The sequence below is a fragment of the Archocentrus centrarchus genome, chromosome 1 (genome assembly GCF_007364275.1).
Source record: "Archocentrus centrarchus isolate MPI-CPG fArcCen1 chromosome 1, fArcCen1, whole genome shotgun sequence".
Classification (NCBI taxonomy): domain Eukaryota; kingdom Metazoa; phylum Chordata; class Actinopteri; order Cichliformes; family Cichlidae; genus Archocentrus; species Archocentrus centrarchus.
Window position 1 is genome coordinate 4,703,217 of NC_044346.1, and position 143,410 is coordinate 4,846,626.

Below are 143,410 nucleotides of genomic sequence, written 5' to 3' on the forward strand. Positions count from 1 at the left end.
CAAGTTCATGAAAAGTAAAGGAAAAGTTTCAGCATGAAAAGTGGCTGTGTGAGTGGGCTTTTCTCTGCCACGTAATGGAGCATCTAAAAAAAAAGAAATAAAATCAGAGCAGGTCTTCACCGCTGCGTTTCCAGCTGCGCTTTTTGCTGATAAACTGGACACACTGCGCAGTTTACGCAGCGTTTTTCTAACTGTGAAGCGAAGAAATTCAGTTTTACCTGAAAAATTAGCAAATTGTCATCAGCTTGAAAGATATTCATTTTTCCTGATGTTAATTTTGAATAAAAATATCATTTGACATTTTATTTAATGTGTTGAGGAAAGTCAACTGTGTTAATTGTGCAAACTTAAACGTAAAATAATGTGTTGAGGAAAAAGCTGCTGCATTCTGGCTATTCAAATTCATATTGCTGATTAAAATTATTATTTTTAATCCTGTTCAGCCCGTGACTCAGACTGTGTCTTCAATTTTGGTCCGTCCTGTGATTGAGTTTGACACCCCTGCTGTAAATCATAAACACAACCTGCAAAAGAGATCAAAGCTCTGGAAGACTGCATGAAAAGGAAACCAAAAATTAACAGAGAATATTTACTAATAAAAAGAACTCTTAAGCTCCAAATTAAAAAAGGACTGTCAATAAAAAAGCCTTTGAGAGCCTTTGTCCTTTTTCTTATCCTGCCCTCCGAGCGCAGGGTGCCAGAGGAGAGGCTGTGGAGACAAAGGGCTGACCTGATTACTGGGTGGTGCCAGTCAGGGTTTCATCAATTACTTCCGTCTCTCATACTTTCCTCTGCCTTTCCTGGATGTTTTGTTAGTTATTACTGTGGTGTTCCAGACAGAAGCATTGAACCCATAGAGTAAAGAGGGTTTTGAGTTAATGTTGTAGTGACGGTGCTCCTGTGTGGTGGAGGTTGGTTGTATTGTTAAGTTGTAGTTGGAAGAAAATAACGAGTCGCCACGGGAGGGCGCTTTTGGGTAGAGAACCGCCTGTGTGAAGAAAACAATAAATGTGTTGCTGTGTGAAACTTCCAGTTGTCTGCTTGAAAAGTGTTTATGGGATCCAATATCATACACAACAGACTTTTGGCGACGAGGATGGGATTTTCAAGTTGGAAGACACAGAGTCCGCGGACGGAGCGACTCCATCGAGGCAACCCAGGACTGTAAAACGAAAAGCCGAGCTTTGGTGAGTGAAAGGACCGCCGAACCGGAGCTAAGAAAATGGCGTTTGGAAAGCCAGAAGACTTTCACTTCGAGGAAAGTGAGGAAAGTTTTGACAACTACCGTGCACGTCTCGAGCAGTATTTTGCAGCAAACGGCTTGGACACTAAAGAGGTGAAAACTAAGTCGGTGTTTCTCACAGTGGTAGGGAAACGAGCACATAGCTTGTTGATGGATTTATGTGCACCAAATAAACCGTCGGAAAAAACCTACGAGGAGTTGGTGAATTTGCTTCAGCGGCACTACGTACCGAAGACCAATTTCATTGCAGAAAGGTGCAAGTTTCACGGGAGAAACCAAAAAGACAACGAGACGATCAGTGAGTATGTGGCCAGCTTAAGAAAGTTAGCGGCTACATGTAAGTTTGGGACCTTCTTAGATGAAGCACTGCGTGATAGATTTGTCTGTGGGGTCAAGAGCAGTGAGCTGAGAGATCGGCTGCTCAGCACCGCGCACACCAAAGACTTGACACTCCCGCTTGCTGTAGAAATGGCGCTCTCTTTTGAGGTAACCAAGGACAGTGCACAGCAATTTGCACAGAAAGCTTTCAAGGCTCACATAGTGGACAAGAAAGCTAAGGCAAGGTACCGTGAAGCTACGGAGAAATGTGCAGCTGTCGGGAAGCCCTGTTATCGTTGCGGTGGAAAGAGTCACAGCCCGAACGACTGCAGGTTTAAGGCAAGCGAGTGTCATGAGTGTAAAAAGAAAGGACACATAGCCAAAGCCTGTCGCTCACGCAAGGAAGGAGGCTATTCCACGACGACCAAGGGAGCCATGCATCTGGATATGGAGAAAAGGCGTCCCAGCGTTTTCACGCACCAGTCCTGCCTTGGTGTCAGTGATCTTAAGCCGCCCCAGAGTGCAGATCGAGGCAGCGCTCACAAGTTTCAGGGAGATCGAGATGGCATGCAACTCCTGTCACACCACAACAGAGAAGACAGAGTGGCCAGCGATGTTTTGGTGCAGGATAAAATGGAGGCTGCACCGAACTCTGACAATGATCCAGTTGTGACATTAGACAGTCCCGATTTTGGTCTGTTTGAAATTAACACAGGTAATGGTGATGTTGTAAAACCTTATTACGTGTATGTCAGTATAAATGGTTCAAGAGTGAAAATGGAACTAGACACTGGTGCAGCAGTGTCGGTGATATCCGAAAAGCTGTACAAGCGCAGATTTAAGTCAGTTAAACTTAGTGCAGCAAATTGTGTACTTAAAACGTACAGCCAAGAATCATTGCAACTGATGGGTAAATTTATGGCAAAAGTAAAATGTCAAGAGACCACTAAAAAACTAGAGCTGCTAGTTGTAAAAGGAAGCGGCCCCACTTTGATGGGTAGAGACTGGATTAGCCAGTTGCAGCTGGACTGGTCACAAGTGAATAGAGTGGCTCCAGAAACAGTGGAAGACGTATGCACCAAGTATGCATCAGTGTTCAAACCTGAGCTTGGCAAGTTGAATGGTATTAAAGCCAAGTTGTATGTAGCACCCGAAGCAGTACCAAAGTTCCACAAGCCCAGAAATGTGCCTTATGCACTGAGAGAAGCTGTGGAAAGGGAACTGACTAAATTGGAGGCGGAAGGGGTTATTTCACCTACTAATTACAGTGAGTGGGCCGCTCCAATAGTGTGTATACCTAAAAAGGATGACAGTGCAAGATTATGTGGAGACTACAAGGTCACCATAAATCCCTGGTTAAAAGTGGATCAGTATCCACTCCCAAGAACTCAAGATCTGTTTGCAAAATTAGCAGGAGGTCAGAAATTCACCAAACTAGACTTATCCCAGGCCTACCAGCAAGTCGAGTTGGAGGAAAGCTCTAGGCATTACCTGACAATAAACACTCACAAGGGGTTGTATCGATACAACAGGTTGCCCTATGGTGTTGCAAGTGCCCCTGCAATTTTCCAGAAAATAATGGATCAGGTGCTTCAGGGCATGGATGGAGTTATCTGCTATCTTGATGATATTTTGATAACTGGTAAAGATGCAGAAAGCCACCTGGCTAACTTAAAGGAAGTTCTTAAGAGGCTAGAAGGCTACAATCTCAGAGTAAAGCAAGAAAAATGTGAGTTCATGCAAGACAGTGTATCCTACTTAGGACATGTCATTGATGCCACAGGTATTCATCCTATGAAGGAAAAGACAACTGCCATTCAGAAGGCCCCAGTCCCAAGAAATGTAACTGAACTTAGGTCGTTCTTGGCTCTGTTAAACTATTATGGGAAGTTTATTCCAAACTTATCCACCCTGATCCAGCCGATGTCAGCATTGCTGCACAAAGATGCAGACTGGATTTGGTCAGAAAACTGTCAAGATGCATTTGAGAATGCAAAGAAGGCACTGCAATCTGACAAAGTTTTGGTGCATTTTGACTCAGAGTTGCCAATTATCTTAGCATGTGATGCATCTCCTTATGGAGTTGGTGCTGTAATCAGTCACCAAATGAAAGATGGAAGTGAAAGACCGATTGCATTTGCATCAAGAATGTTAACCAAGACTGAACAGAACTACTCTCAGATTGAAAAAGAAGCACTTGGGTTGGTGTTTGGTGTTATGAAGTTCCATGACTACCTTTTTGGAAGGAAATTCACTTTGGTGACAGACCACAAACCATTACTGAAAATTTTAGGACCAAAAACAGGTGTACCTACACTAGCTGCTGCTAGGTTGCAAAGGTGGGCTCTAATCCTGGCTGCATACAAGTACGAGATTCAGTACAAGAGATCTGAACAGCATAGTAATGCAGATGCCTTATCAAGGCTACCAATGAAACTGAATGTAGATGTGGTGTCAAACCCCATTTACAAAGTATCTTACCTTGAAGAGTTACCTCTCACTGAAAGGGAGATAGCGAAAGAAACAGACAGAGATTCTGTATTGAAAGTGGTGAAACAGTTGGTGTTGACTGGCTGGCCTAAACATGTACAGGATGATTTGCTGAAGCCTTATTTTCAGAGAAGATTTGAGCTTACAGTTGAGGATGATTGTCTGCTGTGGGGGCTACGTGTCGTAGTTCCTGAAAGATTCAGAAACCAGTTGCTCGCTGAACTGCATGAACACCACTGGGGAATAGTTAAGATGAAATCCCTTGCCAGAAGTTTGTTTTGGTGGCCAGCAGTAGATGAGTGCATTGAAAGGGAAGTCAGTGAGTGTGCCATTTGCCAAAAGCAACGTAGTGTGCCTTGTACTGCACCAGTACATTCATGGAAATGGGCTTCCAGTCCGTGGGAAAGGATACATCTTGATTTTGCAGAGGACCGCAAGCAGATGTTCCTGGTACTGATAGATGCCTATGCTAGATGGCCAGAGGTTATTCCTATGCATACTACTACATCTGCTAAAACCATTGAAACATTGAGAACGTTGTTTGCAGCTTACGGGTTACCAAAAGAAGTTGTAACAGATAACGGGCCTCAGTTTGTGTCGCAAGAGTTTGAGTCATTTCTAAAAAAAAATGGAGTGCAGCACATTAAATCGCCTGCATACCACCCTGCCAGTAATGGATTAGCTGAGCGATTAGTCCAAAATCTTAAGAAGTCACTGGCAAAGAATCGAGCTGTTGGTGGCATGACACTGGAGCACTGTGTTGCAAATTTTCTCTTAGGGTACAGAAACATGCCCCACACAACAACAGGAAAAACTCCAGCGGAGTTGTTTCTGAAAAGACAAGTTCGAACGCGACTGTCACTAATAAGACCTCAGTTTTCCCAGAGAATGCAAAACAAAACAGACCCACTTTTGCCCCGTGTCAGGGTCTTCGCTGTAGGTCAACCTGTCTTGGTAAAGAATTACAGGGGAGGGGAGAAGTGGTTGAATGGAGTTGTACAAGAAATTCTGGGTCCTGTAACTTACAGTGTTGAACTGAATGGGAAATGTGTAAAAAAGCATGTAAATCAGATGTTGGGGGTAAATGGAAACGCAGCTCAGCTGACCACAACAGACTCTTGTGGTGGAACTTTTTGGGATTGTGATGATCTCGATACAAACAAAGATGTGGATCAACAAAGGGAAGAAAGCACTGTGGGAACACAGCCAACTGAGTTGCCATCACCTACAGTCGAAGGGAACACTCGCCCAGTGAGAAACCGGCGGCCTCCTGAAAGACTGAACTTGGAATTGAGATTGTAAATGTGAGAAAAGAAAGGAAGAGTAAAAATAAGTTTTTTTTTCCTGTTTGTGTTAAAAAAAAAACAAAAGAAAAGACAAAAAAAAAAAAAATCAATAACTAAAATGTTCAATGGATGGAGAAGTATTGATTTTACAGGGGAAGAGCTGTGGTGTTCCAGACAGAAGCATTGAACCCATAGAGTAAAGAGGGTTTTGAGTTAATGTTGTAGTGACGGTGCTCCTGTGTGGTGGAGGTTGGTTGTATTGTTAAGTTGTAGTTGGAAGAAAATAACGAGTCGCCACGGGAGGGCGCTTTTGGGTAGAGAACCGCCTGTGTGAAGAAAACAATAAATGTGTTGCTGTGTGAAACTTCCAGTTGTCTGCTTGAAAAGTGTTTATGGGATCCAATATCATACACAACAATTACTCTCTATATTGTGCTTGTACAGAACGGACTCGGACAGCTCTGTTAAACGTGACGACCTCTCTTTATTTAACATTTTAACAACTTCCCTATAGTCCACAAGAGGGTGCTACATCCAATCGGTACTGACCCCGTCACTACCATAACATCCCCCCTTTTGAGACCATTAATAATAATAACAACAATAGAATGGTTAGAATGGTACTTTCACTTATCAGTATGCACTCATTCCAGTGGAACCAAATGTTAAGTAATTTAGGGCGGTTATCTCACCATAAGCTCAGAACACCATTTCACTTATTTATTACTTTTTTTTTTTTTTATTGTGAACTTATCCAGACTATGAAGGTGGGTTAGACTCCCCGATCCTTCAACTGAGTGAGGGGATTATTCTGCCCCGGGCTGGTCACTCAATTCCTCGAGAGTACCTTCTACCTAAGTCAAAGTCCTTAAGGTACCTCAGAGGGTTTCGCTCTCTTGTTGGATATCTTCTGGCAGTAGGTTGGCTGCCTGGTGGTACAGCAGACTGCTGAGCCACGCCTGAAACAGGGTCAATATTCTCAGGCATGACAGGACCTTGTTGTTCTGCAGGTTCAGATTCAGTCCCTTTAAGTGGAACAAGATGGCACCTGTTTCGACGTAGGAGCCCCCTAGGGGTCTCAATGAGGTAAGACCGGGGTGTATCTGCTCTGCCAGATATAGTCCCATTGTCTTTCATGTCTTTGATCCAAACTTGATCTCCCTGGTGGAGTCCAGTGAGGTCACGTGCTCTGTGTCTTTTGTTGAACCATTTCCACTGTTTCTCTCTCTCTTTCTTTTCTCTCTCTCTCAGTGCGGTGATGTTTGTCCAGGCTGGGTTAAGGCTGGATGGGAGGACAGGTAGTGTAGTTCGAAGTTTCCTTCCCATCAGGAGCTCTGCAGGGCTATGTCCATTGGCAAGCGGTGTGGCGCGATATGCCATGAGAGCAAGATAGGGATCTACTTCTTTTTGTAGAAGGCTCTTTACTGTCCTCACGGCCCTTTCTGCCTCACCATTGCTCTGAGGAAACCTCGGGCTGGAGGTGGTGTGGAGAAAGCTCCACTCTGAAGCGAACCTCTGGAATTGCTTTGAGGAGAACTGAGGCCCATTGTCCGACCTAAGCTCTGCTGGAATGCCATGGCGTGCGAATATGGACTTTAGGTGTTCAATCACTGCTGCTGACGTGGTAGATGTCAACTTAGCAATTTCTATATACCTTGAAAAATAGTCCACTGCAACCAAATACTGGTTGCTATTCCAGTCGAAAAGATCTACGCCAACTAATTCCCATGGTCGTGCAGGAAACTCAGTTGGCATGAGTGTTTCTCTGTGTTGCTGTCTCAACTTTGCACATGACTCACACTCTGCTACTAGCTGTTGTAGTTGAGATAAGATAAGATAAGATAGTGTTTATTTGTCACATGCACAGTTATACACAGTACAATGCACAGTGAAATGTATTTTGTACCTGCAACCATATATACACACACATATAAATAAGAAGAATAAAAATAAAAAAAAGTAATTCACACTATACACTATACTCTATATACTATACCTATACACACTTTTATAAATTATAATATTTACATTGTGCAATAATGGTCCAGTTAGGGCTCAGAGTTGAGCAGACGGATGGCTTGTGGGTAAAAACTCTTCTTCAACCTTTCAGTCTTAGCCCTCAGGCAGCGGTAACGCCGGCCTGATGGGAGCAGGGAGAAGAGAGAGTGTCCGGGGTGGCTGGGCTGTTTTAGGATCTTCATGGCCCTCAGCCTGCACTGCTTGGTGTAAATGTCCTGCAGGTTGGGGAGGGTGGTTCTGATGGTCCGTTCAGCTGAACGAACCACCCTTTTTAGGGCCATGAAGTCCTGCTTGGTGCAGTTTCCCATCCAGGTGGTGATGCTCCCACGCATGATGCTCTCAATGGTGCAGGTGTAAAAGTTCCTGAGCACCTTGAGTGGGAGCTTGAAGTCTCTCAGCCGCCTGAGGAGGTAGAGACGCTGTCTGGCCTTCTTCACTGTGATGTTTATGTGATGAGTCCAGGACAGGTCCTGTGAGATGGTCACTCCCAGGTATTTGAAGGTGTCCACTCTTTCCACCTCAGCACCACTGATGACAAGTGGATGGTAGTCCCTCTGCTGCTTCCTGCTGAAGTCCACGATCAGTTCCTTCGTTTTGCTGACGTTGAGCAGGAGGTGGTTCTCCTGGCACCAGTTCTCCAGGCGGGAGACCTCTCTCCTGTAGGCTGTCTCCTCATTGTGAGAGATTAGTCCCACAACAGCAGTGTCGTCAGCAAACTTGATGATGACGTTGGACTCTGACGTGGCCTCGCAGTCATGGGTGTACAGTGAGTACAGCAGAGGGCTGAGCACACAGCCTTGGGGGGATCCAGTGTTGAGGGTGAGGGAGGATGAGGTGAGGTGACCCACTCGTACCACCTGTGGTCTGCTGGTCAGGAAGCTGTGAACCCACCTGCACAGGGATGGGCCCAGGCCCAGGTCCAGCAGCTTAGAGACCAGCCTGGAGGGAACTATGGTGTTGAATGCTGAGCTGTAATCTACAAACAGCACTCTCACATAGTTCCCCTTAACAGTGTCTATGTGTGAAAGGGTCTTGTGGAGGAGGAAGGATATGGCGTCATCTGTGGATCTGTCTGGCCGGTATGCAAACTGTAGTGGGTCGAGGGTGGTGGGCAGTGATGAGGTGATGAATGTCTTGATGAGTCTCTCAAAACACTTCATCACCACAGAGGTGAGCGCTATGGGCCTGAAGTCATTGGGGCTGCTGGGGTGTGGTTTCTTTGGGACAGGGACTATGATGGACTTTTTAAAGCAGGTGGGAATCACGCACAGTTTCAGTGAGAGGTTGAATATCACTGTAAACACAGGTGCCAGCTGGTCAGCGCAGGTCTTAAGGACACGTCCGCTAATACCGTCTGGTCCAGCCGCTTTCCTGGTGTTTACACGTCTAAACACCCTCCTCACGTCGCGCTCCGTCACAGTGAGTGTCTCCGCCCCTCCGGCCGGGAGCGCAGCGGGCTGTCGGCTTCCCGACTCAAAGCGCGCAAAGAAGATGTTGAGTTCATCAGCCAGAGAAGCGTCGGCACTCACCGGGTGTGTGTGTGGTGCTTTGTAGTCCGTGATGGTGCGTAGTCCCTGCCACAGTCCCCTGGGGTCAGACTGTTGTAGTTGCTGTTCCAGTCTGCGGCCGTAGCGATGTTTTGCCTCTTTCACCGCTCTGCGGACGTTGTATGATGCAACCTTGTAGTCCTCCATGTTCCCAGAGGCGAGGCCGGAGTTGTAGGCAACGGTGCGGGACCTCAGGGCGTCGCGGACAGATTTATCCACCCACGGCTTCTGGTTGGGAAAAGTCCTGATGGTCCTCCTAAGTGAAGTGTCTTCAACAACTTTCCCAATAAATCCCACAACAGTTTCCGTAAACTCCTCGATGTCTCCGCCCGCCCTGCTGCGAAACATGTCCCAGTCGGTTGAATCCAACGCACCCTGCAGAGCGGCCTCTGTTTGATCAGACCACCGTGTCACTTCTCTCACAGCAGGGGGTTCCTGCCTGAGCCGTTGTTTGTATTTCGGCATGAGAAGTACAGAGGTGTGGTCAGACTTCCCAAAAGGCGGAAGAGGCTTTGCTTTGTAGCCATCTTTGAATGGAGAATAGCAGTGGTCTAGGGTCCTCTCTCCTCTGGTGGGGCAGTCGATGTGTTGAATCAACTCCGGTATCAGCTTTTTCAAGTTTGCACTGTTAAAGTCCCCGGCTACGATGAGAGCCGCATCACGCTGGTTAGCCTGATAGGTGGAAATAGCCTCATGTAGCTCGGATAGTGCAGTGTTTGTGTCCGCCTGAGGTGGAATATAGACGGCGCTGAAGATGACCGACGTAAACTCGCGGGGCAGGTAGTGGGGACGGCATTTCAGGGTTAGGAGCTCCAGGTTAGGTGAACATGATTGTTTCAGAAGGACAACATTCCTACTGTCACACCAGTTGTTATTAATCATTAGGCACACACCTCCTCCTCTTGATTTTCCAGACTCACTCGTTCTGTCCGTGCGATGAACACTGAAGAACTCCGACGGCTGTACGGCGTGGTCCGGTATGAGGGGAGTCAGCCATGTCTCCGTGAGACAGATGATGTTGCAGTCCCTTATGTCCCTCTGAAACTGTATCCTGGCCCTGAGTTCGTCCAGCTTGTTATCCAGTGACTGGACATTAGCCAACAGGATGCTCGGCAGTGGCGTTTGGTGCGCTCTGCGCCTCAGCCTCTCTCTTACGCCGGCTCTTTTCCCTCGGGGCCTTGTCCGTGACCTGGTCCGTCCTTTGTTTGAGCTGGCCCACTGGAAACGCAGTATCTCCCGAGGCCAAGTCGGGTCGGGAGAAAAAGGTGTCAGAATACAGCCAGAGTGCTGTATTCTGATATTAAAAAGAGTCTGTCTGTCATACGTGATATGACACAGAGCAGGCGGAATTATAAAGTCAAAAATTAGAGCTAAACCTAATATATACAAACAAAGCGTAGGAGCAGGTACGACGGCTGCTGACCTCACCGGCGCCATCTTGAATGGGTGGCCAGGACTGAGAGCTCAGTCCTGGCCACCATACTGACTGCTTTGCTCGTTCCCTTGACTTTGCGATGCCCTGATGACCTGTATGCAGCCGTGTTAGGATCTCATTTTGTAATACCTTTGGAATTACAATGCGCATACCTTTTAGCAGAAGTCCATTTTCTTCTGTCAGGTCTCCTGAATGCTGATGATACGGGAAGCATGAACCCGGAATTTTTTGTTTTTCCGGCCAGCCCTGTTTACAGTAGTGCTTGACTTGTTTTAGCGTTTCATCTTTGTCTTGCTGCTCTCTTATCTGTTGCAGTCTCTCCTCTGTTGCCGGGAGACATGAGATCACCTGATGTGCATACAAGTCTATTTCATCAGTCATTTTCTTGTCACATTCAGTCCTTTCTGGTGTTCTGGACAGCACGTCTGCAGTTGCTATGTTTTTCCCGGGGACATGTGAGATGATGAAAGAGTATCTCATTAGTCTCATCCTCAGTCTCTGCACACGTGGTGGCAGTTCATCCAGGTTCTTTGAGCCCAAGAGTGGTACCAGTGGCTTGTGATCTGTCTCAACATGAAACTCAATACCAATAAGAAAATCAGAAAATCGTTCACATGCCCAGGTTATGGCTAATGCTTCCTTTTCAATCTGGGCATATCTTTGCTCTGTGGAGGTTAGTGCTCTTGAGGCAAATGCCACTGGCTTGGTTATGCCATCCTCCTGTTTCTGGAGCACCACTGCTCCCAATCCATACGAAGATGCATCAGCCGACACCGTCGTTTGAGCTTTAGGGTTGTAGAGTGCCAAACTTGGTGGTTTGCTCAGTTCTGATTTAATACCATCAAACGCTGTCTGTTGAGCCGCGCTCCAGCACCACATGTTTTTAGTGCTGAGCAGTTCCCTCAACGGCTGTGTTTTCTCTGCTAGGTGGGGAAGGTATTTTCCTAGGTGATTAACCATTCCCAAGAATCGCCTTACTCCACTCACATCGGTGGGTGCTTCCATCTTGTTGACAGCGGTTACTTTTTCTGGGTCTGCTCTGACGCCTGCACTGTCAATGATTTGTCCCAGGAATTTGATGGAGGACTTTGCGAATTCAAATTTTTCACTTTTTAATGTCACCCCTGCTTTTACAAGCTGTTCAAGGACTGCCACAAGTCGCTTGTCATGCTGGGTCTGTGTGTTGGCATACACCAAGATGTCATCCATTTGGCAGACAACTCCATCCAGTCCCTCCAGGAGCTGAGACATTCTTCTTTGAAAATGCTCTGGAGCTGAGGAGATGCCGAAGCAAAGTCTGTTGAAACAGTATCTTCCAAACGGTGTGATGAAGGTTGTCAGAAGAGCTGACTCCCTGGACAAAGGTATTTGCCAAAATCCTGAATTTGCATCAAGTTTTGAGAATATTTTTGCACCCTCTAGTTGTCCTAGGGTGTGCTCCACTGAAGGCAACATGTGTCGTTCTCTTTTAACAGATTTGTTCAGTTTGGTCAAATCCACACACACACGGACTTCTTCTCTGTTTGGTTTGGGTACTGGGACCATACCTGCACACCAATCAGTAGGCTGCTCCACTCTGGAGATTACTCCTAAATCTTCCATACGAGCTAGTTCCTTTTTTACTCTGGGTAACAGGGGAACCGGTACTCGTCTTGGAGTTGACAGGGCAAATGGTTTAGCATCTGCTTTGAGCTCAATTTTGTAGTCACCCTCCATCCTCCCTAAGCCACTGAATAGTTTGGGGAACTGCTGCTTCACTGCTTCCATTGATGTGAGTGACACTGCTTCTACTCTGGCCACCAACCCAAGAGCTACACTTGCTGTGCGGCTAAGTAGCCCTTGTATCAGATCCGCTACTACATACACGGGCTGTCTTGTAGTTTTGCTGGGAGTGCTCAGGTTAGCTGTGAACTTCCCTTTAACTTCTAGTGGGGACATACCTGCACCATACAATTTCAGGTTTGTGGGTTGCAGCTGCGGTCTTTGTGCTAGAGTGATGTATTCTTTTTCTGGCAGCACGGTTACGTCTGCTCCGGTGTCTATTTTGAGTAGACAGGCCTGATTGTTCACCTTTACTGTAGTAATCCAAGCATCATCTGGCGTGTCCGATGCCACCGAGCCCAGAAATGCCACTTCTTCACTGTCATCACGTGCTGCTTGTACTTCTCTCACTGCTCCCGATCTGCATACTCTTGCATAATGTCCTTTCTTTTTACACAGATTGCAGAGTACGCCCCTTGCTGGGCACTCATTTTTGCTGTGGGAGGGTGTCTTTCCACATCTGGTACACAGTCTTGTGCCCTGTTTCATCATTTTTCCCATGTTATCTGGCACAATTTTTGTTTTTTTGAACTGATTTGTTTTAGTGTTAACAATGTCCACATTGCATGGGTTTTCCTGCTTGAAATTGCTTTTAAGGAGATCCTGCTGTTTCTTAACAAGCTCGCTTTGTCGTATTCGAATCACTGCTTTTTCTAACGTGAGCTCGGCATCCATTTGCAGTTGCTCCGAGAGTCTCTTGTCTCTTATGCCCACAACGAGTCTGTCCCTTATCATTTCACTGTGCAGCGCCGCATAGCCACAATGTTCTGCCAAGGCATATAGGGATGTAATGAAACCATCCGCTGTCTCCCCCACTTCTTGTTGTCTTTGGTTAAACTTCGCACGTTCAAAGATAACATTTCTTCTAACAACAAAGTGTGCATCCAGTTTATGCTTGAGAGTGTGGTACTCACTCGCCTCCTCCTCGGTCAGGTTCAGTGAAGTTATCACGTCCTCTGCTTCGTCACCCATTGTGTATATCAGAGTGTTAACCTGGTTTTCTTCCGGCTGCAACTCGAGTCCCGACGCTATCCTGAATCGCTCAAAGCGTCTGATCCATTTCGGCCACTCTTCCGGCTTTGAGAAGTCAAACTTGGGCGGCGGTGATACTTGAAATGCTGCCGGTGCGGCTTCTATGTTGCTGATCGGGCTGCCAGCTAGCGCTTGCTGCTGTGTTAGCTTAGCTTCAAAAATTCCTTTCGGTCCCGGTATGCAGCGCGAGTTCTCTCTGGTGAGAAGGCCTCTTCTCTCCTGTGGCTCTCTTTCCCCTCAGAGAACTTCTGACACCATGTTTTGTTAGTTATTACTCTCTATATTGTGCTTGTACAGAACGGACTCGGACAGCTCTGTTAAACGTGACGACCTCTCTTTATTTAACATTTTAACAACTTCCCTCTAGTCCACAAGAGGGTGCTACATCCAATCGGTACTGACCCCGTCACTACCATAACACTGGAGTTTGTGTCTGTGTCGGTGGTGAGGTCCGCAGTAAGTTGAAGATATCTGATCAAAGTGATGTAACGCACGCTTAGCGCTGTCACTCTTTTCTCTCCCTGCTGCTCATCGTGTCTTCTTTGAACTCTTATTTGCAGTGTAGTAAACAGGGTGGGGACCCACTACGAGATGCAGGTTCACTTTCATTTCTGAGGTCTCTGCTGTCTCGCTGCTGCTGATATTACAGCCTGTGCTGCCCTTCGTGGACAGAGACACAAATGGCATAGACGAGTAAAGGCTGCCCGAGGGACGCATGCGTAGTTATGTGTCATGGTCCGGGGTCCGTTGGACCCTCTGTGTTTTTGATTTGGCTTTAATTTGTCTGTTCTGGGGTTTTTCTTTTGTTTTGAGGTTTGATTGTTTGATTTTCTAGTTCCTTGTGTTTCCTAGTGTTCAGTGTCAGGTCTGCGTCTCTGTTCCTATGTCACTTCCTGTTTTATTTTGACAGTCTCGCGTTCCCTGTGCTTTGTGTTTAGTTTTGCTTCCCCTTTGTCATTAGGTTCATTTGGTTCACCTGTCGTCCCCTGTTGTTTTCACTTGCCCTAATCCCCTCGTGTGTATTTAAGCCCTTAGTTTTCCTGTGTTCTTGGTTGCGTCGTCGTCATTGTTTCCCCCTGTGTATTCCAGTTTAGTGTTTTTGTTAGTGATGGGCAAAACGAGGCTTCGAAACAATCTGAAACCCATCTGCACAGTGACACCTGCTGGCCAATTTTGTTATCGCCACATCTTGATAAAGCTGTTCAATGAAACAATGACAGATGCGCCCTGCACAAGTCCAAACAAAGCTCCTGATTATACCTGACTGTCAATAATTATGATCAACACGTGGTCTAGAAGAACGAGGAGACTGTTAGAGACAGCAGCTGTGACTATTTTCACTCTGTTAACATCCGTGAGTCTGTTACAGTTTTTATTAATTCACTAACACACAAACCAATTTATAAAATAAAAAATACTGAGAAAAAAAATGATGTTTATTGTGATAAACAGCTGTCTTTGGGCTAGGTGGCTTCATTTTTTCCAGTCTTGGGGAAAAACAGAAAAGTTTTTATGTTTTGGTTGCTTTAAGCTTTCTGTGTCACCAGGTTTGTTCTACACACAGTAAAACAAAGCAAGAAGCTGGCGTGGCGTTAGGCTTTATGTTCTATTCATTCAAAAATAAATGTTTAGATTAAGAAAAAAAAACTAAAAATTTTCCTTTTGTAAAAAAAAAAAAGCTGACTTTTATTAAGTTTTAATGGGATAATTCACAACATTCATTTTCACATCTTCACACTGACCAGTACCTTGAATGTGAGGAAACACGCCGTCCTCCACTGAGAGACCTCTGAAACATGAAGAAACTTTCCTTATCTGCGACCTGTACTTGTGTGGACGTCGTATCTGTGGCATGACCGTGATGTTTGACTCTGTCTGAGGCTTTGAACCTGCAGCCTTTGTCCTGCTGTTTATGGGACATAGAAATCTCACTGGGAATAAAAAAGAAGAAAAAAAAAAAACCCTAATTTGTCATGAGAATTAAGAAACAGATCACCCAGACGTGGTTTTTCTTGATTAAAAAATATTTATTTTCAGTAGGAATCCTCCTGCTGTGCAGTTTGCGGGTCACAGGTTACAGCGTCAGCTGATGGACGGATTTCACCATTCAGGCCCGTCCAGTCAGTCACTGTGTCCCCTGAAGCCGAATCCTACTGATCCGCTTCAACTCTAAGTTACCCAAATTCATACAATTTGTTAATGAAAAACTTAAACAACCACGTCACCGGTAAATAATTGCAGTGCGAGCTCAGTTAAAATTTATCACTTCTACAGCGATGATGTTGACCAGCATGACCGAGGAGGGCACTGAGCGGAGGGTGGATGCAGGTCAGACTTTGGGAAGATCCCCTGATGTCTCTGAAAATAAATAGAGGTCATTTCAGCGCGTGCAGAAACAAATGGAGGATTGAAGGTTTCAGCCCCACAGTCAGCTGTCCCTGTGTGCTCATTGATTTGTTTGTACACAAAAATCTTGTTAATGGATCGCCTACTTCGTTCTTCACCGTCCACAGTATTACTGTTATTGTTAAACCATAATCACTTATACGTGCGTGTGTCCGCTTGTTATCTGAAACATTCATTCAGCAATTACAAGGCCCAGCCCAAAATGACAGCTTCATTAAAAAAACAAAAAAGAAGAAGAAAGAAAACAAATGAATCCTGGCGCCTCGGCCGCCTGGAAACAGCAGGAGTGAAACGCGCAAAAGCCTCTCTTAGCCACAGTCACGTGATGTAGGTGTTTTGAACCAGGTTTCGGAGCAGTGTTTCGAAACACCTGCGTTTCAGAAGCTCGAAACAGCGTCGAAACGTCTGTGTCGAGCTTCCCATCCCTAACTTTTGTGTTTTCTTTCTCCCAGGTTTCATGAGTGGTTTTTTTTTTTGCCTTGGTTGAGATTTTGTTGCATTTTAGAGTTTTGTTTAAGATTTCAGAGCCTTCAGCAATAAAGCTGTTTTTGAGTAAGCTCCAGTTCATGTGTCCTGCATTTGGGTCCACCCCTTCCCAGCACACAGCCCCCTCCGTGACACTTATGTGTTGTGTTGCGCATTTTTGAAGACACGCTGTCGACAAAAAGAAATCGTCAGACACGAGATGAGTTTAAAACATAAGAAAAGAATAAAAACAATGAATTACATGTTTATTAGAGAAAAGATATCTTTACAATGTGACAGGATTAAAAACTGTTTGTAGATGTGTGATAAAATTAAAAATATTTGTTTGTGGAAAAAGAACTTCAGGGGAATTTTAGATCGATTGTAGATGCACAGAGTGCTTAATACTCCAACAGAGTTAAAGATGACCAGTTTAAACAGACTTATAGCCAATTTAACAAGATTCTTCAGAAGGATTTGAATTTAATTAAAAAAAGAGAGATTAAGAGCTAAAAATTCCATCTTTGCGGAATTCTGAATCTTTTAGAACAACAATTTTCTGGAAGCAGTGATGTTTTGTACATTTTTCAGACTTTTTGTGGGAGGTTTCATGTTCTAAACATGAAATAATTTAATTTAAAGTCTATGATTAGCATCAAACAATCACCTTCGTGGTCTACTTGCAATAATAATAACTGCGTGTCATTGAAGCACAGTTACAACAAGGTTACACAGCCTCATGGTTAGCAGCAGTGCTACATTTGTCTCGTTTAAACACATAGACACAGCTTCCCTTCCACTCAGGGCTCTGTCTGCTGTCGTGATGCCGCTGGAAATGCGGCCTATGTCGGCCTTTTGGGGGCATATACACAACACAGAGTGGAAATTATCATTGTACTTGTTTGGAGTTGTCTAAGATGTGAATGTGGTGCGTGTCTGAAGGTGTGCTGTTCATTTCTCTTCCTCTCTCAGGTGGAGACTTAGACTGCCTTTGCTGTTACTCCACCTGCGGGCGGAGCCCTCCTTTTTCCGGGCTCCAGCCTGTTCTCACTAACCACAGTATTCAAGGAGCGGTTTGAGCTGTTCCTCTCCGGCAGATCATTGTGACGCTTGCGGTGGTAATCAGGCTTTTTCTTTGTATCTGTTGCTTTTCTAATCCTGTTCGGAATGACTTGTGTAAGAAACAGCAGTGATGGAAGTTTCATCAAGTGTTGAAGCGCTCCATCCAAACGGTGCTCTTATAGTACTTCATTTGTTCTACTGCGCCATCAAGTGGACAACAACTGTAAGGCAGGCAGTGGTTATAATGACACCACGGCTTTGGTGTGTGAAGCTTTGAATGGAATAAGTGAATTACTGATGTTTTTGATACCAGTGTATAAATTCTGAACTTATTAGTATGGCGTCTCTCTTTATGATAGGATGGCGGGGTCAAAAGGGAAAGCGGAAACAAATTGGGGAGAGAGTTATGACGTGAATGTGCTTCTTACTCATTATTAATTTGTTGTTATTTATGTATTACTTATCTTATTATGAGAATATGTAAAAAAAAAAAATCACTTTCCAGACGTCTTTCTAGCAGGTTCAACGCAAAAAAGAGGGGAAAAAAAGAAAAGAAAAGCTTAACTTTATAAAGTCTCAAGTCCATAAAATGTGTGTGTGTGTGTGTGTGTATGTGTGTGTTCGCTGTGTTTTGCTGCCCCTCATATTTATAACTGCACGCACTAACCCGCGATATCCTAAATCAGTCACATGGCACGGCCGGCTGCAAAGCTTAGCACTCCATAAAAATCTTCCTGGATTCACTGTTGCCAACTTTGTTAGATTTATCGACTTTAGCTTTAGCCCCTAGCGATACTTTTTCTTTCCAAAAAGGTATTTAGCCATTTCGGACACCGGAAGGGGGACTCAGGGATTTTGGGATTTTTCTCGACGTTTTAAGACAATCCCAGTGAACTCTGCGTTGGATTACTCGACACACGCTTCAAAGCCTCAACACAGAGACACATCACTAAGAAACAGCTGGATCTTGAAGGATTTGTGAGGAATTTAGAAGCATTTTAGATTTGTTGTGGCTGCACCTTAACCTAAGAGCCCACAGCCATTTCTCTTTGACAGAAAATTTATTCAGAATTTAAAATAAAAATCAAAACTTATCAAGAAATTTTCCAGAACATGTGAAACTGTCACAGTGGGTTCTTATGGGAAGTGATCATGTTCCAGGATTTGTAGGTTTATGTCAGGACATGACCCCTGGATGAATTTTTTTTATTAATAAAACTCTGCAGTTAATTCATCTGGGCCTGGGGATTTACTGAGCTTTAACATACTAGTAGATACTTCACTGTACAGTATAGTACTGTACAGGGAGTGGTGAGCTCAGAGCAGCAGCCGCTCAACTGCTGATGGTGTGGAAACCAGTTTAAATGTAAAGATTGGACATGTAAAGATTGGACATGTAGAAAGGCAGCAAACGGCAAACTGAAACTTATTTTATGAAGTGTGCTTTTGTGCCAAGGCTGATAAAGGCTTGTGTATTTTGAAGGCACCATCTACCCCAGAGTGAGGCCTGTGCTTGGCATCTATTTACTCTGCATTCACTGGTGCTGCGTATTCTGCAAAATGAAACTTCTAATAACCTTACTATGTCTTCTAATTGTGTGGGCCATGGGATCAAGCACTAGTTCCTGGGTGAGTACAACAAACACTGTGTTCAATCTGTGGGTCAATACTAGGGATGCGCCGATCCGATATTCAGTATCGGTATCGGTCCGATACTGGCCTAAATTACTGGATCAGATATCGGAAGGAAATAAAAAAATGTAATCCGATACATTAATAAATAACGTTTCACTCACATTAGTCGCATTACAGGGCTCAGTCGTCTTCTTCTTCTTGTGGGTTTGCGGTTGACCAAACCAGCTTAGAGCTGCATTACCGCCACCTACTGGAATGGAGTGGGGGATCAGGAGTTAGAAAACAACCCCCTCAGATCCTCCGGTCGCTGCGGATTCCCTTTGAGACTGAGCGATCATTGCTGACATGTTTTTCCGCCTCCACCGCTCTCTGCCTTGTTTGTGTGTTGTGCTCGCTGTGCTGAGAATCAGCTGTTATTTTTTTCTCTACTTCAGCTCCCAGACATACTGCTAGCGAGCGCAGCTATTAGCACTAGTGACCGTCCGGTACTGGAAGAACCCCTTCCCCGTCAAAATATTTTTGATACTTTAATCCCTGATTTGTGACTAAATATATACCTGCAGTAGAAACGTATTTAGGAGAATGCTTGTAAATATAAAGCATTACAAGTTTCCGCTCACACAGCCCCTAGTTTTTCACGTGAACACTGATGACGCAGCAGTCAGCTGATTTATGTGCAGTCTGTCTGCACAAGCGGAAAGAGGCGGAGCCGGCGCGCTCAGATGGAGCAGAAGGAAATGTTTTTCTAGTGTCCAAAAGAAGCCTTTTCGTCCCTGTAACCTCCATTAAACCTTTACTGGGAAACAGCTGGAGGTCCTTCATCAACCACCTGATCAGTAAGTGAAGAAATGAGAACTTTGTAGCTGCTCCATCCACCCTGTTTGTTTCACATAGGGAAAAACTGCAGTACAGAAGTTAAAATATGCAGATGAACTGTTAATATGAAAAAAGTATTTCTTATCCAGTTTCTTGGGTAATCAATATAAATAGAATACAGAATTGCTAAAATAATCGATAGTTGCAGCCCTAATGAAATTTGCAACATGCCATAAGCATCACCTTCTCACACAGAAGCAACAGGATTCAGGTGATAGTTATTGTTGTAAGTAAAGTTTATTTATATAGCGTTTTTCACAGACAGAAAAGCGCTGTACAATAATTAAAACACAATATCACCCCCCCCCCCACCCCCAGAAAACACTATGTTAAAAACATAATAACATTACCATTTTGAAAGAAAACGAATAAAAATAAAGTCAGAAACCAGAAAGCCTGGTTAAACAGAAAAGTTTTCAACTATTTTTTAAATGATGCCACAGAGTCAGCTAAATGGAGCTGGAGTGGTAAACAGTTCCAGAGCTTTGGTGCCACTGCCTGAAAAGCTCTGCCCACCCTGGTCCTTAGTCTTGTATGTGGGACAACTAAAAGACTTTGATTTTGTTGTTTGAGAGACTGTTGACTTCTTTTTTAAAAAAATTTTTTAAAATGTTTTTAAATGCCTGGATCAATTTTAAATATCGGATTTATATCGGTATCGGCCGATATCCAAATGTAAAATATCGATATCGGTATCGGACATAAAAAAGTGGTATCGTGCCATCCCTAGTCAATACCCAGGGCTGCACTAGTGCCAGGGCAGCTACACATTCTGAACAGTCCCCAATCCATCTGGCATAGGACATGAACTTATCACCGGCCTTGCCAAGAGATTTTTTTCAAATTCAAAGTCTATTTGCTCTGCACAGTTACCTCATACTCCATGAGCGATCTTGCTATCAATCGACTGACTCAATACACACTGCAACAAGACAGAAACTACTGATTGTTTTATTATTATTTTTATCTGGTAATGTGCATCCTAATCCAGGTCCTGAATTGGTATCTATCCCAACACCTTTTGATTTTAAATCATTGTCTGGTCTTAAACTTATTCACCTCAATGTGTGCAGCTTGTTTTCCAAGATGGACATGGTTAAGATTTGGGCTAAATCAACTGTTTCAGATATTGTTGTAATTTCTGAAACCTGGTTAACTAAATCCATTACTAATGATGATATTAACATATTTGGATACAATGTTTATCGCACCGACAGGCCTTCAAAAGGTGGTGGTGTTCCTATATACATTAAATCAAGATTTAACTCTTCAGTTGTTCTCTCTGAATCAATCTGCAAACAACTGGAATTTCTGGCAGTAAATGTGGAAATTGCCAAAGGTCTTTGTTTAACTGTTGTTGGATGCTATAGGCCTCCATCTGCTGCCAAGGAAGCTTTACAATCTTTAAAGAAACTTGTATTCAGGTTAAATTATGGTGAACTTGTTTTAATTGGAGACCTGAATTGGGATTGGTTTAAGACTGTATCAGAAGATTTGAAATCTTTTTGTGACTCTTTTAATCTTACTCAGTTGGCCAACTTACCCACACGGCCAAACCCTAAAAGCCCCAAGAGGTCCACCTTGATTGACCTGACCTTGACTAATGTTCCTCATAAATTCTCATCTTTGGGTGTCTTTTGCAATGACTTAAGTGATCACTGTGTTGTTGCTGTCACTAGAGATACCAGAATACCCAAAGTTAAACCTCCTGTGATGTATAAGAGGAGCTTGAAGCATTTTAATGAGCAAGCATATCATCATGATCTGTCTGCTGTTGATTGGATGAAAATATGTCTGATCCCTGAGGTAGAAACAGCTTGGACATTCTTTAGGGATTGTCTTATGGAAATTGTAAATAAGCATGCCCCTTTCAGAAGACTCAGGGTTAAGGGGCGAGAGAATCCCTGGTTTTCCCCGGGATTAGCAGACATTATTCGTGAGCGTAATCTGGCCTGGGCCAAGGCTAGAGAAACTGGCTCCTTCAGTGATTGGTCCGTTTTCAGACAACTAAGAAACAGATGCTCTTCTTTAATCAAGAGAGCCAAATCAGAATATTATTTGTCAGTCACCACTGAGAATTTAAATAATCCTCGGAAATTTTGGAAAGTCATAAATTCTCTTTCAGTCTGCAAGGAATCCCAGACTCTACGTTCCTACGTTCTAATGGATTCTGTTCCTGTCTATGGCAGGATGGAAATGCTGAATTGTTTCAACAAGCATTTTATTTCTTCTGGCTTCTTATTTGACTCGATTAGAGCTAACTCTGTGACCCCCTGTTCTTATTGCCCAGTTTACACTGGTGAGCAATTTAACCTGGCACCTTTTACTGTTAATGAAGTCCATAAGGCCCTTGTAGCTTTGGATCATAGAAGTCTAGTGGACCTGATTTGTTAGAACTGTTCTTTCTTAAGCTGGCAGCTGATTTTATAGCAGATCCTCTTACTATCCTTTTTAATCTAACAGTGAAAAAATCTTAAATTCCCTCAGTGTGGAAATCAGCCTTTGTTTTCCTTTATTAAAAGGTGGTGATTCAGTGGTGTTGACGAACTATCGGCCAATTTCCAAATTGTCAGTGCTGGCTAAAATTCTGGAAGCTTTAGTGATTAAAGGAATATTTACATCATAACAAAATATTATCAAATTACCAGTCAGGCTTCAGAAAAAAACACAGTACCATCACAGCTGCAATGAAGGTGGTTAATGATATTTCTGTGGCACTTGATAAGAAACAATATTGTGCATCACTCTTTATTGATTTATCAAAAGCTTTTGACACCGTGGATCACGATATACTAAAACTTAGACTGCTCCAGTCTGGTTTCTCAGAGAATGCAGTCGCCTGGTTTACAGATTATCTTAGTAATAGAACACAGTGCATCAAACATGATGACCTATGCTCTGATCTTGCTACTGTCCACAAGGGGGTGCCCCAGGGATCTATACTAGGTCCTTTTTTATTCATTATTTATGTCAATGACTTAGAGCTAAATGTGTCAGGTGCAAATTTGCATTTTTATTCTGACGACAGTTATTTATTGTTATGGTCCAACTCTTACTGAGACTCTTGAATCCCTGTAGCAAGCATTTGTTGCTGTCCAGCATTCATTATTTAACTTAAAACTTGTTCTAAATCCAGATAAGACTAAGTTAATGATATTTTCAAATTCCAGGAAGAAGCAAGAACAATATCCCTCAGTGCTCACTCTTAAGGGACACAAAATAGAGTTGGTGCATACTTATAAATACTTGGGTCTTCTACTTGATGATTCTCTTACTTTTAAACCACATGTAGAATACCTTGTAAAGAAGTTGAAGCTTAAGCTGGGTTTTTATTTTCGAAACAAGTTGTGTTTTCTTTTATTATATTCTGTTGCTGCCTATCTTGGCCAGGACTCCCTTGAAAAAGAGATTCTTAATCTCAACCGGACCTTCCTGGTTAAATAAAATTTAAATAAATTAAAAAAATAAAATAAAAATAAAGATGATTACTGGTGAGCTAAGCTGGTATCATCAGCAGAGGCAGTAGTTAGCTACACCCAGCACCTTTTTCTTACTCTTCCTGCTACCCAAATTAAACTAAAAGGTGTATCAAACCTATTCGTGGCCCAGTCATCATGAGGAGTGACCTTATTCATAAACTGGCCTGCAGTGCTAAAAGAAGAGTTTCTGAAAATGTTTTATATTCTTCTTAAATTGACCTCATCAGTTGCATAAAGACGGCTTTTTTCTCTTCAGTGATATTTTAAGAAGTTCAAGCTGCATGCAAAGCATTGTGTAAGAATCACTTCTTTGTTTCATTGTGGGGATTTACAGGCTTCATCTGGTCATGCATGTTAAGTATGCATAGAGGAAGGACAGACACATCTACACTAGATTTTCCAACCACAGAAGACGCTGCCTTCAAACATCTTCAACATCTGAAGAAAGTGTGACTTCCATACATTATGTTACATGTTATGTGATCTACGTGCTGATGAGGTTCAAGAGATGAGAGCAGCAATGAGTTCAACTGCAGCAGCGAGTGGAGTCGTTCTCTTCCTTCTCTCTCTACCAGGTATTGTTTGTGTCTAATTGTTGTTTTATATTTAAAGTTACAGCACTGAACACATTTATAGGAGTACTTTTAGTGAATAAATGCAGATGTACAGTGTGGTGTAAACCCTGCAGATCATCACTCATCATGACTGAGCTGTTTTTAAGTGGTTTTCACTCCTTCACCATCTGTAGGACGAAACTGAAATGAAAAGATGAAAGAAAAGTGGCTTCATTAACTCAGATTATTCACAGACATTAACTGGAGGATGATTTCTGGATGATAGATCACAAATGTAAAAAATCAACAGCTTAAACATTCACGGCCCATCATCCGCTCTTCACTAGACGATTTTGTATGAGCTGTTTTCTTGTTTCCAGCTCAGCATCGTCGTTTTGGTGCATTTTTCTAGTTTTTAAATGGTTAAATCAGAAACTCATTGCCAGTTTGATTTTATACTAATTTCCACCTGCAGCAGCACTCTTTGAGGGACATGGAAACAAAGTGTGAACACATCCTGCAGACTGATCACCTTCCAAGTTGAGAATTTTTTGCTGTACAATGTAGACAGACAATGTAGACAAATTTAAATTTAATTTTGCTTTAAATGTTTCATAGCAAATTCCTTTTTTTCCAAATAAAATATGTTATGCGTCACATGACAGTATAACAAAACACTGTGGGGAGGGGAGGAGCAAAGTGCTCTGTGCTGTGACAGGAGCGACACTTAGACAGTCAGCTCGCATCTTTGATGAAACCGCAGCACTGCATACAGGAGAGAAACTGAAGCCAAAGTATCGATCTCATTACACTGATATTGATCAATACCAATACCAACGTTGGCATCCACATTATTGATATTAGGATCGATCTGCCCACCACTAGCTCAATGTACTAATGGCGGAGAAACAACTTACTTACTTCTCTGCCATTACCATTGGTAACCATGGTACCTTCAGGGTTCTAGCAAGAAATATTTCTCACCCCAGCGCTAACGCTAATGCTAATTAGTAAGCTAATGCTAACCGCTAAATGCCACTCCCGCTTGTTAATTGAGTGATGGGGCCTAAGATGTAACTGGAAAGCAGTAATCAGTTTTTTTGGACGTGTAGTTACATTTCTCGAGGTGCATGTCAGGTTTGGTTCAGAGAGGATTTTCAGTTATGCATAAAGGATCCATGCAGAACTCTAAATCAGGCCTTATTAGATCGATAGAATGATAATTTTTGCATATAATCCAGAAAGTTACATTTATATATCAAGCATTTAATGTGTCCCAGAGTGCCGTTTCCTTCCACTAATGTGTTTGCAGAAATCACATAAAAAACATACACAACAAAAACATAATCCAGATTTTTTAACAATCAGCTGCTAAAAGCATTTCCTACATTTGAATATCAGCCACCACGTTGTGAGCATAAACTATCACATTTTTAATGCAACAACAGGAAGTGACATCATCTTGCTGGGAACTGTAGTTATTTTATTCTTGAAGGCCTCTCATAGCTCCACTGGTGCTGAAAACTAATGTTTGACTATGGCTTTCTGAATACAAGTAGGGCTGCAACTATCAATTATTTTAGTAATCAAGTATTTAATTGATTACTCTGTCAATTAATCAAGTAATTGGATAAGAAATAATTTTTCATTTTAACAATTCATCAGCATATTTTAACTTCCGTACTGCAGATGTTTCTCTGTGTGAAACAAACAGGGTGGATGGAGCAGCTACAAAGTCGTCTTTTCTTCATGTTGCTGATCAGGTGGTTGATGAAGGACCTCCAGCTGTTTCCCAGTAAAGGTTTTAAGGTGGTTACAGGAACAAGAGCTCCTTTCACTCCACCTGAGCTCACTGTCTCAGTAACGGCTCCGCCTCTTTGCGTTTGCTGCATGAAGACTGCACGTAAAACAGCTGTTGCTGTGTTTTTGTTGAAAAACTAGGGGCTGGATGAGCTTAATGCTGTAATGCTTTTTATTCACAAGCATCCTCCAAATTCCGTTTCTACTGCAGCTCTATTTTTAGTCACTAATCAGGGATTAAAGATAAAAAACATTTTGACGGATCCCCTCTGTACTGAAGGGGGGGGCTTCCAGCACCGAACGATTGCTAGTGCTAATGGCAGCCCCCCTTTCCCCAGTACACTGTGGTTATAGGTCTGTTCTGGTGGCTACAGCTGACGTAAAGAAAAAATAACAGCTGACATCCTCTGCACAACAGGCGTGCACATTCAAACACATGCAGGCACTCACAGCACAGAGAAGTGGGGGGAGTGGAAAACATCTCAGCGATCCACTTGTGTTGAAGGGGCGTCTTTTGTTTGTTTTTTTCCCAAATGACGGAAATCAGTTGCACCAATGGAGAACTAATGTGGAGGAAATGCTCCGCTTACACGGAGACACCTGAGCTGCAGAGTTGAAACGAAACATCAAAGCAACAAATTAGTGTCGGGGACCTTTAATAATCGAATTGAGTTACTCCAATAATTATTGCAGGCCTAAAATTTGCATTAAATTTGCAGTTTGTGTATCTAAATACATGAAGGTTGGTATTTACCTTTCATGCTGGGATTTTTTTGTTGAATAGGAAGCCTGAAATTTTCCGTTGATCTTCATTTTCCCTCTTACTTCTCGTGTTCATGCCGGTTGTTATTTCGATTTATGCAGCACACGCATGACCACAGTGAGATCAAACGTACACATTGTGAATGAAACTGTCTGTGCTCTGTGGTTGCACACTGCGGTGAAATGATACAGGCCTGAGCAGCAATAATAGCAGCGACCTAGCAGGGGCGGAGTCTGCGAGGTGCGCTCCTTTGAGAGGCAGAGGAGCGCAATCTTTGTTGGATTTGAATCAGTACGATTTGCATCCAATAAAAGCAAAGATGTTACCAAATAAACTGGACAATATTCTGGCAATTTAGTGATATTTCCAGAGCTGTGGTCTTAACTGGTCTTGAAATAAATTCCGTAGTCTGCAATGTCCGAGTCCGTGACAAGACCGAGACCATCAAAGAGCGGTCTTGAGACAGGACCGATCTCGAGTACTACAACACTATGTTCTGCACCCTTAAAATATATATTGTGTTTTTTAATCCTACTCAGTACAGCTACATCAGGGTGCAGAAGTCTGTTCATTCACACTGTACCTTCAGACCTTTTATGCTGTCTTGTCTCAGCACACAGAAATGCTAACTGCACTGACATGAATAACTGGGTATTGTAACTGTTTCTGTTCATTTTCTTAAGATGAACAATTCAAACATTAGACTGACATCAACAATGGAGGCAACAGTAGAAATGAACTGAATGGATAAACAGACCAGAAAATATACCCTGCTAAAATCCTTAAGACAGTATCCATGATGAGGAACGTCAGGAACAATAAATGTGTGCTGCATATTCTGAGGAAGGGTGCTTGGTGTAAATGAACTTATTCCTAAACAATACATTTTTTTAATATAATTAATCTGACTGGTTTCTGATGTGCTCTGTGTTACAGTGGTACAGGGTAGGAATGGTTGGTCAGTGGATTACACTTCTACTCAGATCTGTGCCATAAAAGGATCAACAGTGACCATAGGCTGCTCTTTCACATTCCCATACAGTAAAACTGGTCGTTATACAACTGTAAACAAAAAAGTGTGGTTCATTAAAGGGAATGATTATGACCCTGAAGATCTGAAAACAGACTCAGCGTACGGAGGTCGACTGATGTATGATTTTTATTGGAGGAGCTGCACTCTGACGATCAGAGAGCTGAGAGAGAGTGACTCAGCTGTGTACAAGTTCAGGTTTGAAACAAACCAAGAAGGTGGAAGTTATACTGGTTCACCTGGAGTCACTCTGACTGTCACAGGTAATACTTTTATTTGGACATCAGTCAAATGTTGTTATGAACATGGTTGTGTGTGTGTTTGCATGGATGTCTGAGTTTCTGCTGTGATTTTATTCTTTCTTCACATAATTAGCTCTTCAGGTACATGTGGGCACTTCATCATATTCTAACAGGGCAAAACTGACATGTCAAAGCAGCTGTCAGCTACCTAATCATCCCTCCTTCATCTGGTACAAAAATGGACAGAAAATTCCTGGCAAAACCAACATGTATTTATACCCAGAAATACCAAATCCTTCAGATAGCTTCTCCTGTGCTGCAAGTGGTCATGAAGCTCTCCGTCTCCTTCAGTGTGTGAGTTTATTTCAGTAACATAACACCATCTTTCTTCTGTGTTATTGTATGATCTTTACTTTACAATATAAAGTGCCTTGAAGTGACTGTTTGTTGTGATATATAAATAACACTGAATTTATTGATGGAGTCACTACAGACATTTGAATAAAAACAGTCAAACCTCACTGTGACTACTTTCTAAATCTGACTTAAAGATAATTTTATGTTTCAGGTGTCCGAGGTGATTCATGCAACAGAGTGAATTACAGTAACAGAAACATCTGTACTTTCAAAGGCTCATCAGTGGATATTCCTGTACTTACAACAGTTATTACCAACAAATACAATCAAAATCATGGTTCTGTTTTAAACGTGGTTATATGTGGGCTCCAAGGACCTGAGAGAAGTCTCCCAGTACGAAGGTCGTGTTGAGGTCACTGACACAGAGAGAGGACCGCTCCACTATGAGAATCAGAGACCTCAGAGAGAGCGATTCAGCCGAGTATCACTTCAAATTCCAAAACACGAAGCTTTGAATGGACGAGCAGTTTACTGGAACAACTCTGCACTGTCACAGGTACTGATGAACACACTGATTAATATTTACTCAACTTCATTATTCTATTTGTATGCTACACTCTACTTTTATTAGTTTTTTAAATGTATTTTCTTTTTTGAGTGATTTCATGTTTAGACATGGAGAGAATTATTATTTGTCACTAACTCGTCTTTTTACTTCTGAGAATGTATTTCCTCTTCTGTCTCCCTCACTGTGAGAGTCTGACTGACAGCTTATTTACTGCTTCTTGTCCCCTGATCAAGATGTTCAGGTCCAAGTCACTGGACGGCGTTTGGATTGTGTCACCAGGTGTAATCCTTACGTTTCATCCTATGTCTGGTACATAAATGGAGAACAAGTGGATGGAGCCAGCTCTGCTTCTTATGAAATATCAAACTCATATGACTATGAAAACAGCTACTCATGTGCTTTAAAAGGATTTGAGGATTTTCGCTCTCCATTAATTTTGTGAGTTTCACTTTAAATTTGAGATCTAAATAAAAACTTTATTTATGGATGATATTGTCATGTTCTTCCTGTCAATAAATCTGTTTTTTTTTTTTTTTTAGGTCACAATAATCAGTGGTGCTAAACAGAGTGAATACAGTAACAGAACATCTGTGCTTTCAACGGCTCATCAGTGGATATCTTCCTGTACTTACAACAGTTATTATCAACAAATACAATCAAAATCATGGTTCTATTCTGGTCGTGGATCTGAGGATCTTAGTAAAGTCTCCCAGTATGAAGGTCGGTGTTGAGGTCGCTGACACAGAGAGAGGACGCTCCACTCTGAGAATCAGAGACCTCAGACGAGAGCGATTCAGCCGAGTATCGCTCAAATTCAAACACAAAGCTTGAATGGACGAGCAGTTTTACCTGGAAAACTCTGACTGTCACAGGTACTGATGAACACACTGATTAATATTTAATCAACTTCATATTCTGTTTGTATGCTACACTCTACTTTATTAGTTTTTAAATGTATTTTCTTTTTTTGAATTGATTTCATGTTTAGACATGGAGAGAATTATTATTTTGTCACTAACTCGTCTTTTGACTTCTGAGAATTGTATTTCCTCTTCTGTCTCCCTCACTGTGAGAGTCTGACTGACAGCTTATTTACTGCTTCTTGTCCCCTGATCAAGATGTTCAGGTCCAAGTCACTGGACGGCGTTTGGATTGTGTCACCAGGTGTAATCCTTACGTTTCATCCTATGTCTGGTACATAAATGGAGAACAAGTGGATGGAGCCAGCTCTGCTTCTATGAAATATCAAATGAAGACTCATCTGTCTATGAAAACAGCTACTCATGTGCTTTAAAAGGATTTGAGGATTTTCACTCTCCATTAATTTGTGAGTTCACTCTGGGATTTTATCTAAATAAAAACTTTACTTATGTTAGTTTGTGTCTAACCAAACCAACCTAAACCAAAGCCAAATCATATCATCATCTATTATGACCATCGAGGTGGTAATTTTGAACCAGAGATAAGCAGCAGTGTTCTGAGTGCCTGTAGAGGTCTGGTTGCAGATGCAAGGCTGTCATGTGAAGAGGTAATTTATGCAGCAGGAGATGTTTTTATGATAAAATCTAAACTAATGTTAATTTTTTCTGTTCTAGATGCTCCAAAAGTTGTTTCAGCTGTGGCAAATTACTCTGCTGAGATAGTGGAGGGCAGCTCAGTGACTCTGACCTGTAGCAGTGATGCTAACCCAGCAGCTAATTACACCTGGTACAAAGAACAAACAGTGCTCAGCAGACAACAGCAGGTCTTCATCAGGTCCATGAACTCCTCTGACTCTGGAGAGTATCACTGTACAGCTGAGAATGAGCTGGGTAGGAGGACATCTGAATCCATCTCTGTGGATGTGAAATGTGAGTGAAGACAGTTATGTTGGCAGAACTAATAATTCTCTAATTTTGAGTCCTTAATCTGCTGGATGTATATGTAATAGCGAATCTAATTATTCACTGTAGTAACTCAGCTTTCAGTGTTATTTCCATGGCACACAATCCAAATCCAAGTTTTATTTATAAAGCACATTTAAGAATAACAGAGTTAACCAAAGTGCTGTACATAGGGAAAATAAAAATAAATACACCTGGAACATATAACACAATATAATCACATAACACAACAAAGCGAACATGTTATTGAGTTCAGTAGAATATTAGTTAAAAGCTCCTGTGGTCATAAAGGAATGTCCAACTATAGTTTTTACCATAATAATGCCAATCACAGACAGTGACAGTATTCTCAGTGGTTTATATTTATTATGATTTTAGCATTTCTTATTCCTGGTTCTTACTTGAATTGATGAGGTGAATAAAGTCACTGAGGCTCATATGAACCCCATTAAGATCTACTGAGACCTGTAATTATGAGTTCTTGAACTTGTTCTTCCAGAGAATTTGATTCTACTGTCAGGAGGCTGAGGGGCAGCCGCCAGTACTTTTATATTACTGCTTCACATTTATTAGGTTGAGCACCAAATTTGAATACACATTTGCTGCATTTTTTTAGTTATAATTGTTTCTACACCTCCTCCAGATGCTCCAAAGCTTCCCTCTGTGTCAGTGAGTCCCTCTGCTGAGATAGTGGAGGGCAGCTCAGTGACTCTGACCTGTAGCAGTGATGCTAACCCAGAAGCTAATTACACCTGGTACAAGGAGAACAAATCACTGTTTCATGGTTCAGTGGGAGAGCACAGTTTCTCCGTCCACTCTAAACACAGTGGGAACTACTTCTGCAAAGCTGAGAATCAACATGGACAGACAAACTCTTCATCTTTGTTCATAGATGTCCAGTGTAAGTAAACGAGTGCTAGTTGCTAATAATTGCTGTATTAGTTGCTGCTAATGTACTTTGTCCAAAGTGCATTACCAGCAACTTCAACTGTTCCTTGTGTCTATTGCAAATCTTTGCAGGCTAACTGTAGACAGTATAAAACATGGATGCAGCTTCTCTGTCTGAAAAGTGAAGGTGATGCAGATAAAAAAATATCCTGCATTCTGCCTGAAGGTTAAAAGTTGGTGAGGTTGCAAAAATACAAGTGGAGGATCATCTGTGGTTTTGGCACAGTATTTGTGATTGAGTCTTTGCCAGTGAGCAGATGGTTCTATAGTCAGACCCTCCTGTCAGGTCAAGTCCAGTTTTTCTAAACCAAGATGATGATCATGAAAATGTTCATCTCAAGGTTTCAAAATATGACTTTAGAGTAGCTATCTCCATCTTTTATACTATCTATGCTAACATACTAAACTATGATTATGAATGTGGTAAGATCCCAGGTTTGCATCTGCAGGTCAGCTGTGGTCTTTCTGTGTGGAGTTTACATGTTCTCACTGTGTGAGTTCAGGTACTCTCGCTTCTTCACAAGGCAATCAATCTTTGGATGATCAATAATTCGGAATTGGCAGTAGGTGTCAATATGAGTGTGGATGTTGTCTCCTGTGATAGACTGTTTTTGTTTTTTGACACTGAGTCACTAACAGACATTTTCTGTAAATGGATAACCTCAGTGAACAAGATTAATCAGATTAAGACTAACATTACATGCAACACAACAGCTGTGTTATGTAAACTGTATTTTCAATCTCTGTATTTTCTGGTTTCCAACACTTTTAGTATTTTACCTAGATAAAACAACTGCTTCAGATATTTAAGACTGATCTCCAATATGCTGCAGATGCTCCAAAGCTTCCCTCTGTGTCAGTGAGTGCCTCTGCTGAGATAGTGGAGGGCAGCTCAGTGACTCTGACCTGCAGCAGTGATGCTAACCCAGCAGCTAATTACACCTGGTACAAGGAGGATGAAGACTCTCCAAAAGCATCAGGACAGAACTTCACCATCACTGATGTCAGACATGAACACAGTGGGAGTTATTACTGTGAAGCCAAGAACAGAAGAGGACGTCATAACTCCACCTCATGCCAGATTAATATAGCAAGTAAGTCATTAAATTAAACATGTGCGCATTTTTCTGTGCATTATTTCATTAATGCAATAAGATAAGCTTTGCTGCACAGGCCTAGATCAGTTACAGATCAGTTCATTTAGTTTGTTTTAGCTAGTGTCTCAATTAGTTTAAAAAAAGTTCAGTTAATAAAACTTTATCAGCAGCTGCACCCCCAACTGAGGCTACATGTTACCATATTCTGTACCAGGATGTGAATGCTAGCATGGAAGAAACCGAGGCTACTGCTAAGCCAAAGTCTGCAAACTGCTACATGGCACAAAGCGCTGCAGGTTTAAAATGTGAAAAATAAGAAATGTGATTTCACAAGTGCTAAAATACACACATATCTGTTTAGCCAGTGTTTAACTATGTCTATTTAAAGTGTGCTCATTAATTAGACACAAAATCACTCTTCAGGAGTCGTACTGCAAACTAGAAGGTTTGGTCTGATATGTTTTATGTCCATTCCTAAATGGAGCCCAATTCTTGTAATCCAGTAACTAATTGTGAGCGTTTGGTCACTGTTTTGTAGGTTCAGTGAACTCAGCTGCAGTTGGATCAATCACTGTTCTCTTTTTGACTCTCCTAATCCTCTCTGCAATCATAGTCATTAGGTGAGCAGTTTGGTTTAACTGTTGTAATCAGTGATTAATATTAAATACAATCATTTCTTCAGTGATGTCGTCCAAAGATTCACTGAAATCTTCTTTCTTTGTTCCATGTAGAAAAAGAAGGTCCTTAACACAGTTTTTCTCCAGAGAGAGGCCAAACAGCAAAGTACAGGTAAGGATTAACAGGCCATTTTATAGCCTCAGTATACATTTATGAATTTGAGCAACAGAAAAACAAAACTATCATGAAAGAACTGTGGTTATATCTCTGGCTGTGGCTGCACACAGTCATACAAACTCATCCACTAGGACTGAACCAAAGGGAGATAAATAGCAGAGGAACAAAATCCAGGTGCTGTAGCCTAAGATTCAGTTGGTTTTATCATTGTACATCTTACAGGCAGCAAACTAGTAGGACTGTTAAAATGGTACAGTGTGTAGGTGACTTTAGTCTACATTCTTCATTCCCAGCTTTTCCTACTTTATTCACTCAAAGTAAACCTTGTTTTCTACTATGGCTTTCCTTCCCGTCCTCTTCTTGTGTATCCTTCAGTTATCCTTCAGGAGGTCATTCTCACTCACTTTAACACAGTTGTTAGATGATGCTGTCATTCCTTTGTTGGGTATTCTTACCTCTCCAAAGAGTGTGGGATGTCCAACCATTTATTGCTGTTGGATTAATTTGAGGTTAAATATTCTTATTGGTGAAATATTTTTCCCCAGCAAAGTGTGTGTCCTGAATATGAGGACCCTTCAGCTGCAGCACAGAGTGCAGCAGCAGAGCAGCAGGAGGACCTTTGCTATGCCAGTGTAAGTTTCTCAAAGAACCAAGACGATCCCGTCTACTCCAACATTAAGCCCACTAAACCCAGCAGGCAAAAAGAAGAGGACGAGGAAGAGGCCGAGTACACTCTTGTAAAGTTTAGCAATGGAGCCCAAGGGTGAGTCCCTTTTTAATTTGTCCATCCATCCATCCATCCATCCATCCATCCATCCATCCATCCATCCATCCATCCATCCATCCATCCATCCACCATTTTCTTCAGCTTATTCTTGTTTTTCTTAATTAATAGTCATACTATTGTGATACTGTTATTACAAGATCTTCATAATTCTGTGTTTTTATCCATCACAGATTAAGAGGTCAACAAGCTGTGGAAGATTCATGTGCACTGTACAGCACAGTCAACAAAATCTGCTGAGTACAAGCATGAACATGAATCTGTGGCCTTGCCCAGTGTACATGGTGGATGTATTCATAGAGTACAAAAAAATGCAGCTCAGAAAATATTGATGAATCACTGATTTGTAGGTGAAACATTTGTGCACTTGGTTTAAGCACAGATTTATTTTTCCTGCTCAGAGAACTCACTGACAGACTGCAGTACCATCACCAACCAGTGTCATTCACTTTACCTGTCAATGCTGTGGCTCATCAGTATATGCATATTGTCAGTCTTACTTCATTCATTTTCTAATTAGTTTATTCCAAAGCATTACAGCACCTTCAGCACTGATAACTTATTGTTCTGCTCATCTCACAACTCTCAGAGCTTTTGTTTGTCTTTTAAGACTGATTTGTTCACCAATGCTTTCACCCTCTGCCAGTAATCTGACTGGACTGTGAGAAATCTTGGAGTCATTTTTGATCAGGATATGTCCTGCAGTGCACATATTAAGCAAATATGAAGGAACGCACCTTTTGCATTTGTGCAATATTTCTAAAATTAGAAACATCCTTTCTCAGAGTGATGCTGAAAAGGTAATTCATGCATTTATTACTGCTAGGATGAACTAGTGTAATTCATTTTTATCAGGCTACCCTTAAAGCTGTGTCACATACATATTATATTATATGAGTGCAGAGCCAATAGTTTTCCATCATGCAAGCTCTGCGCCTACAACATCATAGTTAAACTCACGTATCAAGGGATATGTCATCTCATGTTTTGTCATGTTAGTGTTTAATGATGGCATCAATTCACACAGAACACTGTCTACAATCCCTGTGAAATCCCTGTGAACAGGCTGATGGACCACAAGAAGAGTCGGATGGCTAGATTGAAGCGATCCGTCCACAATCTTTTCATCACCTCATTGTTATGATCGCGGTAGAAATAATTAGGTGCATGACACAAACACCTGTGATAATCGAAGCCCGGTCGGGTGTCTTGACATCCGCAGCACCGTATCTCTTCATGGTAGCTATGCAGGCCCTTAGACAATAGGCGTAGTGTAGCGAGTTTAACAGCCGTCACACCACGCTCCGTCAGATCCTCGTCAGGTAATTGTTGAGATGCAGAAGGTAGTAAAGGAGGCGAGTTAGGAGGGGTATGTACATGTGGTATGAGATGTGGGTGTTCTGCCCCCACTGTGTTTCCAGGTAACAGTTGTGCAGATAGATAAACTCTCAGACGATTGACAGGCGTATGTCACTTTAATGGACGTTGCTTTCAATGCCAAAAGAGTGAAACTACAAATAAAGATGAAAAACATGATTTAGAATACAAATAGTAAGGGTACAAATACTTAATACTGTGTAAATAACATGTCACAATCAGCCTTACAAACATCAATCTTTTCCAACATAAATGCCCACAAATACAGCTCAATGTTGTCTCAGATGTAATAAAATAACACAAAAAACTTACAAGCAGTGCCTTCTCTGAACAACAAGACAGGATGAAGAAGGATTACATGAAGACTGATAAACTGCCTGTATCGGCCATTAAACGTGTTTCTGAACTCACTCTACTGTTCAATAACAACTTAACATGAAAACACCACCACCTGCTGGCTGGGAAGAATTACTGCCAGCACACTCCCCGCCTGACATCATGTCACTTTATGTCTAACTACTGTCCTTGCCGCAGGCGTTTTTCAGAAGGAGAACAACTCCAGTGACTGGCCTCAAGAAGGTCTTACAAGTATCTCCAGAACTGATTTTTATTTCAAGCTTCCTAACATGTCCATCTTGGCTAGGAAAGGTATTGACCACAATACCCATGGGCCACTGGTTCCTCTTGGCTTGACAGTCCTTTAAAAGCACAAGATCTCCAACTTGAAGATTAGGTTTCTCTGATTGCCACTTCCGTCGCGGTTGCAAGGTAGGCAAGTATTGACTCCTCCAACGATGCCAAAAAACATTCGAGAGATGTTGCACCTGCCTCCACTGCCGTCTGTAAAGACCTCCACTCTCATAGTCTCCAGGAGGTATAGAGGAATCCCCAGTCTTTTGGGTAAGGAGGGTAGCAGGTGTGAGAATAAAGGGACAATCAGGATCAGAAGAGACTGGAGTTAAAGGTCGAGAGTTCACAATGGCAGTTACCTCAGCTAGAAAGGTAACTAGCACTTCATGGGTGAGATGCTGAGTTGGAGTACTTGATAACATGGAATCTAATATGCGCTTTGTGATGCCAATCATGCGCTCCCAACTTCCTCCCATATGTGAGGCATGAGGTGGATTAAAAATCCATGTACACTCATTTTCATTTAAGAAATCCTGAATTTCTTGATTGTTGCAATGTGTTGGAGTTATGCCAAGTTCCTTGCATGCTCCTAGGAAGTTAGTTCCACAGTCGGATCTCAATTGCTTCACCGGTCCACGGATGGAAATGAATCTTCGAAAGGCATTGATGAAGCTTGAGGACTCCATGGATTCCATTACCTCGACATGAATGGCCCTAGTACTCAAACAACTGAAGATAACAGCCCAGCGTTTATTGTTTGCATAGCCTCCCCGTGTTCGCCGAGAAGTTACGATCCAAGGTCCAAAAACATCGACTCCGACATAAGTGAATGGAGGAGCAACTGCAGTACGATCCATTGGCAGGTCTGCCATCTTTTGTTCTCCCGTATTCCGCCTCAACTTACGGCAGATTACACAGTGGTAAATAACCGAGCTGATGCATCGTTTTCCACCAATGATCCAAAGGCCAGCTGACCTCACAGCACCTTCTGTAAAGAGACGTCCTTGATGCTGTACACGCTGATGATAGTGACGTACCAGAAGGGTGGTCAGATGATGATGACTAGGAATAATATATGGGTTTGCTTCATCGCTTTGGAGATTGGCTTGTGCAAGACGACCTCCTACTCTGAGGCAACCTGAGTCATCAATGTAGGGTGACAGTTTCCTGAGATGACTATGTTTAGGGATCTCCTTCCGATCTCTAATACATGTAAATAATTCAGGGTAGCTCTTGCGCTGAAGGCTGCTCAAAATGATACGCTTTGCTGTTAGAAAATCATCTGGGCTCAGGTCTTTGCACATATGCCAACCTTGACATTTGCTCGTTTGATTCTCCTTCTTGTACAGTCTGACTATGTGAACCAGTCTAGCTATGGCCCTCAACAGTGACTTCCACGATGAAAATGACTCGAAATGACTTGGGTCTAGGAAAGAGTCTGTTAGTACTGTTAGACAACAGGTTACTGTAGGACGAATCTCTGGGTCGGATTCAGGGTCGACTAGGTTGAAAGAGGTTTCGGTTTGTTCAGTGTGCCTGTTTTGCCTCAGTAGGAAATCTGGTCCTGTGATCCACTTGCTGTTCTCCAAGGCTTGAGCTGGGATGGATCTTGAAGCTATATCAGCTGGATTGAACTCTGTAGGAATGTAGTTCCATTGGTCTGGATTAGATGACTTCCTTATTCTTTGCACCCGGTTACAGACGTAAACGTAGAATCTCCTGGACTCATTCTGAATGTAGCCGAGAACTACCTTGCTGTCGGTAAAGAACTTTGTTGAGTGGAAGGGAACATCAATCTCCTCAGATATCATGTCAGCAATCTCAATGGCAAGGACAGCTGCACAAAGTTCTAACCTCGGGATGGTAACTTCTTTTTGTGGAGCAAGTTTTGCTTTGCCAAACATGAAACCAAGTTCACTTTTGCCTTCTGCATCTGAAATCTTGACGTAAGCCACGGCAGCAATTGCCTTAGTAGAGGCATCACAGAATATGCACAATTCTCTGTTTGTGGCATTATGAAAGGAAAGGGAGGTGTACTGTCTAGGGATCCTCACTTGCTCAAGATGTTTTAGAGAGTTCCTCCATGCACTCCATTCCTGTAGTTTCTTGTCTGGAAGTGGGTCATCCCAGTTGATGGTTTCAGTTGAAAGCTCCCTTAGAAGAACTCTACCTTGAATACTCACTGGGGCTGCGAATCCAAGCGGATCGTACAAACTGTTTACAGTTGACAGCACTCCTCTACGTGTGTAAGGTTTCTCTTCACTTGAGACTTGAAAGGTGAACTCGTCTGTGTTGATGTCCCAACTTATTCCGAGGCTGCTTTGCATTGGTGGAGGGTCTGCTCCAAGGTTGAGATCTTTAAGGCCCTTTGCCAGGTCCTCCTTGGGGAATGCTTTCATCACATTAATATCGTTAGATGCAATCTTGTGCAACTTTAAATTGGATGCAGCCAATGTTTGTTGAGCGTTCTTGACAACGGAGATTGCCTCATCACACGATGAAAAGGAGGCAAGGCCATCATCAACGTAGAAGTGGCGTTCTACAAGATGTCTTGTTGTGTTGTCCTGTTTCTCCTGGTCTTCTGATGCACAATGAAGCCCATAGGTTGCAACTGCAGGCGACGGACTGTTGCCAAAAACATGAACAGTCATGCGATACTCCACAATCGGTTGTTCCATGTCATTGTTTTTATGCCAAAGAAATCGTAAGAAGTTCCGATGGTCCTCTCTGACCACAAAGCAATGGAACATCTGCTTAATATCAGCGGTCACTGCCACTTGTTCTTCTCTGAGACGCATTAGAACACCTAAGAGACTGTTGTTAAGATTAGGGCCTGTAAGAAGAACGTCATTGAGTGACAATCCATCGTGACGTGCACTGGAGTCAAACACAATCCGAATCTGGTCTAACTTGCGAGGATGATAAACTCCAAAGAAAGGGAGATACCAGCACTCCTCCTGTTCTTTGAGAGGGGGAGCCAATTCTGCGTGGCCGTTATCAAGTATGGTTTGCATAAATTGTAGGAAGTGTTCTTTCATTTTAGGACGTTTATTCAGAATATGGCGAACAGAAGTAAGGCGCTGTATAGCTTGCTGCCTGTTGTTGGGAAGGCATGGCCTAGGGGAACGAAAGGGTAGTGGAGCGACCCAACTATTTGAACTATCTTGAAAGACTGCCTCGTTCATTATCTGAAGAAAGGCCCTTTCTTCTTGTGAGAAGCCAGGTCTCTCATCTGAGCTTGTTTGTTGAAAGATTGTTTCTCCAATGTCTGTGACGTCTGACCATTTTGTCTTTGCAGATGTGCGGAAACTGACCTTTTGAGGAACTGGGGAGTCAAAGCCTTCTGCCACCTGAATAGCATTCTTACACGGTAGAAAGTGACTGGGCCGACCATTATCCAGAAAATTGGTTTTGAAGACACTTGCATAGTCGGGTTTGTGTGCCCCGCCGAGGCAAACATCTCCAACTATGACCCATCCGAGAGCCAGCTTCTGAGCGAATGGGGCGTTTAGAGGTCCATTACGTTGGTCAATAACCTTATGTGCTTGGACAACATCTCTCCCTATGAGAAGCGAGATGTTAGCGTCTGGATCCAGCTTGGGAATTTCTGCAGCTATGTCCCGGAGGTGGGAGTGGTGTTGAGCAGCTTCAGGCGTTGGAATTTCATTCCGATTGTCTGGAAGCATATCACACTCGATGAGCGTCTCTAGCAACAGATGTGACTGGCAATCCACTGATTCCACAATGAAGCTGTGAGCTCTTCTCCCCATTACTTCTTCTGTTCCTGCACAAGTCTTCAGCATGTAAGGATAAGATCTCCTTGTAATACTGAAGGCATCGAAGACTGAAGATCTAGCAAGGGACCTGTTACTTTGGTCATCCAAGATTGCATATGTTTTCAGCTTCTTCTCAGGAGACCCCTTTGGATAGATGAAGACTGGACAGATTTTGGCACAAGAATGACTTTCGATTTCACTTCCACACACCTGGGTACAGGTAGAGGTAGCGGTAGGTGATGCTTGATCTTGCTCCCCGCCGTGAACGTCCACTGGCTGCCTTACAGCTGGTGATGTTGTTGTTGCCCAAACTGCTGGACCAGGATGAAGGGCTGAAACATGACTGTTGATGCCGCATTCTGCACAGCTTATCTCTGTACTACAATTCGTTGCCTGGTGATTGGTAGAGGCGCAACATCTGAAGCATATTGAGTTCCTTTTAAGGTAGATCTTTCGTTCCTCAAAGGGCATTTCTCTGAATGCTCTACATCTTTTCAGAGCATGGGGTTTTCTGTGGATGGGACATTCTTTATCCACATCCACAATCTTTGTCTCAGCTAAAGGTTTTAGTTGAGAGTTTACAACTTCTGTCCGACTTACTGAGATGGGTTCTTTCCTGCTGTGCCTTTCCTGATATTTAAACATCTTGACAGGTGCTGGTGGTTGCTCGACTGAATGTCTAAAACTGGGATCATTGCGCATTTTTGCTTCACTAGAAACAAAGTTGGCAAATACAGAAAATGGTGGAAATGACACAGAATGTTTTTCTTTGTATTTAGTCCCATGGTTCATCCACTTTTCTTGTATTCCAAAAGGCAACTTATCGACCACAGGGTGGATTCCCCTTGCTGTGTCGAGGTAGAGTAGACCTGGTATGTAACCTTCACTCTTTGCTGAGTCGATCTCCAGTAGAAGGTCTGCAAGTTCTCTCAGGAGATGTGGATCTTTGTTTGAGATCTTGGGGAATTGTAGCATCCGATCCAACAGTGCCCTTTCTAAGGCTTCAGGAGAACCATAACATTCTTGTAGTCTATCCCAAACTTTAAGCAACCCTTGTTCAGGATTATTGACATGCACTGCTCTTAGACGCTCTGCGTGCTTCACGGACTCTGGGCCTAGCCATTTGACCAATAAGTCCAGTTCTTCACTGGCAAACAAATGTAAGTTACGGATTGCATTCTCAAAGGAGGATTTCCAAGACCAGTAGTCTCCTGGTTTGTCACTAAACTTCCTTAGTCCTCCAGTGAGTAGCTCACTTCTAGCCAGGAACCTTGTTAGATCAGACATGTTAACTTGGTCCTTTGATTGGGCATCATGTTTGAAGCTTGGTGACGTTTTAAGTACAGGATTACGCTGGGATAGTTGAGGAACAGCTTCATGGTTGGTTGAAATGTTTGATGGAAGAACATAGTCTTTCAGAGTGTCTACGGAAAGGTCAGGTTCTTGTTTGGGTTGACAAAATGTCGTGGCTGCAGGTACTTCATTGTACTCTAGAATATCAAATGGAGTTAGACTACCTTTTAAGACAAGTTGTTCTTTGACGTAATTGCCAGTGCGTTCTAAAGAATCATCATTTTGCTGTTCTGGTCGAGACATATGTTCTTCTTCATTAGCAGCTGCCTCATAAACGTTTGCCTCAGCATGAGCTGCCTCTGCATCACACTGGTGTTGCAGAACCAGTAATGTGGCTTCCAGTTCTGCTTTCTTAACTTTCATTGTGATTTCCTTTTTAGCAAATTCAGCTCTAGTGCGAGCTGCTTCAGCTTTCGCCCTTGCATTTACAGCAGCCATGCTTGCAGACGACTTACTTGAATTTGACAGGTGTGTCTTGCTAGAGCGAGTTGACGGAGCCTTTCCAGCTTTTTGAGACATCTTTAGTTTATATAGTAGATCTTCGACGTAAACATTCACTGCTTGTTGTGTAGATCTGTGCTTTTTCACTGTTCTGCCCCCACTGTGTTTCCAGGTAACAGTTGTGCAGATAGATAAACTCTCAGACGATTGACAGGCGTATGTCACTTTAATGGACGTTGCTTTCAATGCCAAAAGAGTGAAACTACAAATAAAGATGAAAAACATGATTTAGAATACAAATAGTAAGGGTACAAATACTTAATACTGTGTAAATAACATGTCACAATCAGCCTTACAAACATCAATCTTTTCCAACATAAATGCCCACAAATACAGCTCAATGTTGTCTCAGATGTAATAAAATAACAAAAAAAACTTACAAGCAGTGCCTTCTCTGAACAACAAGACAGGATGAAGAAGGATTACATGAGGACTGATAAACTGCCTGTATCGGACATTAAACGTGTTTCTAAACTCACTCTACTGTTCAATAACAACTTAACATGAAAACACCACCACCTGCTGGCTGGGAAGAATTACTGCCAGCACAGTGGGGATAAGACACATGATGCCTCATTGCATGTAATGTCTGAAAAAAAAGAGGAATATTGGATTTAATATTATTTATTTATGTAACCAAAGATTTATTGTAATGCGCGCACACACACACACCATTTTTATTTTCTAGTAGTCTGACTGATGATTTTCGGGTTACACATGTGAGAAGGGCTAAGAGTCCTCCTAGCACGTGTAATATCATCAAAAACAAGGCGTTTTCTAACATACTCAAAAGCTGAGCTGTCCACTGAATAAAAGTTTAGCCTCTCAAATCTTTCCCTCCTCTTGCTAGAAATCACACACATATCACAACTTCCACATCGATAAGTTTAACTGGATACACCTATCCACTATGGGTTTTGTATTCTAATTTAAACTCAGTCTCTCAACATCTCTTATTATGTGCCAGTACATTGGGTTGCTCATCCGGTGACGTACCTATGAAATGGTTGGTATTTGCAAAAGGCTCACTGGGCTGTTGCTGTGGAAAGACCTCCATGGTTCAAAGGTCTGTGAGGATGCAGTGGTGATGGTGGCTGTAGAAATAAACATAGGCCATTTCCTTATATCCCATTGCACCCAGAAACACAGCCCACTAGGAGGAGACGTGAGCAATGGGCGCTTGTTAGATAGTGATACACATGTGCACGAGGACGCACGTGACTGCACTGACATAATGTAGTGATGGGAGTATGTTGTTGGTACTGATGTTGCAGCAGGTGGGACTCATCTGCTCTAAACAGTATCACAATACGTCACTATTTGCGGATTTTGGCGAATTAAATATATGCTATCTGTATGTGTTTTGTTCTAAACATCATAGATATGTTTGATGAAAAAAAGCCCATAGGATGAGACAGGGCCGTGCAAATGCAGCAGGTCAAGGAGAAATGCAGCAGGTGGGGGTAGTGGTGGGCTACTGTTGGTGTTGTTAGGGTTTGGGGGGCTGTTGTTGGTCTGGGTGGGTATGCGGGGGGTAGTCTTGGTCTGAGGGGTGTGGGCTGGGGGGGTAGATTATATGTGCATTATATCACTACTAATGTCACTAAGAAACAGCTGGATCTTGCATTTTTGAGGAATGTAGATTTTTTTAGATTTGTTGTGGCTGCACCTTAACCTAAGAGCCCACAGCCATTTGTCTTTGACAGAAAATTTATTCAGAATTTAAAATAAAAATTAAAAACTTATCAAGAAATTTTCCAGAACACGTGACACTGTGTCACAGTGGGTTCTTATGGGAAGTGATCATGTTCCAGAATTTGTAGGTTTATGTCAGGACATGACTCCTGCATGATTTATTTTTTATTAATTAAACTCTGCAGTTAATTCCTGCCTGGGGATTTATTGAGCTTTAACATACTAGTAGATACTTCAGTGTACAGTATAGTACTGTACAGTACAGTAATAGTACAGTGACCTGACAGAAACATAGTTCACTTCCTTTAATCTCTGCTTGAAGGAGAGCTGCTGTTCTGTGTTGCTCTACATGGTTTCACTTTGACTTTTTTGCATCAGTTTTAATTCTGCTGGACACTTGATGACTCATTTCTAGTGATTATTTTGTTTTGTTTCCTTTTTGCACGTGTTTATCTTTTATTTTCACTTTCACTAAGTGAGCTGCGCATTTGTGTCTCCAATAATGCTGTTTGTTTGTTTTCTGGGTTCATCTGGAAGATTTTGTCCCTGTTCTGCAATCTGCTGTATTTTTAGTTATTTATTGTTGTTGTTGTGTTCATTTGAAAATTCTGCTGAGTTGCATTCAGTGCCAAAGTTGAGCAGTGAGCATTAGGCCAAGATTCCATGATCTTAACCAGGATCCATCTCCTGTTTGCATTTTCACACCAGTTTTATTAATGTTTGTTTCTTTTTTGAAGGGTGGGAGTGGTGAGCTCAGAGCAGCAGCTGCTCAACTGGTGGTGGTGTCAAAATTCTGTACGTGTGTGTGTGTGTGTGTGTGTGTGTGTGTGTGTGTGTGCGCGCGCATGTGTGTGCGTGTGTGTTTGTGTGTTTGTGTTGACTACCACTCTACTGGTTCCTGTTATTTCTTCCCCTTTTCTCCACTCTCCTCTGCTCTGAGGCCTGTATGGTTAGTTGCTGTGGTGGTAACAAAACTGCCTGATTAATTTTACCCTGAACTCGTTGTTAAGACTACTCTAACCTGCTAAAACAATCTACTAATAAAAGTTATACAATTGCATCTGTTTAGTCATTTCAAACCTCTGTGTGTGTGTGTGTGTGTGTGTGTGTGTGACATTCAGAAATGTGGAAACCAGTTTAAATGTAAAGATTTGACATGTACAAAGGCAGCAAACAGCAAACTCAAACTTATTTTATGAAGTGTGCTTTTGTGCCAAGACTGATAAAGATGATTACTGGTGAGCTAAGCTGGTATCATCAGCAGAGGCAGTAGTTACTAGCTACACCCAGCACCTTTTTCTTACTCTAGTGTTTTCAACAAGGATGTTGGTGACACCGAGTTAAACCGTGAAATGAAGACCCTGGAGATTAGTTGCAGCTTGTTTAATTGTCTTCATAACATGTGTGGTGAAAACTGAAATGACAGAAAATAACCTTGGACTCAACAAGATTACACAAATAAAGTACATCAACTCACTAAATTAACATTTCGGCAAAATAAGCAGTAATATTCAAAGTCATCAGTATAAGCTGTCAAATAATTGCAACTTACGGCGTTCCTGCCTGATAATTCAGTGTGGTAAGCATCCGATCAGATTGCTTCAGGTATGTTCTCTTGTTTAACGGCAATAAAAAACGTAAAACCGTTAGTCCGCTGCCAGACCGGAAGTGCACGGCCGGAACCGGAAGTAGAATTTACCGACAACATTTCCTAACAAAAACTTACATAAAGCATGAACTGTTAATCTAAACACCTCGTAATCATTCTTAATAAAATAGAAATATTTTTAGAATTATTTATTTAACATATGAACTTATTTATTCAAAGAAATGCCTTAAGGGCAACACACTCCCCGCCTGGCCTCGTGAGGCCACTATACTAAACAATACAATAAACATTCAGTCCTTTGGCATAAGCAGAATAACTTCAGTAACTGGTCGCATAAATGTCTTTACAGAGCCTTGATCACATGCCTTTACCTCAATCTTTCTGACTCGATTGTCCTTGCTTGGGAATGTGGCAGTGATCCTTGCCATGGGCCAGCTGTTACGTCTGACCTGCTTGTCCTTGAGCAGAACTAGGTCACCAACTTGGAGATTTCTGCGTGATACAGTCCATTTCTGCCTTTGTTGTAATGTGGGCAAATACTCTCGCCTCCAGCGCATCCAGAACTGGTTGGAGAGAGCTTGGACTTGTCTCCATTGTTTGGTGTAAAGGTCTTTATTGAAGAACTCTCCAGATGGGGGGAGAAGGCAAGACCTTTGTGTAAGGAGCATTGAGGGGGATAGAATAAAGGGGTTCTCTGGATCGGAGGACACAGGAACAAGCGGCCTTGCATTTATGATGGCTGTAATTTCGGCCATGAGAGTGCAAAGCACTTCGTGAGTCAGTTGAACCTTGTTTTGCAATAGCATGGAATCCAGGATTCTGCGGGCGACTCCGATCATGCGCTCCCAAGAGCCTCCCATGTGGGAAGCATGTGGCGGATTGAATTCCCAGCTGCAACCTTGCTCTGTTAGGTACTTCTGCATTGATTTGTCCATTCCTAGTTCCTTTGAAGCTCCAACAAAATTGGTGCCACGATCAGATAACAACTGTTTGGCGGGTCCTCTTAGAGCAAAGAAGCGGCGGAGGGCGTTTATGCAGCTGGACGTATCTAGAGATTCGATTACCTCAATATGGACGGCTCTTGAACTCATGCAAGTAAACAAAATGGCCCACCGCTTACTTTCAGCTACTCCACCTCTGGTACGCCTGGTTGTTATATTCCAGGGCCCGAAGACGTCAAGGCCAACATAGGTGAAAGGAGGACAGGTTTTTAGGCGTTCAGGTGGCAGGGCCGCCATAAGTTGCTGTTCTTGTTTTCCACGCAGTTTGCGGCAGGTTAAACATTTGTGGATTACTGAGTTGATCAGTCTTTTGCCACCTAAAAGCCACAGTCCAGCAGCCCTGATTGCTCCTTCCGTCAGATGACGGCCTTGATGCTCTGTTTGCTCGTGGTGATGACGAGTGAGCAGAAGGGAAATGTGACTGTCTTTGGGGAGAATTACAGGGCTCTTTTCGAAGTTCTCAATCTCTGAGTGTTTAAGTCGGCCTCCAACAGAAATGAGACCATCCTGTAGGATTGGGCTGAGCTTTTGTAGAGGGCTCTGCTTTGAGATCGGCTTGCAAGCATTAAGGGCAGAAAGTTCTTTTCCAAAGTGGGCCTTTTGTGCCTCTTTGAGGATGATGGTTTTTGCTTGAGATAGCTCCTCTGGAGTAAGAGGCAGGTGACATTTGTGCCAGCCTTTGCATTTACTGTTCGGATTGGTCCTATTGAAAGATTTTGCGATGTGGATAAGATTTGCTATTGCTCTGACTAAGGACTTAAACGTGGAAAAGCGCTCAAAACGCTTACTGCTGGGTACTTGGAGGTGAGTGGCATGTGTTCTGATTTGTGGCCTAATTTCTGAGTCCTTTTCAGGTTCAATTAACTCAAACATTCCACTTATTTGAGTTTTCTCTGCAGGAGAATGGTGGATGAAGGATGGTCCGGTAAACCAGGTGGACTTTTTTAGCTGAGCTGCTGACAACGACCTCGATGCGTGGTCTGCTGGGTTTTCCTCTGTGCGCACGTAGTGCCATTGTTCTGGCTTTGAAGACTGGCGAATGCGCTGTGCCCTGTTGTGGACATACTGGTAGAATCTCTTAGACTCATTACAGATGTAGCCCAGTACAACCTTACTGTCCGTATAAAAGTGTACTGCGTCAAAGTGCAAGTCCAACTCATCCTGAATGAGATCAGCCATTTCTACCGCCAAGACAGCTGCACACAGTTCAAGTCTTGGTATAGTCAGTTTTGACAATGGAGCAAGCTTTGCCTTGCCCATTATGAATCCGACCTCAACTTCGCCATCTCTTTGGACTGCCTTTAAATAGGCTACAGCTCCTATGGCCATAGTTGACGCGTCTGAGAATAAACACAGTTCTTTGTGCGTTGCTTGACTGAGTGAGGTAGATGTGTAGGTTCTAGGGACGTGTAGTTCTTTTAGGTCCTGAAGGGAATTTCTCCACATTTCCCACTTGCTTTGCTTGTCCTCAGGAAGGGGTGTGTCCCAATCTGAACATTCTGAACTGAGCTCTCTGAGCAGAGCTCTTCCTTGGATTGTGACAGGTGCCAATAGGCCCAGGGGATCAAAGACACTATTGACGGCTGACAGTATGCCACGCCGAGTAAATGGTTTGTCTGTGTCGGCTACTGAGTAAGTGAATGTGTCTGTTGTTATTTCCCAAATGAGCCCAAGGCTTCGCTGGGATTGTGTTTCTTCACCACTTAAATCCAAGTCTTTAATGACTGGTGCACAATCTTCAGGGCAGAAGGCCTGCATGACTGCCTGCGAGTTAGAAACAAACTTATGCAGGCGCAGGTTGGATTCAGCGAGTGAGGCTTGTGTTCTCTGAAGCAAGTCTATAGCCTCGGCGGGAGAGGGAACGGAGATCAAGCCATCGTCAACGTAAAAGTGCCTCTCCACAAACTTGACAGTATCTGCTCCATAGTCCTTTGCACCTGCTCTGATGGCCCTGCGTAGTCCGTAAACAGCAACAGCAGGAGACGGTGAGTTGCCAAATACATGGACTTTCATGCGATAGTCGATAACTTCCTTATTTATATCATTGTCCCTGTGCCAGAGAAAACGGAGGAAGTTACGATGGTCCTCACGTACCACGAAGCAGTGAAACATTTGCTTTATATCTGCCATGATCGCAACACTTTCTGTCCGGAAGCGGAGAAGAACTCCAAGGAGTGTGTTATTTAGATCAGGGCCAGTAAGGAGGACGTTGTTAAGTGAGACACCAGAGTACTGGGCGCTGGAGTCGAAAACAACCCTGATCTGATTGGGTTTCCTTGGGTGGTAAACTCCGAAGGTTGGAAGGTACCAGCACTCCTCTTCCTGTTTTAGTGGGGGTGCCACCTCAGCGTGACCATTAGAGAAAATCTCTCCCATGAAAGCCACATATTGCTCCTGCATTTTGGGCTTCCTGTTTAGGTTGCGTTTTAAGGACAAGAATCTCGTGATTGCCCGCTCTCTGTTGTTTGGCAGTTGCTGGCGAGGTTCTTTAAACGGAAGTGGGGCGACCCAACTGTTGTCCTCATCTCTGAACATAGCACTGTCCATCATTTCGATAAAGAGAGCATCCTGTACTGAGGGAGCTGGTTTATTGTCATTTTCTGTCTGGTTAAAGACCGTTTGTCCTAGAGTTTGCTCGGGTGCTTTATTTGGCCTAATTGTGTGTGGCGTTTCCTTGAATCGCAGAAGGCTGTCACATGGTTTGAAAACTGTAGGGCGACCATTTTCCAGGACAACTGTTTTGAGAGTGCTGACTGTCGGCCTATGAACATTACCCAGACAAACCTCCCCAACTACAACCCACCCCAGGTCTAAGCACTGGGCGAAGGGCGCATTATGGGGGCCATTCACTCTCTGCCTGACCTTGTGCACCCGTAGAACATCTCGCCCTAGTAACAGGAGTATTTCAGCTTTAGGATCTAGTTCTGGGATGTACTTTGCTATGGATTGGAGGTGTGGCTGGTGTAGCACCGCACTAGGGGTTGGGATTTCACTCCTGTTGTTGGGAATGTCTTGACACTCAATGAGTGGGGGTAGGGGAATAACCACTGATCTATCTAGTGACTCAATTTCAAATCCTTCAGCTATTTTACCCCAGGTTTCAACCACACCAGAGCATGTTCTGAGATTGTAGGCGAGAGGTTCATTTTTAATGTTGAAAAGTTCAAAGAACTCAGGCCTGGCTAAGGAACGATTGCTCTGATCATCTAATATTACATAAGCTTTGATAGCTCTGTCTTTGTAACCCTTTGGGTACACCCATGCAAGACATATCTTGGAACATGAACGACCCCACTGACCTGGACTGCACACATCCGTGCAGGTTGTTGTGACATTGACTGCGTCTGGACCGCTTTCTTCCTCCCCGCCATCCTCCAGTGCTGGTGAGGGAGCCTTGTAGATCTGTGGTGGAGGACCTGGGTGCATGACTGTGTCGTGACTCGTGCTATTACATTCAGAACAAGTTACTGCAGATTTACAGCCCTTTGCAAGATGACTGTCTGAAGAGCAGCATCTGAAGCATATTCCTTTCTCTTTGAGGAAGGCCTTCCTTTCGTCGAGTGGTTTATTTCTAAACTTTCTGCATTTTTTGAGTGGATGTGGCTTATTATGCAGTGGGCAGTTCCTGTTAAAGTCCTTGATAGGCGGAAAGATATTGGTTTTGTGTACAGTAATCGGTTTCCTAGAGTCAAAGTTCTTTGCATAAGGTTTTTCTGGTTTTGAGTGTATCGGGCTGTTTTGTTGGTGGAAACTCGGATCATTGCGTTTCTTTGCCTCTTTGCATATGAATTTGCAGAAATACTCAAAAGGTGGGAAACAGCCTTGATTTTCCTCTTTGTATTGAGAGCCATGTGACATCCACCTCTCCTGAAGTCCATACGGGAGTTTTTCTATGATTGGGCCAATTGCACGAGAAGTGTCCAGATATTGTAGGCCAGGGAGATATCCGTCTTCCTTGGCGCTTTGAATCTCTTGTAGCAGGTCCCCTAATTCACGCAGCTTGATGTTATCTTTTACAGTTATTCTTGGAAAACTGTCCAGTCGTTGGAAGAGTGACTTTTCGATTATTTCGGGTGCTGCATAACATTCGTTTAGTCTCTCCCATGCCTTGTAAAGCGCCAATGTGGGGTTGTTGACGTGTACTGAGCGTATGCGTTTCACCTGATCGCTTGACTCTTTTCCTAACCACTTTGTCATGAGATCTAGCTCTTGAATGGGACTTAGTTGGACCTCACCTGTTGCACTGGTGAATGAAGAGTACCATGCTCTATAATTCTCTGGTTTGTCGTCGAACTGGTAAAGGCCTGAAGTGATTAGATCTCGTCGTGCCATGTATTGGGCAAATGGCTCAACTGGATGTGAGATGCTGGATGGGATGTTAGGGCGAGGCGTGAATGGTGAGCAGATCGGGTTGAGAGAGGTGTTTGGTTTCTCCAACTTAAATTTGGTTTCATCTCTGGGTTGATTGGGCATATTTAGGGCAGCAACATTGTCTTTAGTAAGCTTTCGTTCACAGATGATGGGCTGTGGCTCTAAATTGCTATCGTCGGGTGGATGCCACGTTACAAATGTGTTAGGTGAGCTAACTTGTAGACGAGGGGTGTTTAGTAATTCTTGAGGATGTGGAGATTGAACGAGGTCCATCTGAGACTGTACGTATTCACTTGTATGTTCTAATTTAGCTTCTTCTGATGAAGATTTTTTGCTCTCAGACTCCTCTTGCATTGCCTCAGCTTCCTCTAGTACTTGTGCTTCAGCTACCGCAGCATCGGCTTCTTTTTGTAATGTTAACACTTCTAACTTTGCCTCTATTTTAGCCTTTTCCAGTTCGCTTTGCGCTTTCTCAACTTTCAATTGTGCTTCCTTAGTTGCATAGGATGCTCTGACCTTAGCAGCCTCCGCTTTAGCTCGAGCATGGGCGGCACTTACCGCTGATCCAGATGAGCGACTGGTCCTAAGGCTGCGTGCCGACTTGCTGGTGGATGCCATTTTGACCGTGATGAATCGTCAGTTGGCGCCTTTTCACTCTAGTGTTTTCAACAAGGATGTTGGTGACACCGAGTTAAACCGTGAAATGAAGACCCTGGAGATTAGTTGCAGCTTGTTTAATTGTCTTCATAACATGTGTGGTGAAAACTGAAATGACAGAAAATAACCTTGGACTCAACAAGATTACACAAATAAAGTACATCAACTCACTAAATTAACATTTCGGCAAAATAAGCAGTAATATTCAAAGTCATCAGTATAAGCTGTCAAATAATTGCAACTTACGGCGTTCCTGCCTGATAATTCAGTGTGGTAAGCATCCGATCAGATTGCTTCAGGTATGTTCTCTTGTTTAACGGCAATAAAAAACGTAAAACCGTTAGTCCGCTGCCAGACCGGAAGTGCACGGCCGGAACCGGAAGTAGAATTTACCGACAACATTTCCTAACAAAAACTTACATAAAGCATGAACTGTTAATCTAAACACCTCGTAATCATTCTTAATAAAATAGAAATATTTTTAGAATTATTTATTTAACATATGAACTTATTTATTCAAAGAAATGCCTTAAGGGCAACACACTTACTCTTTCTGCTAGCCAAACAAATTAAAAGATATACAGTGGCTTGCAAAAGTATTCATACCCCTTGAACTTTTCTATATTTTGTCACATTACAACCACAAACATAAATATATATTCACTGGAACTTAATGTAAAAGACCAACACAAAGTGGTTACAATTGTGAAGTGGAACCAAAATTATACATGATCCAAAACATTTTTTACAAATAAAAAACTGAAAAGTGTGGTGTGCAAAAGTATTCAGCCCCCTTTTCTCTGAGTGCAACCAGTTGCATTCAGAAGTTGCCTGATGACTGCTAATGACTAAAAAGAGTCCACCTGTGTGTAATCTAATCTCAGTACAAATACAGCTGCTCTGTGACGGCCTCAGAGGTTGGTTAAGAGAATATTGGGGAGTAAACAGCATCATGAGGTCCAAAGAACACAGCAGACAGGTCAGGAAGAAGGTTGTGGAGAAGTTTAAAGCAGGCTTAGGCTATAAAAAGATTTCCCAAGCTTTGAACATCTCATGGAGCACTGTTCAATCCATTATCCGGAAATGGAAAGAGTATGGCACAACTGTAAACCTACCAAGACAAGGCCGTCCGCCTAAACTTACAGGCCGAACAAGGAGAGCACTGATCAGAGATGCAGCCAAGAGGCCAATGGTGACTCTGGACCAAATGCAGAGATCCACAGCTCAGGTGGGGGAATCTGTCCACAGGACAACTATTAGTCGTGCACTGCACAAATGTGGTCTTTATGGAAGAGTGGTAAGAAGAAAGCCATTGTTAAAAGAAAACCATAAAAAGTCCTGTTTGCAGTTTGCCAGAAGCTGTTGGAGACACAGCAAACATGTGGAACAAGGTGCTTTGGTCAGATGAGACCAAAATTGAACTTTTTGGCCAAAATACAAAACACTATGTGTGGCAGAGAATTAACACTGCACATCACTCTGAACACACCATCCCCACTGTCAAATATGGTGGTGGCAGCATCATGCTCTGGGGCTGCTTCCCTTCAGCAGGGACAGGGAAGTTGGTCAGAGTTGATGGGAAGATGGATGGAGCCAAATACAGGACGATCTTGGAGGAAAACCTGTTGGAGTCTGCAAAAGACTTGAGACTGGGGCGGAGGTTCACCTTCCAGCAGGACAACGACCCTAAACATAAAGCCAGGGCTACAATGGAACGGTTTCAAACCAAACATATTGATGTGTTAGAACGGCCCAGTCAAAGTCCAGACCTAAACCCAATCGAGAATTCATGGCAAGATCTGAAAACTGCTGTTCACAAATGCTCTCCATCTAACCTGACTGAGTTTGAGCTGTTTTTCAAAGAAGAATGGGCAAAAATTTCAGTCACTAGATGTGCAAAGCTGGTGGAGACACACCCTAAAAGACTTACAGCTGTAACTGCAGCAAAAGGTGGTTCCACAAAGTATTGACTCAGGGGGGCTCAATACTTTTGCGCACCGCACTTTTCAGTTTTTTATTTGTAAAAAAATGTTTTGAATCATGTATAATTTTCTTTCCACTTCACAATTGTATACCACTTTGTGTTGGTCTTTCACATTAAATTCCAGTGAAATATATTTATGTTTGTGGTTGTAATGTGACAAAATATGGAAAAGTTCAAGGGGTATGAATAAATTTGCAAGCCACTGTATCTACTTATTCATCATGAGGAGTGACCTCATTAATAAACTGGCCTGCAGTGCTAAAAGAAGAGTTTTTGAAAATGTTTTATATTCTTCTTAAATTGACCTCATCAGTTGTATAAAGACGGCTCTTTTCTCTTCAGTGATATTTTAAGAAGTTCAAGCTGCATGCAAAGCATTGTGTGAGATTCACTTCCTTATTTCAGTGTGGGGGTTTACAGGCTTCATCTGGTCATGCATGTTAAGTATACATAGAGGAAGGACAGACACATCTACACTAGATTTTTCAACCACTGAAGACGCTGCCTTCAAACATCTTCAACATCTGAAGAAAGTGTGACTGCCATACATTATGTTACATGTTATGTGATCTACGTGCTGATGAGGTTCAAGAGATGAGAGCAGCAATGAGTTCAACTGCAGCAGCGAGTGGAGTCATTCTCTTCCTTCTCTCTCTACCAGGTATTGTTTGTGTCTAATTGTTGATTTATATTTAAAGTTACAGCACTGAACACATTTATAGGAGTACTTTTAGTGAATAAATGCAGATGTACAGTGTGGTGTAAACCCTGCAGATCATCGCTCATCATGACTGAGCTGTTTTTAAGTGGTTTTCACTCCCTCACCATCTGTAGGATGAAGCTGAAAAGAAAAGATGAAAGAAAAGTGGCTTCATTAACTCAGATTATTCACAGACATTAACTGGAGGATGATTTCTGGATGATCACAAATGTAAAAAAAGGTCCTATCATCTGCTCATCACTTTTGTATGAACTGCTTTCTTGTTTCCAGCTCAGCATCGTCGTTGTTTTTGGTGCATTTTTCTAGTTTTTAAATGGTTAAATCAGAAACTCATTGCCAGTTTGATTTTATACTAATTTCCACCTGCAGCAGCACTCTTTGAGGGACATGGAAACAAACTGTGAACACATCCTGCAGACTGATCACCTTCCAAGTTGAGAATTTTTTGCTGTACAATGTAGACAGACAGGAGCAAAGGGTCACAGGTCAGACTCAGTCCCAGGCCGGCTGCAGTCATGTGATGTACAGTTTCCTGTTCACCCACTGAGCCAAAGTGGCACCCCAGCAAGATGGGAACTAAAGTCACTGCCTCAAATATAAATGTCTGTTTCTCACTATATGATGACACTTGGTGATAGTCATCAGTTTGCATTCACACTCTGCAGCAGCCTGACCCCAGACAAGAAAACAACCAAGCAGAGCAAACAGCTGTTTTCATGTTCTGCACCCTTAAAATATATATTGTGTTTTTTAATCCTACTCAGTACAGCTACATCAGGGTGCAGAAGTCTGTTCATTCACACTGTACCTTCAGACCTTTTATGCTGTCTTGTCTCAGCACACAGAAATGCTAACTGCACTGACATGAATAACTGGGTATTGTAACTGTTTCTGTTCATTTTCTTAAGATGAACAATTCAAACATTAGACTGACATCAACAATGGAGGCAACAGTAGAAATGAACTGAATGGATCAACAGACCAGAAAATATACCCTGCTAAAATCCTTAAGACAGTATCCATGATGAGGAACGTCAGGAACAATAAATGTGTGCTGCATATTCTGAGGAAGGGTGCTTGGTGTAAATGAACTTATTCCTAAACAATACATGTTTTTTTATATAATTAATCTGACTGGTTTCTGATGTGCTCTGTGTTACAGTGGTACAGGGTAGGAATGGTTGGTCAGTGGATTACACTTCTACTCAGATCTGTGCTTTAAAAGGATCAACAGTGACCATAGGCTGCTCCTTCACATTCCCATACAGTAAAACTGGTCGTTATACAACTGTAAACAAAAAAGTGTGGTTCATTAAAGGGAATGATTATGACCCTGATGATCTGAAAAGACACTCAGCGTATGCAGGTCGACTGACGTACAGTAATAATCAGAATAGCTGCAATCTGACGATCAGAGACCTGAGAGAGAGCGACTCAGCTGTGTACAAGTTCAGGTTTGAAACAAACAACGGACGTGGAAGTTATACTGGTTCACCTGGAGTCACTCTGACTGTCACAGGTAACACTTTTATTTGGACATCAGCCAAATGTTGTTATGAACATGGCTGTGTGTGTGTTTGCATGGATGTCTGAGTTTCTGCTGTGATTTTATTCTTTCTTCACATAATTAGCTCTTCAGGTACATGTGGGCACTTCATCATATCCTAATTGGGCAGTACTGACATGTCAAAGCAGCTGTCAGCTACGTAATCGTCCCTCCTTCATCTGGTACAAAAATGGACAGAAAATTTATGGCCAAACCAACATGTATTTATACCCAGAAATACCAAATCCTTCAGATAGCTTCTCCTGTGCTGCAAGTGGTCATGAAGCTCTCCCGTCTCCTTCAGTGTGTGAGTTTATTTCAGTAACATAACACCATCTTTCTTCTGTGTTATTGTATGATCTTTACTTTACAATATAAAGTGCCTTGAAGTGACTGTTTGTTGTGATATATAAATAACACTGAATTTAATTGATGGAGTCACTGCAGACATGAATAAAAACAGTCAAACCTCACTGTGACTACTTTCTAAATCTGTCTTAAAGATAATTTTATGTTTCAGGTGTCCGAGGTGATTCATGCAACAGAGTGAATTACAGTAACAGAAACATCTGTGCTTTCAAAGGGTCATCAGTGGATATTTCCTGTACTTACAGCAGTTATTACCAACAAATACAACCAAAATCATGGTTCTATTTTAAACACGATCATATGCAGGCCTCCAAGGACCTGAGAGAAGTCTCCCAGTATGAAGGTCGTGTTGAGGTCGCTGACACAGAGAGAGGACGCTCCACTCTGAGAATCAGAGACCTCAGAGAGAGCGATTCAGCCGAGTATCACTTCAAATTCAAAACACGAACCTTTGAATGGACGAGCAGTTTACCTGGAACAACTCTGACTGTCACAGGTACTGATGAACACACTGATTAATATTTAATCAACTTCATATTCTATTTGTATACTACACTCTACTTTTATTAGTTTTTAAATGTATTTTCTTTTTTTGAGTGATTTCATGTTTAGACATGGAGAGAATTATTATTTTGTCACTAACTCGTCTTTTGACTTCTGAGAATTGTGTTTCCTCTTCTGTCTCCCTCACTGTGAGAGTCTGACTGACAGCTTATTTACTGCTTCTTGTCCCCTGATCAAGATGTTCAGGTCCAAGTCACTGGACGGCGTTTGGATTGTGTCACCAGGTGTAATCCTTACGTTTCATCCTATGTCTGGTACATAAATGGAGAACAAGTGGATGGAGCCAGCTCTGCTTCTTATGAAATATCAAATGAAGACTCATCTGTCTATGAAAACAGCTACTCATGTGCTTTAAAAGGATTTGAGGATTTTCACTCTCCATTAATTTGTGAGTTCACTTTAAATTTGAGATCTAAATAAAAACTTTATTTCTGGATGATTATTGTCATGTTCTTCCTGTTAATAAATCTGTTTTTTTTTTTTAGGTCACAATAATCAGTGGTGCAACAGAGTGAATTACAGTAACAGAAGCATCTGTGCTTTCAAAGGCTCATCAGTGGATATTTCCTGTACTTACAACAGTTATCAACTAATACAATTAAAATCATGGTTCTGTTTTAAACGTGGTTATATGTGGGCCTCCAAGGACCTGAGAGAACTCTCCCAGCATGAAGGTCGTGTTGAGGTCACTGACACAGAGAGAGGACGCTCCACTCTGAGAATCAGAGACCTCAGAGAGAGCGATTCAGCCGAGTATCACTTCAAATTCAAAACACAAAGCTTTGAATGGACGAGCAGTTTACCTGGAACAACTCTGACTGTCACAGGTACTGATGAACAAACTGATTAATATTTAATCAACTTCATATTCTGTTTGTATGCTACACTCTACTTTTATTAGTTTTTAAATGTATTTTCTTTTTTTGAGTGATTTCATGTTTAGACATGGAGAGAATTATTATTTTGTCACTAACTCGTCTTTTTACTTCTGAGAATTGTATTTCCTCTTCTGTCTCCCTCACTGTGAGAGTCTGACTGACAGCTTATTTACTGCTTCTTGTCCCCTGATCAAGATGTTCAGGTCCAAGTCACTGGACGGCGTTTGGATTGTGTCACCAGGTGTAATCCTTACGTTTCATCCTATGTCTGGTACATAAATGGAGAACAAGTGGATGGAGCCAGCTCTGCTTCTTATGAAATATCAAATGAAGACTCATCTGTCTATGAAAACAGCTACTCATGTGCTTTAAAAGGATTTGAGGATTTTCACTCTCCATTAATTTGTGAGTTCACTCTGGGATTTTATCTAAATAAAAACTTTCCTTATGTTAGTTTGTGCCTAACCAAACCAACCTAAACCTAAACCAAAGCCAAATCATATCATCATCTATTATGACCATCGAGGTGGTAATTTTGAACCAGAGATAAGCAGCAGTGTTCTGAGTGCCTGTAGAGGTCTGGTTGCAGATGCAAAGGCTGTCATGTGAAGAGGTAATTTATGCAGCAGGAGATGTTTTTATGATAAAATCTAAACTAATGTTAATTTTTTCTGTTCTAGATGCTCCAAAAGTTGTTTCAGCTGTGGCAAATTACTCTGCTGAGATAGTGGAGGGCAGCTCAGTGACTCTGACCTGTAGCAGTGATGCTAACCCAGCAGCTAATTACACCTGGTACAAAGAACAAACAGTGGTCAGCAGACAACAGCAGGTCTTCATCAGGTCCATGAACTCCTCTGACTCTGGAGAGTATCACTGTACAGCTGAGAATGAGCTGGGTAGGAGGACATCTGAATCCATCTCTGTGGATATGAAATGTGAGTGAAGACAGTTATGTTGGCAGAACTAATAGTTCTCTAATTTTGAGTCCTTAATCTGCTGGATGTATATGTAATAGCGAATCTAATTATTCACTGTAGTAACTCAGCCTTCAGTGTTATTTCCATGGCACACAATCCAAATCCAAGTTTTATTTATAAAGCACATTTAAGAATAACAGAGTTAACCAAAGTGCTGTACATAGGGAAAATAAAAATAAATACTCCTGGAACATATAACACAATATAATCACATAACACAACAAAGCGAACATGTTATTGAGTTCAGTAGAATATTAGTTAAAAGCTCCTGTGGTCATAAAGGAATGTCCAACTATAGTTTTTACCATAATAATGCCAATCACAGACAGTGACAGTATTCTCAGTGGTTTATATTTATTATGATTTTAGCATTTCTTATTCCTGGTTCTTACTTGAATTGATGAGGTGAATAAAGTCATTGAGGCTCATATGAACCCCATTAAGATCTACTGAGACCTGTAATTATGAGTTCTTGAACTTGTTCTTCCAGAGAATTTGATTCTACTGTCAGGAGGCTGAGGGGCAGCCGCCAGTATTTTTATATTACTGCTTCACATTTATTAGGTTGAGCACCAAATTTGAATACACATTTGCTGCATTTTTTTTGTTATAATTGTTTCTACACCTCCTCCAGATGCTCCAAAGCTTCCCTCTGTGTCAGTGAGTCCCTCTGCTGAGATAGTGGAGGGCAGCTCAGTGACTCTGACCTGCAGCAGTGATGCTAACCCAGCAGCTAATTACACCTGGTACAAGGAGAACAAATCACTGTTTCATGGTTCAGTGGGAGAGTACAGTTTCTCCGTCCACTCTAAACACAGTGGGAACTACTTCTGCAAAGCTGAGAATCAACATGGACAGACAAACTCTTCATCTTTGTTCATAGATGTCCAGTGTAAGTAAACGAGTGCTAGTTGCTAATAATTGCTGTATTAGTTGCTGCTAATATACTTTGTCCAAAGTGCATTACCAGCAACTTCAACTGTTCCTTGTGTCTATTGCAAATCTTTGCATGCAAACTGTAGACAGTATAAAACATGGATGCAGCTTCTCTGTCTGAAAAGTGAAGGTGATGCAGATAAGAAAATATCCTGCATTCTGCCTGAAGGTTAAAAGTTGGTGAGGTTGCAAAAATACAAGTGGAGGATCATCTGTGGTTTTGGCACAGTATTTGTGATTGAGTCTTTGCCAGTGAGCAGATGGTTCTATAGTCAGACCCTCCTGTCAGGTCAAGTCCAGTTTTTCTAAACCAAGATGATGATCATGAAAATGTTCATCTCAGGGTTTCAAAATATGACTTTAGAGTAGCTATCTCCATCTTTTATACTATCTATGCTAACATACTAAACTATGATTATGAATGTGGTAAGATCCCAGGTTTGCATCTGCAGGTCAGCTGTGGTCTTTCTGTGTGGAGTTTACATGTTCTCACTGTGTGAGTTCAGGTACTCTCGCTTCTTCACAAGGCAATCAATCTTTGGATGATCAATAATTCGGAATTGGCAGTAGGTGTCAATATGAGTGTGGATGTTGTCTCCTGTGATAGACTGTTTTTGTTTTTTGACACTGAGTCACTAACAGACATTTTCTGTAAATGGATAACCTCAGTGAACAAGATTAATCAGATTAAGACTAACATTACATGCAACACAACAGCTGTGTTTATGTAAACTGTATTTTCAATCTCTGTATTTTCTGGTTTCCAACACTTTTAGTATTTAACCTAGATAAAACAACTGCTTCAGATATTTAAGACTGATCTCCAATATGCTGCAGATGCTCCAAAGCTTCCCTCTGTGTCAGTGAGTGCCTCTGCTGAGATAGTGGAGGGCAGCTCAGTGACTCTGACCTGCAGCAGTGATGCTAACCCAGCAGCTAATTACACCTGGTACAAGGAGGATGAAGACTCACCTAAAGCATCAGGACAGAACTTCACCATCACTGATGTCAGACATGAACACAGTGGGAGTTATTACTGTGAAGCCAAGAACAGAAGAGGACGTCATAACTCCACCTCATGCCAGATTAATATAGCAAGTAAGTCATTAAATTAAACATGTGCGCATTTTTCTGCGCATTATTTCATTAATGCAATAAGATAAGCTTTGCTGCACAGGCCTAGATCAGTTACAGATCAGTTCATTTAGTTTGTTTTAGCTAGTGTCTCAATTAGTTTAAAAAAAAGTTCAGTTAATAAAACTTTATCAGCAGCTGCACCCCCAACTGAGGCTACATGTTACCATATTCTGTACCAGGATGTGAATGCTAGCATGGAAGAAACCGAGGCTACTGCTAAGCCAAAGTCTGCAAACTGCTACATGGCACAAAGCGCTGCAGGTTTAAAATGTGAAAAATAAGAAATGTGATTTCACAAGTGCTAAAATACACACATATCTGTTTAGCCAGTGTTTAACTATGTCTATTTAAAGTGTGCTCATTAATTAGACACAAAATCACTCTTCAGGAGTTGTACTGCAAACTAGAAGGTTTGGTCTGATATGTTTTATGTCCATTCCTAAATGGAGCCCAATTCTTGTAATCCAGTAACTAATTGTGAGCGTTTGGTCACTGTTTCGTAGGTTCAGTGAAATCAGCTGCAGTTGGATCAATCACTGTTCTCTTTTTGACTCTCCTAATCCTCTCTGCAATCATAGTCATTAGGTGAGCAGTTTGGTTTAACTGTTGTAATCAGTGATTAATATTAAATACAATCATTTCTTCAGTGATGTCGTCCAAAGATTCACTGAAATCTTCTTTCTTTGTTCCATGTAGAAAAAGAAGGTCCTTAACACAGTTTTTCTCCAGAGAGAGGCCAAACAGCAAAGTACAGGTAAGGATTAACAGGCCATTTGATAGCCTCAGTATACATTAATGAATTTGAGCAACAGAAAAATAAAACTATCATGAAAGAATTGTGGTTATATCTCTGGCTGTGGCTGCACACAGTCATACAAACTTATCCACTAGGATTGAAACAAACGGAGACAAATAGCAGAGGAACAAAATCCAGGTGCTGTAGCCTAAGATTCAGTTGGTTTTATCATTGTACATCTTACAGGCAGCAAACTAGTAGGACTGTTAAAATGGTACAGTGTGTAGGTGACTGTAGTCTACATTCTTCATTCCCAGCTTTTCCTACTTTATTCACTCAAAGTAAACCTTGTTTTCTACTATGGCTTTCCTTCCCGTCCTCTTCTTGTGTATCCTTCAGTTATCCTTCAGGAGGTCATTCTCACTCACTTTAACACAGTTGTTAGATGATGCTGTCATTCCTTTGTTGGGTATTCTTACCTCTCCAAAGAGTGTGGGATGTCCAACCATTTATTGCTGTTGGATTAATTTGAGGTTAAATATTCTTATTGGTGAAATATTTTCCCCAGCAAAGTGTGTGTCCTGAATATGAGGACCCTTCAGCTGCAGCACAGAGTGCAGCAGCAGAGCAGCAGGAGGACCTTTGCTATGCCAGTGTAAGTTTCTCAAAGAACCAAGACGATCCCGTCTACTCCAACATTAAGCCCACTAAACCCAGCAGGCAAAAAGAAGAGGACGAGGAAGAGGCCGAATACACTCTTGTAAAGTTTAGCAATGGAGCCCAAGGGTGAGTCCCTTTTTAATTTGTCCATCCATCCATCCATCCATCCATTTTCTTCAGCTTATTCTTGTTTTTCTTAATTAATTGTCATACTATTGTGATACTGTTATTACAAGATCTTCATAATTCTGTGTTTTTATCCATCACAGATTAAGAGGTCAACAAGCTGTGGAAGATTCCTCTGCACTGTACAGCACAGTCAACAAAAACTACAGAGTATCAACATGAATCTGTGGCCTTGCCCAGTGTACATGGTGGATGTATTCATAGAGTACAAAAAAATGCAGCTCATAAAATATTGATGAATCACTGATTTGTAGGTGAAACATTCGTGCACTTGGTTTTAGTGTCATTCACTTTACCTGTCAGTGCTGTGGCTCATCAGTATATGCATATTTTCAGTCTTACTTCATTCATCTTCTAATTAGTTAATTCCAAAGCATTACAGCACCTTCAGCACTGATAACTTATTGTTCTGCTCATCTCACAACTCTCAGAGCTTTTGTTTGTCTTTTAAGACTGTGATTTGTTCACCAATGCTTTCACCCTCTGCCACTAATCTGACTGGACTGCACTGACTTGTATGTTCTTAATATAACAATATTTTATTTAATAAAAGGATTCTTAAATAACAAAAAAAATTCAAGTGCTCATTTTACATCATGGGTTTCATTGTTTGTAAGTCAGCAGGTGTATTTTTATATTTCATATTCTAATATTTATTGTTATTTATTAAATAGATCTAAACCTTATGACTTCATTAGGGTTGTTATGAAACAAGAACTGAAAGAAGTGTCTCCTCATCCTCACACCTCTGCCTGGACTATAGGTGAGTGTTCCACAGCTGAGCAGAGTAGCTGTGAAGAGGGAGGCTCAAATATCTCAGCAGATGGCAAAGTAATAATCTGTGCATCCTTTATGTCACATAGCAGTGTCTCTCCAGCTGTTCGGCTGCTTTATGTACTTCATCATACATCTTACAAATTTAAGCAATCTCTGTCCAACTACTGACCAGATCCTCTTCAGTCCTGCTGGGGATCCGAATAAGAGCACGCTTGAGTTTGAAGTTGTTTGGATGAGTGGATCTGTCACTGTGTCATTGTTCTGTGCCTTCTGTCTTCCTCATCTCTCTCATTGTCTTCAGTGTTAGACTGTCTGTCTTAGTTATTTGTCTTTTATTACTGCGGTTTTACTTTCTTATGTGTCTTATTCTAGTTTTATTTCTTGCTATTTCCTCCTCTTTAGTGATTGTCTACCCTGCCCTGACTGTGTTAACCCTCACAAACAGGTGCCACGTTCTGAATTCAACCTAAACCTAATTCTAACCTAAAACTCAGTTTTTAGCTTGGAGCAGGTTTTTGGAGGGGTGTGAGAAAATGAAGGCGAGCCAGAAACTTAGAGGTTTTTTTACGGTGTAAGACAGGTTTTCACAAAGAGAGCTGATCATTTTTTGATCTTTGCACTGCTGTGGAAAAAATTATGTCATGTGTTGTCTGAGTGACTGGGTCTCGAAACCTGAAACCCTCAGTTTGCCTGTTCTGTGTTTAGGGGAAGTCTGTAAACCGTAACAATAAAAATAACCTCGGTTACACACACCGCCAAACATTCACTGCATTAATCCTTGTATCAGCCTTCATACTTTAACTGTTCAATAATTTTAGAGCTTTTCTCTGCTTCCTCGCCTTGATGCATCAAAACAGCAACAAAAAAACACTGAATATTTGTAGCTTCATGAGAGGGAATTAATTTCTACAATTTTGTATGAACCATGGCTGGTTTCTGAATATGCTGAGGAGCAAAAACCAAGAAATTAGAAGTTATATAATCAGTGAAAGTGAAAATAAGCACTCAGAATCCATTGCAGTGGTAAAGTGCAGGTGCCTGACTGCCACAGAGTCAAATGCATTTGTTTTATTGTCTACTCTGCTTTGGGACATGCAGTTTTTTTTTTTACATGCAGCAGTGCTGACAGTGCAACTTTACACAAGAGACTGTGAGAGTTTTGTCACCCTCCAGGACATCTTTAAATAACCAATCAAAAATCACAAACACATCACACCTTAACACCTGTACTGAACCAATCCCATGTATTACATTATATCACATTAAACTCAAATCAGCTGATAAAGAGCAGCGTGACATATCTGCAAAACATCTGCTGATCAAGGAAAGCAAAAAAAAAAAAAATGAAATTGGGCACATTAAATAATATTTCTATTGAATTCTTTTGGCCTCTAAGTAATGCTGTTACCCCCCCATCCATGATAGCATTACAGGGGTGGGGGGCTACGATGCATTGGGGAGTTCATGCAGAGTTTCCATTTCATGTTTTCATGGAATTTGTAGATATTCAAATATTAAGGTCTGATCATACTGCAAAGAGGAAGGAAGCCAGGACAGATTTTAACAGATGTCTTGTGAACACATGGAAATCAAAAAAGTCACAAGTTTTCTTTAAGACCTCGTGAGCTGTGCTATTTATTGCTTTAGATCACTGATTCTGATACACGCCGCTGACCGCCTGACGTTTGCTAACAGAGAGACGAGCAGAACAGCTCACAGCCCGACAGACGCTGTGAGTGGATTTTTTTCATTTTTCTGTGTGTCAGATACTGAACATCATTTAACTACATCTGAGGTTTAGAGTATTTAGGACTTTAATTTAGCTGTAATAATTACCCTCACTTACTGGATCATCAGTATTGTATCACATTATGATGCATCTCGCTAGTATCAGCTTGGACCCTGTTTTGCCTGCAGAACTGCCCTAATTCTTTGTGACACAGATTCAGCAAACTGCTGGAGACATTCCTCAGTGATTTTGGTCCTTATTGACATGATAGCCTCACAGAGTGGCTGCAGATTTGCTGATGTGCGGTTCCACCACATCCCAGAGGCGCTCTGCTGGATTGACATGTGGTGGCTGTAGATGACAGATGAGTGCAGTCATCTCATTTTCATGTTCAAGAAACCAGTTAGAGGTGATCTGAACTTTGTGACGTGGCACATTATTCTGCCTGAAGCAGCCATCAGAAAATAATCATAAAGGGATGGACATGTCCAGCATCAATAATCAGGTAGACTGAGACTCACTGGATCAGATAATGTGTTTCCAATCCAGTGATCTTTTAAAAAATATTTTGTTTATATATATATATGTGAATTAGTTCAGTTCATGCTACATGGTTCTGCCCTTACTCTGCTTTGTCTGTAAAAATAAAATGTTGTCACACTATCAGGACTTGACAGACAGTGAAGAGTTTCACTTCTAAATTTTATCTGTAATTTCACAGCTCAGTGAACACAGACAGGAAACCGAGCAAGCAAACACAGACCACACCTTACTAATCATGAACATGGGTGGGTGTCGAGTACTGGCACCGTTAGCTCAGTAACTATCAAAGTGCATTTTGTGTCAAGTGTTGCTGGATTTATGGCAACATTAAGGATATCATTCTTAGTTTGAGTTTAAAGTTTGATTCATGTATTAAAATATGTATTGTCGAGAAGTGAAGATTAATAACAACAACAACAAATTCTGGCACGTCCAGTGTTGCCATAAACTGAGTGTGATGTGTTTCGGTGCCACACAGATGGACAGAATGGGGACTGATTTATACTTCTACCTTCAGGGATCAGCAGTGGAAATACACTGCAGTACTACACATCCCCACCAATAGTAAATGGCATCAGTACCACACTTGATAAACCCTTCTGGTATAGTTATATGTAGATGAGGGCTGAAGTTGTTTTTATGGGCCTTTGATGCCCTCTAGTGGCTCATACCAAACAGAGCTGATGCAGAGTACTTCCTGACTTGTAATGTGTGTTACTGTATCTTTATTTGTAGCTCACACTCAGTAAATAGATTTAAATGGAACTCTGACCTTTGCCATCAGATGCAATTACTTGAACTACAAAACAGAAACATTTGTCTCAACTTGCAGTGGGAAGCATTAGAGCTGTGTTAGGTGTTCTCGTTATGTTACTTCCTGTTTTATTTTGTTAGTTATGTCTCGTTTATCTGGTATTTAGTTTTACTTCGCCCAGTCTCATTTCCTCGGTTTGCACCTGTGTTGTCCCTGCAGCTGTGTTCATTGTCCTGAGTAGCTCTGTGTGTATTTATACCCTCAGTTTCTTCTGCTTGTTGCTGCGTCATGCTGCTGCTCACTGATGTTTCCTGTGCTCCTGTTGTTCTCTACTGTACATTCTGTTTTATTTTCTGTATATTTTTAGAAGTTCTATTTTATGTTTTAGGAAGTGTGACTTTCTATTACATGACCCTGAAAAGGAGTGGCCCTCCTGTCTCATTGTACATTCTGTATAATGACATTAAAGGCATTCTATTCTATTCTATCATTGCCAAAATGTTTACTTATAAAGAGCAGTGTGCTCCTAATACACTATAAGTGCTATAAGTGTCCCCTGTAGGAGACATTTGATGTTCTAAATATTAGGTGCTGACATGTATTCTAACCTACACACTGTAAACACTCTGGACATACTTACAGAGAAGATGTTTTTTTTTTATCTGTCAGACATCTTGTGTTAAAGCTTTGCTCTCAGCCCTCTGCTGTCTGAGTTTCTCTCACCTCACAAAGTAAACCCACATTAAACCTACAGGTTGAACTGTTCCTGTCAGTCATCACAGGGTCGTGTTAATAAATCGGGCCGAGCTCGTTAAAGAGTGAATAAAAAAATATCATGTTTGTATTTCAAGAGGTTCAGTTTGCATGCAGAGCGTTTCTTCCTTTCAGCGTGGGTGTTTACAGGTATTTATTTGTTCACGCACATTGAGTACAGAGGAAGGAAGACAGTCTAATATCTCTTTAAAGTTTTCCAACCACAGAAAACACACTCTTCAAAGACCACATCCTCAGTAGTTGATGAAGAAACTGCGACAGGCTGGCGTTCAGCATCTGTGGGGCTAATGTGATTTAGGAGACGAGAGGAGCAGCTATGAGTTTAACTGCAGCAGCGAGTGGATTTGTTCTCTTCCTTCTCTCGCTACCAGGTATCGTGTACCTCTACATTTATTTTCTAGATACAGTTACACAACTGACACCAGAGCTGTTTCTAGTTTTCGCGCATCCAACATCTGCAGGTATTGTGTATGTAGTTGCATTTGTTTTCTATTCACAGTTACATTTTTAGTAAGTTTTAGTAAATAAACATAGATGCTGTATAATGTGCTGCAAACACTGCAGATATTATTTGTTTCTATGAATATACGCCTTTAGAAAAAAACCATGAGAGACCTGTTTCCGGGTTTCACTCCCTCGGCACCTGCAGCTCAGCACACTGTTTAAGATTATAAAGCTGCAGTATGTCTGTGTTATGTGGGATAAATAAGGAAATAGCTGATTTATTCATTGTTGTAATGTACTTTCAAAAATCAGTATTTAACTATAGTACTTAAATAAAATGTAATAATTTTAGAAAATTATTTTCTTGCTTTTTTATGCATCACTGAATTTATGAGAGATATTCTAAGGATGAATAATACTATTATATTAATATTAGTCAACCTTGATCAATTTGGCAATTAGTAGAACATTAATTAACACCTATTTAGGATTTCTGTTACCAATCGCTTCAGTGAGTAAAATTTTGCTACTGGTGTTACTCGTATAAATGAACCCACAGAGATCTGCAGCTTTACTGATTTGAGCCTCTCGCCACACTCAGAACATGGCAGCCAGAGAAAAGTCGCTCCATTAACTCACATCTACGGTTTACATGCAGTGTCATTAATAATTATGATGTCTGGATGGCTGAAACAGGTTTCTGTATTAATTTAAACGTGCAGGAAAAACTTTTTGAGAGACAGCGAAGAACAATCCTGAAATATGTGACTCAAGTGACTCAAATAACCCTGGTATAGTTTATTAAAAAAAAAAAAAAATCATAGTCAGTAAAGTTACGTCTTTGTGCACAGCTCATCCCTAACTGCACAGTGTGTGTGAAACTGCACTTTATCTCTTCAGCTTCCTAATATGCACATTTCCAACACGTGGCTGACAACAACACTTGTTAAGTATTTTGCATTTTTGTAAAATTTGAAATATAATGGTCCTTGGTGTAAATCTGGTCTGAACTTCTCCATTCATATACCTCAACAACAGATAAGACTGTTGTTGATCTGATGTGTTCTGTGTTACAGTCATGAAGAGAGTGAACAAGGAGAGGAGCAAGAAGAGCTCTCTCCCATCTTTACCACTGCATTTTATCCCCCAAACTCACCTCTCCCCCTTCATTCATCATAGGCTAGTAGGCACAGAGTGGTGCTTCCAATCCCCCCCCCAGCTGTCCATAATTTCTCACTAGAAACACCTTTAGGGCAGTCTCATCTTAGTACACAAATTTAGCCCCTTACATTATTAAATTGGCTCAGGTGGGACATCAAACCCAAATCTCGGGACACACAGTTCCAGCAACTTGACCTTAAAATTGGCGATACAGTGTCAAAAGTGCACAGTGTATAAAAGTGAGACTCTGAATATGAATGAGTGTGGTTTCACTAAGGGGAAAAAAATGAGGCCCTGAGCCGAGCAGGCCTCAGTCCTTTCCACTCACCTAAAGCATGCAGTGTTCCAGTGTGTGAGTGACAATATAGGTGACAACCAATATAAAATGTGACCATTAATCCAGTGTGTGTGATTAATATGGGTAGTAATAAATGATATAGAATAATGACCGTAAAATACCAATATCAGAGTGATAAAAATATCCAACAAAAGCATGGTTCACTGAAGGGAATGATGATCTGAAAACAGAGGTCGAGTGACGTATGAGTCTTAGTGGGAGTCTTATTGTCTCAGCACACAGAAATGCTAACTGCACTGAGCAGGAATAACTGGGTATTGTAACTGTTTCTGTTCATTTTCTTAAGATGAACAATTCAAACATTAGACTGACATCAACAATGGAGGCAACAGTAGAAATGAACTGAATGGATAAACAGACCAGAAAATATACCCTGCTAAAATCCTTAAGACAGTATCCATGATGAGGAACGTCAGAAACAATAAATGTGTGCTGTATATTCTGAGGAAGGATGCTTGGTGTAAATGAACTTATTCCTAAACAATACATGTTTTTTTTTAATAATTAATCTGACTGGTTTCTGATGTGCTCTGTGTTACAGTGGTACAGGGTCAGAATGGTTGGTCAGTGGATTACACTTCTACTCAGATCTGTGCCTTAAAAGGATCATCAGTGGATATTTCCTGTACTTACAACAGTTATTACAAACAAATAGGATCAACATCCTGGTTCCGTTCTGGTCGTGGATCTGAGGATCTTAGGAAAGTCTCCCAGCATGAAGGTCGTGTTGAGGTCACTGACACAGAGAGAGGACGCTCCACTCTGAGAATCAGAGACCTCAGAGAGAGCGATTCAGCCGAGTATCACTTCAAATTCAAATCACAAAGCTTTGAATGGACGAGCAGTTTACCTGGAACAACTCTGACTGTCACAGGTACTGATGAACACACTGATTAATATTTAATCAACTTCATATTCTGTTTGTATGCTACACTCTACTTTTATTAGTTTTTAAATGTATTTTCTTTTTTTGAGTGATTTCATGTTTAGACATGGAGAGAATTATTATTTTGTCACTAACTCGTGTTTTGACTTCTGAGAATTGTATTTCCTCTTCTGTCTCCCTCACTGTGAGAGTCTGACTGACAGCTTATTTACTGCTTCTTGTCCCCTGATCAAGATGTTCAGGTCCAAGTCACTGGACGGCGTTTGGATTGTGTCACCAGGTGTAATCCTTACGTTTCATCCTATGTCTGGTACATAAATGGAGAACAAGTGGATGGAGCCAGCTCTGCTTCTTATGAAATATCATATGAAGAGTCATCTGACGATGAAAACAGCTACTCATGTGCTTTAAAAGGATTTGAGGATTTTCACTCTCCATTAATTTGTGAGTTCACTCTGGGATTTTATCTAAATAAAAACTTTAACTATGGATGATTATTGGCATGTTCTTCCTGTCAATAAATCTGTTTTTTTTTTTTTTTAAATTAGGTCACAAGAAAATTCAGTGGTGCAACAAAGTGACTTACGACAAGAGAAGCATCTGTGCTTTCAAAGGCTCATCAGTGGACATTTCCTGTACTTACAACAGTTATGACCAACAAATAAAATCAAAATCCTGGTTCCGTTCTGGTCGTGGATCTGAGGATCTTAGGAAAGACTCCCAGTATGAAGGTCGTGTTGAGGTCACTGAAACAATGGTAGGAGGCTCCACTCTGAGAATCAGAGACCTCAGAGAGAGCGATTCAGCCGAGTATCACTTCAAATTCAAAACAGGAAGCTTTGAATGGAAGAATAGTTTACCTGGAACAACTCTGACTGTTGCAGGTACTGATGAACACACTGATTAATATTTCATTCAGGTCGTCTGTTTTAAGGGTGGGTGTATTTATGGTTTGAGTATTTAATCATATCTGATTTCTGTTGTGTTGTCATTTTCAGCTCTGCAGGTGAAGGTGAGCAGAATAATATCAGTCCATCAGTCTCATACTGAGGCAGAGCTCACATGCTTCAGCAGCTGTCGTCCAGATGGTCATCTTTCCTTTGTGTGGTTCAAGAACAATAAAGTTATACTTGAAAAAAATCCTTATCAAGATCGGCTCAATCCTGGAGACATCATCTCCTGTGCTTTCAAAGGATACGAAAATGATCGCTCAGCTCCAGTGTGTAAGTTTTATATAAGATTTGTGTTTTCAGCTCCTCAGTCTTTTTGTTCACCAATATGCTGTTTCAGATATACAGAGTAATTCACAATATTATACAAATAGTTTAAATTCTGTGAGTGTGTTACTATACAAACTGTTTAATGGTTCAGGAATCAGAAGCGTGTACTGACTTAGATTAAGTGCAAAAAGAACGTAGTTATCGTGCTGAAGAGCAGTTTGACTCTGATCTTTCTAAAGTATTGAAATTTTGTTTTATATGTTGTAACTATTAACATAAAAATACACAATGTCCTATGATTAAGTCTAATCTCTTAATAAATAATCATCTAATGTTGAAATTCTCTGTTCCAGATGCTCCAAAGCCTCCCTCTGTGTCAGTGAGTCCCTCTGCTGAGATAGTGGAGGGCAGCTCAGTGACTCTGACCTGCAGCAGTGATGCTAACCCAGCAGCTAATTACACCTGGTACAAGGAGGAAAAACTGATCAGGAGAGGACAGCAGTTCATCTTTGAGTCCATCCAGTCCTCTGACTCTGGAGAGTATTACTGCACCGCTGAGAATGAGCTGGGCAAAAGATCATCTAAGTACATCTCTATCAATGTGAAATGTGAGTGAAGACAGTGTTTTCTTATAATAGCACACAGATGCAGGGGTTTAAACCCTGACACAGTCACAGGCAGTGCTGTTGCTCAAAAAAATACAGTAATGTCATTACACAATACTCACAACTTTTCATTAAAGTAATGCAGTATGTTATTTAATTACTTGCTGGAGAAATTAATTTGCTACATTACTTGTTACATTACTTTCCACTACTCTGTTGACTTGAAATGCACTGCCACACTGATCATAGTTAACAATACAAACCTGAGGCTACAGTTCCACACACCAACACAAAGTCCTCTCCTAATGAGGACCCACAGATGATCTTTCTATTAGTTTTTGCATAAAGTGATTCCACTCTAGAAACTTGTAGCGGTAGAAGCAGAAGCTGCGAGCCTTACTGATCATTACTGCCTTTGTCACCTGTTGAAGGTCAGACTCTGGCTGCTGGGCTGGCATTGGCGTTCACTCGGCTTTATCATCGCTCTGGGTTCTTGGCCAGATGCTTGCAAAGCGCCGACGTTGTGTTAGCAGATAATGCCACTGTTTCTGTCCTGGTTGCCGTTTACACTTTACCATTGTGCTCTCGTCCTTTTGGGCAATAAAAATAAATGTCCTTATCTCTGCTCTAGATCGTGCCACCATTTTCCTCTTCCTGCACAAGAACTGAAACCAGCCTACTGTAGCTCAAGTGTGGAGGAAGAAAAAAACATGCTTGTTTGATGTCAAAAGTAACAGCATGATTGTTACTGTAGTGTAATTACTGAATATAGCACAGTAACCCCTTACATTATTGCAGAAACGCAATGTGATTACAGTAACATGTTATAACAGTCACAGGGGTAGAATAGAGACTATTAACAGAAAAATACACAATGTCCTATGATCAAATCTGATCTCTTAATTAATCTAATTTTAATATTCTCTTCTCTAGATATTCCAAAGCTTGTTTCCTCATTTCCTTCAGTTCCCCCAAAGCTTCCCTCTGTGTCAGTGAGTCCCTCTGCTGAGATAGTGGAGGGCAGCACAGTGACTCTGACCTGCAGCAGTGATGCTAACCCAGCAGCTAAATACACCTGGTACAAGGAGCAAAAACTGATCAGTAGAGACCAGAGTTTAGTCTTCGATTCCATCCAATCCTCTGACTCTGGAGAGTATTACTGCACCGCTGAGGATGAGCTGGGCAAAAGGTCATCTGAGTACATCTCTATCAATGTCAAATGTGAGTGAAGACAGTGTTTTCTTATAATAGCACACAGATGCAGGGGTTCAAACCCTGACACAGTCGCAGGGGCAGAATAGAGGCTTCCTGGCAGAAGATTTCTAGGATTTTACAATCTGCTACTGTATATCATGTATGGATATTCAAAGTTAATGAAAAGGCTTTTGTACTACTTCTCCACATTTTTAGGTTGAGCACCAAATTTGAATACACAATTTTGCTGCATTCAAATCTGATCTCTTGATAAGTAATAATCTACTTTTAATATTCTCTTCTCTAGATATTCCAAAGCTTGTTTCCGCATCTCCTTCAGTTCCCCAAAAGCCTCCCTCTGTGTCAGTGAGTCCCTCTGCTGAGATAGTGGAGGGAAGCTCAGTGACTCTGACCTGCAGCAGTGATGCTAACCCAGCAGCTAAATACACCTGGTACAAGGAGGGTGAAGACTCACCAAAAGCATCAGGAGAGATCTTCACCATCACTGACATCAGACCTGAACACAGTGGGAGTTATTACTGTGAAGCCCAGAACACCAGAGGACGTCAGAACTCCACCTTACAGTTGATTAATATCGCAAGTAAGTCATTAAATTACAAATGTGCCCATTTTTCTGTGCATCATTTCATTAATGCAATTAGATAAGCTTTGCTGCACAGGTCTTTTATACTTTAAAGGCACAGGCCTACATCAGTTACAGATCAGTTCATTTAGTTTGTTTAGGTTTCCTCCTCCCTTATTTACAATTAAAGTTTTCCTGACTCAGGGAATATAGAGAAGCAGTGCTCGGGAGAAAAATCATGACTGTAGACTTTTTGCTTGAGATCGTGGACTTGATTAATTCCACCCTTCACCACGCTCCACCTTCCCCAGAAACAACTACTCCTCTGTCAGAGTCACCTGCTGCTTCCTTACTATCAGAAATCCTGATCAGGGTGGAGTGGCTTAATTTTCAGCCTGTTAGTGCTCACGTGTCCCGACACTGATAGCACACAACATTCCTTTGCTTGCGCAAGCCCAGCAGCTAATTACACCTGGTACAAGGAGGATGAAGACTCACCTAAAGCATCAGGACAGAACTTCACCATCACTGACATCAGACATAGTGACCACAGTGGGAGTTATTACTGTAAAGCACAAAACAGTATAGGACATCACATATCAGAGTCATATTTGATAAGTGTTGCAGGTAAAACATACTCATTAAACTGCCACTTTGCTCTAAATAATCTTTTCCATGAAGTTAAATGAAGGCACAGCCTGACTTTAGTTACAGAACAGGTTATCTAGGTTATTTTGGTATGCTTGAACAACCAGTCTCAGTTACTTAGAGAAATAAAACCTCAGTATAAATACATTACAAATCAGATAATACATTCATAACCTCTGAAAAATTGATGCTGATGCTACCTTTCAGTCTCAGCCTCCATTGTGTCTTTGTTACCTCCAAAACCTTTCAGTTGAGTGAGATCAGAGATCATCATGGTCTTCATCATGAACAATGATTCCTCCTCACTTCTTTGTGAGTGTCCACAGACCCCATATTAGAATATCACACCCACAAGAAAACCTGAGAGATCCACTCATACATTCCTGCATTTCCACAAAGCTCCTGAATAATGATAATGAACAATAATGACATCCAAACATTCTTTCACAAGTAAAACTACCAACTGTGGGATTTAAATCTGTTAACTCCTCTCCAGTCTGATGTTTGATAATCCGTGTCCATGCTGCTTGGGTTGGATATCCTGCTCTGTTTTTTGTTAATAAGCATTATTATTATGTCTTTAATCGCGGTGCTTTTTGTGAATCTCAAAATCAGTCGTTCATTAGAAGATTTTGGTCTGATCTGTTTCATGTTTTAGGTCCATTGCTAAAGGACCCCCTAATCAAGTTATCAGTAAGATATTCTCAGATTTTGGTCATTGTTTCCTAGGCTCACGGAAATCAGCAGCTTTTGCATCAATCACTGTTGTATTTCTGGCTTTCATAATCCTGTCTGGAATCATACTCATCAGGTGAGCAGCTCAGTTATATTGTTGTAATCAGTGATGAATGCAAAATATATTCATTTTTTTAAAGATTTCACCTAGTAATTAATTAAATGTTAATTAATTGTTCTATACAGAAGAAAAAGATGCTTCAAAGCAAACTCATCAATAGAGCGGCCGGACAACACAGCAGAGGTAAGGACGAAGAGGTCAGGTATTAGGAAATACACTTTGATTGATGTAAATGAATGTTGTTGTATGTGTCTGCATACTGTTGTCATACATCGCACAATGAGAGGTTTAAAGTTGGCTGCTGTAATAAAGCCAACAGGGTACAAATGTTATGAATATGGGCCATCTCAGATGAAAGAAAGACAAAACTAAGATGAATGAATGGTGGAGATCTTTGGATGAGTCTGTTGTGTCGTCCTGTGTTGCACAGTGAGAGAACTTTAAACTTAACTATTATAAATAAACTATTATAAATAAATTAAACTTAACTGTTATAAAAGTCTGAGACAAAATCATTACATTGTCAGACATTTATGGCGACCATCTCAGAGTGTGACTGCTGCTGCAGTCTGCATCTACTGAGCAGCCAACAGGAATGCAGCATGAAACGATGTGCTGATCAGCTGATCACCAACAAATGATGGAAGTAAAGGGGCAAAAAATGTTCAGGATGCCAACAATGAAGGAAATCTAATAGAGTTGTCATATGTCTGCCAGCTGTTATCAAGACTGAACCCAGTGTGATGCTGGGAGGCTGTGTCTCAGAAGGTGGGGGAGAGTAAGACGTCCAACCATAATCCTTTACTTTTTATGATTATCCTGCTTTACAGGGCAACACAAATGATTATTACACACTTAGTGCATGGCCGGAACACCATGGCCCTTCAGCTGCAGCACAGAGTACAGCAGCAGAGCAGCAGGATGACGTTTGCTATGCCAGTGTAAGTTTCTTTAAGAAGCAAGAAGAGCCCAACTACTACAACATTATTCCCACTCAGCCCAAAAGACAAAATGAAGATGAAGAAGTGGAAGATGTGGAATACACTCATATCAGATTTAGCAGCACCCAAAGGTGAGTCCCCTTAATTTGTTAAAAGATTGGAAAATGTTCCCTGATGTTCCCCTGATATTTATTTATTTATGTTTTTGGCTGTGACTTTAAGACTTTTTCTTAATGAATGGTCTTAATATTGTGAGATTTTTTTTTGTTTGTTATCTTCATAATGTTGTGTTTTTACCTTTACAGATTAAGACATCATCAGACTGTGGAGTATTCATCAGCAGTGTACGGCACAGTCAACAGAAAGTAGAGTACGACCATGAATGTTTGTCCTCAATGTACATATTTGATGCTTTTATGAGGACACTGCTGTTTACGGGTGTGTTTGCATTTTGATAAAGAATGTTGCAACAGGTGCGTTTGTACAGTGTGCTATTATACTGGACCTGTGGATATGTGTAACATATGTTTAACACTCATTGCTAGTTTCTTAGAAGTTGATCTAGCTTGCACTGAAATATAAACTTAACACAGTGAACAAGAAGCACTTTGAGAGTGCAAACCTCCGCTAAGGCAGCTCAGTCTCTGGCAGCTTTTACTTTGAAGGGATCGTATTGTATTTTGTACATATATATATTCATTTTGTTTTTTTCTTTTTAAACATACTTCAAGGAGTTTGTAGTGCAGTAAAAAGAACTGCAAAGTGCAGACTTTTATTTACCCAGTGGAAATCCATTTTTATATACTCGACATAATTTTGATTATAATTATTTTTTTATATATGGATATAATAAACATGTAGGAATCTTTGTTTTTTGTTAATAAAATCTGTTTAAATATTTAGTAATAAATATGAAGTGAAAAAGAAAACGTTTTATTTTTAATTCAAAAACCTTCTCCTCACATACAAGGTCTTGAATAATCAGGCCCCATCTTATCTTAAAGACCTCATAGTACCGTATCAACAGAGCACTTCTCTCTCAGACTGCTGGATATTTAAGACTAGAATGGGAGGCAGAGCCTTCAGCTTTCAGGCCCCTCTTCTGTGGAACCAGCTCCCAGCTTGGATTCAGGAGACAGACACCCTCTCTATTTTTACAAATAAATGGACTGGTTCTTATACAGGCCTTTAGAACTCTACTTTGGGCACTCAGAACACTTTATACTACCTGCCTCGTTCACCCATTCATAGTGCTTTCTATCTAACATTCACACACATTTATAGTCGGACGGTTGCATCGGAGAGCAAATTGGGGTTTAGTATCTTGCCCACTTTGGCATTCGGTCTGGAACAGCCAGGAATCAAACTGCCAACCTTCCAATTAGTAGGTGACCTCCTCTATCTCCTGGTCTAAAGCCACCCCTCGATTAGGCCTAAAACTTTGCTTTTTGATAAAGCTTATAATTAGGGCTGGATCAGGTGACCCTGAACATCCCTTAGTCAGGGTTCTAGTCAGTGGTTGATGGCCTGGTGCTGCACCATGCTGACGTTGTTTTACGCCGATACTTTGTTATGTCCCAGAGAAAGGCCGACTCTCACAGCCACCTTTCATCCCGGAGCCCTGCTGAGGCTTTTCCTTTACTTTTTATAAACTGACAGATTTCCTCAGGCAGCTAATCGCACCTGTGTGATAAGTCACGTCACCAAATCTAGAAACTCCAGAAAAGACTAAAACTGCTGGTGATTTAAACCTTTGCCTCTAATAAAGTTCCTTCTCTGTGTTGCGGTCTTTATGTCACGTTCTGTCTTCAGGACTTTGCTGTGCAGCGTTTCCTGGTGTGTGATGCAGTGATGCACTGTCAGCTCACCTGTGCAGGTCAAAAGCAGAATCTGCCCATAAGCATCATAATACAGACACTGAACTTTTTAAGAGGCAACGTTACGGAGGAAACTGAAGTTGGTGACGTGCCTTATGACACAGGTGATAATCCTTCAGCTTCATGAAAAGTAAAGGAAAAGTCTCAGCAGGGCTCCGGGATGAAAGGTGGCTGTGTTCACGCAGCTTCTGGGACTGCGTGATCACGCTGTGATTGCCAAAAACAAAACAAAATAAAACAAAACAGACCAGGTCTGCACGCTGCCTTTGCAGCTGTGCTTCTTGCTGATAAACTGGACACACTGCGCAGTTTACGCAGTGTTTTTCTGACTGAAGCATAAAAATTCAGTTTTTACTTGAAAAGTTTGCAAATTGTCATCAGCTTGAAATATATTCATTTTTCCAGATGTTATTTTTGAAGAAAAATAAAAATTTGATATTTTATTTAATGTGTTGAGGGAAAAGTTGCTCTATTCTTGCAGAAGAAGTTCCTGCCTGTGATTTATACCCTGGGAACACAGGGCCCAGGTGTTTCCAGATGGCACAGACGATCCCTGCCCATCAATTCAATTTAATTCAATTCAGTTAAATTCAATTTTATTTATATAGCGCCAAATCACAACAAACAGTCACCTCAAGAAGCTTTGTATTGTGGGAAAAGACCCTACAATAATAAAGAGAAAACCCAACAGTCAAAACGACCCCCTGTGAGCAGCACTTGGTGACAGTGGGAAGGAAAAACTCCCTTTAAACAGGAAGAAACCTCCAGCAGAACCAGGCTCAGGGAGGGGCAGTCATCTGCTGAGAGGGGGGAGAAAAAAAGACATGCTGTGGAAGAGAGCCAGAGATTAATAACAATTAATGATTAAATGCAGAGTGGAGTATAAACAAAGTAAATAAGGTGAATGAAAAGAAACAGTGCATTATGGTAATTGTAGGGATATGTTTTTACTACTTTCATTCATCATTTATAATTTCCCTACTGCAAGCAGAGGCCCATTCAATATTTTATACTGTATACTGGCTGGGCCCTTTCCCACTGGCAGTAGCCGCCCATTCATTGCGTCACTGGGTGGGACTTTCCCCGTCCACACTAGTGGGTCATCCATCATTTCATACTGCGTACTGTAAAGGCCACTCTTCCACTGCTAGGAGGGACTCATCCACTATCTCAATACTCCACACTACTTTCCCCCATTGCTGACTAAAGGTATTGCTCCCAGGGGCCTCTAATGGGTCACTCTTACTTTCATTTATCAATATATCTACTTTTATTATTCACATATGTTATTTTTAATCTCACTATTTTTACTTTTAATCAAGAATCAAGAATCAAGAATGCCTTTATTAGTCCCACAAATGGGGAAATTGCAGTTAACAGAACATCCATCCAAAACAAAACATAACACAGACAGGGGGGGACAGATGTCTGAGGTCATGCAACCGTTTCTCAACGGCGCTACCTTTAGCAGAGAGACAGAAAGAGATACATTGGGATAGTTAGGTTCAAAAAAATCATCTCATACTGTGTTCATAAAGAACACCTTACGAGGTTCCAAAAAACACCTCAGCAAAAAGCATATTGCACATATAAAGCCGGGATAGCAGTATGGTGGGTAGGGTCAGGGTCAGGAGGGGACGCAGACGGAGACGAGAGGGTGGGGGCATTGTGGAGCCCAGATGCCAGCTCCCAGGCAAACAGTTTGCTGATAGTGATGGAAGTTCATCAGCAGCCTTGGTACACCAGATCCAGCTTCACAAATCACAGAGAGGGCTGAGGGGGATAGCGGCCTTCACACATAGTTCTGGAGAGATATGATTGCCAGCCAAGGCCGGCTAGGGAGCCGAATTCTGATAATGCAGGTGTTGTTTTGGAACAGGCTGCTTGTTTTTTCAACAGCCTTCAGTCTCACTGGGAAACCATTCAATAAATCCAATAATCCAAATTCATTAGTTACCGTCCTCACTGAGCAGAACCGTACCTTATCTCCAGATCGAACCCCTCTCACCTGCTACTCCCCAAGTCTACGGCTCAGGTTCATCAGGCTTTGAGTCTGAGTCTGTACCATTCTGGTCAGCCCATCCACCTGGGTCGGCAGCCTCTGCAGATGTCGAACTGCCGTCCAGGTTTTCTTGATTTCACGGTAAATCAGGTATCCTCCAAGCCCAAACAGAAAAGATACCGCTACCAGATAGCCAAATATGTAAGCGTCTTCCACGTCTTCCACCTCGAGGGCCGAGAAGCACACAGGTCTCCACGAGCTCCAAGAGTCGATGACGTATCCAACCGGGTCTATTCCACTCGGACACGCAGGCTCCCCTTTCCCAGATCTCATAGTGGAAAAAATTCGATCCATGGTCTTGAAGGCCCAGTTTGCCAAATCCATATTGCTCTCAATCTTATTCTTATTCGAACAGTGTGCAAGAGACGCTCTCACAGCAAGCAGCAAGCAGGAAAGATAGGGAGGGCAGGGAGAGAGATAGAATGCGACCGTCCCCGTCAGAGGCTTATTACTTGTGCTGAGAATATTTTTCATATCCTATATTGTTTTCATACTAGTTCATGGGGTCATTATTTTCATATTTTAAGTGCCATTTTTATGGCCTGTGCAAAGTAGGAGAAAACAACACACACACACACACACGCACACACACACACACACACACACACACACACACCGACGCATGGAGCGCTTTATGCTCTCTGGGTCACTGGGGTAATGGTGAGACCTGTTTGATTTTAGGGGTGTGTTTGTGGCTTTTGGAGAGTTGCCAGAGTGAGCGCTGTTCCTCATGACACCTGTAACCCCATGTTATACTTCAACAGTGTTTTATGACAGGTACATTCCTAAAATGGAGTTCTGTAGGCCCCCACCCTTTTCTTCTTATGGCCAAAAAGGGGGGAGAGCTAAAACTTGGCTAGGTGGGGTGATACTAATGATGTTATCTTAGCCGATGTTTGAATGAAAAGCTTCATCATGGTGACATCTGTTTGAACTGTCATAAACCAAAAGGTACCCCTGTGACATGTGCGACCCTTAAACATGTGACTTTAGACTGGGTGTAGTGTAACTTGATTAGGATTCAAGTTTCATGGGTTAAGACTTTATGTAAATTAGGAGGGGTCAAAGGCAAGTGGGCAGTTACCATCTTTAAGCTATAAATGCCGGCCCACTCTTTGTCTGGGCTCTCTCTCTCTTCTAACTTCTCACTTCTGGCTTTTCTCTTTCCTGTCGTCTTTTTCTGCCTGTTTCTGCATCTTTCTCTGTCTCTGTGTTTCCCTCTTCTCTTCTTCTCTCTTCTTCTCTGTGGGTGTGTATCTTAGTCTCAACTATGTTACTGTCTGTATCTCGGTTTTTGACTGTGTTCTGTGTAACTAATATGTCTAATAAACAGCCTGCACCGGAACCTGCTCATCCCAGTGAGTTTTTGGATATTTTGGGTTTGAATCTTAGGCCAAAAGGAACATGGAGACCCTAAGAAAATGTCACAGACAGAACCCCCCAGCAGCCTAGGCCTATAGCAGCATAACTAAGGGGTGGTTCAGGGTCACCTGATCCAACCCTAATTATAAGCTTGATCAAAAAGGAAAGGTTTAAGCCTAATCTTAAAAATAGAGAGGGTGTCTGTCTCCCGAATCCAAGCTGGGAGCTGGTTCCACAGAAGAGGGGCCTGAAAGCTGAAGGCTCTGCCTCCCATTCTACTCTTAAGTATCCGAGGAACCACAAGTAAGCCAACAATCTGAGAATGAAGTGCTCTGTTGGGGTGATATGGGACTATAAGGTCTTTAAGATAAGATGGGCCTGATTATTCAAGACCTTGTAGGTGAGGAGAAGAATTTTAAATTCTATTCTAGATTTAACAGGGAGCCAATGAAGAGAAGCCAGTATGGGAGAAATCTGCTCTCTCTTTCTAGTCCCTGTCAGTACTCTAGCTGCAGCATTTTGGATCAGCTGAAGGCTTTTCAGGGAGCTTTTAGGACAGCCTGATAATAATGAATTACAATAGTCCAGCCTATAAGGAATAAATGCATGAATTAGCTTTTCAGCATCACTCTGAGAAAGGATGTTTCTAATTTTAGAAATATTGCGCAAATGCAAAAAAGCAGTCCTACATATTTGTTTAATATGTGCATTGAAGGACATGTCCTGGTCAAAAATGACTCCAAGATTTCTCACAGTGTTACTGCAGGCCAAAGTAATGCCATCCAGAGTAGGTATCTGGTTTGACACCATGTTTCTAAGATTTGTGAGTACAAAAATTTTAGTTTTATCTGAATTTAGAAGCAGGAAATTAGAGGTCATCCAGTCCTTTATGTCTTTAAGACATTCCTGCAGTTTAACTAATTGAGTGTGTCATCTGGCTTCATGGATAGATAAAGCTGAGTATCATCTGCATAACAATGAAAATTTATGCAATGCTTTCTAATAATACTGCCTAAGGGAAGCATGTATAATGTAAATAAAATTGGTCCTAGCACAGAACCCTGTAGAACTCCATAAGTAACGTTAGTGTATCTAGAAGACTCCCCATTTACATTAACAAACTGGAGTCTATTAGCTAAAAATGATTCAAACCACTGCAGTGCAGTACCTTTAATACCTATGGCATGCTCTAATCTCTGTAATAAAATGTTATGGTCAACAGTATCAAAAGCTGCACTGAGGTCCAACAGGACAAGCACAGAGATGAGTCCACTGTCAGAGGCTCTAAGAAGATCATTTGTAACCTTCACTTATGCTGTTTCTGTACTGTGATGAATTCTGAAACCTGACTGAAACTCTTCAAATAAACCGTTCCTCTGCAGATGATCAGTTAGCTGTTTTACAACTACTATTTCAAGGATTTTTGAGAGAAAAGGAAGGTTGGAGATTGGCCTATAATTAGCTAAGACAGCTGGTTCAATTGATGGTTTTTTAAGTGGCGGTTTAATTACAGCCACCTTGAAGGTCTGTGGTACATAGCCAACTAATAAAGACAGATTGATAATTTTTTAAGATAGTAGCATCAATAATTGGAAAGACTTCTTTGAACAGTCTAGCAGGAATGGGATCTAATAAACATGTTGCTGGTTTGGAGGAAGTAATTATTGAAGTTAACTCCGAAAGATCAACTGGACCGAAAGAGTCTAAACAAATACCAGCAGTGCTGAAAGCAGCCGAACATGAAGATAAATCTTTGACATGGTTATGAATAAAGGTCAAAGGCCTGAAGCACCAGGAGATTGAAAACAGGCAGGGGTCGTCACACCTACCCCTAAAAAAGAAGGGTCCCCCAGGGCCCCTACAAAACTCCACTCAACATTAAAGCATATCAAAAAACAGAGGGAAGCCCCATCAACACCCACACTGCCCCAACAGTCCCACACCTCAGCAACTGGATCCTGGAAGCAAATAAAGAGGGTTAAAATGCAGAACAGCATAATAAAATGGGAAAAACACTCTCCCAAAAAAGACAAAACAAAAACAAACACCAGCCAACCTAAAGTGGAACATGGGACAGAGCGTCTGCTAAAACATTATCTTTCCCTTTAATGTGTCTAATATCCAATGTGTAAGCCTGGAGAAACAATGACCAGCGAATCAGACGCTGATTAGGGATTTCAGTGAGTGCAAAAAGGTCAAAGGGTTATGGTCTGTATACACCACCACTGGCTTACCTCCGGCGCCAACATACATTTTGAAGTATTGCAGGGCCCAAATGAGAGCTAGGGCCTTCTTTTCAATCACAGAATAGCTGAGCTGATGCAAATTGAATTTCCTTGAGAAACAGCAAACAAGTTTATCCATGTCATTCTCACCTTCTTGCAACAGTACTCTACCAGCGCCCACCTTACTGGTATCCATCCGGATGTTAAAAGGCTCATCCAACTGAGGCACTGCCAGAACTGGAGCCAAACACAACAGGCATTTCACAGCATCAAAGTCATTCTGACACTCAAGACCAAACAAACTTCACAGTGCTTCTCACATCAGTTAATGGAGCAACCACAGTTGAGAAGTTCTCAAGAACTACAGTAAAAGCCAACCAGGCCAAGAAACTGCATCAACTCTTTTTTGGTGGTAGGGGGAGGATACTGCACTGCTGCTCACACCTTTTCATGCACAGGACGCACCAGTCCTTGCCCGACCACCTTACCCAAATATGTCACCATCGCCTTTGCAAACTTGCACTTCGCCAGATTAATACTAAGGCAGGCATCAGCCAACGATCAAACAAGGCCGCAATGCGTTGAACATGCACACCCCATGTCTCGCTGTAAACCACCAGGTCATCCAAATACACTGCACACCCCTCCAGCCATATTAACACCATATTAGTCAGATGCTGGAACGTTGTAGGCGTGTTTCTTAGTCCAAAACTCGTCACCATGTACTCATAGAGACAGCTGGAGTAACGAATGCAGAGATTTCATGTGCAAGTGCAGAGAGTGGGACCTGCCAACATCCCTTCAACAAATCAAATTTGCTCACAAATTTAGCCAGACCCACCTGATCTATACAGTCCTCCATCCGCAGCAAAGGAAAAGAATCTAGCTTAGTTACACTGTTCACCCTGTGATAATCCCTGCAAAACTGAGGGGTTTTATCAGACTTGTCAACAAGCAAACTTGGAGATGCCCAGCTGGAGGAAGAAGGCACAGCAAAGTTATTTTTCAACATACAGTATACTCAACCTCAGTTTCTAGTACCTCACGCTTCTCAGGACACACCCTGTAGAAACACTGCCTAATCGGCTTAGCATCCCAAACATCAATGTCAGCAGGTGAGTATGGAATGGAGTATCCCCAAACAAAGATGGATATTTATGAATGAGGTCTACCAACTCTGTACGCTGGGATACAGGCAAATGCTCGACCAAACCATCCAGCTTCTGCAAAGTTTCAGAATGTCTCAGCCGACCACATACAATGGGGTCATCCAAACCCCTGATATCCTGCGACTCAGACTCTGCCACAGCCTGAGCCAAGGTAACCAACCTATCCTCCACCAACAGAACAGGACTAATGCACACATCAGAATCACCTACACACAGCTCAGCCGTTCTCGACATGTCACGTGAGTAATATGGCTTCAACAAGTTCACATGACTCCTCCGTGAATCACCACCTTATCGTGGTGGAGGGGTTTGTGTGTCCCAGTGATCCCAGGAGCTATGTTGCCCGGGAGCTTGTCCCCCTGGTAGGGTCTCCCATGGCAAACTGGTCCTGGGTGTGGGGACAGACAAAGAGCAGTTCAGAAGAACCCTATGTCTGCAACAACAAGGGAACAGTTTACCCTGCCCAGGATCGGGTTACCGGGGCCCCACCCTGGAGCCAGGCCTGGGGACGGAACTCGAGGGAGAGCATCTGGTAGCCGGTTATTAGCCCGTGGTGCCCGGCCAGGTGCAGCCCAAAGAGATTACATGGGCCCGCCCTCCTGTAGGCCCACCCCCCACAGGAGGCGTCATAGGGGTTGGGTGCAGTGTGTGTCGGGCGGTGGCCAAGGGCAGAGGCCCTGGCGGACCAATCCCCAGCTATCGAGACTGGCTACTGGGACATGGAATGTCACCTCTCTGGTGGGGAAGGAGCCTGAGCTAGTGTGTGAGGTTGAGATATTCCAGCTAGATATAGTTGGGCTCACCTCAACACATGGCCTGGGCTCTGGAACCAGTCTCCTGGAGAGGGGCTGGACTCTGTTCCAGTCTGGAGGTGCCCTCAGTGAGAGGCGGCGAGCTGGGGTGGGTATCCCCCCAGCTTGCTGCCTGTATGTCGAAGTTTTCACCAGTGGACGAGAGGGTTGTTTCCCTGTGCCTTCAGGTCAGGGAACGGCTCCTGACTGTTGTTTGCGTTTATGACAGTTCAGAGTACCCACCGGTGACTGCATAGTCTTGCTGGGAGATTTCAATGCTCACGTGGGCAATGACAGTGAGACCTGGAGGGGCATGATTGGGAGGAACAGCCTGCCCGATCTGAACCCGAATGTTGTTTTGTTATTGGACTTCTGTGCAAACCACATAACGAACACCATGTTCGAACATAAGGATGTCCATAAGTGCACATGGCACCAGGACACCCTAGGTCGCAGGTCGATTATCGATTTTGTAATCATATCATCAGATCTGCGGCCGTTTGTTCTGGACACTTGGATGAAGAGAGGAGCTGAGCTGTCAACTGATCACCACCTGGTGGTGAGTTGGATCAGGTGGCGGGGGAAGATGCTGGACAGACCTGGCGCACCTAAACGTATTGTGAGGGTGCGCTGGAATGCCTGGCAGAAGCCCCAGTCTGGGAGCTCTTCAACTCCCACCTCCAGCAGAACTTTGACAGCATTCCAAGGGAGGCTGAGGACTTTGAGTCCGAATGGACCATGCTCCGCACCTCCATTGCTGAGGCTGCTGCTCAGAGCTGTGGCTGCAAAGGGGTTGGTGCCTGTCGTGGTGGTAATCCCCGAACCAGATGGTGGTCACTGGAGGTGAAGGGAGACATCAAGCTGAAGAAGGAGTCCTATCGGGCTTGGTTAGCCTGTGGGACTCCGGAGGCAGCTAGTGAGAGCTTGGTCTGTATAGCCGGTAATAAGTTGGATTCGTTTGTCGTGGTGAAGAGGGAGCTTAGTGTAAAAGCGAAGCTCTCAATTTACCGGTTGAACTACGTTCCTACCCTCACCTATGGTCACGAGCCTTGGGTAGCGACCGAAAGAATAAGATCGCGAATACAAGTGGCAGAGTTTCCTTTGAAGGGTGGCTGGCCTCCCCCTTAGAGATAAGGTGAGGAGTGCGGCCATCCGGGAGGGTCTCAGAGTAGAGCCGCTGCTCCTCCACATCAAAAGGAGCCAGTTGAGGTGGTTCGGGCATCTGATTAGGATGCCTACTGGGTGCCTCTTGGGTGAGGTGTTCTGGGCATGTCCAACTGTGAGGAGGCCCTGTGGTAGACCCAGGACACGCTGGAGAGATTATATCACTTGGCTGGCCTGGGAACGCCTTGGGGTCCCTCCGGATGAGCTGCAGGAGGTGGCTGGGGAGGGAAAGCCTGGGTTTCTCTGCTTAGGCTCCTGCCCCCGCGCCCACGGCCCAGGATAAGCGGAAGAGAATGGATGGATGGATGGATGGATGGATGGATGGATGGATGGATGGACGTTCACATGACACAACCTTTCTATAGTTTTGCTTAGACAACCTACTTACAATGGCATAAGGACCTACAAACCTTACCTGGAATGTAGACCCTACTATAGTTAGGAGAGCCAAAACCCGACCCCCTGGGCTAAACTTCTGGTAACCAGCTTGACGGTCATGGAGCTTCTTCATTTTAGCTTGTGCAGCTGATAACATTTCACGTGCAAGTTCACTAGCAGCAAAAAGGCGCTGTCTAAACCCATTCACATAATCCAGGAGCTTTATAGGTGGATCAGCTTCTTTCAAACCTGCCTGCAATACTGCGAGTGGGCCATGTGCTGTATGCCCGAAAATAAGATCATTTGGGCTGAACCCCTTGTTCTCCTGAACCACCTCCTGAGCAGACAACATGAGCCATGGCAATCCATCCTCCAAATCCTGACCTAGCTGGACACAGTAGGCACGCAACAAGGACTTGAGCGTCTGATGAAACCGTTCTAATGCCCCCTGACTTGTGCATGGTAGGCCAAAGCCTGGTGATGTTTAATTCACATGCTTTTAGTTTGAAGGTGCAACATAGCATCACTGCACTTCCCCCACCCCCCTCTGAACAGCTCTGAGTGTTTGGGAGCTGGAGACAGCGGCAGGAGTCAGAAACTTTTGAATGAGGTAAAACGGTCTGTCGGGAATGTTGCCATGAACATCGCTTGTTTATAACGTCTTGTTGTCAGTTTATTTTCATATCGAAACCAAATCTTTTTCAGTCATCTTAATCCTGGGATAGTCACTCGTGCAATATTTAGCTTGCTAGTACCAGTGCGGCCACCTGATAAAGTAAGTATACAGCACTGGAATGACATGGTCATTATGCTTGATAAAAGACTCAAGCCATTTTGTTTGGTGGTGTGCCCACGTCTTATGATTATAAAACATATACATATGTAAATTATACATACAATAATATAGGTGTACACAACACTGTTTTTCTAAGAAACATTTGGAAAAGAAGAAAGTTAAAGATCAAATAGCATTTTTTGGAACGTAAAGGATAAGCAGTGGGGTAAACATGTACTTTGACACATCACAGTCAACAAGTACAGACTACCAGCCTTTGACTGAGGAAGAGGGCCCACACAGTCGAACGGCTTGCCAATTACCGGTATAGGCATGAGGGGGGCCGGTTTAATGTTCCGATTTGGTTTGCCTGTAAGTTGGCAAACATGACACATTTCAATATAAGCGGCAACATCACACTTTAACTTGGGCCAGAAGAAATACCGCAAGACATGATCATATGTCTTCCACACCCCGAGACGGCCTGCTTGGTCATGAGCAACTTTCAAAACCAGATCACGAAACTTAACAGGCACCATGACCTGAACCACAGGGTCAGCCACAGAGCTGTCTTTATAAGGCAACCATTTCCTAATCAACAGCTTCCCTTGAAGAAAATATCTTTGGTCAACACCTTCCTATTCATTCATGGGTCGAGCAAGGTCAAATAACCCAGCAAGAGTTGAATCAGCATGCTGCTCCCTAATCAACTCATCACATGGAACAGACAGAGGGAATCTGACAGGGAAACCATCACCTCTGAATGCACATACTGTCTTAGTTCTGGCACAATTAGTTGAAAGGCCTCCTTTGCACGGCTACAGGCATGCGTCAGCATACACGCTGGAACAGCCAAGTGTTACCACCAAGCTGTATGGAGGGATGCTGCATCAAAGTATCCCCAGTAGGAGCTTGTTCATGAGGACAAACTCGATTAACAGTCAAATCTTTGCCAAGGATTACAGATACGGCTTTAACAGGCAATGCAGGTCATATCAACATTGCATACCATTCCTTCTACCAGCTTGGAACTAAGACATAAGTTGTGGACAGGAACAGGCAACACTTGCATACCCATGCCTCTTATCCAAAAGACATCCCGTGTCAGATTCTGATGCAAATGGCATTACAGACTGCAATATAAAAGAATGCTTTGAACCTGTGTCCTGCAAGATCTTAAGTGGCACCTTTACACGGCTGTCAGACATGGACACCCAGCCATCAGAGATGAAAGGCTTGAAATCATCATAACTTCCCATTTCTAGTAAATCATGGTCAAGCCCCCCAAACTGGGAAACACTTGAGCAGAACAACCCCAGAGCAACAGTACCTTTACCTTGAGAGCCCAACAGGCCACTGCTTGAGTGCCTAGATTTAGATTTCAAAATGGGGCACTCATCTTTCCAATGACCTAACCCATGACAATAATGGCAAGACCGTGCTGGATCAGACACAGCCCGCAAACCTCCAGCTCCTCTAGAAACTGGTGTTTTGCAGAGCTGCCCACCCCCCTAAGTTCCTCCTGTCAAATGGGGGGTACACACCACCAGCACTACTCCTGTGTGTCAATACATAATCAGCCAAAGTGGAAGCTTCCAAAACATTAGCAACTTTATGCTCTCTCAGGTAGGTTGCAATGTGCTCTGCTATTAAGTTCTTAAATTGCTCTAAGACAATTAAATGACAAAGGCCCTCAAAAGTAGTCACTCCTGCTGCAGAACAGCAGCGGTTAAAATGAGTCAGTAAATCACGAGCAAATTCCACATTTGCTTGCTTCTCAGCACATTTCCATGATCAAAATTCCTGACGATAGGCTTTTGGAACAAACTCATAAGCTTTTTGCGGGGTGGCTGTATCTCAGGTGACTTACTAATTGGAAGGCTAGAGGTTCAATTCCTGGCTGCATGCCAAAGTAAGCACTTAGCTTAGATATACATGGAAGTGCTTGTATGAATGGGTGTAAATGCAAACATGTTGTATAAGCGCTTCGAGTGCTTGATTAGAGTAGAAAAGCGCTATAAGAATGAGCCCATTTACCATTTCAGAACAGCATTTTTTACCTTTTTGTAACTCAAACCATCTACTGCACTTAATGCAGAATAGGCTGCCTGGACTTTTCCAGTTAGCACACTTTGAAGTAACAAGGTCTGCTCTGAATCTAGCCAATCTCTCAAATCAGCCACCCGTTCAAACAAGGAGAAAAAGTTATCCACGTCCTTTTCATTAAACACAGGAATGAGACGTAAGCTACTACTGAGATGAATCTCCTGGCCACTCTGTTTCTGTGAAGATAGGACCTCATCCCCAGGTGAAAAACACCCCTTCTTTGGCCAAATCCAACTTTTGCTGTTGAAACTATTTTCATTTTTTCTAATCCTTCTCATTTTCTCCCTCTCTGTTTCATGTTCTTGCTTCAGCTTTTCCAAAGCAGTTTGTTTAACTCTCTCACCTAACTGCAACAACAGCTACTCCTTCTGCTGCTCAAAAGTAAACCCAGTATCCCCAGGAGGAGGAACCACTGAAACCGGCTCAGAGCCTGAGCTGGGTTCCTCAGCCAACACGTCCTTAATAATTAATCCAGTTGCCAAGACAGCTTTTACTGTATGTCAGCCTTGCAGCTATGGCCACCAACATTAATACTATAGTGCTCACCTATGTTCAGCAGATGCTCTTTAGTGCATTTCTCCAACAGGCTCCACGAAGGACAATCAACAAAAGTAGCAACTGAAGCCATAGCGCAAAATCCTCTAAGCAAAAAGCAGCAATCAAATAGAGCCAAAATGAAGCCAACTCAGAAAACCAAACTAGACCAGCAGAGTTTCCCACTAACCGCCTGAGCACAACTAACTAACCCATCACCCCTAGTCTTCATGTGGCTTGTGGCGGGTTTTCAAGCACCAAAAACCAGTAGGTTTGTAAAGCAACCTGCAAGCAGGTGACCCACAAATTCCTGCGGACATGCACCCAAGACAACTGTCCAACCAATTGACACTAACCATGAAACAACAGGACTACTAGAACGGGAAAAGAAAAGAAAAAAAAACAAACTGATGCAACACAAAGGGAAAACACCACCTAAACCTAACTGGGAAAAAATCAACGTGTCTCAGTGTGGCAACACTTACCTTTTTTCAGGTTCCCAACAACCACCTCAGAGGGGGAACAAATGCACTTACAATCCTTAACCAGACAGCAGAATGTATGCAGCCAAAACAAAACCAGGCTAGATGCACACTAGGGCCAAATCCACTAATTAGTCGAATTGCAAATACACTAACTAAACAATCCAGAACGAGCTCCCAATTTGTCACAACCTGGCTCATAAGGCCAGGACAAAAAAGGGTGGGCACACCATTTTTAAAAAAAGCTTTTATTAAACAAACTTAAACAACAGAAGTAAAGGCAGATGAGGTGTGAAAACCAGTGGTGTAGGATGTGCATGTCTGTAAAGATATCTGCAAGTGATGTGAATGCCACAAATAATAAAACTTAAAGGTAACACAAAACATGTTGGCAGCAGGCTGGTACACGGCCCCCAGGAAAAGTTCCTGCCTCTGATTTATACCCTGGGAACACAGGGCCCAGGTGTTCCCAGTTGACACAGACGATCCCTGCCCATCAAAGGCCTGAAGCACCAGGAGATTGAAAATAGGCAGGGGTCGTCACAATATGAATTAGTTCAGTTCGTGAATTAGTTCAATTCGTGCTACATGGTTCTGACCTTTCTCTGCTTTGTCTGTAAAAATAAAACACACAGACCACACCTTACTAATCATGAACATTTGGTGGGTGTCGAGTACTGGCACTGTTAGCTCAGTAACTATCAAAGTGCATTTTGTGTCATGTGTTGTTGGATTTATGGCAACATTAAGGATATCTATCTTAGTTTGAGTTTAAGGTTTGATTCATGTATTAAAATATGCATTGTCGAGAAGTGAAGATTAATAACAACAACAAATTTTGGCATGTCCAGTGTTGCCATAAACTGACTGTGATATGTTTCAGTGCCACACAGATGAATAGAATGGGGACTGATTTATACTTCTACCTTCACGGATCAGCAGTGCAAATACACTGAAGTACTACACATCCCCACCAATAGTAAATGGCATCAGTACCACACTTGACAAACTCTTCTGGTTGAATTATATGTAGATGAGGGCTGAAGATGTTTTTATGGGCCTTTGATGCCCTCTAGTGGCTCATACCAAACAGAGCTGATGCAGAGTACTTTCCTGACTTCTAATTAGGGATTGCACGATACCACTTTTTTATGTCCGATACCGATACCGATATTTTAAATTTGGATATCAGCCAATACCGATATAAATCCGATACTTAAAATTGATCCAGGCATTTTAAAACATTAAAAAAAAGGAAGTCAACAGTCTCTCACACAACAAAATCAAAGTGTTTTAGTTGTCCCACATACAAGACTAAGGACCAGGGTGGACAGAGCTTTTTAGGCAGTGGCACCAAAGCTCTGGATCTGTTTAACACTCCAGCTCCATTTAGCTGACTCTGTGGCGTCATTTAAAAAATAGTTGAAAACTTTTCTGTTTAACCAGGCTTTCTGGTTTCTGACTTAATTTTTGTTCTTTTTCTTTTAGTATGGTAATGTTATTATGTTTTTAACATAGTGTTTTCTGGGGGGGTTGATATTGTGCTTTAATTATTGTACAGCATCTTTCTGTCTGTGAAAAACGCTATATAAATACACTTTACTTACTTACAACAATAACTATCACCTGAATCCTGTTGCTTCTGTGTGAGAAGGTGATGCATTGGCTTATGGCATGTTGCAAATTTCATTAGGGCTGCAACTATCGATTATTTTAGCAATTGTATTCTATTTATATTGATTACTCAAGTAACTGGATAAGAAATAAGTTTTTCATATTAACAGTTCATCTGCATTTTTTCCCTGTGTGAAACAAACAGGGTGGATGGAGCAGCTACAAAGTTCTCTTTTCTTCACTTACTGATCAGGTGGTTGATGAAGGACCTCCAGCTGTTTCCCAGTAAAGGTTTAATGGAGGTTACAGGGACGAAAAGGCTTCTTTTGGACACTAGAAAAACATTTCCTTCTGCTCCCTCTGAGCTCACCGGCTCTGCCTCTTTGCACTTGTGCAGACAGACTGCACGTAAATCAGCTGACTGCTGCTGTAGCGTCATCAGTGTTTATGTTAAAAAACTGGGGGCTGCGTGAGCATAATCTTGTAATGCTTTATATTCACAAGCATTCTCCTAAATACGTTTCTACTGCAGGTCTATATTTAGTCACAAATCAGGGATTAAAGTATGAAAAATATTTTGACGGAGAAGGGGTCCTTCCGGTACCGGACGGTCACCAGTGCTAATAGCTGCGCTCGCTAGCAGTATGTCTGGGAGCTGAAGTAGAGAAAAAAAACAACAGCTGATTCTCAGCACAGTGAGCACAACACACGAACACAGCAGAGAGCGGTGGAGGCGTGGAAAAACATGTCAGCGATGATCGCTCAGTGTCAAAGGGAATCCGTCGCAGCGAATCTGCGGAGGGTTTTTTTCTAACTCCTGATCCCCCACTCCATTCCAGTAGGTGGTGGTAATGCAGCTCTAAGCTAGTTTGTTCAACGCAAACCCACAAGAAGAAGAAGACGACGGATCCCTGTAATGCAGCTAATGTGAGCGAAACGTTATTTAATGTATCGGATTACAGTTTTTATTTCTTTCCGATATCCGATCCAGTAATTTAGGCCAGTATCGGACCGATACCGATACTGAATATCGGATCGGCGCATCCCTACTTCTAATGCATTTTATCTTTATTTGTAGCTCACACTCAGTGAATAGATTTAAATAGAGCTTGGACCTTTACCATCAGATGCAATTACTTGAACTACAAAACAGACACATTTGTCTAAACTTGCAGTGGGAAGCATTAGAGCTGTGTTTGGTGTTCTCGTTATGTTACTTCCTGTTTTATTTTGTTAGTTATGTCTCTTGCGTCTGGTATTTAGTTTTACTTCGCCCAGTCTCATTTTCTCAGTTTGCACCTGTGTGTTCCTCGCAGCTGTGTTCATTGTCCTGAGTACCTCTGTGTGTATTTATACCCTCAGTTTCTTCTGTTCATTGCTGCGTCATGCTGCTGCTCACTGACGTTTCCTGTGCTCCCTGTTGTTCTCTACAGTGTGTCTCATGTTTACATGGACTTAGTTTCATTTGTGTTCTGGATCATTCCCTCCTTGCTTGCAATAAAGGTTTATTTTTATGCTTGATTGTGAGTCAGCATTGACATGAGGTTTGTTAGAGAGACGAACAAAAATGGCACAAAGAATCGTTGGCTGCCCTCTCCCCTCCCTGATGGACATCTACACCTCCCGCTGCATCAGCAGAGCCAAAAACATCACCAAGGACAGCTCACACCCTGGCTTTGACCTGTTTGACCTGCTGCCCTCTGGCAGGAGCTACAGGAGCATCAAATCCAGAACAAACAGACTCCAGAACAAGTTCTTCACCAGAGCAATCACCACCCTGAGCTCACACACTCACCCACTGTAACTGTACAACACCCACATCTCTGTGCAATATTATATTATTCATACTGAACAATATCTATCACCACTATACTGTGCAATATCACCAAGTACAATACTAATCATATTCATTATTAAAGGTATACTTATTTTAATTTTACAATGTATATATTTTTATACATTCTGTTGTATTTTCTGTATATTTTTAGAAGTTCTATTTTATATTTTAGGAAGTGTGACTTTCTGCTACATGGCCCTGAACAGGAGTGGCCCTCCAATCTCACTGTACATTCTGTATAATGACAATAAAGGCCTTCTATTCTATTCTATTTATGCCAAAATATCTACGGTTCTAAAAGTCTGCATTTTAAGTCACTATTCCATACCATATACATAGACATATATAGACAATGGTCACTAATATACGTGAAACTGAAAATAAAGAGCAGTGTGCTCGTAATACACTATAAGTGCTATAAGTGTCCCCTGTAGGAGACATTTAATATTCTAAATATTAGGTGCTGACATGTATTCTAACCTACACACTGTAAACACTCTGGACATACTTACAGAGAAGATGTTTTTTTTTTATCTGTCAGACATCTTGTGTTAAAGCTTTGCTCTCAGCCCTCTGCCATCTGAGTTTCTCTCACCTCACAAAGTAAACCCACATTAAACCTACAGGTTGAACTGTTCCTGTCAGTCATCACAGGGTCATGTTAATAAATCGGGCTGAGCTCGTAAGATTAAAGAGTGAATAAAAAAATATCATGTTTGTATTTCAAGAGGTTCAGTTTGCGTGCAGAGCATTTCTTCCTTTCAGCGTGGGTGTTTACAGGTATTTATTTGTTCACGCACATTGAGTACAGAGGAAGGAAGACAGTCTAATATCTCTTTAAAACTTTCCAACCACAGAAAACACACTCTTCAAAGACCACATCCTCAGTAGTTGATGAAGAAACTGCGACAGGCTGGCGTTCAGCATCTGTGGGGCTGATGTGATTTAGGAGACGAGAGGAGCAGCTATGAGTTTAACTGCAGCAGCGAGTGGATTTGTTCTCTTCCTTCTCTCGCTACCAGGTATCGTGTACCTCTACATTTATTTTCTAGATACAGTTACACAACTGACACCAGAGCTGTTTCTAGTTTTCTCGCATCCAACATCTGCAGGTATTGTGTATGTAGTTGCATTTGTTTTCTATTCACAGTTACATTTTTAGTAAGTTTTAGTAAATAAACATAGATGCTGTATAATGTGCTGCAAACACTGCAGATATTATTTGTTTCTATGAATATACGCCTTTAGAAAAAACCATGAGAGACCTGTTTCCGGGTTTCACTCCCTCGGCACCTGCAGCTCAGCGCACTGTTTAAGATTATAAAGCTGCAGTATGTCTGTGTTATGTGGGATAAATAAGGAAAAAGCTGATTTATTCATTGTTGTAATGTACTTTCAAAAATCAGTATTTAACTATAGTACTTAAATAAAATGTAATAATTTTAGAAAATTATTTTCTTGCTTTTTTATGCATCACTGAATTTCTGAGATATATTCTAAGGATGAATAATACTATTATATTAATATTAGTCAACCTTGATCAATTAGTAGAACATTAATTAACACCTATTTAGGATTTCTGTTACCAATCGCTTCAGTGAGTAAAATTTTGCTACTAGTGTTACTCGTATAAATGAACCCACAGAGATCTGCAGCTTTACTGATTTGAGCCTCTCGCAACACTCAGAACATGGCAGCCAGAGAAAAGTCGCTCCATTAACTCACATCTACGGTTTACATGCAGTGTCATTAATAATTATGATGTCTGGATGGCTGAAACAGGTTTCTGTATTAATTTAAACGTGCAGGAAAAACTTTTTGAGAGACAGCGAAGAACAATCCTTTATGCTAACTGATAATCTTTTAGAGTTACAAAGTCACTGAAATAGCAGACTCAAGCCACTCAAATAACCCTGTTATAGTTTATTTTAAAAAATCATAGTTTGTGCACAGCTCATACCTAACTGCACAGTGTGTGTGAAACTGAACTTTATCTCTTCAGGTTCCTAACATGCACATTTCCAACAGTTGGCTGACAACAACACTTGTTAAATATTCTGTATTTTATAAATTTTGAAATGAAGCAGAACTTAAGAGAGTCTCCTGTGAATAATGGTCCTTTGTGTAAATCTGGTCTGAACTTCTCCGTTCATATACCTCAACAACAGATAAGACTGTTGTTGATCTGATGTGTTCTGTGTTACAGTCATGAGGAGTCAGGATTATGGAGTGACTTACACTTCTACTCAGATCTGTGCTTTAAAAGGATCAACAGTGGAAATAGGCTGCTTCTTCAAAGACAGAGTAAAAGTGCTGAAAAAAGCATGGTTCACTGAAGGGAATGATGATCTGAAAACAGACTCAGCGTACGGAGGTCGAGTGACGTATGATTCTTCCCAGAAGAGCTGTGCTCTGACGATCAGAGAGCTGAGAGAGAGCGACTCAGCTGTGTACAAGTTCAGGTTTGAAACAAACCAAGAAGGTGGAAGTTATACTGGTTCACCTGGAGTCACTCTGACTGTCACAGGTAACACTTTTATTTGGACATCAGCCAAATGTTGTTATGAACATGGCTGTGTGTGTGTTTGCATGGATGTCTGAGTTTCTGCTGTGATTTTATTCTTTCTTCACATAATTAGCTCTTCAGGTACATGTGGGCACTTCATCATATTATCGCTGGGCAGAACTGACATGTCAAAGCAGCTGTCGACTACCTAATCATCCCTCCTTCATCTGGTACAAAAATGGACAGAAAATTTATGGCCAAACCAACATGTATTGGTATTTATACAAGTGGAATTACTTAGATAGCTACTCCTGTGCTGCAAGTGGTCATGAAGCTCTCCCGTCTCCTTCAGTGTGTGAGTTTATTTCAGTAACATGACACCATCTTTCTTCTGTGTTATTGTATGATCTTTACTTTACAATATAAAGTGCCTTGAAGTGACTGTTTGTTGTGATATATAAATAACACTGAATTTAATTGATGGAGTCACTACAGACGTGAATAAAAACAGTCAAACCTCACTGTGACTACTTTCTAAATCTGTCTTAAAGATAATTTTATGTTTCAGGTGTCCGAGGTCATTCATGCAACAGAGTGAATTACAGTAACAGAAACATCTGTGCTTTCAAAGGCTCATCAGTGGATATTTCCTGTACTTACAACAGTTATTATCAAATACAATCAAAATCATGGTTCTGTTTTGAACATGGTTATACGTGGACCTCCAAGGACCTTAGTAAAGACTCCCAGTATGAAGGTCGTGTTGAGGTCACTGACACAATGATAGGAGGCTCCACTCTGAGAATCAGAGACCTCAGAGAGAGCGATTCAGCCGAGTATCACTTCAAATTCAAAACACGAACCTTTGAATGGAAGAATAGTTTACCTGGAACAACTCTGACTGTTGCAGGTACTGATGAACACACTGATTAATATTTCATTCAGGTCTTCTGTTTTAAGGGTGGGTGTATTTATGGTTTGAGTATTTAATCATATCTGATTTCTGTTGTGTGTCATTTTCAGCTCTGCAGGTGAAGGTGAGCAGAATAATATCAGTCCATCAGTCTCATACTGAGGCAGAGCTCACATGCTTCAGCAGCTGTCGTCCAGATGGTCATCTTTCCTTTGTGTGGTTCAAGAACAATCAATTTATACTTGAAAACAATCCTTATCAAGATCGGTTCAATCCTGGAGACATCATCTCCTGTGCTTTCAAAGGATACGAAAATGATCGCTCAGCTCCAGTGTGTAAGTTTTATATAAGATTTGTGTTTTCAGCTCCTCAGTCTTTTTGTTCACCAATATGCTGTTTCAGATATACAGAGTAATTCACAATATTATACAAATAGTTTAAATTCTGTGAGTGTGTTACTATACAAACTGTTTAATGGTTCAGGAATCAGAAGCGTGTACTGACTTAGATTAAGTGCAAAAAGAACGTAGTTATCGTGCTGAAGAGCAGTTTGACTCTGATCTTTCTAAAGTATTGAAATTTTGTTTTATATGTTGTAACTATTAACATAAAAATACACAATGTCCTATGATTAAGTCTAATCTCTTAATAAATAATCATCTAATGTTAATATTCTCTGTTCCAGATGCTCTAAAGCCTCCCTCTGTGTCAGTGAGTCCCTCTGCTGAGATAGTGGAAGGCAGCTCAGTGACTCTGACCTGCAGCAGTGATGCTAACCCAGCAGCTAATTACACCTGGTACAAGGAGCAAAAACTGATCAGGAGAGGACAGCAGTTCATCTTTGAGTCCATCCAGTCCTCTGACTCTGGAGAGTATTACTGCACCACTGAGAATGAGCTGGGCAAAAGGTCATCTGAGTACATCTCTATCAATGTGAAATGTGAGTGAAGACTGTTTTCTTATAATAGCACACAGACGCAGGGGTTTAAACCCTGACACAGTCACAGGGGCAGAATAGAGGCTTCCTGGCAGTAAAATTCTAGGACTTTACAATCTACTACTGTATAGTATGGATATTCAAAGTTAATGAAAAGGCTTTTGTACTACTTCTTCACATTTTTTTGGTTGAGCACCAAATTTGAATACACAATTTTGCTGCATTTTTGTTATAATTGCTTCCACACCTCCTCCAGATGCTCCAAAGCTTCCCTCTGTGTCAGTGAGTCCCTCTGCTGAGATAGTGGAGGGCAGCTCAGTGACTCTGACCTGCAGCAGTGATGCTAACCCAGCAGCTAATTACACCTGGTACAAGGAGGATGAAGACTCACCAAAAGCATCAGGACAGAACTTCATCATCACTGACATCAGACCTGAACACAGTGGGAGTTATTACTGTGAAGCCCAGAACACCAGAGGACGTCATAACTCCACCTTACAGCTGACTGTCGTATCAAGTAAGTTAAATCTGATTTGTTGATGAAGGGGAACTTCTAAACCCTCTGCTTCTGTGTTCTGCTCGTTTGGCACAGTTCTTGTGAAATTCCTGTTTAGGGTGAAATAATGCTGCTAGATTGTGTTTGTGTGTCACAAAGAACACACGCGTGAAGTTCTCTGTTCATATTTACAAAAAGGGGAATAATATTTAGTGCTGTCCATAACAATTCATGGTTAGTTTTGGGTTATTAGTTTTGGGAGTTATTACTGTAAAGCACAAAACAGTATAGGACATCACATATCAGAGTTATATTTGATAAGTGTTGCAGGTAAAACATACTCATTAAACTGCCACTTTGCTCTAAATAATCTTTTCCATGAAGTTAAATGAAGGCACAGCCTGACTTTAGTTACAGAACAGGTTATCTAGGTTATTTTGGTATGCTTGAACAACCAGTCTCAGTTACTTAGAGAAATAAAACCTCAGTATAAATACATTACAAATCAGATAATACATTCATAACCTCTGAAAAATTGATGCTGATGCTACCTTTCAGTCTCAGCCTCCATTGTGTCTTTGTTACCTCCAAAACCTTTCAGTTGAGTGAGATCAGAGATCATCATGGTCTTCATCATGAACAATGATTCCTCCTCACTTCTTTGTGAGTGTCCACAGACCCCATATTAGAATATCACACCCACAAGAAAACCTGAGAGATCCACTCATACATTCCTGCATTTCCACAACGCTCCTGAATAATGATAATGAACAATAATGACATCCAAACATTCTTTCACAAGTAAAACTACCAACTGTGGGATTTAAATCTGTTAACTCCTCTCCAGTCTGATGTTTGATAATCCGTGTCCATGCTGCTTGGGTTGGATATCCTGCTCTGTTTTTTGTTAATAAGCATTATTATTATGTCTTTAATCGCGGTGGTTTGTGTGAATCTCAAAATCAGTCGTTCATTAGAAGATTTTGGTCTGATCTGTTTCATGTTTTAGGTCCATTGCTAAAGGACCCCCTAATCAAGTTATCAGTAAGATATTCTCAGATTTTGGTCATTGTTTCCTAGGCTCACGGAAATCAGCAGCTTTTGCATCAATCACTGTTGTATTTCTGGCTTTCATAATCCTGTCTGGAATCATACTCATCAGGTGAGCAGCTCAGTTATATTGTTGTAATCAGTGATGAATGCAAAATATATTAATTTTTTTAAAGATTTCACCTAGTAATTAATTAAATGTTAATTAATTGTTCTATACAGAAGAAAAAGGTGCTTCAAAGCAAACTCATCAATAGAGCGGCCGGACAACAGAGCAGAGGTAAGGACGAAGAGGTCAACAAATGATGGAAGTAAAGAAGCAAAAAATGTTCAGGATGCCAACAAAGAAGGAAATCTAATAGAGTTGTCGTATGTCTGCCAGCTGGTATCGAGACTGAACCCAGTGTGATGCTGGGAGGCTGTGTCTCAGAAGGTGGGGGAGAGTAAGACGTCCAACCATAATCCTTTACTTTTTATGATTATCCTGCTTTACAGGGCAACACAAATGATTATTACACACTTAGTGCATGGCCGGAACACCATGGCCCTTCAGCTGCAGCACAGAGTACAGCAGCAGAGCAGCAGGATGACGTTTGCTATGCCAGTGTAAGTTTCTTTAAGAAGCAAGAAGAGCCCGACTACTACAACATTATTCCCACTCAGCCCAAAAGACAAAATGAAGATGAAGAAGTGGAAGATGTGGAATACACTCATATCAGATTTAGCAGCACCCAAAGGTGAGTCCCCTTAATTTGTTAAAAGCTTGGAAAATGTTCCCTGATGTTCCCCTGATATTTATTTATTTATGTTTTTGGCTGTGACTTCAAGACTTTTTCTTAATGAATGGTCTTAATATTGTGAGATTTTTTTTGTTTGTTATCTTCATAATGTTGTGTTTTTACCTTTACAGATTAAGACATCATCAGACTGTGGAGTATTCATCAGCAGTGTACGGCACAGTCAACAGAAAGTAGCGTATGACCATGAATGTTTGTCCTCAGTGTACATATTTGATGCTTTTATGAGGACACTGCTGTTTACGGGTGTGTTTGCATTTTGATAAAGAATGTTGCAACAGGTGCGTTTGTACAGTGTGCTATTATACTGGACCTGTGGATATGTGTAACATATGTTTAACACTCATTGCTAGTTTCTTAGAAGTTGATCTAGCTTGCACTGAAATATAAACTTAACACAGTGAACAAGAAGCACTTTGAGAGTGCAAACCTCCGCTAAGGCAGCTCAGTCTCTGGCAGCTTTTACTTTGAAGGGATCGTATTGTATTTTGTACATATATATATTCATTTTGTTTTTTTCTTTTTAAACATTCTTCAAGGAGTTTTGTAGTGCAGTAAAAGGAACTGCAAAGTGCAGACTTTTGTTATTTACCCAGTGGAAATCCATTTTTATATACTCGACATAATTTTGATTATAATTATTTTTTTATATATGGATATAATAAACATGTAGGAATCTTTGTTTTTTGTTAATAAAATCTGTTTAAATATTTAGTAATAAATATGAAGTGAAAAAAACTGAAGTTTATTTTTAATTTAAAATCCTTCTTCTCACATACAAGGTCTTGAATAATCAGGCCCCATCTTATCTTAAAGACCTCATAGTACCGTATCAACAGAGCACTTCACTCTCAGACTGCTGGCTTGCTTGTGGTTTCTAGGATACTTAAGAGTAGAATGGGAGGCAGAGCCTTCAGCTTTCAGGCCCCTCTTCTGTGGAACCAGCTTCCAGCTTGGATTCAGGAGACAGACCCCCTCTCTATTTTTAAGATTAGGCTTAAAACTTTCCTTTTTGATAAAGCTTATAGTTAGGGCTGGATCAGGTGACCCTGAACCCTCCCATAGTTATGCTGCAACAGGCCTAGGCTGCTGGGGGTTCCCATAATGCATTTCTTTTCATTCACCTCTTTTCACTGTTTATACCCCACTTTGCATTTAGTCATTAGTTATTATTATTGTGACAGATGACTGCCCCTCTCTGAGCCTAGTTCTGTTGGAGGTTTTTTTTCCTGTTAAAAGCAAGTTTTTCCTTCCTACTTGCTCATAGTGGGTCGTTTTGACTGTTGGGTTTTATGTGTAATTATTGTAGGATCTTTACCTTACAATATAAAACACCTTGAGGTGACTGTTATGATTTGGTGCATCTGCACTTCACTAACTACTTCCTGTTAGTCACCAACCATAAATAATTTAATCAAGATTTGCTCTCACCCCTCTGGTAAAAGAGTCTGAGTCTGAGTTTCAATGTGAGTTAACACAATAAAACCAAATTAAAGCTAAAGGTATATAAAATCTATCCATGGCCCAGCCTTCATAACAAACAATCTCTTTAATAAATCAGACCAGAAACAACTTTTTAAATGTGTTTTCTTCAAATTGTCCTCAGTGGTTGCTTCAGAGGGGATTCACAGGCATTAATCTGTTCACACACATCAGAGGAAGGAAGACAGCCAGATATCTATCCCTCTTAAATTTTCCAATCACAAAAGAAACCATGTTAATCCAACATCTCTCTTTGATTACATCTATGTACGCATGTATGTAATCAACTGGTGTGATTTAAGAAATGAGAGGAGCGGCAATTAGTTTAACTGCAGCAGTAAGTGGAGTCTTCCTTCCTTGATGAATAAATCAATATACATAAGCTTAAACTTCAAAATTTTGTTTATTTTCCCACCAGTCTACTACACAGACCAACGAAGGGTGGAAGTGCTCCTGTGATAAGCAAACACCTGAAATTAAAGTTAAGCATCATAACTGAAAAGTTTTATTCAACATTAATGTCTCACTTGTTATAGTTGGAAATTAATCATTCTCTCAGCTGTATTCCTTGATGTTGAAATATGTTATGCTTGTTTTAACAGCTTATTTTGAATTAAAGGCTTAAAATTAAATCACAAAAAGGAGAAAAAGTTCGTTCTCCGTTTAACAGCTGCTTTTACACAGCTGTGCTTCGCACTCACGGTTGCTAGGCGACATGAGCTACGCAGAGGTGACGGCAGCTGATATGAAGGCTAGCCGCTCACTTCCGGCCTTTGTGGTGTTCGTGGGCTGCGAAAGACGTGGGCCGGGTCCTTCGCAGGATGCAGCCCCTAATTTGGACATTGTGCGTCGATATAATCTGTATGCCGGGAACTCGCGCACTGAGAAACGTTCCACGGTGCAAAGTGCGATTAAAATGCGTTAAAATTTTTAACGCGTTAATTTACCCGTAATTAATTAATCGAAATTAACGCGTTAAAGTCCCAGCCCTAATTTATACATAAACCGTTTGACTCTGTAGCTGTTTCTGGTTTACACACGTCAGACTTCTGAAGCACAGCACAACATATAATCCTGTAAAGCTGTGTCTGTGTAAAGGTGGATGAGTAGAAGAAATGGCTGTTTTAACAGTGTTGAAATGTAACGTACTGAATACAAATTTTAAGAAAGTGTTTTAATACACTGCTTTACACTACTGCGAGCAGAGACAAGTTTTCTACGTGGTTTGCCAAGATACTAGGTTGAAATGTGAGATCACCTACAAAGCCATAAAAATATGTTTGCACCCTTCCTGATTTCATTGTTTTGTTTGTTTGTTTTTTGCACATTTTTCACAGATAAACGTTTCATCAGACAAATTTTAATTTCAGATAACTCAATTAAATACAAAATTAAATTTTTAAATTATTTCTAAATGTTGGTGGCCCTGTGTGACCGCCCCCCCCCCCCCCCCCCCCCCGATTAAACAGTAATATCATATATTATTATAATATAATATTGGGCAAATTTTGATCATTTAATGAGGAAAGAGGAATTATAAAAAAAAAAATCTAAATGAAATATTAACACTTCAAATGGAAAATTGATTTACAGTTAAAAAAACACCCCCCCCCCCCCCCCCCCCCAATAAAAAAACCCTAATTAAAAATTATTTTTGAATTCTGGAGTTATTTTTAAAATGCAATTTTTAAAAAGTATGGATAAGTAAAACGTAAGGAAGAGCGTGCGTAACTGTGACGGGTGGCTGGCTCTTTGTTTGCTCTGTTAACTTTTCAATCATCTTCACGCTGAGTGATTAGAGCTGAGCTTCTTTCTGTTCTGCAGTAATAATACTAATTTTTTATGCTTTGGGGACATAATTAAAACATCTGCAGGCCTCAGCAGCACGCACACAGCGAATTTCCTGTAGCTTCTTTTCTTTCTTTTTAAATGTTAAATGTTAGTAACATAGAGGAACACGCCCCGCACCCCCAACACACACACACACACAAACACACACACACACATTTACACTTCTATCAGAGCCATTACACACGATATTACGCCAGTCAAAATACTGCTGTTAACGAGCCTCTCAGTGTGTCAGATTAATGCCTGAATCCTAAAATTTATCAAACCGACTTTAATAAGTTCCTGCAGCCTCACACTTGCTGCGGAAAAAACAAGAGTGACGCGTACATTTGCGCACATGGCACAGTGAGAGTATTTTCATTAACACACGGATAGCTCGCAATCTGACGGTAGATTATGACTGTTGTTCTACACATCGCACAGGCCAGCCTTTACACACAAAATGATATTGATTTTCCTCCCCCGCCCGGAGATGCACTGCAATAGCCCGAAGCAGCGTCTTATCTGTGTCACGATCAGCCTCCTCTCATTTATCTTAGCAGCCACACGCTTTTCAGAGAGAAAGACGTGCAAAAACTGCACTGGATTATTTCTGTTAACTTGCGCCCTCGTCTGGTGTGCTCGTTTCCGAAGCATGTTCATTGCATGTTATTATTGCAATGAACTGACTGCACCTTTATATATAAATTGGTGCACTTTCACTCTCATGGGTGTATTTTCTGCTAAAGCAAAGCTTTTTGAAGCCAAAAGACTGTTTTCAGCCTGTTACTGAATCTGGCCCCAAATATCCCGATGACAACTCATGTTGAGCTCTCAAATCTCTCAAAGTGACAACTAAATTTCAACCAATTAAGCTAACTGCATATTTTATTTCTTATCCTGGAAAAAAGTGGGGGAAGCATTCCCCTCTTGTGTTCCTGCTCCTCTGAGGCTGAATCTAATTCATTGTACACTGCAATGAATAGCACTTAAGCATTCACTTCACTAGAGTACCTACACCTAGTGAACTGTTTGGTAAAGAGCCTGGTAATCAAATTATAATCAATGAAATATACATATGGAAAAGCAAAACCCAAAACTGATTTAATTTAATTATTTTCTCTGTGTGCTCTGTGCCCATAATGTTGTGATGTATGCAGCAGGTGATGTGGAAGTAAGTTTCAGATATCATAAGCTGAAGTTATTTTGGTTGATGTTTGCATTATAAATGGATGTGTGTGTGTGTAGGCTTGTTTGTGGATGACAAGTTGGACTCTTCGGGGGATGGGGACATGCCCACATCTGCTCTACAGCATGGAGGATGTTACAGCTTTGACAGATGATGACCTCTCAGCATTTTGAGTCAGCTTTTTGGCACCAGGAAAACCAGCAACCTGGACTTCACACAGGAGAGACTGGCTTTGTGGTGTCTGGCTCTGTGTCCTCTGCTTTACCTCCTAATCGCTCTTATTGTGACTCTCCTTTCTAATCTGACATAATAATACTAGCACTGATGTCTATTGTTCCATATTGTACTCCATGTACCTGTCCTGGACTGGCTGAAAATGATAAAAGCTAAAGTAGATACATTCATGAGGTTTTCAATCAGAGCTTAAGGGATAAGAACGAGTTAGAAAAGCTCTCAAGACCCCCCCTCACTCCCCTTTTACCCCCTGTGCACCTTAAAAGCCTTTCTCTGACCTCTGCGACCCTCTGATCTGCAACAGTCCGCAGAGACCATAACCAGCATTACTGAGATCAGTGAGAACCACCAGAATCTGACTTCACCGACCTCAACTCCAGCAGAGGTGCCGGCTCCAGGGTCCAAAAGCTCCAAGAGTGAGGCGCCAGCTGAGGTTCAATCCCTGCAAGGTTGGAATGCTTGGCATGGAAATCCATTGGTGGTCCCCTTTACATCACTCGATGCATATGGAGACGGCACTGGGGTGCCACGCTCTCTTCAGCGCCTGAGGAATCTCTTTACACCCTTTGTACCCGGTGCCTCTTGAGCTGTGTTGCGATCGAGAGATGCCTGTAGTGTGTTTTGCAACAAATTAAAAACAAACAAAACCCATTAATTTTCTATTATACCAGATCCATATTTTGCATAGAACCAGGAAACATTTTTACAAGATACCCTGAAGCCCTGAATTTGGTGAGGTCAGAGCCACTCCTGTTTACATGGTACAAATAATGTATTTTTGCAAAAATGCCTTTACTACTATGATATAACCTGTCAGTAGCTAACAGATTGTAAATGTTCATCAATTTTGCATGTACGTCTAGCCATGTTTACATGGACACGAGTAACCGGATCGCCAATTGGATGATTCTGACCTGATCACGCTTCTTTGTGTCACTGGGGTGAACTTCTGCATATGCATATGCAGAAGTATGGGCAGAAACAAAAGTATTGTTTGGAGAACACAAAGTAGGTCCATTTGGAAAAGAAAAATGGCAAAAAAGTCATAATGTGAGAGAGGGGAGAAACTGAAATCTGTGGCAAAGTGATAATTAAAAAATCCAGACAGCAGTGTTCGTTTAGAAATCAGAAATCACAACTATTATTTCTGTAAGGTTAGACGACTCTGTCCATGTCAGATGATTTGTTCTGTTCAAATGAGATATGATCACCTTATTCAGGGTCCACGTAAACAGTGAAATTCTAATCTGAAATTTAATCAGACTGAAGGAATTCTGCACATGTAAACATGACCACAGAGTCTGATCTTTAAATGAGCTGTTAGATTAATGTAGATCTGTCAGTGAATGCATTAAACTGTAATGCTTTCTGCCTTCCACTGTCTCAGTTAGCTATGAAGCCAGAGGATTTCATTATATGGTGACTACGTGCATATGAAATGTTTGTGCACAGAGCAATTAACAGATACGAAACTGTGTGTAGAAACTAAAAATAAATAAATAAATAAATATTTAATCTGTAGTGGCTCTGTAAACAACAGTTAACCAGCTTGTGAAATTGTCTACTTAACAAAAAAAAAAAGAAAACGTATGATTTAAAGTCTTTGGAGCAGACTATTATTTTACTAATCAAATTGTAGTTTCCTTTTGCTGCCAGCAGATGTTAGTAAAAAATTAACTATATTGTTACTTATTTATTCCTACCATGCACTAAAAATATTATGTCATTGTTTCCCTTTTTCCTCTGCTCTGGAGTATGTTGGTCTTTGCTTTACTTGTTATTCTAAATTCTAAATTTATGTACAGCACTTTGGTCCACTGTTAAATGTATTATATAAATAAACTTAACTTGACAACAAAAAATTAGTAAAGATTTAAGACTTTTTGCATTGTGAGCTTTATTAAGACATCACATTAACCATAATTCAAATTAACACAAAGAAACCAAAATCATGAAACAGAAAGTACACCTTCTTTCAGTCCTAAGTTTTTATCTATCAGGACATAAAAAAGATCTGGTTTATGCCAGGTTCTAAAATTATTTAAATGAACAATAGCATATATAATATTGTGGTATTAAACAGTGTGTGAAAACTGAAGACCCCATGATTCAATAACTCAAAGAACCTCTCCCTCTTTTGCTGTCTTTCTCTCCTCTGTCTGTGTGGATGTGTGCATTGGTGGCCACTCTATTGCAGGAGTGGGGGTGGTTCAGGGAGGACTCAAGCAGGCACACCTGTTTCACCTCGCCCATCACCAGCAGTACTTAAACCCAGCTCTCCTCTCTTGTTGTAATACTTTGTGTGGTAGTGTAGCTCTAGGCTGCTTTGCATCTTTGGTTAATTCCCTGCTTACCTGGTGACCTGCAAACTAGTGATTTACAAAGTGAGGCTTTGTTACACACTGAAATGTTCAAAGCAGTGTCACAAGTGTACTGACACCCACAGTTACACCTACTGGCCACTTTTGGTCTTATCACATCTTCTGTGAAACAATGATACAATCCATTCATCCATCCGCTTCCACTCATCCTATTCAGGGTCGGGGGGGGGGGCTGGAGCCTATCCAAGCTGTCATAGGGCAAGAGGCAGGGTACACCCTGAACAGGTCGCTAGCCTGTCACAGAGCCAACACAGAGAGACAAACAACCTTTCACACTCTCATTCACACCTATGGACAACCTGTGTAATTATTGTGTGGTCTTTATTTTACAACATAGTGCCTTGAAGCGACTGTTGTGATTTGGTGCTATATAAATGAAACTGAATCATACCTGTCAAGTTTTGCATTTAAAAATATGGGAAATAGAAGTTGAAAATAGAAGCTGAAAATAGAAGTTGCCATATGATGTCATCACCTAATTTGCATAATTGTTCATTTGCATGTAGTTGCAATCGAGGCTGCAGGAGAGAGGAAAAACATCTTTGGAGAGACAAAAAGTGAAGAAAAAAAACACCCTAAATATGTTTAGAGCTACAAATAAACTTTATGAAATAACTTAATAACTTTAATGCTTTGCTATAGACCCACATTACATAGATCAATTTTGTCCAGTATTGTTTAATGTTAGAATATCAAATTGAATGAAAACACTGTGGGGTCGAAGCGAGGTCTGGGCAATGCCAAAGCGTACGAAGGGACGCAGTACGAAGCTTTATGTACACAAAACACGTCGACAGTCACTTTTTGGAAAAAAACCCCGCTAAGCTGGGAACACTGAGCCCAGCCCCAGTTGCTTTTTAGGGTTTGTTCCGACTGTCGGCACTAACCTCGCGAGAACTACCACCCAGGCTACTTACATATGAAAAGGAAGGATTTAAAAGCATGATATGTGCCCTTTAAGAGTGCCCGTACTGCCCTGACGTGTTACATCATATATGTCAAAGACAATTTTAAATTTGCTGACTATTTTAAGTTCTCTCTCCCACTTCTCTATCCAATTGAAAACGAACTGTATGAAGCTGAACAACATCCATCGCTGACTTCCCACCTACTGATACAAGCAGTTTTTGCTTGAGTGTGAAAGTACACCAAGCTCACGTCCTCTACCAGAGGCCTGGGAGCTTGAAGGTCCTGCATAGTATCTTATCTTAGCTATTCCCAGCTCTTCTATACAAAGATCTTGGATGTAATTCCTGGAATCTGGAGCCACTCTCCCAGTTTGGGGGTCCCTGGCCCAAGTGATCTGATCACCAAGGGGATCACTGTTCCCCTTCCACATACTTTCTAGCTCCTCTCTGAGCCCTTGGTATTCAAGCTTCTCATGTTCCTTCTTCCTCATGTTGCTGTCACTTGGTATTGCAACGTCTATCACTACGGCCTTCTTCCTTTTTTTGTCCACCACCACAATGTCTGCTTGGCCATCACAAATTTGTCTGTCTGTATCTGGAAGTCCCACATGAACATATCCCATTTTGACCTCGGGACTTCCAGGTCACATTTTGCCGGCCACTTGGTTATGGCGCTTGTAACGTCTGGGTTGTGTTCGGTGGTGAAGAGGAGGCGGCGGGCAGCCAAAAAAAACGCACAAGCACACTGGCACTGAGAATTTCAGTATTGCCCTTTTAATAAATGTAATCTTCACAACCTTATGAAGCCCGGTTGAACGGCTGCTACATAAACACACATGAAAACGAGCAGTGTTCATACAACCTATGACGGTACAAAAATAAGGAAAAGGAAAAGGTCCGCCTCAATCCAAAATGTCCGTCTGCAAAACACATCTCCCGCGCTCTCTACTGAGGAGCGGTGGGCGCACACTGGTGACATCATCTACACAAAAAGGCCAGACTGTCGTAAAGAGACATCACAATTACGACTGTTACATATTCCCCCCCGGTTAACAAAAGGCTGTCCTCAGCCGAACACAGCAAAGGCACAGTACATACTTAACGAGCCTCCATACATGGATAAGCCAGGATAAGATGTTGAAACCAAACAGGAAATCTACAGTGCAATATTGAAAAGCTGGCAAACATGACAGTTTCCAACAAGGTGAATGTCAACTTGGACAGATATTGCATAATAAAAATACACTTAGGATGTTCAGGACAATTAAAAAATGAAGTTCCCTTTTTTTTTTTTTTTTTTTTTTTTTCCCACAAAATTTTTTTCAAATTCTGGAACAGTCAACACAATATGTAAAAACTTATAAACATGAGCTGTATATTAACTCACATAACAGTCATGAAACACCAGTGAACAACAAGAAACACATAACAAATGCAAATAAGGTCACTTCAGGTCAAACCTGTCAGTATGAAAAGGGTTGGTCCACCTATTGACAGACCAATCAGTGGTGACTCTAGGAACACGCCTCGGTCTGAAGTTATAGGAAACCCCAGCAGCGCGCCCACTGTCAGCAGGAGGTGGACTGTTCACATCTGTTCTCAGGGCAGCGTCCGCGGTCTCATGAACAGAGTTTTGGTTCAACAAAGGAGGAACAGTATCGGCATAGTCAAAATCAGTCTCAGTTGGGATATCACCAGAGACCATAGCAGTGTTTGTATCAGCAACATCACAGTCACTAGGTTCTGGTTCCAAAAGAGCAGAGGGCAAGCTGCTGCCTGGCAAACTACGAGTCAAACTTGCAGAAGTCTTTTGTTTTGAGTGTTTGTCAGATAAAGCTGTGGCCCAGGTGTAAAATGGTTGCAGGTTTGCAACATGAAAAACTCCAGCTTTCTCTCCAGTGTCCACTTTTGTTAGACAGTAATTCACATCAGACATCCTCTTGGAGACACGGTAGGGACCTGTGTAAAGGGGTGCCAGCTTTGCTGAAAAGTTGGATGCTGCATCTGATTTCGGGTGCGATTTCACTCTAACCAGGTCCCCAACTTCGTAAGAGACTGGGCGACGTCTTAGATCATAGTAATGCTTTCGCCGTTTATGACTCTCTGTGAGAACCATACGAGCATGCTCATGAGCCTCTTGAAGTGAAGCTCTCAGATTCTCCGAGTAGGATGTTTCAGGTTCGCCCACTCCATCCCAGGAGGGTTGAGTGATGAGGTCCAAGGGAGTGTCCAACTCTCGTCCATACAGCATCATAGACGGGCTCAGGCCTGTGCTCTCGTGAGGCGCAGTACGCAGGGCAAAACAAATTTGGGGAAGATATTTGTCCCAGGAAGTGTGTTTGTCGTCGACATATGCTCGGATGGCTGTTTTCAAGGTGCGGTTTACACGTTCAGTTGCATTCGTTTGAGGATGGTAGGCAGTTGTCAGTCTGTGTTCAGTTCCAAGTGTCGACAGAACATGCTCAAACAGGTCGCTGATGAAAGGTGTTCCCCTATCAGAAATAAGGTAGGAGGGAGAACCATGTCGGGCAAATATTTCAGTGATGAACTTATCAGCAGCGACTTGAGCTGTGGCTTCTCTCACAGCACTCACCTCAATCCATTTGGAGAAATAGTCCACAAAAACAAGAATATATGCATTTCCCCTTTGTGTGCGGGGTAGTGGGCCAACATAGTCCACACCTGTGTACTCCCATGGTCTTTGTGGTTGGATGGGAACCATAAGACCTGCTGTTTTCCTTTGGGTTGGCTTAGTGGCTTGACACAGACAGCATGAGACGACATACTTTTTCACATCGGTGGTCATGTTTGGCCAGAAGAACCTGAGACGCAGGCGTGCCAGAGTTTTTGCAATGCCCAGATGTCCTGCTGTAGGGTGATCATGGTAATACTTGAGCAGATAACCATGGAGCGCAGTGGGAGCGAAAAGTTTAATCTGCTTGAGTGGGTGAAGACCACATTTTGATTTTGGGTCGAGGAAATATAGGAGTCCATCTTGTATAATGAACTTCTCAAGATCTCTATTATCTGTCTCACTTCGTTGGTTGCTCTCCAGCTGACGAAGCAGTGCGCCTGTGACTGGGTCCTCTAGCTGTAGTTGGCGAACATGTAGACGGTCCGACACAATTACAGAAGGCAGAGCGCGAAGGTCCATACTTCCCATCACGGCATAGGGAGGGAGGATATCGATAGGTGCATCCACATCTGGGAGGGGATTACGTGAAAGGGCATCAGGCACCTTATTACGTTCTCCAGGTTTGTGGATGATGCTGAAATCAAAATCTTGAAGGCGAAGAGACCACCTGGCAAGCCTGCCAGAGGGATTGGGGCGAGACATCAGCCACTTGAGGCTGCTGTGGTCAGTGTAAATAGTCACATGCAGACCTTCGACATAAGGCTGGAAATGCTCCAAGGCCCAGATGACAGCGAGGCACTCTTTTTCTGGAGTCGAGTAAGGTTTTTCTGATTTATGCAGAGCACGGCTAGCAAAAGCCACAGCAACATCTCTGTCATCCTCATCTTTCTGCATTAACGCTGCTCCGAGTCCAGCATCGCACGCATCCGTGTGGATGAAGAATGGACGTGTGAAATCTGGAAACTTGAGGATTGGTGCAGAGGTTATGGAACGTTTTAGAAAGTCCACAGCTGTTTGGCACCTATCATTCCAGTTAAACTGCACATCCTTCTTAGTGAGGGCGAAGAGTGGCTCTGCGTGACGGGCATAATCTGGTACAAAGCGGCGGTAGTAACCCGTTAAACCAAGGAACTGTCGCACCTGCTTTGTTGTGGTTGGTACTTTAAACTCAGTCACAGCTCTCACCTTGTCAGGGTCAGGATGAATGCCAGATGGTGTGACACGATAGCCAAGGAAGGTAAGTTCTGTGAGGCAAAATTGACATTTGCTCAGTTTCAATGAGAGGCCAGCAGATTTGAGCCTACTAAGGACCTCCTCAAGGTCGATCAGATGTTGCTCAAAGGTTGGTGATGCGACAACAATGTCATCCAGATACACTGCACACGACTTATAAATCAGGCCGGCTAAAACATTGTTCATAAGCCGTTGAAAAGTCGCAGGGGCATTACACAGGCCAAAAGGAAGGACTCTGAACTGAAACAGGCCGCAATGCGTGATAAAGGCAGTCTTTGGTCTAGCCTCTTCAGCAATGGGGACCTGCCAGTAACCTCGAGCGAGGGCTAGTGTTGTGAGAAACTTCCCTTTGGCTAAAAGTCCAATGATTCATCCACTCGTGGGAGTGGGTAAGAGTCTTTCACAGTTAACTGGTTTAGACCTCGGAAGTCAACACAGAACCGTGGTTCACGGGGGGGTCTGATCACAATGACCACAGGTGCTGCCCATGGTCCTGACGCAGGTTCGATGATGTTATCCTGTAACATTTTTTGTACTTGGTCTTCAATGATTTGCTTTTTAGCTGGGGAGGTGCGGTATGGTGGCAAGTTAATTGGTTTCGCATCCCCAGTGACAATGACATGTTCTGCCAAATCAGTGCGGCCAAGGTGACCGTCAAACAGATCACCGTAATTTTTTAGCAGTCTTAACAGTCCTTCCTTTTCCACAGAACTTAAGTTAGCGTCATCAACTTTTTCATGGAGTGAGAGCTGTGGAGTGTTCTGCAGAGTCATTGTTCCGCATTCAAGATCAGCTTCCACAAAGCCACTGTCACAGAGTTCATCGAGACATGGGGCATTATTGTCCATAATTACGGTTCTGGTTGGGACATGAATTGTTAGAGAAGTGCGAGTCATAAAGTCCATCCCGAGAATGAAGGGGGATGACAAGTTCTGCACTATTACAAACCTTTGATAGACTGACTTGCCCATAAATCCAATGGTCAACCAGGTTGTTCCTAATGGATTGCAGTTCGTGCCGTTAGCCAGTCTTATGGGTGGAGAATTCCACTGAGTCTTTAATGAGGTATTTTTGGACTTTTCAGCTACCAGGTCTGCCTTCACTGCTGAAAGCGATGCCCCTGTGTCTAGTGTGGCTTCCAGAGCTGCTCCTTTGAAGTTTACCTTAACTCTGAAAGGGGTGTTCCATGAAGATTGTGAAGATCCATCTTCGACGTGATTGAGCATAGGTGGTGAGACTGGGTTTGACATAGGTAGTGAGGGCGGAGTTATTGACTGGGGGGAGGGTTGGCCCTGTGAAACACTCTTCCCCCCCGGAAGTTTCCCTGCCTCCGACCTGCTGGTTGTGTCTGTCTTGCTGCCCCAGCACCGTCTGGTTCTGGAGTCTGTGTTACCGGATGATAATCTGCAGGCGACACTTGAGGAAGCTCTCTGACGTGTCCGGGAGACTGTCGAGCTCCCTGAAATTCAGTGGAACAGTTAGGGCAGGTGCGGGATGTGACCCCTGGCATTGAACATTTAAAACAGTAGGGTCCACCAACATCTCTACTTTTCACCTGGACTCCTGGTGGCTGCAAAAGGTTGGTGCCGAGAACAGAATGCAGCTCGTGGGCACGCAGCACTAGATCAATTACTGACCTGACAGGTGTCCCATACAATGCCACCCTGTATTTTTCCACTGCATGTTTACAGATGAGGTCAATTTGCTCCTGCTCAGGTGGTGGATTCCTCAATCTTCTGAACTCACTGAGCATGTGGGCTGCAAATGTTGGCAGAGGCTCTTCGGGGTGCTGGAAATGGTCCAAGATGCCTCTCATGATGTTCTCCTGGTTGTCAGCAGGCAAGAACACAGTTCTGAAAAGTTCACAAAATTTGGCCCAAGTAGATACATGAGGACGGAGAACACTAAACCACTTCCTTGGTTCCTTAGCTAGAAAATGTGGTAGTTCCCTCAGGATCTGGGCATCTGTTAGGTCCAATGAGGTTTTATAAGCATTAACAGACTGTAGCCATTCTTCTGGGTGGAGACCACCATCATTAGTAAATACAGTGGGTTCTAATTTAGCCTGGTGCAATGCCGCAGCGAGGACTCTGGTTGTATTGATTAACTCCAGTGAATCTGACTGCGACTGAGACAGGGCCCTATCAGATTGAGTGGGGCCAGGTGCTGGGTTGGGATGCTCTTTTTTCCTGTTATGTTGGCTTTGAACAAATGGAGTGGATGAAGCCTGAGGAAAAGGGTGAGTAATCCGGGCGGCTGGAACTGTAGGGGCTGTTTTAGTGTGTTGAGTCCAGCGCTCCAAAATATTTCTCTGGAGATCCAAAGAGTCATGCAGGCATCGCTGAAGCATGTCCACCTCTGCTTCTAAACTTTGTACTTTATGTTCAAGGTTAGGGGAATTTTGTTTGGTAGCAATTTGACTTGGGAGCAACATAAAGTCTATATCATCACATATATCATTCAAGTCAGGGTGAGTAGCCATAATGCACACTTATCAGAACCCAAATCTGTATAATGTAAGTTGTACTGGAATGAACTTCACGTCTGGTCACACAGAAAAACCTGAGGCACATAAGTTCTTAACCATAGCAATTATTTATCTGGCCCCCCTTTTTTTTTATTTTTTTTTTTTTTTTTTTTTTTTTTGTTGAGGCACCAAATTAAGTTATGATTAACTGTAAAATAGACAGAAACTTATAACTTTGTATGGGTAGAAAATTTTCGAGTCAAACGATCTTAAAACAGCTTTCAACTAGGAACCGTCAAACCAGTGAAACCAAGAAACCGTATTTAGAAACACTTTAACTGTCCTTATATTATTCTTCCAAAAAGAAAAAAAACATCCCACTGCTGAGTCCAATGAATAGCTCACTTTTTTTTTTTTTTTTCAATCCATTCACAGTCAAAAGTCAAGACTTCTTTTGTTCTCTCTTTATTTATTTTTTATACTCACGGTGTCGGTTCGGTATCTCTCAGAAGAACTGAAAGCCTCGCAGTCCTGATTCTGCACAGAGCTCAGTCCCGTGATAAAGTTCCGACGTGGAGAGACTAATCAGATGAAGCAGCTTGCAGCGTGTGCTCCGCCGATGAGGGGGTTTCCGGTGAGTTCGCTGTGCATGCGTGCATATTCAGGAACTATGGAAAGTTGGGTCCGTCTCACATCCAGGTAATGCAGGTCTGCTGTCATCCGACGATTTCACGGCGCAGGGCTTCAGCAGGGAACCAGATTATATCCCGAAAACGGCGCTGCAGCGGCTCCGCTCGTTGCCATGGAAACTCGTCGCGACTCTTTGATCCACCCGACGTCCGTGTCTGGGCCGGCCCGGCCTGTTCCCACGAAGTATGGCGGACGATCGCTGCACTTCGACTACCGTTCTGATGTATCAGGCATCTGCTGCTCGAAGATACTGCATTCAGAGGTCCAAGATAAGATGTTCGGGCGCCAATTTGTAACGTCTGGGTTGTGTTCGGTGGTGAAGAGGAGGCGGCGGGCAGCCAAAAAAAACGCACAAGCACACTGGCACTGAGAATTTCAGTATTGCCCTTTTAATAAATGTAATCTTCACAACCTTATGAAGCCCGGTTGAACGGCTGCTACATAAACACACATGAAAACGAGCAGTGTTCATACAACCTATGACGGTACAAAAATAAGGAAAAGGAAAAGGTCCGCCTCAATCCAAAATGTCCGTCTGCAAAACACATCTCCCGCGCTCTCTACTGAGGAGCGGTGGGCGCACACTGGTGACATCATCTACACAAAAAGGCCAGACTGTCGTAAAGAGACATCACAATTACGACTGTTACACGCTCCATGTATGCCATGTATGTTAGCATCTTGCACCCTGCTGTTATGTGCTGGATTGTCTTAGGAGCATCTCTGCACAGCCTGCAGAGATGCCTCTGACCTGGAGTTTTGCCTTGTGTGGTAGACCCTATCGATCTTGTTAGATTGAATTTAGAGCTTGATCCTGTGCTGCCTCTGTGCTGTCTGTCAGTCCACAGTCCTGTTAATCCTGTACAATTCTAGGCATTCCAGGATCCATGTGTGTGCTTTAAGTGCTCAAAGTAGAAAAGCACTCTATAAGAACCAGTCCATTCACATTATTGGTCAAACTTTAATCAAACTCACCTAATGGGTCTTTATTCAAATTATGCTCAAGGTCAGCACCACATTTGTGATTTTATTGTCACAAGAACCGCTATTCCTCAAGAGTATTGGCCAGATATTGTTCACAGCAGGAGATGACTGCCCCTCCCTGAGCCTGGTTCTGCCGGAGGTTTCTTCCTATTAAAGGGAGTCATTCGTTCCCACTATCACCAAGTGCTTGCTCATAGAGGGTCATTTTGATTGTTGGGTTTACTCTGTATTGGTCTGCATGGTCTTTACCTTAACTTACAATAGTCTGTAAGTGAAAGTAGATCAGTGAACAAAGTTTAGTCCAAAAACTGTGTGTAGCAGCTGTCACAGTCGATTAGAATAGAGAAGGATGTGACTGATAGAAGTTCCTCTTTATCTAGAAATAAGGACCATAATAGGTAAGATAACATTTATTTTTAGACTCCGTCTTTTTAGTGAGCCACACGATTGCAGGAAATGTTGGAATAGTGTACATACACGGTACACTATTCCATAAGCTTATAAAGAGCTAAAATTAATATTGAGCAGGTTATCAAGAATGTTGTTTTATTTATTTTTTATTTATTTTTATTGGAATTGAATGAGAGTACAAGTCTCTCATTTTCCCTTGCTAGAAAGTTTAATAAGGATGTCTGGGCAACACTGAAGAGGTACTTTAAACCAACACCATTTTGGAAAAAGGTGGAAAAAGAGGTGTGTCCTGGGTGTGACATGGGGGGGGGGGGGGGGGGGGGGGGGGGGGGGGGCACGTGTGAGCAAAGCCATTAGTTTTGGGGGCTGATCTCTGGAAGTGAACCTGTACCTCTTGTACTAATTTTGGTGTTAACACACCATTAAACTAATCCCTCAATTTAATAGAAAATAATTAGAGGGCTGTATGTGGTCTGACCACAACATTCAGTCTCAGATGTACTGGCTTCATACTTAATAATCACATGAAAAAGAAGGAAGTGTGACTTCTGCCTTCTGCTTACTGAGCTGATCAGACAGCAGCATTCACTTTAAACAGGACATCATTCTCTGTGGTAAGTAGAAGCTGTTTTTAAGGGCTCATTTTTATAGAGTTTTTCTTTGCTGTCAAACACAACGCTGACTTTCTGTCACACACAGATGAAAGGAGCAGCTATGAGTTTAACTGCGGCAGTGAGCGGATTTGTTGCACTTCTCATTGTGTCAGGTACTGTACATCTAACTCTCACAGTGAAGAGCTGTCAGTGCACGATTTTAAAAACACGTAGATGTGATAATTAAAATCATCACGTGTTTCTTATGAAGTGATATTTTTATGCTGGTAAACTGCTCTCTGCAGACTTTTACAATATTCACACATTCTGCATCTCTGTATCTTTTTTTTTACCTCAACATGCCTGTGCTGTGTAACGCTGTGTAAAAACTGCTCCGCTGTTTGAAATGACTTTATAACTGGGACTGAGAGTAGCTTATCTGAAGGATTTAGTAACTGTGTCTGTACTAAAAAAAGGGAAACAAACCCCGGCACTTCATTTTCTTTAAGTTTCTCTTCTCTGTTTGGTTTGCAGTAAATAAGCTCTCACTGATCTTTTCGTCATGTACAGCAGTAGCAGCGGGCAGCATAGATAGCACTGCTGCCTCACACTTACAACAACATCTAGAAGGTCTGGGTTTGATTCCACCTTGGCCCAGGCCTCTCTCTGTGTGGACTTTGCATGTTCTCCTTGTGTCTGCATTGGGTTTCCTCCCACAGTCCAAAAGCATGCACTTACTGGAGTTAGGTTAATTGGTTTCCTAAATTGCCCATGAATGTGAATTTTTGTCCATCTCTATTATGTTGGCCCTGCGACAGGAATAGGAATAAACTTTATACAAATGTTTCCTTTAATAATGATGCTGCGGCTGTGATTGGAGTGTCTGATGTGCTCTGTGTTGCAGTGGTACAGGGTCAGAATGGCTGGTCAGTGACTTACACTTCTGCTCAGATCTGTGCTCTTAAAGGATCAACAGTGGACATGCTCTGCAGCTACAGTTACCCTTCCACAGTACACAATATAACCCCTACAGTTCAAGACAGATTTTGGTTTGTTAAAAACAATGAGAAACCTGTGCATCTGAAAGCACATTCACATCGATTTGAGTACCGCTTTCATGAGAATGACTGCACTCTAAGGATCACAGGCCTGAGAGAGAGAGACTCAGCGGAGTACAAGTTCAGGTTCAAGACAAATCAGGATGGTGGAAGTTTTACTGGGTCACCTGGAGTCGCTTTGACTGTCACAGGTGAGATTGTCATTGGGATGCTGATTGTTTTGTTTTTAGTCATGTAGCTTTGAAATCATGATTTTTTTTTGTTCTTTCTTCACACATCCAGACCTCCAGGTAAAGGTGAGAAGATCATCAACCCAGACAGAGCTGCAGTGTCACACCAGCTGTCATGTGACTGATCCTCCTTCATATGTTTGGTACAATAAAGGACAGAAACTGAAGGAAGAAACATCTTCCCTCAGAGTCTCTGTCAGAGATGATGACAGCAGCTATTCCTGTGCTGTTAAAGGACACGAGGATCACCGCGCTGCTCCAGTGTGTGAGTTCACTCCACAGTGTCATCATAAAGATCTCAAACCTGTAAAATATTTCAAATCAAAAGCCTCTCTGTGTTTAAAGTCTCCTTTTTGGTCTCCCTTCGATCTTTCAGTTTCTCCAAAGCTTTACTATATGTTAGTGAGTCCCTCTGCTGAAACAGTGGAGGGCAGTTCAATAACTCTGAACTGCGGCTTTACTGCTAACCCAGCAGCTAATTACACCTGGTACAAGGGGAACAGCCAAAGATATCTCAGTGAAGGGACAGTCCTTGGCTTGGAGTCCATCCAGCCCTCTGACTCAGGAGAGTATTACTGCACAGCTGAGAATGAGCTGGGGAGGACATCTGAATCCATCTTTATTAATGTGAAATGTGAGTAAATCAGCTTTAATAATCATTTTGCTCAAACACATTCACTTTGTTTCAACATCATCGTGCTATAAAGTGGGTGATCAGAGTTGTTGAGGATGGCTCCAAATGTCTTTAGTGTGTATTTTTCCATCACCTCTCCCAGTGTGTCCAGTCTGGCTCCAGCTTTCCTCACTAGTGTGTCCAGTCTCCTTACAGCCTTGTTGATGCCACCCCTGCAGACTGCAGCATGGAACAGCATACTGCAGCCACCACAGACTGATAAAACATCTTCAGCATTTTACTGCAGATGTTGAGAAATCTCAGTTTTCTTAACAAAAAGAGACGCTCTGCCCCCTTTTTGTGTAGGTTGTCTGTATTCAGGGACCAGTGCAGTTTGCTATCTCGGTGTAGACCTACACATTTATATTTTGTTACCACCTCTATGTCCACCTCACAAACTTTCACAGGTTGGAGAGGGTGTCTTAATCTTCAGAAATCTACTATCATTTCCTTGGTCTTGGAGGTGTTCACTCTGAGGTGGTTTTTGAAAGCTTTAACAACATCCCTATATTCAGATTCCTGTCCATTCCTGATACACACACAACAATGGCAGCATCATCTGAGGATTTCTGGATGTGGCAGCACTCAGAACTGTATTTGAAGTCTGCTGTATACAATGTGAAAAGGAGCCGGGACAGTCCCCTGTGGAGCCCCCGTGCTGCTCATTAATAGTCTAAAATCAAATAGTCTGTGATCCAGGAAACAAAGAATCTGCATCATCTCTGGGAGCTTTTACTATACACACAAAAAAGGAATCAGTTCCTTTTTTTTTTGTTTGACATTTCTGTTTTCAGTATAATCCACCATCAGGGATCTACACAAAACATGTGAATATGCGCTGCCAGTCACTTCAACATTCCTCCAAAGATTTCAGTGCCAAACCGAGCACAGAGAAACACACACAGGGGTTGTAATGAGTTACATTTGCTTTTGTGGAGTTTTCTAAAAGTAAATCACCTTTAATTAAGTTAAGCTGCATTCAAAATTACAACACAAATGTGCCATCATTGTGTAGTTCAGGATTTTTGGAATAAACCATTGAAATCATTATTGTATCAATTTCAATCACTGTATTTTGTATTTAATCTCCTCTCTTAGCCCTTCTCCTTCAACTGACATTTAACATATTTAAAGTGGTTTAAAGCAAACATTAGCAGCACAGAAATCAGGGAACATTTGTTGAGCTGCGTGAGGAGATTCACACAGTGAGAAGTTAATTCATTCTCTTATCTTCACCTCCAGATGCTCCAAAAGTTGCAACTGTGTCAGTGAGTCCCTCTGCTGAGATAGTGGAGGGCAGCTCAGTGACTCTGACCTGCAGCAGTGAGGCTAACCCAGCAGCTAAATACACCTGGTACAAGAAGAATAAGCGTAAACCTCTAAGTGTAGACACACAGCTCGTCTTCAGCTCAATCCAGCCCTCTGACTCTGGACAGTATCACTGTAGAGCTTACAACCAAGTGGGGGAGACATCTGAATCCATCTCTATTCATGTGAGATGTGAGTGAAACTAATCTCTACATCAGATAGCTCTGAAACTCCTCTCATTGGTAGCGTTACCTCCTCGTTATTTGCATGAAATAACAACCAGTCGCATCATTCTGTTTTCTCTCAGATCCTCCAAAGCTTGTCTCAGTGTCAGCGAGTTCTTCTAATGAAATCAAGGAGGGCCGTTCAGTAACTCTCACCTGTAACAGTGATGCTAATCCAGCAGCTGAACACTTCTGGTACAAGGATGGTGATCCAAACCCTCTCAGTAATGAACGGCAGCTCTCCTTCAGCTCCGTCCAGTCCTCTGACTCTGGAGAGTATTTCTGTGCAGCTGAGAACAACCTGGGGAGGAGGACATCTGAATCCATCTTTATTGTTGTGATATGTGAGATAAACAAGTTCTTTTTTTTTTTCTTTTTCTTTAGAGAAATTCTACAAATTCACAAATTACTTTCAGTATTTCTGAGTTTTCTTAACCTTTAAGAGCTGCTTTCTTCATGTGTCACCCACTGAATAGCTCCATTGGTGTCAGTGGTAAGCAGTTCAGTGGCGTTGCTGGTTAATCAATAATTGCTGATGATTAAGGAGAAACATAGACGCAATTTATTCTGCTTTTGTATGCTATTCTTCCCTTGAAAATTAAGACATAACCCATTATGAACTCAGGTAATGACAATTATTTAGTCTCACTGCAAAAATAGAAAATCGCTATTACATTTTATAAATGTAATAGCAGTAGGTATTTCATATACACTGATTTTTATAGACCTTTTGCATAAACAGGATACATTTTATTCTATTTCTTTTTCAGTTTTAGATCTAGAATCCCGATGTAAACTTTTTCATTCAGACAGTCTATGTTCACAGCTTTCGTTTGTAGAGGCTCAGCCAGCTTTTCCACAAGTACAACCACCATGAAAGGTTGAACTTACATTTATGTTAAGTTGATAAGGTAATAAATTCATAACATAATCCAAGGACACTCACCTTTATGCTCAACACCATCCAGATCTCCTCACTGTGCAGCTCCTGTGGCATTCGACTCATAGTTCAACCTTTCTGGGACCAATAACATGGTATTATTCATTTTTCTCCCTCAGATGGTCCAAAGTTTCTCTCCGTGTCAGTGAGTCCCTCTGGTGAAATCCAGGAGGGCAGCTCAGTGACTCTGACCTGTAGCAGTGACGCTAACCCAGCGGCTAATTACACCTGGTACAAGGAGGATGGCCAGGCGCCTCTTATTGTAGAACCACAGCTCGTCTTCACCTCCATCCAACCCTCTGATTCTGGAGAGTATTACTGCACAGCTGTGAACAAAGTGATGACGTCAGCAACTGAATCCGTCTCTGTTGATGTGATGTGTAAGTGAAACAGTTTTTAAAAGCCACATTTAACCAGTGACTGTCATTATTTTAGGGCTTTCTTTGCCGATAAGATCAGTTTTCATCTCAGACTGCTTCATGATCAGTCAGCTGCTGTAGGTTACTGAGCAGCTCCGCTGATGAAAATATTACTCACAGAGAATTACTCTGCTGTGAGTTTTATTATCGTTTGACTTTAATTTAGACTCATACATTTGTCTCAGGTGATGCAGCGTTCTGGTGAGATAGAGAACAGCAGTTCAGCAGTGCAGTGACTTTGCACTGCTGACCTTTGCACTAATCAAGGCTCTGTGAAGTTTGAGAAAAAAAAATATATGGCAGTAAGATTTATTTTAAATATTCTTTTTGTAATCATCATTTACAAAATGTATCCAAACCTTTCCTCTTTTCTTTTTTTAATGGACACAAGCTATTACCTTCAATATAAAGCAACTCATGAATGAAATTATCATATTAGTGCACTATTTACACATAAAACAGCTAGAAAACATTCCTAACCAAACTAACATTAGACACACAGAGTTGTTTGAATAATTCAACCTTTGTAGGAACTGATAAGATTAGTCCCTGTGTTTCCTCCTCCAGATGCTCCAAAGCTTCCCTCTGTGTCAGTGAGTCCCTCTGCTGAGATAGTGGAGGGCAGCTCAGTGACTCTGACCTGCAGCAGTGATGCTAACCCAGCAGCTAATTACACCTGGTACAAGGAGGATGATCAAACACCTCTCAGTAAAGAGTCACAGCTCATCTTCAGCTCCATCCAGCCCTCCGACTCAGGAGAGTATTACTGTAAAGCTGAGAACCACCTGGGGATGCCAACGCCACAATACATCTCTATTGATGTGACATGTGGGTAAAACAGACTATTTTAGTGTAATTTTGGTTATTTATTTATAATAGGTAAAATTCAGATAGGTTTGGTGATTCATACAATATTGAATCAAGACATTTACTGTAGATGAAGTATCACAGCAAAACACTTTCAGCATGGAGTGAAGCTTTTTGAGACCACTGAGTGCACTTTCAAAGAAAAGCATGTTAGAGAGTCACTCCCTCATATTCATTTTCCCCTGGAAGAAAAGTTCATTACAGCAGACATACTGTACCTGTGTTATTGAAGGAACAGGTACACAAGTCAAAGCAATGTTAACGACCCATTAGTTTGCCTGTATCTGTGAATCTGTCTGTGCCAAATGCTGGAATATTTCACATCCTTGGAACATTTAATACATTATCCAGTAGTGCCTGGCAACTATTTTCAGACCCCAGTGGCTTCTCTGTATTTCACTGACAACACATAATTGAAGATCTGAGCAACATCAGCTTAACATTTATAGTCACAGGCCAGCGAGCCCCTCTGTTGAATGATGAAAAGGGTGTTTCAGTGTGGATTTATTGCCATGTGCTGTGTATGAAAAAGTGGATTGAAACTATATTGGTGAAAGTCTGCCACGTGTTCTCCTCCAGATGCTCCAAAGCTTCCCTCTGTGTCAGTGAGTCCCTCTGCTGAGATAGTGGAGGGCAGCTCAGTGACTCTGACCTGCAGCAGTGATGCTAACCCAGCAGCTAATTACACCTGGTACAAGGAGGATGAAGACTCACCAAAAACATCAGGACAGAACTTCACCATCACTGACTTCAGACCTGAACACAGTGGGAGGTATTACTGTGAAGCCCAGAACACCAGAGGACGTCATAACTCCACCTTACAGCTGACTGTCGTATCAAGTAAGTTAAATCTGATTTGTTGATGAAGGGGAACTTCTAAACCCTCTGCTTCTGTGTTCTGCTCGTTTGGCACAGTTCTTGTGAAATTCCTGTTTAGGGTGAAATAATGCTGCTAGGTTGTGTTTGTGTGTCACAAAGAACACACGCGTGAAGTTCTCTGTTCATATTTACAAAAAGGGGAATAATATTTAGTGCTGTCCATAACAATTCATGGTTAGTTTTGGGTTATCCTCATTAATAAAATAAAATATTTACTTTAAAAAAGTTAAATTAGGGTCACAAATTGCCACCCTGTTAAATCTAATTTATTTGATTTATGTTTTTAGCAGCATGGAAATTAGCAGCTGTTTCAGTCCCTGCTGTTCTGCTGGCTCTCATACTCTCATACTCTGTCATCCTGTGGATCATGTGAGTGGATCTTAAGCGTCATTTAGTTTAACTTGTAATTCCAGTGACTTTAGCGCTTTGGTTTAACCACTGAAATGAATCCTCCTGACCAGAAAAAAAAGATCCTCCAAGCAAAAGCAGCCTGAACCTGGAGAGAGAACAGATACCAGTGAACAGGTGAGAGATGATGAATTACTCCAGCTGAACTGCAAAGGAAGTGAGTGTGTCATCCCCATTAAAATGAATCACAGTTTTTGCCTCCCAACACGTTTTCTGGAATAGAAAACAATTCTTGAAGGTTTCTGGAAAATCTTGTGTTGAATACTTTGATTAGTTAGGAACAGAAATGAAACCAACAATAACTGCACCATAACCCTCACTCAGAATGTGTCTGCATCACTATAAAAACAAGTCAAATATTGAACCAGTATACGTTCTCTCTGTCATAGGAAACTGCATGCATACATATTATTTTTTGCAGATGATAACAAGATATGTGAAGGACTCCTACTCAGTGGAGCCCAGATGATATTAAGGCATGGATGGTTCTAAACTTCCTAAATTTTAATGGAAAATAAACAGTGGTGATGGTTTTGGAGGAATTCTGTGACTTCTTTGGTAGATCTGGGTTCACTGGCACACTATCTTAATCCAGTGATCACAAACTCAGGTCAGGAGTCAGATTAGAGTCCAACCTGAAGCTCAGTAACAACATTAAAGCTGTAGTCAAGTCGAGCATTTCTCACCTGAGGCCGCCGGCATAATGAAGCCAGTTCTCCAGAGGTGAGACTTTAAAATAGTAATCTACGACTTTGTTACCACTTAGCTGGATTACTGTAATGCACTCAGTGCTCCCTAATTTGCAAGGTGTCACTGCCGCCATGGATCTGCATACTTCACCGGGCACAGAGTTTAGACTGCACATCTTCACACAAACTTCCCTGGGATTGCCTGCGAGGCAAACATCTATACTATGGAGTCACTATCTGTGCATATAAAATAGTTAACATTATTTTCCAATTGCTACAGGTGCAACCAGAGGAGGACAGTGCTACCTGCGCTAGTGTCTACTTTTGCAACCACCGGGTAGACCCCGTCTGCTCCATCAGGACGGCAGCTCAGACCAAAAGACACAAGAAAACAGAAGAAGAAGAAGAAGGGATGGTCGAACGTGCTGCACACGCATGAGTGGCTCCTCGCATCATCAGATATATCAGACTTAATGGCAGCTCTTTTCAGACTGTTTTTGGGTTTCTTGTGATCACTGTTCACTTATTGGTATATTTTACATTAATATCACATCTGCAGAATCCAGACCCCAAGTCAGGAAGCTGCAGAGGATCCACCTGCTCTGTCCAGCACAGGCAGCTAACCTCCTACAAATCCAACTCTCTAGCCTGAGTCATGGTAATGATTTAAAGTCTGTATAAAAGGAAACAGTGAGCTTTATGTACAGTGTGCATGCAGTCCTGCTGACAGCTTTGCCCATCATTCATTTCAAAGATAAATTTAAATTTGACTGATGTCCATCTTTCTCTCTCCTACCGTACACCGGCAGCTCTGGTATGTAGTTGAGTAACATCCATCACCAGCTTTCCCTCTGCTGACTAACAGCTGATTTTGCTCAATAATGATACTAAAACAAAGGCACCACTCTCAGGAATGATCTCCCAGGAAGTTACACAAAACACAATCCAAACCACTTAGCTCAATAAAATGTGGGAGAAAAAGCTCAAAAAGTTGAAAAAATTACACTAAAGAAGAAACATATAATAAGAAGCTTAAATATAAAATTAATGTGGGTATTGTTTTGTGATGCATCTGCATGTTGCAGCAGGCAGAAATCAAACACTGTGTTGTGCGAGAGCCCTGCCCCGCATGGGAGCCATGAACACAAAGACACCCCAAAGCTTTGAAACTAATGAGCTATGACGAGCTCCTTCCTTGAGTGAAAACATAAGTGGATCATGCATCCTGGCTTTCGGGCTTATAAAAGTGCTGTTCATGAAGCCTAAACTTTTTTCTTGTGTCAGTAACAGCTTTACCTGAGCTGAGTGTCTGCCTGTCTCAGCGTAAACAGATAATAACAGCTTAAATAGCTGATAGTATAGAAAAGCTAAAAAATATCACTTTTAGTCGCTCTGTAAATTACATGTAACAAGCTTTTTAAATATCTTACTTAAAAAATACATAAATATTCTTTTCCTGATCTACTTGTAGTTTCCTTGTGCTGCCAGCAGATGGGAGCAAAGAACAATTCTGTCAAGTTTCTGTTCCCTCTTTATGAACTATAATATTACCACATTATTTTTACACCATCTGTTTATATTGTATCAAGTAATCAATTTAGTATTCAATTTTCATTGATGCATATTTACATAACTTCAGAATTGCTACTGCTTAACCACCAAATCAGCTTTACACTGTTTTTCTTGTATGTCATTCTGACTCTATAGCATAGAGAATTATTATGTCCCTCTTTTTGTTCATTGTTTGTGTTTACATTTTCTCTCTCTTTCTTTCTTTCTTATTTACCAGGTCGTTTTAAAGGGTTTTGTGTTTTATTGAGATGTCACAGACCTTACAGTGCGAATGCTCTGATTGAAAGTCCCTAAGTATGTGAACAATGTCACGAGTGTTATACAGCACAGTGTGTAAAATAACTGTTTTAAATCCAACAAATAATGTGAATAAAGTTCATTGGTATTTTGCATTAAATACAGCCTTTTTTTTAAATACATAGTTCTCCATTTTCAAAGGCTCAAAAGTAATTAGAGAATTGATTGACAGGCACCCCCCCCCCAAAAAAAAATAAATAAGAAGATAAAAAATGTGGAGTTGATTTCAAAGTGAGGTAGCAAAAACTAATAATCTGACAATAATCTGGTGCATTCTTAAACAGAAGGAACGCAGGCCTGAAATACCGCCTAAAAAAACCCTGTCACAGCAAACTAAGTCAAAAACAGTCTTGAGGAGATGAGTGTATCATGAGTGTATGAGTGTATCATTGTTAAGGTCTACAATAAAGAGACATCTTCATGAATGGAAATAAAGAGGCTTCACGACAAGGTGCAAACCACCGCTTACACTCAAGAACACCAAGTCCAGGTCACTAGTGACCAATCAAACCGGGTCAACAGTGTTTACTGACGATGGGACCGAATAAAGTTTAATCCAAAATCTGTGTCACTTAACAGATCACAGCCGGTCAGACTAGAAGAGCACGTGACTGCTAAAAGTCCCTCGTTGTCTAAAAAGGTACATTTGAAGTAACTGCTAATCATTATCATTTATTATAGTCCTTCTTTTTTTACCTGAGACTTGACCTGTGATGTGACACACACTGCAGATCTCTTTAGACCTTATCTGTTACTAATAAAACTACACATCTAAAATGTCGGCGCTACTGAAGAACGCAGAGCAGCAGTGATGCTGAACCAACAGCCAATTACACCTGATACAAGGAGAAGGAAGACTCAGCAAAAACATCAGGACTGATCTTCACCACCCTTGACTTTACTGCTGAACACAGTGGGGGGTAGCTCGACCATAGCTCCACCTTACACTCGGCTGCTGTGCAATTAATTGGGGATAAATTAACTTCTCTTTTTTGAATTCATTGATGAATTTATAGCTGTTGCGCTTCGTTTTTTTCTGCCTGATGCCGCATTTTCATTTCTTAATGTTGATTAAAATTAGTTGCTCGAGCCACAGAGAACAATTCACTCTCACATTCAAACCTAAAACCAATTTAGAAAGACCAGATAACTTGGGACTGTGGAAGGAAGCTGGAGTTCCCACAGAGAACCCATGCAAGCACAGGGAGAACGTGGAAATACCACACAGAAAGACCCCAGCCTGGACTTGAACCTAAGACACCTTCATGGTGTGAAGCAACAGTGCGAACCACCATACACCCGCGCTGAATATCTTTTTGTGTAACTTTAATTTATTCTGGCAAGTCATTTAAATTTATAATTACAACCTGGCAAAATGCAACATCATGGGAGTGGGTCTAAAAAGAATCAAAACAGCAGAACACATCTGAGAACATTTTAACACATCCACAACTTATATATGAACACAACAAGCAACACAATGTATTAAACAAACAGCAGTAGCAGGAAATGCAACAGTAAAGCTCGAGTTGCACACAGGAACATACAGGCGATGAAGCTGATAGTGGAAATTAAGCTCCATTAATACAGATGCAGTTTGCTCAAATCACAAAATTAAAGTGACAAAATGAGTTGGGCCATTGTTTTTATTCCACATCTGAGCAGTTTCTCCAGCTGAAGCCACTTAAAAAGCTAAAGTCAATAAAATGACTTCACTCACAAGTTTCTTATGGCTCAGTTTCCAACACTGACTCAATGGCTCATTGTCTACATTCATTTTTCTCTGCTCTTCATTTTAATGTTGACAATAAACCCACTGCTCAGAGCACCGTGCAGCTTTCACTCACACATCAGGCAGTTAATCACAGTGCTGTGAAAGCACCACAGCTGGTTCTGGAGGTGTAACACTGTTTCATTGTTTCAGATGTCCACAAACAAGACATGGGACAAAAAAAATCATAGTTTTTCTTTCTCTTTGAACTGCCTTTTCTTGTATCATTGTATTATTTTAATTAAGGTTACAGATGAGATATTTTCACTTATTAAAAACAATTATCAGAAGAATTGTTTAAAACAATGTGTTCATGATGCCTTTCACATTTGAAGTAACACAAAAAAATGCCAATTTCTTTTTTTTTGCATTTGTTAAAGGATTTATGATAATTATTAAAATGCATTTTTTTTCTCCAGATGCCAAATTTACAAAAGAATCAAAATTAATTTCCAAGGTATGCTATGACTGTGAGCACATCTCGACATCTCTCTATACATTAATCACAACAAATACAAATAGATAAAGTTTCAAAGCATGACGCTAGAGATGTCTAACTTCACTGAAACTGGAAGCACACAATTTAGTAGCTAACAAAGCTAAAATAACACCAGTAAATATAAAGATAACACCGAGTTGTAATGACTTCTTACAGGAATTATTACTCCCCTGCTGAATATAACTTTCTTTCAGTCACTGATGTGTAGAAAAGACCAGACTGTGCCAAAATATGACTATATCATTATTTATCTACCGTGAAATTCCTCGGCTGTGATACAGATATGAATTAAGTGAGACACAAACATGAAGGAATGTCTCAAATTTTATAAAAAAAAAAAAAAAAAAAAAAATTATAGCTTCCAGCATAAAGACAACAGCAAAAAAAAAAATAAATAAAATATATGAATCCAGGAGATTTCGAGGCCCTGGGAGTATCTACCCCCACCCCCACCCTCGCTCTCTTTGATCTCAGGTGGGTGTGGGTTTGTCATGAGGCCAGTTCTGCCTCCACACAGACTTCAACACCAACTTCCTGGAAGTTCTAGGAAATGGTTCATTCCTCCACTCCTGTGCATGCTGCTGGACCTTAGTGTGTATACTAATTCATTTGTTAAAGCTCAGCAGCTTTGAAGGGCAGATGCTCATTTAGAGTTTCTGCTGTGAACACAGAAGCAAAATTCTGCTTTAGGACTACTGAAAAATGTCTCTTTCTCTTTCTGTTTACTGAATGCAAAACATTTACAGAGTCGCCTGTAATTTTACTTGTGAAACCACAGGCTGTGATAACATGCAGCTCGAAGACATAACCAGCTTTCTTTAACTCTCATTGTTAATGAATAAGAAAAGAACATGTTTAGAACTACAGGGGGGTTAAATGACACTTACTGTACACGATTATTCCACCGTGTGTGTGGTATTATATTGTGACTTTGTGACTAAATGCTCCTGAATGATGTTTAACCTAAAATGTGTGTGTGCACTTTTTAGTCAGCCAATCAGAATAGAAGAACATGAGACTGATCACAGTTCCTCTTCATTTACTCAAGATAAAATATTTTTGGATTATGGTTTCATGCAAAATACAATAAAACAAGCTGTGACATAACTGTCTGACTACAGCTCACTCAAATTGTTGAACTTTGTTTGTTCCATAGATTTTATTTTAATTATCTGATGTGAACACACGTTTTTTTTCCCCCCTTCTCTTTGCATCTGACTTTTAAAAGTATCAGTAAAACAGAGCTGTTTGGCTGAATCAGAAAGTAGGAAATGTTTGTGTGTGTGTGTGTGTGTGACATGCAAATCAAAGAGCTGAGTTAACATCCTCTGTGACAATAATGCAAATGAGAAGAAAGCTGGGAAAATGACTTCTACAAACTGGTGTGCGGTCGACCACAAACAGCAGATGCCCTTCAGGATCACAGCGTTCTCCTTCCAGGATTTATTTTGTTCCATTCACTTCACACATCTGCTGGGGTGTCACTGTCTCTGACACCAGACCGAGAGGCAAGAGGAGCAGCAATGGCTGCACCAGCAGCAGCCAGTAAATGTGCAGTCCTCCTTCTCTTTGCACAAGGTACTGTAGATCTATATATATTTATATACTAATATTAAATATCATAGTATAGTTTTATAGTATGCTTTTTAAAACATTATACATATAGTTTTATTGTTTTCCTTCCATGTCAGACCATTATCTATGGCTGTCTCCAATCATATTGTAATATCTACTCAATACAATATCTAGATAGGGTAGATACCTTTAACACCCAATTTCAAACACCTTGAAGAAAAGTGATTGATTTTAAAAAATGCTTCTTTTCTGCTAGTTTTAAGGTCACTGCACAATCTGCAATTCAGTCTGTGGTTGATTATGGTGATGCTGTCTATGAGCATGCTTCCCTCTCTGGTGTCCTCACTCGTCATTGTATACCTTATACACAAAATTGGGATATTCTTCATTAAAAAATAGAAGGCATCAGCACAGCATGGTGTTTTTAAGATTTAAAAATACCCAAGTATCTCCACTCCTTTGGTTTTTTTCTTATTTAAATATAGTCCTTACATTTTTTTGTGGTCCCTGGACATTACAACAATAGTGCTACTGCTTATTCACCTCTTGTGTACTTGAAAAACCCGGGCTCAATCATTCTGCTCCATAGAAAAGAAATGGGCTACATAAGCTGTGACACTACATGTATTCATTTAATTTTACAAGGTCATATTTACTGTGTTTTTTTTTTTATGCATTTTTGGCCACAGTGGCTTTTATGGGCAGTGGAGAGAGACAGGAAATGGGGGAAAGATACAGGGGAAGACACGCGGGCAAATTGGCGACAAGCTGGGACTCGAACCCGCGCCGCTCGCACCGCAATGCAGCATATGTATGTGGTCGCCGGCTTCGCTACTAAGCCACCCAGGCGCCCGACTGTATTATCTGTAAATATGTCCAGATCAGCTGGGCGTGGTATTTTCTTGCTCTGCAAAGTACCCACTGAACTTCCAGTTCAGTTAAGCCTCAGTGCAAATGTTACGAGAACATTCACATTTCCCTTTGCTGTATGTGAAAAACATTACTGAAGGGAAGTAAATGTGGGAAAAGCAACAAAATGTATATTTTAATGAGCCTGCGCATCATGGGTGTAACGGCTTAGCAGCTACTAGAACAAAGAACACACCAAGAATACCTGTTCAATCATTAAATTTAAATCTATCAATTTCACTTTGATCTGCAACATCCACGTCTCCTTTATTAGGCTATGGCACAGTAAGTTTCACTGTTTCAGACCTTCAATGTGCAGCCATCACCTTCTAAACACACCAGCACTGAGAGCGTACTCACAAAAACACCAATTTTACTTTTATTTTTAATGTGAGCATGCGCAGAGCCGGAGGCAGAGAAGGTTGACCCGTTATCTCCAGTTTTGTCAGGAAAGTTAAGCGTGTTACAAGAAATGTCTCAGCATTTATACGTCTTAAATTCATCAGTAGAGTTTGGGAGCATGAGCCATTTTAAATAACGCAGATTGTGTTGGGAAAAATTAAGCCATTATGAACTAATCCGGATGGGATGAGCTGAGAAATGACCCGGCCTGGTCTGAATACGGTCCTCATCAGTTTTGTATCCCTCCATCCAAGTGGACCCAGTTTGCTGAGCTATTATGGAGCCTACGAGACCTGCGGGCGGATCAAGGTGCAAGGAGACTGACAGTCTGACTGCAACACTGTGTGCAGAGTTAGAAAGATATATAGATTTGATTCTAAGCTGATTATAAATCCGTGACACAATCGCTGTCATCCTTATATATTGATGACTGTAAAATATCAAACTAACATCTAAATGGCATTTCAGTGTTTGTCAGAGGAGTCACAGAGAAACTCAGAGCTTGTTGAAGAAAACCTGCCAGCGAGCAGGTTTAGGTCACAGAGTCTGTTACCACGGTAACTGAGTCTGAGTTTCCCTCATCTCAGGGTTAACAAACTCCGAGTTGTTTGCTAAACCTGTTTCCTGGAATAGGGCCTAGGTCAGATATATTGAAACTCATCTCTCCCAGATACAGATCATGTGGTTGCAGGTAATGTGGTTGCACATAATAACAACACAAAGTGGATTACCAGCAAATTTATGGCTTTGAGTTTCCAATGCCTCTGACATTCTCTGGGAAGTCAGTATGATGAGGAATTTCTACAACATACTAAATGCTGTTTCTGCTGTTTCTGGTTGTGGTTTCTGTTGTGCTGTGTGTTACAGTGGTGCAGAGTAAGAATGGCTGGGGGGTGACTTACAATCAAACTAAGATATGTGCCTCAAACGGATCAACAGTGGAAATGCACTGCACCTACAAACACCCTGCAGGTTATACCATTACAAAGACATTCTGGTGTTTATCTGACGATAAAGATCTTACGAAAAACTCCGAATACAAACGTCGGACACAGTACAACTGTGGTGCGAAGAGTTGCACTATGAAAATTGCAGACTTAAGACAGAAAGACTCACGTGAATACACGTTTCGTTTCCTAACAAACAAACCTGATGGGAAATATACCGGTACACCTGGAATCACTTTGTCTGTCACAGGTAAAATTATCTAACATTCTTACTTATTTATTTGTTTATGAACACCAGTGATATGTTGGGTCCTTTTTCACTTGTCCAGCTCTGCAGGTGGAGATAACCAAAATACGAGGAAATGAGTCTTATACCCAGGCGGGGCTGAAATGTAAGAGCAGCTGCAGTGGAGATGTTTCTTATGTCTGGCTCAAGAATGGAGAGAAGTTTGCAGAAGAAAATCCTCACACAGTGCGCCTTCATCCTAATGACAGCATCTGCTGTGCTCTGAAAGGACAGGAAAATTACTGCTCTGCTTTAGTGTGTAAGTGTAAATATATGACAGCTTCCTGTATACTTCATCTTAATCTCTTAAACAAATGATTGTTGTTCCTCCAGATCCTCCAAAGCTTCCCTCTGCGACAGTGAGTCCTCCTGGTGAGATAATGGAGGGGAGCTCAGTGACTCTGACCTGCAGCAGTGATTTTAAACCAGCTGTTATTTACACCTGGTACAAGGAGGATGGACAAACACCTCGCATTGCAAAACAGCTTGACATCACGTCCATCCAGTCATCTGACTCGGGACTTTATTACTGCACAGCTGAAAATGAGCTGGGAATCATGACATCTAAACATCTCTCTATTGATGTCAAATGTAAGTGAAAGTGGTAACGTTTGAACTCTACTTCTGTTAATCATTAAAGAACAATATGATCATTTATAACCTTAAATTTAAATGACAGGACCGTACTGTACACTGGCTAATGAGGAACCCAGTTCACTCGCTTTATGGAAGTGGAATAACGTTTTAGCCAAATCAGATTGCTGACAATTTGGCAAGATCCCCTTTTCAGTTATTCAAAGCTCTTGTTAGATTAATTGTCAGGGCAACATGGCTGCAAGCTCAAACAAACCTGGGAGCAGGTTTATTCAATGACTAAATTACGACATCCCTTAACCACAGCTGTATATTTTTGGGGTGGAGCCTGTTGTCATGGATGCATTGATTGATTGCATAACTGAAAAGAGCATTTCCAGTCATCACAGACATCTAGCACACCCTGTCTCATTACATTTAGAGAGGCACTGCTTCATTACGGAGGGCATAATTCACATATTTAATTTATTAGGACCACGTTTTAGGGGACAAAGGTGGCATTTATGCACACTTCCCTTGAACAATGACACATGAGATAAAGACATCAGATCATAACGGATGGGATATCCTGCTGCCTTAGGAATTTTACTCTGCTGATTACGCCCTCTGGTTCAAACATGGATTTATTTGATTTAATGGCACTTTTTGCTATTGACCCTCTGTTTTCGCTGCTGTTGTGATTTCGCCCGTAGCATAAAACATCTAGGACTAGTTGCACCCTCCTATTTGTCATTCCTCCAACCGCACAGTTGCTGAATGGTTTCTATTGGTTATATAATCCAGTCAATGATGACGAGAGATTGAATCTATTTTAACTAATCACTAATACACATTTTGTGGACAAAATCAACCAAAAAAACCCCAAAGCTTACCCAGGATCAGCTAATCCTGGCTCACCTGGTTTTTTAATATAATGTAACACTAGCATAGTCCCCTCTTTATAGCTAACTTACCGTATGTCACTCTTCTTGTCCAGTAACTAAGACACCAGTGGAAGGAAATGTTTTTCACCCATAAAGATTGCATATGGTGCTTTACACATGCAGAAGTATTAGGTGTTTATCTGCAACATGTAAGACTTCATTTGCATTTAATTTATGTCAGTACATCTCCTCTAGATGCTCCGAAGCTTCCCTCTGTGTCAGTGAGTCCCTCTGGCGACATAGCGGAGGGCATGTCAGTGAATCTGACCTGTAGCAGTGATGCTAACCCAGCAGCTAATTACACCTGGTACAAGGAGAATCAATCACTGCCTGCAGGATCAGAGGGCACTTATCATTTCACCCCCATCAGCTCTGAGGACAGAGGAAACTACTCCTGCAAGTCAGAGAATCAGTATGGACAGATCAGCTCTTCACCTGTATTCATAAACGTCCAGTGTAAGTAGTAAAGTGTAACCTAATCCTCTGAGGCCTAAATCATCAATGGGGACAAATCCAGCTCTTGCCCTAACTCTAACCCTCGGCGATCTGAATACGTAATTTCTGCGATATCATGAAATGCCTTGAAATGGTTTCCTCAGATACTCTGAAATTTCCCTTTGTGTGTGTGTTAGTCCCTATAGTCACACACTGAAGTTCCAGAAGTTAGATTATGGTTTCGGGTCTAAATATTCAAAACAGTCACATATTAACATTAATCTTAATATATGACTGTTATCTGCATAAAGGTAAGAAATACTGTGTTAAAGAGTAACAGTCCAACCAACGCACTAGGCCTACATTTTATGCAAGTCTACAACTCTGCAGGAATCCATATAGCAGGAGGGTGTTTCTTGTACTGGAATCAGTTTTAAGTGGATACTGTTACACACAGTAAAGTACAAGATTGCCACCATTTTGACTTCCTCTAAAATGAAAGAAAGTAACCTCAATCTAGGTTTATCTACTGGGCAAAAGAGTGTCAGTGAATTTGTAGAAATAATGCATCATTTTTGCAGTAGAAGAAATGAGTAATACAACATTATTCTGTAACATGATGTGTGGTCTGTGGTTCATCGTCAACTTTTATATAGGGGCACACAATAAGCAAGTGTTTGCCTTTCTGTATTCCATATGTTAGTATAATGAAACTCTATATGCTGTCCTCCAGATGCTCCGAAGCTTCCCTCTGTGTCAGTGAGTCCCTCTACTGAGATAGTGGAGGGAACCTCTGTGAGCCTGACCTGTAGCAGTGATGCTAACCCAGCAGCTAAATACACCTGGTACAAGGAGGGTGAAGAGTCACCAAAGGCACTGGGACAGACCTTCTCCATTGCTAACTTTAGTGCTGAAGACACTGGGGCTTACCAGTGTGAAGTCCAGAACAGCAGGGGAAGTCGTAACTCAACCGTACACTTGGCTATTGTGCAGTTAAGTGTGAATAACTGTGGTAAGGTCATTTCCCATACAGTCAGTGGTCACTTAAATTCAGGAATTTTTATTTGAACATGTGCACCAGTTTATCAGAATGTGTGCAGCTTGTTCTGGGTTTCCCATGCAGACAGCACAATTCTAGTCCACAGCACAAGCATGGGCAGGAAAATCCTGGCCACTATATAACCAAATAAACCACAAATGACCCAAATCTGGCAATGTATGTGGTACGTGGACCACAGCTGTACTACAGTGATTTTGCTGTCTGGGTTAAACCTGTAAGCAGTTTTTGATAATGTTAGATGAATTCAAAAACCAAGACCACTGATCAATCTCCAGTAAAGATCTTTAATTTTCTTGCAAGAAAATTAAGGAGCAAGTACATCAGTACAAGTTCAGCGCGTCCGCTCCACTCAGCCATTTTTATACACACTCAAGCGCATGTGTTGAAAACAGGAAAGCACGTAGACAAAGAGTAAGTAACAGAAACACTGATGTCGGTAAAGTTCCACTTCAGTGCAGCTCTTAAAGGTCTGTTTCACATAAAAGTCAATTCTGCACTTACCATAGCAAAAAAATAGCTACAATAATGGTTATCATACTATTACAGAACTCAGTTTTCCAACAATGTGTATGACTGTCAGACCCTTTAATTCGATAATATTATTCCATATTAATACATTAGGTTTTCAGAATCTATCTTTTAAACAGACTAGACAAAAAAATGTCCAGAAGTATGTCTTTATGGATTTCTTTCAGTTTCTTTGAAGACATTTCATCTCTCATCAAAGAGGTCCCAGGTATTTAAACCCTTTGTCTCCTCTGGAGGTGGTTGTTGACCCACAATCAATCATGTGCGTCATCACATTAGCCAAGGTGTGACAAACAATGTGAAGAAAATGGGCCTGTAATCCCTTAACTGAGCTTCATGAACGATTAAAACCAAAGGGAACAAAGTCAGTGTAGTTTGAAATGCTTCACGGAGCGTTAAAGCTACACCTACGCTTCTGACCACAGTGTGACAGCACCTGGCTTCAGGAGTTTGGGGGCAGACAGAGACATAAAGCTGAGTGACAAGAAGATATGGAGGGACTGCACTAGTTGTGAATGAAAAGTGGTGTAATCCCAGACATCCTACTGCACAGGAACAGACCTGAATATTGAACTGCTACAGTAGCAATTCGTACACATTACTTGTTGAAGGAATTGATCATTGCTGTTGCTGTCTGAATCCAGTTTGAATCACCACACTGTTTTGATTCGTCCATCAGCTGCCAGGATAAAAGAGGAAGGGCTTGGAGAAAAGTATGTGGACAAAGGAAAATATGTATTCCATGTATTTATTGTGAGGTATCTACTTTGGAATGAAGCAGTTCTTCCACTGAATGTTGGGGGCAAATGTTTGTGGGTTGCAAAACGGTCCAAAAAGCACTCTGATATTCATGAATAATAAACACAAGGTTAAACCTGGCTTAGCTGAATACACCATGACAGTAACACCTAGTGTAACACCTATGGAACCGGTAGGCAGAAACATAATATAAAACATCACAGTTAACCTGTGGAAGTTTTCATTTTATTCACTTTTCTCAGAAGACTGGAAAGTCATAGTCATTGCTGTCGTTGCTGTTGTTCTTGTCAGCATACTCATCTGGATCTTAACATGGTGAGCAATAAATTATTTAAATAAATTACTTGAAACTCATTAGCTATTTTAAGTAATCTTAACTTTTTTTTTTTTCCTTCTTCCGACTAGGAAAATGTGGATCAGTAGAAAACTCCCTGAGCCTACAGAGAGCTCAGGCAATACTGATCAGGTCAGGAAGATCAGTTCATGTACAGAAAGTGGCTCCACATTTCAAATATTTAGATATATCTTTCTAGGGTTGGAATGGTGAAATACCAAGTGACTTAGAAAGCTGGTTGATAATTCATGCGAACTGTATTAGGGTTAGGCTCACAGTTATACAAATAATCCTGTCTTATGTCTACAGAAGCAGCCAGCAGAGCAGGCGTGCAGCCTTCACTATGCCAGCATCCAGTTTTCTAAGAAGCAGGCAGATCCTCTCTATTCCAACATTAGCCCAGCTCAGCCGCAGAGGCACAAGGAAGAAGATGAAAACAAAGTCCAGTACGATACTGTCATGTTTAACAGTGCCAGTAGTGCACCAAGGTGAGCAGCTTGTCGCGCGTAAACATTATCCTCGTTGCAGGATTACCTTTCGCTGTTGGGAGAGGAACCTGCCGGGGCCGTCCACTGTCACCACTTTTCTTTTTTAAGCTTTGGATCGCTGTTACATTTGATATGACACAATGTTCACATAAAATTTCCCAGTCATCAGCTTCCCCGTGTGCAAATTATGTTTGTGGATGTACAGCAATTTTGTATAATTTTGTTTACACAACTGGCTCCGTTCCTCTTTATGCAGTCCTCAAAGCAGGCTAACTTTACACTTCAGAATAGAAACTAAGTTGGTTGTGTGGCCATGGCTGCTGTTCTTTGTTCTGCACTTCTTATTTGCCTACTGTGCCACCAAAAATATTCAAAACATCAGACTGATTTGCCTGTTTACGGTCCTCGAATTGCAGACAAAAATGAAGAACCATGAGAGGACTGTAGTAAGGAAACTTGGGATGTTTTCAGGTCTCCTTACATATTAATGATTTATTTGGATTTTTATTTATCACTATTTAACTCAGTTGTGTAATATCCAACCAAACCTCCTGGACTAAATGTGATTTGCAAAAACTACACTCTTTCAAAAGTCTCTTGAGGCCAATTTCCAAACTCCAAACAGATTTCCATGTTAAAAAATCCAGTTTTCAATCAGAAATAAACATGTTCACAAATTGAGAAAAAAAAATATTTTGGTATTTTGGTTTCTACAGTTAACGTTTAAGATCATGACTGTATGGTGAGTGAGGTGAATGCATTTAGTGCTAGAATGACAGGTGGGTGCCATTGTCTCAGTGTAACCTATTTAATATCACAGGGAATTAAGAATGCACCCTGCTAACCAGCTGATCAGCCAAATGTTAAAATAAATAAATAAATACATACATAAAAAACTGTGACAGTCTGAATGCATAACTTGAGCCTTCAAAAATGCACGTTCAAAACCCAATGGGTAACATTATGCATGTTTATATACAGTGTGTGGGAATATCATGTCATTAATTTATTTCTCTTTAATTCTCAGTAAAAGAAGCCAGGAAATTGGAGAGGTTCCATCTACATTGTACAGCAGCATCAACAAAGCTCTCCAAAAAGATGCAAACCAGAAATAGAAACCAGAATACAGAAATCGCCCCAGCCTGCAGCCTTTTTATGACACGTGGTGAAGTGCAGTGCGTCATGGAAGCTGCGTTTGGTTGGCTGTATGATCAAACCATGAGGAACACTTTTTGGATGTGAAGTTCTGCACCTGTTTCTGCTCTGCTGAAAAAAATGGTGTTTACTTTAACTCGTGCACATCAAGGGTTTGTTTGGATCCAGTATATGCTGCAGTGAGGCTCCAAACTAAATTAATTTTACCCAAATGATTTGTTTTGGGAGTTCATTTTTATCAGACAAATATTAATAAATAACAACATTGCAAACTGCTTCTACAGAAGTACTTGCTCATTCTAGGACACGTATGTTCTGGTGAAAATGTAATGCCACCACCAGATTCCAGTAAAGCAATATCTTACAAATGCAAAATGTTATTAATTGTGTCCTTTTGTACTCTTATCTGTATTTCTTGGTGTGATGAAAAACACATTTGTGGAATTTAAACAAGAGGAAAAAAAAAACCCAAACAGAAAAAAACAACCTGGTGAGACAATTTTGGTTGTAATGTCATCATGCAAGTGAAAACATGCTTACCTTATACTGTGCTTGAAGGTTGAATGTGCATGTGTGTGTTTGCATGTGCTTGTGGAGGTGTGTGTATATGTATAAATATATAAAAACTCAGAAGAGAAGGAGAGAAACTATGAATATCTTGATGTTTATTGTGGCAAATGAGTAAATAAAGATAATTTAGTCATACTTTTGAGGAGGAAAGGAAGATTTTAAAAATGCAATGAAAATAATAAAAGGAGGAGGCTTCTTCCATATCCTCATTAGAGGCCCCAGTCCCAGGCAGAGGGTACAAACTGCATATCGTCTTCCCCTATTCCTGTGCATTTTTTTCCCTTTCTAGATATGTGTTTAAATCATATGTTAATTCAGCCAGTAATGCATTAAAAGTGGTGAGATTTAATGACATCATGGTTACATGCTTACTCTCATCCTGTCCAAAATCCCGACTGTGCTTTGCTGGAAGCGGATGACCTATGCATCTGCTGAATGCTGACTGAACAGGAGAAGCACCTGGCTCACTTCTGAACATACTGCAGTTAGACGTGTGTGCTGTGTTTAGTACAATGTGTACTTGTGAAGTCTTAACTATCCAAAAGATTTTTGATTACGCCTGTATTCAACAAAAATTGGTAATCGCTTTAGTCCTCGTTTGGTCGAGGACTAAAGTTTCTGACATCCCAGTATTTGCATAGACTAATAATGATGTAATTCTTTCTGTTGTGAGACAAAAAGGCTTGTCAGCTTGAATCAAATTAGCAAGCTTTTCGTACGGTTTATTGCTTATGTTTGGCTGGGTGTACTGACATATTTTAATAGTATTTTCATAACAGTCACAAGCATGGACAAAGCTAGGGCAAACATTATCTTACCTGGCTGCCACCAGTAAAAGCAGGTCAGAGACACAATGCTGCTCCACAGGGGGCTGGAATAGGATGCATTGGAGCCAGGTGCATGAGGTGCATCAGAACTCTAAAAATAAAATTGTTGCGCATTAAATGCTTTTAACTGAGAAATGATGCAATTGGACAAATTTTTAATTATAATTTAAAATTGTAAAATAGAAAACAAACAAACAAACAAACAAAAAAAAACATTTTCAAAGGGCAGGTATTGATATATGCACATGCCTAATAATAATTATATCACTACTATTGCCATTTCCACCATCACCACCATAATAACAATGATGGGCTGATAAACAAATGAGGTGGGGAAAAAAAACAGTGGGGAGATATAAACATATGTGTTAATGAAAAAAATCTATACACATTAATATGGACATGTGGAGAACCAGAAGAGTGCAAATATAAATAAATGAAAATCATGAATAATAATTAACTGTGCAATTAAATGATTGATTAATACTTTCATTTACAAATTACTTTTAAATTACATGTATTTATTTAATTTCATCATTATTTGATATCAATGTCTTCTTGCCTTTTTTAAACAATAACGAGGAATTAAAAATCAGTATTTCTAAACGACCCCTCTGCGGATTGCCACCTTGTTGTGATGGGGGGGGTTTGTGTGTCTCAGTGATCCCAGGGCCTATGTTGTCCGGGGACTTTTGCCCCCTGGAACGGGGGCAAATTGGTCCTGGGTGAGGAGCCAGACAAAGAGCAATTCCAATGACCCTTAAGACAGAAAGATGAAGGGAAGAGTTTGCCCTCTGTGAGAGGTGGCGGGCTCGGGGGGGGCTATCCTTGTATCCCCTAAGTTTGCTGCCTGCACGTTGGAGTTTTCACAGGTGGACGAGGGGGTTGCTTCTCTGTGCCTTTGGGCCAGGGAACAGGTCCTGACTGTTGTTTGTGCTTACACATTTAATGGCAGTTCAGGGTATCCAGTCTTCTTGGAGGTGCTAGGTGGGGTGCTCGAGGGTGCTCCACCGGTGACTCCTCCCTACTGGGAAACTTCAACACTCACGTGGGCACCGACAGAGAGATCTGGAGGGGTGTGATTGGGAGGAATGGTTTGCCTGATATGAATCTAAGTGGTGGTCTGTTAGTGGAAATTTTCCATAATGAACACCATGTTCAAACACAAGGACATCCTTAGATTGACGATTTTGTAATCTAACCTCAGACCTGTGGCCATGTGTTCTGGTCACCCTGGTGAAGAGAGAAGCTGAGCTGTCAACTGCTCACGACGTGGTGGTGAGTTGGATCAGGTGCCGGGGGGGGAATGCTGGATGGACCTGTCGCACCTAAACACATGTGAGAGTGTGCTAGGAATGCCCGGCAGAGTCTCCAGTCTTCAACTCCCACCTTGGAGTGATTCTGGCAAATTGTCAGGTGAGTCTCTCTGTGTGTGTGTGTGTGTGTGTGTGTGTGTGTGTGTGTGTGTGTGTGTGTGTGTGTGTTAGATTGCAATTATTAAAACACTTTGACCTAAACTCCCCTAACCTTACTCCAGGGGCTCATAAGCACACATGTGCCACATCCTGCTGAAGACACAACCAGGAGAGGGTGAGTACTGTTACTGATTGTGCAATCAATCCCAAGCTACACTGAAGCTGTACTAGAAACACACATTATCTCAAAACCTTACTAAGGACACTTGATGTTAGTTTTCAGTTTATTTCTTAATTATGGTATTTATAATGTCTTTATCTTAAACAGAGTATAGTAATAGAAGACATAAATGTCTTTTGCTTCAAAGGTTGATGAGAGTGTGGAAGACATAGTGGGGCAGGAGGACTTGTCAAAAGGACACTCAGAAGCATCAAAAGCTCTTGGACATTGTGAGGGTTGTGTGTCCAAAGCACAGGAGGAGACAAAGGGCAAAATACAAAGTACAAAAAAAAAAGACTTACAAGCTGGTGACAGAGTTAGCTGGTGACAGAGCCAGCAGAGGAAAGGACGAAAACTTGAACCAAACTTTTTTAGGACCTTATGTCATTACGGCAATTCAGGATAAAAGTGCAGACCTTCAAGATGCCAACTGGGCAATTATTTCCAAAGTAAACATAGACCAACTAAAATTAAGCAAAAATACCGTATCCAGAGTGCCACACTGGGGTTTGAAAAAACAAGCATAAGCTTCAGTTGCTTCACCTTCATCACCCTCATTGGAAACTGCAGCCCAATTACTGCCAGCACAACCAGCCACGCCCAAACCACAGCCACGTCCAGCAGCCCCATCAATAGCCACAAGACCAACAGCTACTGCAGCACCACAAGCTACAGCAGCAACAGGATCTGCTACAGCTTCAAAGATTACAGCATCACCAGTGAAAACTCCACAGCCATCTCCAGGCCAACAAGCTATAGTTCCAGCAGTGTCAGATCCAGGCCCAGGAGTTACAGCCCTGCAAGAAATCACACCACCAGCATCAGCCCCAAATGCTTCAGCACCAGCACATACTTCAGCTCCTCAAGCCACATCCCCAACAGCATCAGACCCAGCTTCAGAAACTGCAGCACCAAACACGGCCTCGCAAGCTGCAGCACCAGATGTGGCCTCACAGGCAACATCAGACCCAGCGTCATAGACTGCAGCATCAGACCCAGCCTTACAAGCCAAAGTACCAGACCCA

At 41.7% G+C, this 143,410-nt stretch overlaps 6 protein-coding genes across 10 annotated transcripts; 4 read left to right on the top strand and 2 right to left on the bottom strand.

Moving 5' to 3' along the window:
* Nucleotides 1-1,222: 1,222 nt before the first annotated feature.
* LOC115790271 (Fc receptor-like protein 3) lies at nucleotides 1,223-34,791 on the top strand. Its single transcript, XM_030744058.1, has 8 exons — nucleotides 1,223-2,276; nucleotides 30,024-30,278; nucleotides 30,955-31,212; nucleotides 32,093-32,353; nucleotides 32,895-32,976; nucleotides 33,088-33,145; nucleotides 33,697-33,914; nucleotides 34,109-34,791. The coding sequence occupies exons 1-8, from the start codon at nucleotides 1,223-1,225 to the stop codon at nucleotides 34,173-34,175; spliced, it is 2,253 nt and encodes a 750-aa protein (XP_030599918.1). The 3' UTR covers nucleotides 34,176-34,791.
* A 440-nt stretch (nucleotides 34,792-35,231) lies between these two features.
* Nucleotides 35,232-42,458, bottom strand: LOC115780526 (uncharacterized). 2 transcript variants are annotated; one of them, XM_030729777.1, is made up of 3 exons: nucleotides 41,953-41,990; nucleotides 35,625-41,774; nucleotides 35,232-35,446 (listed from the first exon to the last, which is right to left on the bottom strand). In XM_030729777.1, exon 2 carries the CDS (start codon nucleotides 41,588-41,590, stop codon nucleotides 35,825-35,827), a length of 5,766 nt encoding a protein of 1,921 aa, XP_030585637.1. In that variant the 5' UTR covers nucleotides 41,591-41,774; nucleotides 41,953-41,990; the 3' UTR covers nucleotides 35,232-35,446; nucleotides 35,625-35,824. The 2 variants fall into 2 exon arrangements, with proteins under 2 accessions (XP_030585637.1, XP_030585628.1); XM_030729768.1 differs by having other exon boundaries at nucleotides 35,625-42,458.
* Nucleotides 42,459-44,584: 2,126 nt separating this feature from the next.
* LOC115780538 (uncharacterized) lies at nucleotides 44,585-51,416 on the bottom strand. 2 transcript variants are annotated; one of them, XR_004019975.1, is made up of 2 exons: nucleotides 44,820-51,416; nucleotides 44,585-44,681 (listed from the first exon to the last, which is right to left on the bottom strand). XR_004019975.1 is itself a non-coding variant. In XM_030729790.1 (2 exons), exon 2 carries the CDS (start codon nucleotides 50,864-50,866, stop codon nucleotides 45,167-45,169), a length of 5,700 nt encoding a protein of 1,899 aa, XP_030585650.1. In that variant the 5' UTR covers nucleotides 50,867-51,013; nucleotides 51,152-51,416; the 3' UTR covers nucleotides 44,630-45,166. The 2 variants fall into 2 exon arrangements, 1 of the variants encoding a protein (XP_030585650.1); XM_030729790.1 differs by having other exon boundaries at nucleotides 44,630-51,013; nucleotides 51,152-51,416.
* A 1,847-nt stretch (nucleotides 51,417-53,263) lies between these two features.
* On the top strand, nucleotides 53,264-75,877 carry LOC115780583 (sialoadhesin-like). Of its 3 annotated transcripts, XM_030729867.1 has the most exons (15): nucleotides 53,268-53,550; nucleotides 54,773-55,129; nucleotides 55,242-55,463; nucleotides 55,677-55,797; nucleotides 68,802-69,013; nucleotides 69,260-69,469; nucleotides 69,574-69,909; nucleotides 70,024-70,248; nucleotides 70,599-70,853; nucleotides 71,784-72,071; nucleotides 72,352-72,645; nucleotides 74,005-74,086; nucleotides 74,197-74,254; nucleotides 74,902-75,143; nucleotides 75,318-75,877. In XM_030729867.1, exons 1-15 carry the CDS (start codon nucleotides 53,448-53,450, stop codon nucleotides 75,379-75,381), a joined length of 3,069 nt encoding a protein of 1,022 aa, XP_030585727.1. In that variant the 5' UTR covers nucleotides 53,268-53,447; the 3' UTR covers nucleotides 75,382-75,877. The 3 variants fall into 3 exon arrangements, with proteins under 3 accessions (XP_030585712.1, XP_030585719.1, XP_030585727.1); XM_030729852.1 differs by lacking the exons at nucleotides 68,802-69,013; nucleotides 69,260-69,469; nucleotides 69,574-69,909; ... (6 more) ...; nucleotides 74,902-75,143; nucleotides 75,318-75,877 and adding exons at nucleotides 56,268-56,477; nucleotides 56,575-56,916; nucleotides 57,157-57,372; ... (5 more) ...; nucleotides 61,322-61,539; nucleotides 61,683-62,137 and having other exon boundaries at nucleotides 53,264-53,550; nucleotides 55,677-56,021; XM_030729859.1 differs by lacking the exons at nucleotides 68,802-69,013; nucleotides 69,260-69,469; nucleotides 69,574-69,909; ... (6 more) ...; nucleotides 74,902-75,143; nucleotides 75,318-75,877 and adding exons at nucleotides 56,268-56,477; nucleotides 56,575-56,916; nucleotides 57,163-57,372; ... (5 more) ...; nucleotides 61,322-61,539; nucleotides 61,683-62,137 and having other exon boundaries at nucleotides 53,264-53,550; nucleotides 55,677-56,021.
* An 11,390-nt stretch (nucleotides 75,878-87,267) lies between these two features.
* Nucleotides 87,268-100,703, top strand: LOC115790277 (B-cell receptor CD22-like). Its single transcript, XM_030744072.1, has 12 exons — nucleotides 87,268-87,369; nucleotides 94,338-94,410; nucleotides 95,595-95,915; nucleotides 96,028-96,249; nucleotides 96,463-96,804; nucleotides 96,918-97,142; nucleotides 97,493-97,747; nucleotides 98,001-98,261; nucleotides 99,321-99,402; nucleotides 99,513-99,570; nucleotides 99,786-100,027; nucleotides 100,201-100,703. Exons 1-12 carry the CDS (start codon nucleotides 87,268-87,270, stop codon nucleotides 100,262-100,264), a joined length of 2,247 nt encoding a protein of 748 aa, XP_030599932.1. The 3' UTR covers nucleotides 100,265-100,703.
* A 16,422-nt stretch (nucleotides 100,704-117,125) lies between these two features.
* Nucleotides 117,126-126,743, top strand: LOC115780611 (B-cell receptor CD22-like). The gene is made up of 13 exons (XM_030729892.1): nucleotides 117,126-117,145; nucleotides 117,231-117,297; nucleotides 118,029-118,373; nucleotides 118,465-118,677; nucleotides 118,789-119,046; nucleotides 120,328-120,585; nucleotides 120,701-120,961; nucleotides 121,677-121,937; nucleotides 122,544-122,804; nucleotides 123,423-123,683; nucleotides 124,010-124,091; nucleotides 124,184-124,247; nucleotides 125,100-126,743. The coding sequence occupies exons 2-13, from the start codon at nucleotides 117,231-117,233 to the stop codon at nucleotides 125,256-125,258; spliced, it is 2,490 nt and encodes an 829-aa protein (XP_030585752.1). The 5' UTR covers nucleotides 117,126-117,145; the 3' UTR covers nucleotides 125,259-126,743.
* Nucleotides 126,744-143,410: the final 16,667 nt, after the last annotated feature.

What these genes read in the sequence shown, in the direction of transcription:
- LOC115790271 (XM_030744058.1), top strand. Translation starts at nt 1,223, where the DNA reads ATGGCGTTTGGAAAGCCAGAAGACTTTCACTTCGAGGAAAGTGAGGAA. An exon ending in ATGCCAGATTAATATAGCAA is followed by an intron (nt 32,354 to 32,894) that starts GTAAGTCATTAA and finishes ACTGTTTTGTAG; the next exon opens with GTTCAGTGAACTCAGCTGCA. An exon ending in TCTGCAATCATAGTCATTAG is followed by an intron (nt 32,977 to 33,087) that starts GTGAGCAGTTTG and finishes TGTTCCATGTAG; the next exon opens with AAAAAGAAGGTCCTTAACAC.
- LOC115780526 (XM_030729768.1), bottom strand. Translation starts at nt 41,797, where the DNA reads ATGTTTTTCATCTTTATTTGTAGTTTCACTCTTTTGGCATTGAAAGCA.
- LOC115780538 (XM_030729790.1), bottom strand. Translation starts at nt 50,866, where the DNA reads ATGGCATCCACCAGCAAGTCGGCACGCAGCCTTAGGACCAGTCGCTCA.
- LOC115780583 (XM_030729867.1), top strand. Translation starts at nt 53,448, where the DNA reads ATGTTATGTGATCTACGTGCTGATGAGGTTCAAGAGATGAGAGCAGCA. An exon ending in AACAACTCTGACTGTCACAG is followed by an intron (nt 69,014 to 69,259) that starts GTACTGATGAAC and finishes CCCCTGATCAAG; the next exon opens with ATGTTCAGGTCCAAGTCACT. An exon ending in AACAACTCTGACTGTTGCAG is followed by an intron (nt 69,910 to 70,023) that starts GTACTGATGAAC and finishes TGTCATTTTCAG; the next exon opens with CTCTGCAGGTGAAGGTGAGC.
- LOC115790277 (XM_030744072.1), top strand. Translation starts at nt 87,268, where the DNA reads ATGATCATATGTCTTCCACACCCCGAGACGGCCTGCTTGGTCATGAGC. An exon ending in AGTCACTCTGACTGTCACAG is followed by an intron (nt 95,916 to 96,027) that starts GTAACACTTTTA and finishes TCACATAATTAG; the next exon opens with CTCTTCAGGTACATGTGGGC. An exon ending in CATCTCTATCAATGTGAAAT is followed by an intron (nt 97,748 to 98,000) that starts GTGAGTGAAGAC and finishes CACCTCCTCCAG; the next exon opens with ATGCTCCAAAGCTTCCCTCT.
- LOC115780611 (XM_030729892.1), top strand. Translation starts at nt 117,231, where the DNA reads ATGAAAGGAGCAGCTATGAGTTTAACTGCGGCAGTGAGCGGATTTGTT. An exon ending in CATCTTTATTGTTGTGATAT is followed by an intron (nt 120,962 to 121,676) that starts GTGAGATAAACA and finishes TTTCTCCCTCAG; the next exon opens with ATGGTCCAAAGTTTCTCTCC. An exon ending in GAACAGATACCAGTGAACAG is followed by an intron (nt 124,248 to 125,099) that starts GTGAGAGATGAT and finishes CAATTGCTACAG; the next exon opens with GTGCAACCAGAGGAGGACAG.